General features: G+C 35.4%; 10 protein-coding genes and 1 pseudogene across 16 annotated transcripts in view; 6 read left to right on the top strand and 5 right to left on the bottom strand.

Annotated features, from left to right (window-relative positions):
- The window catches only part of LOC120136665, a 9,156-nt gene extending 7,333 nt beyond the window's left edge, over positions 1 to 1,823 (top strand). Inside the window, exon 9 of one of the 2 annotated variants that reach the window (XM_039152624.1) lies at positions 1,145 to 1,823. In XM_039152624.1, coding sequence (XP_039008555.1) covers positions 1,145 to 1,633 — 489 coding nt within the window. In that variant the 3' untranslated portion in view covers positions 1,634 to 1,823. The remainder of the gene's footprint in view (positions 1 to 1,144) is intronic. The other variant, XM_039152625.1, reaches the window with a different exon arrangement.
- A 4,062-nt stretch (positions 1,824 to 5,885) lies between these two features.
- On the bottom strand, positions 5,886 to 7,808 carry LOC120136769 (transcription termination factor MTEF18, mitochondrial-like). The gene has a single exon (XM_039152734.1). The coding sequence runs from the start codon at positions 7,722 to 7,724 to the stop codon at positions 6,036 to 6,038; it is 1,689 nt and encodes a 562-aa protein (XP_039008665.1). The 5' UTR covers positions 7,725 to 7,808; the 3' UTR covers positions 5,886 to 6,035.
- A 5,906-nt stretch (positions 7,809 to 13,714) lies between these two features.
- Positions 13,715 to 20,285, top strand: LOC120136913 (protein ARABIDILLO 1-like). 2 transcript variants are annotated; one of them, XM_039152842.1, is made up of 12 exons: positions 13,715 to 15,767; positions 16,021 to 16,179; positions 16,268 to 16,348; positions 16,485 to 16,616; positions 17,069 to 17,196; positions 17,436 to 17,523; positions 18,081 to 18,175; positions 18,662 to 18,725; positions 18,822 to 18,997; positions 19,294 to 19,518; positions 19,775 to 19,859; positions 19,985 to 20,285. In XM_039152842.1, exons 1-12 carry the CDS (start codon positions 14,418 to 14,420, stop codon positions 20,159 to 20,161), a joined length of 2,760 nt encoding a protein of 919 aa, XP_039008773.1. In that variant the 5' UTR covers positions 13,715 to 14,417; the 3' UTR covers positions 20,162 to 20,285. The 2 variants fall into 2 exon arrangements, with proteins under 2 accessions (XP_039008773.1, XP_039008774.1); XM_039152843.1 differs by having other exon boundaries at positions 13,721 to 15,767; positions 19,297 to 19,518.
- A 7,403-nt stretch (positions 20,286 to 27,688) lies between these two features.
- On the top strand, positions 27,689 to 70,053 carry LOC120136904 (leucine carboxyl methyltransferase 1 homolog). The gene is made up of 15 exons (XM_039152833.1): positions 27,689 to 27,822; positions 28,446 to 28,534; positions 28,621 to 28,763; positions 29,013 to 29,060; positions 29,133 to 29,214; positions 29,676 to 29,778; positions 30,020 to 30,140; positions 30,279 to 30,326; positions 33,408 to 33,491; positions 33,920 to 33,984; positions 40,376 to 40,427; positions 40,747 to 40,785; positions 41,591 to 41,691; positions 69,800 to 69,803; positions 70,022 to 70,053. Exons 1-13 carry the CDS (start codon positions 27,743 to 27,745, stop codon positions 41,669 to 41,671), a joined length of 1,035 nt encoding a protein of 344 aa, XP_039008764.1. The 5' UTR covers positions 27,689 to 27,742; the 3' UTR covers positions 41,672 to 41,691; positions 69,800 to 69,803; positions 70,022 to 70,053.
- LOC120136906 (classical arabinogalactan protein 6-like) lies at positions 47,135 to 47,764 on the bottom strand. Its single transcript, XM_039152836.1, has one exon. The coding sequence runs from the start codon at positions 47,698 to 47,700 to the stop codon at positions 47,185 to 47,187; it is 516 nt and encodes a 171-aa protein (XP_039008767.1). The 5' UTR covers positions 47,701 to 47,764; the 3' UTR covers positions 47,135 to 47,184.
- On the bottom strand, positions 50,362 to 57,743 carry LOC120136902 (eukaryotic translation initiation factor 4G-like). Its single transcript, XM_039152831.1, has 10 exons — positions 57,633 to 57,743; positions 57,309 to 57,527; positions 57,015 to 57,151; positions 56,761 to 56,910; positions 56,509 to 56,576; positions 56,363 to 56,419; positions 54,736 to 56,145; positions 51,846 to 54,652; positions 50,930 to 51,124; positions 50,362 to 50,782 (listed from the first exon to the last, which is right to left on the bottom strand). Exons 2-10 carry the CDS (start codon positions 57,473 to 57,475, stop codon positions 50,455 to 50,457), a joined length of 5,319 nt encoding a protein of 1,772 aa, XP_039008762.1. The 5' UTR covers positions 57,476 to 57,527; positions 57,633 to 57,743; the 3' UTR covers positions 50,362 to 50,454.
- Positions 70,054 to 70,654: 601 nt separating the features above from the next.
- On the top strand, positions 70,655 to 81,199 carry LOC120136905 (putative casein kinase II subunit beta-4). Of its 2 annotated transcripts, XM_039152835.1 has the most exons (6): positions 70,655 to 71,138; positions 71,823 to 72,041; positions 72,582 to 72,691; positions 72,789 to 72,954; positions 73,332 to 73,463; positions 81,188 to 81,199. In XM_039152835.1, exons 1-5 carry the CDS (start codon positions 70,904 to 70,906, stop codon positions 73,460 to 73,462), a joined length of 861 nt encoding a protein of 286 aa, XP_039008766.1. In that variant the 5' UTR covers positions 70,655 to 70,903; the 3' UTR covers position 73,463; positions 81,188 to 81,199. The 2 variants fall into 2 exon arrangements, with proteins under 2 accessions (XP_039008766.1, XP_039008765.1); XM_039152834.1 differs by lacking the exon at positions 81,188 to 81,199 and having other exon boundaries at positions 73,332 to 73,686.
- On the bottom strand, positions 78,292 to 85,584 carry LOC120136903 (annotated as a pseudogene).
- Positions 85,585 to 111,514: 25,930 nt separating this feature from the next.
- LOC120136781 (ras-related protein RABH1b) lies at positions 111,515 to 113,805 on the top strand. Its single transcript, XM_039152742.1, has 6 exons — positions 111,515 to 111,782; positions 111,978 to 112,048; positions 112,592 to 112,680; positions 112,858 to 112,969; positions 113,104 to 113,194; positions 113,547 to 113,805. Exons 1-6 carry the CDS (start codon positions 111,666 to 111,668, stop codon positions 113,691 to 113,693), a joined length of 627 nt encoding a protein of 208 aa, XP_039008673.1. The 5' UTR covers positions 111,515 to 111,665; the 3' UTR covers positions 113,694 to 113,805.
- A 7,251-nt stretch (positions 113,806 to 121,056) lies between these two features.
- Positions 121,057 to 127,483, top strand: LOC120136807. 4 transcript variants are annotated; one of them, XR_005517377.1, is made up of 14 exons: positions 121,057 to 121,168; positions 121,310 to 121,634; positions 122,287 to 122,464; positions 122,529 to 122,578; positions 122,668 to 122,760; positions 122,840 to 122,928; positions 123,142 to 123,220; positions 123,444 to 123,526; positions 124,021 to 124,099; positions 124,200 to 124,884; positions 125,241 to 125,321; positions 125,450 to 126,092; positions 126,385 to 126,620; positions 126,704 to 127,483. XR_005517377.1 is itself a non-coding variant. In XM_039152765.1 (13 exons), the coding sequence occupies exons 1-13, from the start codon at positions 121,137 to 121,139 to the stop codon at positions 126,533 to 126,535; spliced, it is 2,562 nt and encodes an 853-aa protein (XP_039008696.1). In that variant the 5' UTR covers positions 121,057 to 121,136; the 3' UTR covers positions 126,536 to 127,483. The 4 variants fall into 4 exon arrangements, 3 of the variants coding, with proteins under 3 accessions (XP_039008696.1, XP_039008695.1, XP_039008694.1); XM_039152765.1 differs by having other exon boundaries at positions 125,241 to 125,315; positions 126,385 to 127,483; XM_039152764.1 differs by having other exon boundaries at positions 126,388 to 127,483.
- Positions 127,484 to 128,339: 856 nt separating this feature from the next.
- LOC120136829 (polygalacturonase-like) lies at positions 128,340 to 130,657 on the bottom strand. Its single transcript, XM_039152787.1, has 5 exons — positions 130,316 to 130,657; positions 129,205 to 129,220; positions 128,908 to 129,050; positions 128,764 to 128,784; positions 128,340 to 128,646 (listed from the first exon to the last, which is right to left on the bottom strand). The coding sequence occupies exons 1-5, from the start codon at positions 130,655 to 130,657 to the stop codon at positions 128,437 to 128,439; spliced, it is 732 nt and encodes a 243-aa protein (XP_039008718.1). The 3' UTR covers positions 128,340 to 128,436.
- Between the last annotated feature and the right edge of the window lie 13,522 nt (positions 130,658 to 144,179).

The following is a 144,179-nucleotide window of genomic DNA, read 5'->3' as shown; positions in this document are numbered from 1 at the left end:
ATCTATGAATGACACAAACCATCTAGCCCCAGTTATGTTAGGAATAGTGGAAGGCCCCCAAACATCACTATGGATAAGAGTAAATGAATTGATAGTCCTTTTATTGCTTACTGGGAAAGAGAAACGTTTGTGTTTTGCAAGTTCACACACTTCACCATGAAATTCTTCAGTACTTGAGGAATTAAACAAAGAGGGAAACATAGTCTTTAAAACTTTAAAAGGTGGGTGACTAAGGCGAAAATGATTTAGCCAGATTTGGTCTTTATTGGTTGTAGATTCTGATAAGAGAGACAGAGGTTGGGTATCCAAGACTCTAACTGGTCCACTGGGTTCTTCAAGGTAGTATAGACCGTTTACTTCCCTAGCACACCCAATCATCCTCTTCGTTTCTTGCTCCTGAAAAATACAGTTTAGGATAAAACAAAACATTGCAGTTAGTATCTTTGATAAGTTTCTGGATGAATATAAGATTGGTAAACAGTTTTGGTACATGAAGGACATTTCTATGTTTTCAATCATTTGGTTTGTAGAAGAAATACAAAATTTAAATATACACATTTCTACCTTATCTTAGGAAACTGCTAAGCTAGGTAAGTATTTAATTCTAGGAGTAATTCTAATCCCTTAAAGTCAGGGATCTTAACTAGTAGAATATATTTACAAAGATCCTACATAATCTTCCTAAATTAGGAAGCTAATCTCTGACATGATCATATGAGCTATTCATTAACATGTTGGTTAGGATATGATAGTCGTTTCAGATTTTATCATATCCTAGTTATCAAGTTAACATTCATCTCATACTGTTGTGAATTTTTTAACGGAAAAAGCCGAGTTTAGAACATATAAATAGTTAGGTGACTATTTTGTAACTTTTAATAGTTGGAGGACTCAATAAAGCAATCACCCTATAGTGGGGTGTACCTTACCCTTTCGAGAATTGCTCATGTTTGACGTCCGTATCTTCTAAGGGTATTAGAATATGATCCTCCAACTCAAGGATAAAGAAAGAAGAATTTAATGTATCTGTGTCGGACACGTACTCATATCCGATGCTCAAACCCGTGTCCTAGTAACATTGTAATTTGTGTCTTCACGTTTTATTTTTCTAATCATCTGTGCATGAATAATTCTGACCTTAAAGGGGGACATGCAAGCTTTGGAGGACTTAACATACGCTAGGAGGAAGGAATTTTTGAAGAAACACCGTTTACCGAAGGAGCTTCCTGTTGTTTCATTCCATACCGAGGCCGGCATTACTCCTGCCGTTCTGGCCACGTTATCTCACATCGCTCATGCAGAGCTACCATTGATGTCCACCCTATCTGATGGCCAGCCCGCAAGGTTGCCTGTGGTCATGCCCCTCGGTGCTGTGATGGCTGCATGCGCCCAGTTGCTGCAGGTCAGATATGGTGAAAAGAGCGACGGCCTCGTGGCGCGTTGTGATGCAGAAGCCCCAGGATCCTTTGTGGTCCGGCCAAATCGTAAATTAGATCATGCCTGGATGGTCTATTCATCGTTGAACAACGACTCTTCGGAACCAGATGCAGCGCAAGTGTGCGAGGCTCTGTTAACGTTGCTCGTGGAAGTTGGGCAGAGAAAAAGACGTGAACTCTCGAGGAAATACGAATGAGGTAAATGCGGCTCGTGTCGACTCAACCAAGTAGCTGAGGTTCTTTAAGCATCAGTAGCTCCATTTAAGCCTGGTAATTTTTTTATTTGTACATACCTGAATCGTTAGATTTGTAAAATGGAAAAGGTATTACCATGATCAAAGGGTATGCGACATTGTTGTATATAACTGATCTTTTAAGTTATCTCGACTCGAATTTAAGTGTTGGATATCGGCATATATCTTATACGGATAATTTTAGGTAAAATTACTGTGTAGATTATTGTGTTATAATGCTAATTGCATTTTGGCTATTTCAAGTTTTTCTCCTCTATCGTTGGTGCTCGAAAGTGTTGGTTTAATCCGTTTATGTATGTAGTTGCTTCACTTGTTCATACTTTTGCTTATCAGGTTATTATTAGGCAATCATTGTTATATTTTACTTATGATGGTCTTGACAGTATTTATTCGGTCTGTAATTGACAAGACGTTGTTGATACAACTTTCGATAAATGAATATATTCTAGTACTACTTTTAAAAAGACATTTACTTACAAACAGAAGGGATCTTCATCATAGACCAGTAAGATTCGAAGTCGCATTAAAAGTTCAAGAAAATATTAAGTTAGATCATCGATAAAAAAAAATATTTAAACTATATGGATATTTGAAGTTTTCAGGGGTATGAACGCACCCCTTCAACATCCTTCTCGGTCCATCCCGATTTTGACCATTTTTTTAACATACTAGCAAGATAAATTATAATAATGGGTATGTTCCAATTTTACTTGGATAACCAGAGACTTGAAAGTTCAACAGACAGCCAAATTGCATACGATTCTAAAGCATTTTGAAGCAACCTGTTAGGGTTAGGGATGGGTATAGGACCCGACCCCGACCCGATCAGGTTGGATTTTTTTAAAAAAAAATCAGTTTCGGATCGAGTCATATCATATTTTTTTAAATGTGATTTTTGGGTCGGGTCGGGTTCGGGTTTAGGGTAAAAAAAAAAACCAGACCCGACCCGAAATAAATATATAATTTTACATTATATATTTAGGAATAATTATAATAATATCCATCTATATATTATTTTTTTCAATTAAGTCGCTATTTTTATTGAATAAAAATATTTTTTTATTATTTCGGGTCGGGTCGGGTGAAATCTTATTTTGGTCGGGTCGGGTCAGGTCTCGGGTGGATAACTCCTTATTCTCGGGTCGAGTCGGGAGGACCAAAAATCCGACCATCTCCATCCCTAGTTAGGGTTATCATTATGTTCATCTTGGATTACATTTGTTTCTTAACAATTTGGTTATTGACACAGAGTTGATACTGTAGAGCTAATTGTTTGATTACTACGATAAACGTGGAGAGTTTAAACAGGCAAAACGAAAGGCAATCTAGTCAAATACAGGAACTAAAAGGGTTATGAGAAAATAGAACCCGGAAAGCTCTTCAAACGAGAAATTGGCAGACGAGGATTCGTTTATCCCCTGCCCTCGGACGAACCAAGTCCACTTCTTATAGTCGCACCCACATCCATCATATCTTCCACCTGTTGAAGAAATGAAATCACAGAAACAAAATTTAATTACATTTAGTGAAAGGCTGAGGGTGAAGATTTTAAAGGCGAGAAAATGAGTACATTTAGTGAAAGGAGGCGACGCCGAAGGCTTTGACGGGCATCAAACGGTGGTCGCCGGTATAAACTTTTCGATACGAAGATACTGCCCATCCGAGCTAGGTTACGCTCGCTACGGCCCGGTACCAGTGGGTGGCGACGCGGGTTTTTTGGGTGTCGCCGCCGCTCTCCTCCGCCTCCATTAGTTGACTTCCTCTAGATCAGCTTTTGAGCTGCTTTTCTCTCTGGTTGCTTAATCGGGAATTTGTTAATTCGAGATTGATTCGGTCAAAATTCGATAAATACGTGATCCGAGCTTGAGTTAAGTTCTTAATAAATCGAAACGAAATACCTATACTCGACTTGAAGAATTCGTGAGTAACTCAAAAATATAATATATTAAAATTATACTTTTAAAAATTAAATTATTAATAATATTAAAATTTTTGTTTTATTAAAATATAATATATGATTTTTCACGTATTTAATGTTTAGGTTCGAGTTTGAGCTTTTAGTTCCATTCGAGTTAAGTTTAAGTTTTTTTTAGCTTTAATTCATTTTTTCTAGTTCAAGTCGAACTTAAAACTTTTAAATTCATGAATTTTTAAATCGAGTCGAACTCAGCAATACTCGAACTCGAATTGACTCGTTTACTGCCCTTGATAGGAGATTTAAAGAAATAAAATAGAAACCATCTTTATACAAAAATGTTATTGTTTTTATTTTCTTAAGTATTGTTATTACGGCTAGGTAAATATTGTGAAAATAAAATAAATTTATGTATGAACAATTAGTTTGTCTAGTGTGATCAAGTATTAGATTTCTCAAATAAGATTAAGAGTTCGAATCTTAACGTTTGTAAATAAAGATAAACGTTTGATCGAATCAAGTCAAAAAAATTCAAATTATTCGAGCCGACTAATATTTCAATAAGTTAAACAAATATTAACAATATTTCAGTGAGTTAAACATCCACTAGTGGGTGAAGTGGGTAGATTTTAACAATAATTCTTTATTTAACTTAAGATTTTGTTAAATCCTAAGTTGGTTTAGTTACATTATTGACATGCCACTTTTATATTCATTACAATTTGATCCTCACATGTTTTGAATATGCCATGAAGGCTCTAAAAGTTTCAGTTTAATTTCATTTCTGCTGCAACTTACAAACGTAACGTCCCCTGTCCTTCATGGACTCTCGAATCGGTCCGACCGAATTAACCATACAATGTGAACTGAAAAATACGAAAACCACATGTAAATATAAAGATATGAATATTAAACAGCTCATACAGATTCAACATTCAACTTGAATAACATTTGGTGTACAAGCATTTTACTTTAAGAAAGAAGCCCAATCACACGCCCTAGGAACTAAAAAGAAGCCGCCGTTTGTGGAGAATGGTGATGACAAGGGAATTTGATTAAAAGTAAACTCTCCATCCCACAACTTATAATGCATTCTAACATGTGCAAATCAATACAGTCGATATTGTCGGCCACTATCGTTGCCACTGTGTTTTCCCCTGCTGTTAGAACTGCCACCACTCCTATTACTGCCACTTCGACTCTGTCTCTGATGAACAGGCGGGCTTTGAGGTTGTTGCGCTCCTGGTTGTTGCCTGCATCCACATAGATGATCAAAGTTCAGTCCTTGGGTGCATATTATTGATATGGCCTATGGCGGGGAGACAATTAGTAAATTAGTACTGGAATGATTTTTTTAAGATAATTACTAAAAATTATATAAAAAGAATTAGTGAGTTGTTCGCGAACTTATCGAGTCGAATTGGATTTTGCTCCACTTAACTCGTTAAGATATCGAGTCGAGTCAACTCGAGTTACGTTTTTATCGAGCTTTGATCAAGTCGAGTTCGAGGTGCTCAGGAGCTGCTCAACTCATTAAGCACTCCTAGCAGGGATGGACCTAGGCGGGGCGAGTAAGGGGTCGTCCCCTAAAAAATTTAAAATTATCAAATATTTTAGATTTTTTTTCTATGTATTTTCTATTAAAAATATGTTTTCGCCCCTTAAAATTTTACAGGTTCAAGGCTCCTTTATATAATCTTCCACCTCCTCAATAGACTGTGGAGATTAATTTGATCCTACGCTCTATATTTTAGATCCATAACTTTTTATACAAATCTAGTATAATCTAGACCTGAAGAATTCTCCATAAACCTATAGAATCTTCCCCAGGACTCCCAAGTTTGATCATGGAATAGAAATCTCCACTTGCAAACCAACACGGAAAACTAACAAGTAGGAGTGCATCATTTCGCTCAAGTTAATATGACATACAAGGAGATAGAACATGTTCTTGAAGAGCATCCATGGTCTTCTGTATAGACTTAGATATTTGCTCCTAGACGTATATATTTATACCTTAATCTCTATTCTTTTTCCTCACTTCTGGGTCTGGCTTGTATCTGTGCTTGTGTACTTGCTGTGGTGCAAAATATACATCATTAACAAAGGGTTTTGCAAAGTGCTGCTTCATACAATGAAAGCCTAGCCCAGACTGTACTGAATGAGCCTGTTTCTTGTATTAATTGGATCAAACCAGGGAATTGTTCCAACCCTAGAACCCTTTCCCCATGGCCCAGTTGTATTAGTTGGATCATATCCTCGTACTCACGTCTAAACATGTATAAGCATGCATTGGATATTGTATTAGTTGTAATAGTTGCAACTTACAATATATTGACCGCGAAGAAAGACACCCATCTCACTTGAAGAATGGATATCGGTCCAAAAATCAATATTTGGGACAACCGAATCTAGACAATGTTATGGGTCCTAGCTACCATCACCAGGTTCCTGGTAGGAGAAACTCTCTAACCAGTGTTTTGGAGCATCGGGATGAATACGAGAAAGACGAGCAACGAAACTCTTTTCACCGGTTGCGACTATGCTGGCAATGGAGTAGTTTCGAGTGCACAAACCGTTCTCCGTGAGCCATTTATGGAATCTGTACCTAGGCTTAATCCGCTTCTCCAAGTTGAAACATAGAAATGCCGGGAATATATCAAGGTAGTCCAAAGGAACACCCATTTCGTAGCGAAGGAAGTTCAGCTTCCGCGCTATAGTTTCGGGACTCTGGTTTAGAACTTTCGGTGTTGTTTGTACCATCTTGCAAAGTTTCGAGAACGTGATCCCCATACCGAGAAGACTGTCGAATCTTTCTTGCAACTCCGCACTAGTGCCATGAACATGAGCTAAAACCTTCATGGTCAAAGAATTCTCCCCAAACCCAATCCTATGCAAAAAAATCAACTTCTCCGTTGTGTGGATAGGGGTTCTTGAAAACTGAATTCTCTCGAAACTATCTCGGAAATCCATATCAAAGTCTTCGTCAAGATCGCTAACGGCGCAATTAGCAAGCAACAGATGATTTCCGTCCTTAATCTTATTAAACAACCACTCGTGTAGATTCAAAGCTTTCATCACATTGGGTAAATTAGCCATTTTATTCCTCCCCAATACATAAGGGTATTCTTTAGCAATGAAATTCCTTTCATCAGCATTCAATCCAAAATGTTTCAATATTCCCATAACCGAAATCACCGGTGTTTCCAAATCAAAATCCAAAATCTCGGGGCTTCGAAGAATCAACAAACCGACATCTTCCTTCCTAACCAAAAACCGACAAAAATACTCGATTTTCCGAACCATAACCTCCTCCGAATGCCGAAGAAAGAGGCTCTTATTTCTACCCATCAGCTCCCCGATTTTCCCCTTCTCACAACCCAAATCATAAAACATCCTCATTTTCCTACAAATTTCATACCAAGAATCCACATTAGCTTCAACATGATTCCCCAAATCAAAATCTACAAAAACCCTTTTCAAATCATTCAACAAAGCAGCAACTTCACATTCCAATTCACCAACCCCACGCAATACGCAAGGAAAAGCCAAGCAAATACCAATCACAGAAATATTATTGCTAAACCCAAATTCCTTAATCCTACAAAGCCTAGCTTTCAATTCCTTAGAACTCACCCTAAAAATCAAAGCATCCTCTTTATAAAGCTTACCCAATCTGTTCCAAGGGAGCCCAAATCCAGAAAGCGCACAAGCAGCATCGAGAACCGTTTCATCTTCAGAGAAGAAGAATTTATTCGAAGGCAAAAGCCCACTAACTTCATCATAATCAATTCCTATGCTTTCAAAGAAAAACTCGTACTCGTTAATGGGATGGTACCTGAGCAACCTGAGGACGTTCTTGTTGAAACTCACGGCGGAGAAATCGATGCCGGAGACTAGAGAAGATAGGGAATAGAGGGAGTTTTTGGCAATGTGCTCGGCGTAGACGAAAGGGATGTAACGGGTGCAGTGGAGGTAATCCGTGAGAGCTTGTTGAGCATCTTTAATGGCTCGGGATCGATACTTGGAAGGGATTTTGGTGAAGTATGGGAGTTTGGGTAGTGATGAAAAATGGCGAAGAAGATGGTGAGACTGAATAAATTTGAGGAAATGATTCATCTGACGGCAGAAATGGGTTTAGTTAGGGTTTTTGTGAGAGGGGGAAAAGGGGATTTTGTGCGTTGTTTCTTCATACATTGGAGTCTGTCTTACGGTGTTTTTTGCGGACATGCCCATAACTTACGTGTAGCAAAAAATGAGCATTTCATTTCTGGGTAAAGTACACAAATAGTCTCCTTTATTATAGGTTATTATTTTATTGAGTCTCCTAACTATCAAAAGTTATAAAATAACTCATTAATTATAGGTTGTTGTTTTGTTGAGTCATTTGACAATTAAAAGTTATGAAATCATCACCTAACTATTTATTATATTTCAAATTTGTCATTTCCATTAAAAAATTGATGACAATTTAAGTTGGATGTTAATTTGTTGTTAAGATATGATAAAATCGATCCTAAAATCTCAAATGACTATCATATCTCAGACAGCATATTAACATCCAATTCAGATTTTCATTATTTTTTAAAGAAAAATAACAAGTTTGGAACATAATGAATAGTCGGGTGACCATTTTATAACTTTTAGTAGTCAAGAGACTCAACAAAGTAATATCTTATAGTTAGATGATGTTAGCTCTAATGGATAACCGAAAAATGTCAAGACGGGGTGAATTGACCTTTTAAATTTTGGTGGAAGTAATCGAAAAATAAAAAATTTTGCACAACGATTTAAAGTGGTTTGACTTCTAAATCAAGTTTACATCTACTACCTTAGCTATCCACACTAAGAATTTCTCAAATCTACTAGATTTGTAAACTTTTAAGGATAAGGTGTAACCTTACAAAGACACACGAGGTTTATACTCCAAAATCTTGCTTACACACTCTCCCAAAGAGAAATTACAAATTTAGCAAACTAAAGAAAAACCTCACAAAGACAAATATGATTGCACAAATTAAGCACTCACCAAGAATCACACTTGAGTAAAATTAACAAGGAATCTCACAAGTGTATTACAAAAGATTTGACAATTTTAGCACTAAAAACTCTTTTGAAGTTGAAATGATATTGCAATTGATTTTCTTGTTATTCTTCATTTGAATCTTGGTTCCTTTTATGTCTTCTAAAATCAATCTAGCCGTTTAGACCCGTTGGGGATTGAATATAGCCATTGGATTCATTAATTTTGAGATTTAATGCTCACCTGCACATTTGGTATCGAGACCAACAAGTTGGTATTGAGACCGAGCCTTTCAACGGTTAAATTTATAGTCGTTAACCTCCAGTATCAATACTGCTTGAATCAATATTTATACCAGCCCACCGATCTCGAGACTGAGACCTTGATATCAAAACCAAAATGCATTTTGAAACTTTGGTATCGAGACTGGATGTTGTTTTGACAAAAATTAAGTGTTTTGAGCTTTAAAAATGATATTTATAAAACGTGAATTAACTTAAAAACACCTGGGATTATTTTTTACACTTAAACATACTTTAAAATTGTTTATGACAAATTTTTACAAATATTGTAAAATGTAAATTTTAACAATTTAAAATAATCATGTTATATCAAAATCAAAACTTAGTTTAACAATCTCCCCTTCTTTATATAATAAATCTTTTTGTAAATATTTTCTTTAAAAAGGATTTGTCATATTTTGTGAAAAATAAGTCTCCCCTTAGAAAAATAATTTTGGGCTAGTAAATTTATATGTATACATATTTCTCCCACTTTTTGTTATAGCAAAAATCAAATTAAGCTTCAAAGGAAAAAACATGTTAGTGTAATAGGGAACTCAAGTATTCAACATAAAATAATCAAATGTCAAATTATGTTTATTATAAAATAATCAAATTCATAAACATAATATCAACATCAATAATTCAGACACAAATCCATAAAGTACCAACAAACCAAATATTAAACATAAAATAACATATAGTTTCAAAATAAGTTATAAAGTGCATAAGTCTAAATCAAAATGCAAATGTCATAAAATGATAAATAAATGTACAATCTTGGTGGCGAATGAGAGGGAGGCAACAAGTGATGACATATCAATTGAATGTCATTCTCAAGCACGTCCAAGTGATAATCTGTAGTAGACGCAAATGAGTCCAAGCGATGATCCATGAAGCCATATGATCGCGTAAGTCCCCGAAGTTTTGAACCATATAATCATATATTGTCTTCATCAATATCTCCTCTAGATGCGGTGGCACCGGTGACACTTCTATTTCGTCATCTTCCTCCTCGATGTTGTCTAAGTTTCTTCGATAAGGATCACACTCTCTGAAAAATATCAAAATCCCAATTGGCCTTGTGGACCGATTTAAAATCGATGACACTAACGAGTGGAATAGGAAGATTAAGGGCGGTAGACACTCTAAGTTTATCCCTAAAGATGTAGTTAAGAATGCAAGTATATGGAAGTGTCTTGGAGTAATTTAACCCTTTATGGACAACATCAACAATTGTTAGCTCTATTGAATAATCGAAAAATACCAAAAGGGAGTGAATTGGCCTTTTAAAATTTTGGTGGAAGCAATCGAAAAATAAAAACTTTACGCAACGATTTAGAGTGGCTCGACTTCTAAACCAAGTCTACATCCATTACCTTATCTATCCACACTAAGGATTTCTGAAATCCACTAGATTTGCAAACCTTTAAGGATAAGGTATAACCTTACAAAGACACACAAGGTTTATACCCCAAAATCTTGTTTACACACTGTCCCAAAGAGAAATTACAAATTTAGAAAATAAAAGAAAAAAACTCACAAAGGTAAATGTGTTTGCACAAATTAAGCACTCACCAATAATCACACTTGTTTTAAAATTGCTCATTACTACATGAACAATGCATACAAAAATAATTATATAAGTAACAAAAATTAATAAAAATCCAATACAATAATAATTAATATATCCAAACAAATTTAATAAAGATTTAAAATACTATTGATATAATTTTCTCTTATATAATCTTGATTCACATTACATTCACGGGTTATTTGTTTTCTAGATCTGAATATTTGAATCAAAAGAGCTCCAAAAGCTAATGCTGAAGCAACTACTCCCACTATTACATTATCAATAGAATTAAGATCCATCTACAAAGAAATATAGATTATGATAAACCAAAAATAAGTTATAGCTTATGCCACAACATGTACTTAAATTCTTGTCTATAATTTAAAATTTATAATAAATAATATGTCATCAAAATGAAATAATACAACGAAGCAAATATACCACATGAAGCAAGACACTAAAATCAGAAAAGCAAATGCAATCAATGTAACCAAAGCAGCTTATAACTCAAACAATTTTTTTCAATTCAAGACAAAGAAGTCGATCAAGAAAATGATAAGTAAGTGACTTTTTAGTCTTTGCTAACACTTGCCAAAGTTCTGAAGTTTTTGATGTCTTTCTCAATTCAAGGCTCCCTTCAGCTTCTAACTCAAAATATTCTATTGAACTTTTAAGTGCAACCTTTCATCCTTGTGAAGTATTCTGGATAAAATTTATTTGCAAGCTTGCTTATATCATCAATGCAACCTGATTTATAGCCATCTCTTGTATCTAGAGCGGAACTAATCTTAAGTAATTTCACCATGTCATTCTTGAATCTAATGTTCATCTATTGTATTTGAGAATCAATAGTAGAGACAAATATATCAACACGATAATGATGTTCGACTGAGATGACATCTCGTTAAAGTCGATGCCTCCCTCTACCACTTTTATACGGAGCATTCATATCGAGAAATTCTATGTGATGTTTATCACAAAATGATATTTGCCTTTTCAAGTAAAGGATCCCACCCTTATTCTCTAGATCCTCGTATAATTTTTTTTGTACTTGATACTAAATATAAAGCATTTAGTATATCTTGAGATTTACACTATAAAGTTTTACTAAGATCATCGGTGATTCTCAAGAGATCTATCATGAAGTGTAAGATGAATACAAATTCAAAAGATGTCATCACATCATAAACACTATTTACTTCGTTTGTTTGAGTCAAATTTCCATCACTTATGATATTCTTGAGAACAAAATAAGTAGCATCAAACATCTTGAGCAAGCTATAAAGAGAATTTAAGTGTGAATCTCACCTTGTATCTCCTGCACACTATAAAGTACCAATTTAATTTTTTCCCTTTCCTGTTTCTAATCATTCAAGAGCAGTAATATCTTCAATATAACATGTTTAGACATCTTTTAGTTGATATTTTCTCTTGTACAAAGAGACAACTAAATGACAATAATCAAATATGAAAAAAATTGTGATCTTTTATGTTAGCCAAAGAAGTGATTCCACCACCATTTTTCTCATATTTAACTATCATCATAAATTTAGTTGTATCTTCGTTCAAAAGACAATATCAATTGAAGATGCCGGCGCAAGTTATATTGAAGATATAACTACTCTTGAAGTGTTGGAAACAAGAAAAAGAAAAAATCAAATAGAACTTTACGTGTAAGAGATACAAGGTGGGGTTCACATTTAAATTCTCTTTATAGCTTGCTCAAGATGTTAGATGCTACTTGTTCTACTCTAAAAATTATCATGAGTGATGAAAATTTGACTCAGAGAAGTGAAGCAGATAATGTTTATTATTTGATGACATCTTTTGATTTCGTATTCATCTTGCACTTCATGATAGATTCTCTCAAGTATCACTGATGACATCATTTACTTGAAAAAATAATATCATTTTGTGATAAACATCATATAAAAATTCTCGATATGAATGGTCCGTATAAAAGTGGTAGAATGAAGCGTCGACTTCAATGAGATGTCATCTCAGTTGAACATCATTACCTTGTTGATATATTTGTTTCTACTATTGATTATTAAATACAAAAGATGAACATTAGATTCAAGGATAACATAGTGAAGTTACTTAAGCTTAATTTTGCTCTAGATCCAAGAGATGAATATAAATCATTTTGTATTGATAATATATGTAAACTTGTAAATAAATTTTATCCAAAAAATTTCACAGAGAACAAAAGGTTGCACTTAAAACTTCTATTAGAACATTTTAAGTTAGAAGTTAAAAGGAACCTTGAATTGAGGAAGACGTCAACAATTTCAGAACTGTCAAGTGTTAGCAAAGACTAAAAAGTCACTTATTTATTATCTTCTTGATCAACTTGTTCATCTTGTTTTGATTTTTCTTGTTTCTACTTCGATCACAGAGCGACTTTTTTCTGCCATGAAATTAGTGAAGACTCATTTAGTCAACAAAATGGAGGATGATTTTTTGTCGAGCTACTTAATAACATATATTGAGAAGGAAATTTGTCCGTGATTTATATAGAAATTCTCTTATTGATGACTTTGATTCAATGAAAGAGCGTCATGTACAATTCCGAATGTCAAGTTTTAATAATTAAAAAGATATTCTAAGTAGTAGGTTCTTTATTATTACTTTTTGTGTAAGTTAATTTTAGTTTATTCTCAGTTTTTCAAGAGTTAACGTTTTTTATACATAGTTCGCAAGTTTTATTCATTTATAAAATGTAAAAGTCTAGCATATTACTTTAAATTTTAAATCATAATCATTTTGTGAAAATGAAAATTTTGATGACGTGCATATTTATTTTTTGCGCTATTATGATTGTTATTTTACATCGACTTATGTCACTATATGTTTATTAAAAATAAAGTTTGTCTCTTTACCTTAAAATCTTACGTTTGTCTCTCTTAACAAACAGTGAATAAAAGAGTCTATCGGTCCTTCTTAGTTTAGATTCATTGTAATCTTTCATCTTCTCCATTATCAATTGAGAGATTTATCATATTTTATTCAATATCAGTCATGCAATATTCGACAAAAATTGTAATTAAAAAAATACATACTAAAATACTAAAAGAGAAAAAGAGAATACATACCACAAAAGCAATGACTTAAAATTATATGTAATAACTTTAGAAATATATTTACATAAATATCTAATTCAATTTAACCATCAATATGAAAATTTATCATGTTAGTTGTATCCATAATTTTGAAGCAACAAACTACCATGATTCTTTCCCCATGACATCTTAACAATGTTGTAAAACTTATTGCATACAATATTTTCTCATTTACTCTCGTTTTCATTGTGTGCAAAATAAAGGTGCAGATTTAGCCAAATAGTGTTTTAGAGGAACGCCTTTGAGCTTCAGGGTTTGGTTTCTCTTTCTCTCTCTCATATATGCTTGTTTGAATTGTCTCCTACGTTAATTTCAACTCTCCCCCCCCCTGTTTCTTTCCTTTCATTGAAGCTTCTTCAATGCAATCAGATAAAAAAAATTAAAAAAATGTAAGTTTTAATTGATTTAATCTCGAAAGGTACGAGATTTAAGGGTTTACCCTTCATACCCAGAAACACTGTGCTTTCTCAGGTTTGAGAATTCGATTGTTGCATTTATCATTTTAGGTTCTATTGGGTTATGTGAAATCGGGCAATTTTATATTGTGAAGTATCAAATTTAAGATATCTTGGTTTTGAGTTGTGGCACATATATACAATTCCATTGCTAGTTTTAGTTAGGGTTTTTGAGGCTGGAGACCATTGCCTTTTTTGGTCTCTTTATGCTTCTTTAGTTGTTTTATGAATTGGGTATTTGAGTTTGAAGGGCGTATGTACTTTAGTTCCATGTGCACTTACCGGTTATAAGGTTTTGTTGCTTTGAGGTTCGAAGGATTTCGGTATTTGGAGTCCTTATTAGATTGATCAAGACATGACCCGTCGACTACGTCGCAAGGTGGCGAAGAAAGGGAAGGACGATGCTGTTTCGATAAGTTTTCTTGAGATTGAAGTTGAGGAATTAGGTCTCGAGAGAAATGACGCTGTTGATTGGACAAACATGCCTGATGATACAGTGATTCAATTGTTTTCGTGTCTGAATTATCGTGATAGGGCAAGCTTGTCATCAACCTGTAAGACATGGAGGGCTTTGGGAGGTTCGCAGTGTTTATGGAGTTCATTGGATCTCCGTGCTCATAAATTTGATACTGCAACGGCTACTGTACTTGCTTCTAGGTGTGTGAAACTTCAAAAGCTTAGGTTTCGTGGGGCAGAGTCTGCTGGTGCAATAATTAATCTTCAAGCTAAGAATTTGCATGAAATAAGCGGTGATTACTGCAGGAAAATAACCGATGCTACTCTATCTGTAATTGTTGCTCGACATGAGGCTTTGGAAAGTCTTCAGCTTGGGCCTGACTTTTGTGAAAGGATCACTGGAGATGCTATAAAAGCAACAGCACTTTGCTGTCCCAGATTGAAGAAACTTCGGTTGTCTGGAATAAAGGATGTTTATGCTGATGCAATCAATGCTTTGGCTAAGCACTGTCCAAATCTAGTTGATATTGGGTTCCTTGATTGTCTAAATGTTGATGAGGCTGCATTGGGAAATGTTTTATCTGTTCGTTTTCTCACTGTTGCAGGGACGTTAAATATGAAATGGGATTTGGTTTCGCATTTGTGGCACAAGCTACCTAAATTGATTGGGTTGGATGTTTCTAGAACTGATATCAGTTCAGATGTTGTATCTAGATTGTTATCCTCATCCCAGAGCTTGAAGATTTTGTGTGCTTTAAATTGTACGGTTCTTGAACAGGACCCTAGCATTAGCACCACCAAAACCAATGGCAAAGTGTTGCTTTCCCTTTTTTCAGATATTTTAAAGGAACTATCTTCTTTATTTTCCGAAACTTCAATCAAAGGGAGGAATTTGTTTTTGGATTGGAGGTGCTCGAAGAACAGAGATAAAAACTTGAATGAGATCATGACCTGGCTTGAGTGGATCTTATCTCACTCACTTTTGCGTATTGCTGAGAGCAACCCACAAGGACTAGATGATTTCTGGCTTAAGCAAGGGGCAACATTGTTGCTCAGCTTAATGCAAAGCTCACAAGAGGATGTTCAAGAAAGGGCGGCCACAGGACTAGCAACGTTTGTTGTTATTGATGATGAAAATGCAAGTATAGATCGTGGAAGAGCTGAGGCAGTCATGCAAGATGGTGGCATCCGACTTCTTCTGAACCTAGCCAAATCTTGGCGTGAAGGACTTCAATCAGAGGCTGCAAAGGTTATTATCCTATTTTAAAAAATAATAGTTATCTCATCACAATGCAACTATCATCATATTTCTTCCTTTTACCTGAATTGTTTATTCTAGTGACCATAAGATGGTTTGATGCTTTCCATTTAGGTGAAGAATTTGCTATTCACAAGACTTTTGTTTGCATTATCGTTTTCCATGTATTATGTTAAATAAGATGTTACTACCTACTAGTTTATTATATGAGATTTGACCTGATTTGGACTTTTTAATGGTATAGGCTCTAGCGAACTTGTCTGTCAATGCCAATGTTGCTACAGCTGTAGCTGAAGAAGGAGGAATTAATATCCTCGCTGGGTTGGCGAGGTCCATGAACAAGCTGGTTGCTGAGGAGGCAGCTGGAGGGCTATGGAACCTTTCTGTAGGGGAAGAGCACAAGGTTTTGTACTTTTCAGTGTTTTTTCTCATACCTGGGTACATAAGCTTTCTGTTTATTTCTAATCGCATATTCTTTTAAAACATATTAGGCTGCAATTGCTGAGGCTGGTGGTGTCAAAGCTTTGGTTGACCTTATATTCAAATGGTCCTCTGGCGGTGATGGAGTTGTTGTATGCTTCTCTTCATGTGCTCTATTTACTTGTTGACTGTTTTAAATATCATGTAACATCTAGCTTTCACACGATTGAAGTAGCTGTCAAGCTAGAATTCATTTGTTAGATCATGATTTCCTTTGTGCCCTTTTAGGAACGTGCTGCTGGCGCCTTGGCAAATTTGGCAGCTGATGATAAATGTAGTATAGAAGTTGCAGTTGCAGGTGGTGTGCATGCACTGGTGATGCTTGCCCGTAATTGCAAGTTTGAAGGAGTGCAAGAACAGGTGCCATTACTTTCACAATTAAGTGGGAACCTTCAACTGTGCATGATATAATAACTACAGTTCCTTCGAATTGTTTTAACTTGAAATGGTTAGCATAGATTTTTTCAATTTTCTAATCATTTTATTATACCCAGTCACAACTAAGCAAACTGATAATGTAGTCTAAGATGTTTTTTCACATTGTTCTAAATTTTTTCCATTTTTTGAGTACCCTTATCAACGTCCTGCATTCTTTTAATGTCAAGTTTGCTGTCATGTGCAAATGCTTAAGTATGCTATGCATTCTTGGGGCATGGAATTAAGAGATCTTGTCAATACAATATTGATGGCTTCAAATGTTAACTTGCTTGTCTTTAGATTGTGTTGGAGTCCCCCCTGCCCCCAATGATTACTCATGTCACCATATACAACATGTTTGTTGCGAGTTTTAATGACATGTCCGAATATGCTAGGCCGCTCGTGCCTTGGCAAATTTGGCTTCTCATGGTGATAGCAACAGTAACAATGCTGCTGTAGGACATGAGGCTGGTGCTCTTGAAGCACTAGTTCAACTTACACGTTCTCCTCATGAAGGTGTCAGGTAAATAGTATCATGTGTTTTAAGCTAGCTCTTGGAACAACCTATTATATGCTTTTTCATGTAAATAAGTTCATTGTTCATTTGCTGATCCCACAGTACTTGTTTTAACTCTCTTCATTTTCCTGTTTGTCCCATAATAATATATCCAGTAACTCATAGACTATAACTTCTTTTTCTCTATGCACAAAATTATATTGGGTTTGTCTAACGTTTATGATGATTTCTACTGATTGAAACAGGCAAGAAGCTTCAGGTGCATTGTGGAATTTGTCATTTGATGACAGAAATCGAGAAGCAATTGCGGCTGCTGGTGGTGTTGAGGCATTGGTATGACATTTATCTTTTTCAGCCGCTATTGTTGTCCCTCTCTTAGCAGGGGTACCCTTGGTTACTGTTATGTGCAGCAAAAGGGGATAACTATTGATGTCTACTAAAAGACCTCCCAAATATCCATAACTTTTATTGTGCGTGTTAAATAATTTTTGCTTGGACATATTGATATCTGTAGACTTTTAAATCATTTAGTGTGTTTTTAGCATTAAAATGCAGATCTACCATAATATGTTTAGATGTAGATAGGATGTGTCTTGGTAATCTAAGGCTTCCTTGTATCCCATGGATTCCCGTAGATACTAGCTTTGGTGTTTCATTTGCTTTTTCCCTTCCCGTGTGGTGCCGTGATGCAAAATCCCGAATCCTGAAATATTAGCCACTATAATGAAGTGCTTTGGAAATTGAGTAACGTTTAAGATTAGTTGAATTGTGCTATTTGGCTTCACAATAATTCTTTGGAAGAGCTCATCTGCTCATGTGAAGATAACTTTTGTTGGTAAAGATTTCACTACATCACAAAAGTTATTTATTTATATTTTTATTTTATGTAGGTTACTCTTGCCCAGTCCTGTTCAAATGCTTCCCCTGGTCTTCAAGAGAGGGCAGCTGGTGCTCTTTGGGGATTGTCTGTGTCAGAAGCCAACAGGTAATGCAATTATTTTCTCTTGTATGTGGACATGCAAACCTATTCAAGAGTGATAAAACCCCGGGCATCTAAGCACATTATGTGATTTTTTTAAAACTTAAAGGCCTCATCGAGATTTTATACATATGGAATACAAGGCTTAAAACAATGGGAGCAAAACCACTCTTATTCATGCTGCCTTATTGTGCTTTTCCATTGTACAAACTTGTCAAAATCCTTTGCTATTATCCAATTCTTCGCCTTGCCAAATTGGGCTGATACTAGGTTGATACAGCCCTAAACCTTTAGCAATTTGCATATTTCTGTTATGATGTCAGCAACATGCATTTTTGTGCTAATCGACATTATCCTGGATAAAATAATTTAGGGCAACCAGATTTTTATTCTTGTTCATGATTTTTCCTAGAAAAATACTCTCAATTGATCATTTGCTGTAATTATAATAAGCAGAATATTCATGCTATTTATCGTTTTGGTTTTTGTTAGCATTGCTATTGGACGAGGAGGAGGTGTTGCTCCCCTGATTGCACTTGCCCGCGCTGAAGCTGAAGTAAGCATTTCATAAGCCAGCCCTTGCAGTTAGTGTATGATAACTTTTTTGCTAGGTGGCATCTCAGTTGAATTTAACTTACGCTTTTGCTTTCAGGATGTTCATGAAACTGCGGCAGGGGCTCTTTGGAACCTTGCTTTTAACCATGGCAATGCTCTTCGGATAGTGGAAGAAGGTGGGGTTCCTGCACTTGTTCATCTTTGTTCTTCATCGTTATCCAAAATGGCACGCTTCATGGCTGCATTGGCGCTGGCATACATGTTTGATGGGAGGTAAATATTCTAGCCTTATCACCCGACACGCCCTCATCTATTTTATACATCTACATCTTTTCACAGGACCTTGTTGTACTAAATTCACTGTATCCTTATTCTATAGTTTAGTTGGTTTATGACGTTTTAGCAATGGCTTATCATGATGAGATCTCTGGTTAGAGATAACTTTTACGGGCGACTGAAAAGTGGAATGTATATCGTCTCTATCCTTATGAAAGCAGCCTCTAAATTGAGTAGGTAAAACTATGGATTAAGCATTTTGATACTAATTTGCTTCGTATGATGTTTTTTAGCAGAATTGATGAGTTTGCGTCAATGAGTTCATCATCAGAAAGCACTTCGAAGAGTGTGAGCTTGGATGGGGCCCGAAGAACGGCTTTGAAGCATATTGAAGCTTTTATCCGTACATTCTACAATCCACAAGCATTCGCCGCAGCTGCTGCTTCATCCGCTCCGGCAGCCTTGGCACAAGTAACCAAAAAGGCTCATATTCAAGAAGCGGGGCACCTGAGATGCAGGTTCCCTTTCCTCATTCTTTTCCCTCATTGTATTCCGGATTCATTTGCAGTTTTAAAATGATCCATTTGCGGTTCTACAATACTTTATGGTTTTCATGAAGTTATTCAAAGATAGTCTCCAATATGGTATCCGTCTTCCTTTGTTCTACATGTTCATATCGTGCCTGTGCATGCATTTGCACTCATGCATGCATTGTGTGTGGGTAGTGACTTTAAGCCGGTCCCTCGGAATTAACACGACTTTTATATTCCGTAGCGGGGCTGAAATTGGAAGATTCATCTCGATGCTTCGAAACTCTTCTTCAATACTCAAGGCATGTGCAGCATTTGCTCTACTCCAGGTAGAACACCAATCTCTTCCGGGTTCCGATAGTTACGGAAATCTTGTTTGGAAAACTTCTTTCTGAATTACGATACGTATTGCTAAGGGATATTCACATGTTCCATCTGGTCGAAATATTCGCAGTTCACCATTCCCGGTGGTCGACACGCCGTGCACCATGCTAGCCTTATGCAGGGTGGTGGAGCAGCAAGGGTTCTGCGAGCAGTAGCCGCAGCGGCGACGTCCCCAATCGAGGCTAAAATCTTTGCGAGAATTGTGCTTAGAAACTTGGAGCTTCACCAAGTAGAGACATCCATCTAAATTCAGGAACCAACTTAATTTATTAGTCAACTCAAGAGTTTCATTAGTTTATAAATTACATTTCTAAGGTCTCTCTCTCTCTCTCTCTCTATAACCTTTCGAACGTAAGAACTATCAGAACAAAGTCTGTATTGGTTCATTTTTGTGTGTGTCTGTATTCATTTATATATATATATATATATTCATATATATGGGCAAGATCCGCTTACACTATGTAAAAATAATATCTTTTTTTATTCTAGTACTAAATTCTTTAAATCTTAAACCTTAAATCATAAACTCTAACGAGTTAAAGAAATATTTATTTGTAGGTTATAAATTTTAACTAAATCTAAGATATTTATTTATTTAAATATTGATTTTAAACGGTAAAAGTGGATTCTAATCATATATATATATATATATTGATAGAAATTGGATAGGCCTCGTTAAAAACCCCCTTCTTGACCTCCATGTTACAACAATAACATGAAGGGCATGGGAAGGAGGAAAAGAGTGCCTAAAAATTCATTAATACCAGAATAATATATATTCATCCTAAGAAGTTCTGTTACAACATAAAATTTAAAAACCAAGCACATAACATAAAAACCAGCTCAATAATTGTGCAACCTAGCCAATAATTTAATATTCATCCTATTCCTTCTTTAGCTAGTTTATCCGCTTCACAATTAGTAGCTCTCAAAATATGCCTAACAATTACCCCTCTACTCTCCACTAATGCAACAATGTCTTTCACCAACGGCTGGAACATAGGAGTAAATACACCTGGATTTTTAATCCATTTCAGTGCATTAAGGGAATCTGATTCCAATATGACCCTTGGAAATGAAACCAAAGATTTCTCCTCAATATACATCAGCCCTCTTTTTATAGTTAATAGCTCTGAAAGAATAGGAAGACCCCCCAATCCTTTCGGAAAACGAACCATGCTGCAACCCTTGAGCATCCTTTAATAATCCACCAATGCCTCCTTTTCAATTTTACTAATTCGTTCATTGAACTTTCGAATTGTTCATATTTTGATCACTTTGAATTATTATATTATTATTTTTGTATGATATGGTATTGTTTATTATTATTTAATATAGAAATAATTTAAATAAATAATAAAATAATATTTTATTATTATTAAATTTAAAAAGACTTAAAATAATCACGGCTATCGTCAACTACCATCGACCTTTAAAATAATAATAAAATTATTTTTATATTAATTAATAATAACAAATATCATATCATACAAAAATAATAATATAATAGCTGATAGTTGATTCCAATATATATATATATGGTTTGACCAACTAATTTAATTAGTTGATTCGAAAAATTGATTTGATTAATTTTTTATATAGATGTGTTTGGTAAAATTTAGCTGATAGTTGGTATGGGTAAAATGATAAATAAGAGTATGATACATTTAGTTGTTAAGTACATATTGTTTTATAATACTTTAGTCTTTATTGGTGTAAAATTATTCGGATAAAATGCTTTCGACAAGGAATTAAAAATTACTTAAGAAAATTAGTGAATATTTTTGAAATTTTTGAATATATTTTTTAAATTTAATATTTACAAATATTAACCATGTGAGATTGATACATACAATTAACCTTATAAAATATCAACACTACATTTTTTTCTATTTTCATGTTTTGCTTTATCTGATGGCTCTTGGACTGTGTTTGGACATTATCTCCACATCCGATCCCTTTCTGAAGTTGGTTACGGCATGGATTCACCTTCCTGGATATTCACGCTCTACAAAAGAAGCATCGTCATGGAAATAGGTGAGTGCATTGGTCTTGTTGTTAGGATATATTATCAAACAGAAAATGGGAGGAGGGGCCATTTCGCCCGAATGACAGTCACGGTGGATCTAAGCAAGCCTCTTGTGTCAAAGATTATCATCAATGAAAGGACTTAATTATTGAGTATGAATCGCTTCCCAGTATTTGTTTCAAATTTGGGAAATACGGACACCTTCTTCAGGGTTGCCGTAGCCACAATTCTGAACAGAAAAATGATCATGTTGATGATGAACCCGCTGCTAGCAACCTTTCCCCTAGTGATAGCCCCTTTGGACCATGGATGGTCGTAGAGAGAAGACAACGTCGAGCTAAAAAAAAGGGATCCAACGCCAAGCCATTCTGCTAGCGAGGTGTTTCAAGTTTCACGTTTTAATCCAATTTTTGATTTAGAAAGCGAAGGCACCCTAGATGAGATTAATGAAGCAGCCTCATCGGGTAATAAACAGAACCAGCAGCTGAAACACACCGTCCAGGCCAGACCTAAGCTTAAGAAAAAAGGCAAGGTTCCCTCCGTGACCAATGCTCCCAAGAATTTTAATATTCAAAAACCCCTTGTTTTGACTCTTGCAGATTTCCCTGTGCTATCTCGGCCCCAAATCAAAGCCAGCAGCTCTCATTTGGCTCCAAAAGCTCATCAACCTGCCCTCACCGATGTCTTTAAGCATACTGTTGTTGTGCTCGATGAGAATAGGAATACAGATCCGAATACCTCTTTGAATCTCGTGGCGATTGGTCAATCTTTGCCGAAGCCCCGGAATCAACCCGGAGGTGATCTACCTGATCCAGTTGATTCAAGCAGTAGACTTCTTATAAATCAGTAAATTTCTTCTATCTCCCAAGGGGCACCTTTAGTTGCTCTCTCGAATGATGCCAACCTCGAGTTAGGAGGTGATCATGCCGTGGCAATTGTTGAATAAGCACAACACCCCTTTCCTCATGCTTATTGTTTAATGAATTTAAAAATCATGTATTGGAATGTACAGGGCTGTGGGCACGCGAGATTTCTTCCTGCCGCCAAACAATTTCTTCGTGACCGTAGACCGGATGTTGTCTTATTTGTTGAACACCGCATTAGCGGGCGTAAAGATGATTTTGTTATTGCTTTTCTTGGCTTCCCTAACTCTTATCGTGTAGAAGCGATGGGTTTCTCTGGGGGAATATAGATTGCTTGGAGTGATTCTGTTTCGGTGTAAGTCATTCTTAATCACTTTCAATTTGTGCATTGTTGTATCAGATGCATCCTCGGTGGTAATGTCATCTATGCAACTTCTGTTTACTCTTGCCTGATTGATACATGCATCATAAGGCTCATATCAAAGGAAAAAATAATAAATCTTCCAAATGATCCACTCATCCAAGTCTTGGAAAAGAAGACCCGAATAACACCAGATTTTCGACGACTTTTTGAATGGGATCCTGATCTTATTTGGTAAATATTTCTTCTGGAGATCCGACCGGTTGTCTCTTATCTTTCTAGTGGTTCTTGAATAACATCAATATGATATTGAGAACTCAAGATATGACCATTCTAGTGAAGACAATGCATGCAGAAAATCATATACGGATTAATACGAGATTTTGTAAATATTACGAATTTTCAATATTTTTATTGATTATTTGTAATATAATTTAACATAAGATGATGCATTATCTTTTAGGATTAAATTTATTATTTTATTAGGAATTAGAGTTAAAACATGTTTAGTTTGTTATTATTTTATTCATTAGTTATTTAGGACATTTAGAACTCATCCCCTATATAAAGGATGTTTCATTCAACTTTGTAAAATAGATTTCTTTGATTAATAATACAACGAGAATTCGTTTTTGCAAGTGTTGATTGTATTGTGCCTTCGAAACTTCTTATCTTAGAGTTCTTTCAAGTTATTGTGAGGGATATTAATCTTCACACTCAAATTTGTCTTTTCATAGCGACTAGGAGAGTTGGTTAGAGCCATATTATCGAGTTTGTCTTTCCATTGCGACTAGGAGGGTTCGATAGGACATTTATCTATTTATTTTCCACAAATACATCCTCATCATCATCATCTTTACCGTTCACCTTCATAAGGGAGATCTTTTGATTTATTGGTTATCATATTTTATTCTTAATTTCTTTATCTTTTGTTTATCTTGTTTTAATCTTGTTTCTTACCTTGTTTCCAGCACTTAAAAGAAACTCTAAAAGATCCTAGTTGATGTCGTCACTTTCCCCTATTCATCCTCATTTGTTCTTCATCGAGTCTAGAGCTTTCTAAGTTTGATTCTTCAAAAAGAGCAAAATTCATTAACCCGCCACTATTCTCCTATCAATTGGTATCATATTTGGGCCGATTCTTGGAAAGAACCAACCAATATTGCTTGTTCTTGCACAGAAAACCGTCAAGGTACCCCCAACGGAGTTAATTCACAAAAGATTAATCATTTAAGGTTCTTTTTGTTTAATTTTAATTTAGCTTCAAATCATTCTTTTTATTTTTCTATTTTTCATCCCAAAAAAGGAGGAAAATGGACCAATAAAAAATACAAAAAATTCAAAAATTCAAAAAATGTAAACAAAATAATTTAGGGTTGATTTTCTCCATATATCATATTCATTCTAAGATTAATCTCCAGGCCAAAAGTCACTCCAATCGGAGTTCATTGGTGCCTTCAAATATATCGTTTAAGTTTCATCGACAGATTCGGTCTAGAATCTTGTCGAATTTCTTGAAAATTATACATAAGGAATTTCGTGGTGAAAATTTCCATATTGAAACTAAATATATTTAAGATAATTCACCAAAAAATTAAGAATTTTTGGAGATCAATAACACGTTCGAACAATGTGATCACGAAAAGCAGATTGTTTGAAGACTCACCATTCAACATAGTCTACAAGATACTACTAAAGGTATTTCGTTCTAAAAATTTACATGTAGTTTCTACACACATCTAAAAACATTCAAGAATTTTTTCCAAAATTTTTGGACACTAGTAACCTTGTCAAAAAATTTGCTCAAGTTGACATAGCGTTTTCTAAGTTTCTAGTTTGGTTCTTTTTTTTTCCTTTAAACTCTTAGTGCTTTAGGTTTTTTTGTTTTCCTTTTTATTGTTCTTTTACATTATCTAATACATTATCTTCCTTGTTTTAGTAGGACTAAAGAGTTTCCATACTTCTTCCTTCTTTGAATTCTCGTTCTCTTAGAATCTAACCATTGTTTGGTCTCTTAAAGCTTTTAAGTTTTTTTTATCGCATTTGCTAGTAATTAAACTCCGATACGAACTGTGGAAGACTACTTGGTAAAGTGAGTTTTAAAGAGTACACGATCATCTTACTTGCCTCTCGTTGTGTTACTTTCTTGGAGTCACTTGTGATGTTTCTCGCTTTGTTGAATTTTCTTTCTTTTATTTTTATTTTATTTTAAAATTTTCTTTTGAGTGTTATGATTTCAGGATGGACAATAATAACAATGAGACACTTACGGCTATCTTAACCGCACTTGCACGACTCACGACTCAATTTGAAGCAAGATTTGATGAACTTAACAATACCGTAAGATAACGATAAGAACCACAACTGGATCTACCAAACCAGAATCCAAGATCAAACAACGTCAAACTTTTGGTACTCAGGCGAGCACAACCATATTTCCAAGCACCTGAACTCTTTCCAAAACCAAAGTTCACGATCCGTCTTTCAAAGGAGACTACGATCCGGACAAGGATAGGTTTCAAAGGAGTAGTGCTTATTCGATAGGTTTAATGCTACTGTTCATGTCGAGAGTTATTGTTGTGGCATTTTTATCTGTCAGGTTCCATGACTAGAGATAGTATTGGGACACCCTTAGTAAACTCTGTCAAGCAAATATACCATAGAAGCTTGAATCATTCTAAAAGGCAAGGCTTAGGATTCCTTAGTAATCCCACAATTCATTCCCATTGTAGCTTGTTTATGTGAGTATTGTCAAATTATCTTACTTATCCCTGAATTCTCAATCTATTTTGCTTTAACATTTTTATTGTTTATACTTCAAACATCTCAATTTGCCATAACATTTCTATTTGCCACTCATCCACACTACCACAAAGATTCCATCTCCATACATTTCATCTTGCCACAACATAATCATCTGTTCATACCATCATACTAATTATACTTAGATAAATTAGTTTAGTGTTGTAACTTAACTTGCAATTTCCTCTAGTCCATGTGGAAACGATACTCATCTATCACATTATTACTCATTCGACATGTATACTTACACAATTTACACATCAAATTTAGTACACCTACACGCGCGATCAACTACTTCAATGGGAAATAGCACGTCAAGAGTTTACAAAGGAAAGAAAATTTTGAATTTTAAAGAAAAATGGTTGAATCATTCAACATGTCCCTTATCTTCTTGGCTTTTTCTATACTAATTTTTATGCTTACAAATTTTACATATTAGACCTAAACTCTAGTAATTTCTTATTTTTTTATTAAATTCTAAAATTCTATTTTAATTCTAATTATGAATCCTAATTAAAATCCTAACCCTATTTTTGGTATGACAATATCATGCCAGTCCATTAAATAATCTTATGTGTTATTTGATTGATTTCCAAGCCTAATAGTTTAAGAGTGTTGGCTTAACAAAAATCAGATCACATTAGAATCAATCATTCTCAAAATATGAAGAGAGCTTCTTTTCATGAACCCTAAAATTTTCTTTCTCAATCTAATCAGTTCATTTGATTTCATAAAAAATTAATAGATAATCAAACAAGATTTGATTTAAACCTGAAAGAAAGTCTTATAGTCGGGGACGAATCTATTAAAGGGTTGGGAGAGACTGTTGTAGTAAATCACCAAGGAGTTGTAATTGGTTGTTGTCTAAGTGGGAGAGGGCTAAGTCGAGACGGACGTGTTCGGATTTAGGGCTAATGAGGTGGGAGAGGCAAGAAGGAATATATGATGGTAACAGAGGGGTAAATTAAATATAAAATCATTGTTTTAAGGACATATTTGACAATTTAGTAATAGTTTAGGAGTAAAACTAAATATTAACCTTTTGTAACGCTGCGACGGCGTTAATTTCCATGAAATGACGGTGAAATGACCATTTAGTGACCAATATGTTATTTTTAAAATCTCAATCGAAAAACAAAAATTTACTCAAACATTAATGATTGTTTGTGCAGTTTATCCTTGATTGAAACTATTTAAATAGTTATATGATCATATTGTCAAAACTGAAAATATGATGATTCTATCGATACTAATCCCATAATTAAGTATTCATTTGAGTAGTTTACTCTAAATTTTAATGATATATGATCTCGTTTAGTATAATATAAAGTCTAATACACTTTTATGTGCTTAAATTATACCTCAAACTGACTTTTAGTATCTAATTTTTTTTTCATCAAAAATAGTTTTATAATATTTTATCCGTTACACTTTTAGGTATTTATCATTAAAAAATCGTTAACTGATAAGTGTCACATCCATTTTTAAAAAAATTAAATAATATTATTAAAAATCGTTAAATGACCTATGTTACCTCCATATTTTAAAAAATAAATATTTTTAAATAATATTTTATTTAGAAAAAAAATACCAAGGTGACATAGGTTATTTAACAGTTTTTTAACTTTACACATTTAACAAAAAATAAATTAAATATTAAAAAATAAATTTAAAATATAATCTAGGCACTAAAAGTCTCTTAAGCGGAATAAACCTCTCTCGTCAGAAGAGAAAAAAAAATCGAAAACCGTCTCGATCTCTCTGTTGTTTTCCATGGCGACGCCAGCGGCTGATTCACGTAGCAACAGGGCAGCGGTTCAAGCAACTAACGACGATGCTTCAGCCAGTAAACTGTGAGTGCTCTTACTTGTTTCTTTTTTCTATATTTTATCCATTGTATTCTTCACCTTTTCTCTTGTCTTTGAGAAAATTGAAGTAAAAAAAAACTAAGTTTGGAGAATTTTATTGGAATAGTTCTAACTTTTAATCATCGATATTTGATACACCATTTCGATGCTAAAGAGATGAATCTAATACAAATGTTAAGCTGGAAATATTTTTGTTCCGAACATTTCTTGATTTCGAAAATTATTCTGTCAGGATATATATATTCATACGAGGTGAGATCAGTTATTCTTGTGTAAAATATGATTTATATTTGGTTTATTGACCATTTATTTTATTTTCTGAATCTAAAATGTCTAATTAGTTGTTCAATATAAAAAATTTACAATGAAAAATAGAATTATCAATTGATATGATAGAGATATTGATTGGAATTTTACTTGCATGTTGGTAAATCCAACTATTGGTTTGTTAGAATATTAACCGGGGCTTAAATTAAATTTATATTAGTATAAGTTGCCCGCTTTTTCTATACATATCAGTCTAAGAATAAGCGTATTTAACTCATTCAAACCCACGAGCATCATTTGGTATTTTATTTCTCACTTTCCTCCAAACTGTGTATTTAAAGGTCATGTGTTAAAAAGGGATACATGAAAGATGATTATATCCATATGTTTGTTAGAAGACCTGTGAGGAGATCTCCTATAATTAACCGAGGTAAGATTTGACTCATTTGAATTTCTTTGCCAGTTTTTTTAATGAATTTAATCTAATGGTTTTTTCCCCTTGGCTGTGTATTTTAGGTTATTTTGCACGTTGGGCTGCTTTTAGGAAGCTTCTATATCAGTTTCTTGATTGTGAAGGATCTAACAGTGAAAAGTGTAACATAAAGAAGCAGATACTATCACTCGGTGCTGGATTTGATACCACATATTTTCAGTTGCAGGTACCTGAGTTTTCTTATGAGTTGGGATAAACTCATAACAGAAAAATAAGATCTAAAGATGTGTAACTTTATTGTTCGTTTTGTGTTGAGCACTTGAAACTTAAGTTTTTCCATATTTTTATTCTCTGGTATTAGCTATTTGTTTTGTTTCTTTGTTCAGTAATTATCTAGAGAAGATGCATGTTCCCTTGTACAATTATCTAGAGAAAATGCAAGTTTAATTGGGCTTTTGTTTTCTTTCATTCACAGGACGAGGGAAAAGCACCGTATCTATATGTGGAACTGGATTTTAAGGAGGTGCAGTTTTGAATTTAAGATTGCAATTGATTTGTGCAATACTGTGCTTTAAACAGTGATTTCTTTCTATAGGTTACTAGTAAAAAGGTTTCCCTTATTGAATCCTGCAGTCAATTGAGGGACAAAATTGGTCCAACAGCATCAATCTCTCAAGGTAAGTTGCCTTGGCCACCAGGTTGTTAGATATCAAGTTGTTGCTGTTATTGTTTTTATTTCTCAAATTGCCACTTTCCTTTTCTGGTTTATGTGGTTGCATAGTGCTGCTATCAAGAGTGTGCTTTTTCCATTGTATGTAACTTATATTAAAGATGACATGCAAAACACAAGCTTAAAATTGTCCCTTTCAACTGTCCTGTGGATAACTCATATCTGGTGTTTGTATTCTTTTTTCAAACATTATTTTTTTCTTTCTCTTTGAAGTCGTATGTCTATTACATCTAGAAGATGTTTTGAGGCTTTGGTGGCCGATTTTGTTTATTGTAGTCTATCATCCGTCAACAAATATTTGTTGAAGGAATCACAGAGCTGGCTTCTTCTACTTTACAGTATCTTGCTTCCGATGCATTTAAGCACATGCTTCTTCTGTGGAGTGATCCAGAACTCGTATCTTTGCAGAGAATGGAGAAGTGCTCAGTGATCACTACAAGCTACTTCCAATTGATTTGCGTGACATTCCAAAGTTGGATGATGTCGTATCATTGGCAAATATGGATCCCAGGTATTTCATGAATCTGTCCTATTCTTTTGCACTTGTTAGCAGTACTCATCCATTTGGAAGCCTAAAATTCCATTTCACAAGTTTATTGATTGTGATTGTGAGTGTTTGCTCAAATTTGTGTTATTTTCATGGTTTGGCTGTTAAATGTGCATCTATTTATTATTTTCTACCTTTAATGGGTAGAATCTGTTTATTATTTTCATGTTTAGGGACCTTAAGGGTCGTCTGATTTTGGTATCAGTCTGCTAACATTCATAATTGCAGAATGCGTTTTAATATACCTGGATCCAGATTCAAGCCGTTCTATTGTTGGTTGGGCATCAAAGACATTTTCAACATCTATATTTTTCCTATATGAGCAGGTTCTGTACTTCTCTGAAATCTCAACATTTTTAATTCCCTGTTGGTTGTGGTTTCTTGATTGTGTTCCTTTAAGCAATGTGTGTCTGTCATGGTTGATGAGAAATTGATGAATTTCCATTTATTGTCCTTGTCAACAGATTCATCCAGATGATGCTTTTGGGCAGCAAATGATAAGAAATTTGGAGGTGAAAACATCTTAGGTTCCGAATTTCATTTATTTATTAGTTTGCTTGTTTCTGTGATTGAATTAGCAGTTTCTTATTCAGCTGTTTGTATGAAGTTTTTTTGAACCCAGAGCCTCTTCATTTTTGTTTAAAATTTTGTAGATGTTTGGTGGAAAGATTCACCTAGATAGGAATGTGGGTGTCAGGTTCCCTTTACAGAATGTTGTTTACGGTCGAAATGCAAGAAACTTTTAACTTAAGGAATTAAGACATATAATTGCAGTCAATTATACCTTTTATTTTAAAATACTGTTTATATTTACTGAAGTTCCATATAAAGAATAATTTTTTATAGAAAGATGGCCTCGTTAAAACCCCCATCATAACCGCTGATCTACAAAGATAGATCAGCGGACATTGAATGGAGGAAAAGAGTGCCAATAATTTTATTACTAAAAAACCAGATACAACAACATTACATTAGACCAATTACAATCATACTCCTACCACCAAACAACAAAACCCAATACAAACTACCAACCAATCCCTGCATATTACCCCCTCGACAATCCTATCCAATACCCAACTTGGCAAACTCATCTTGTAATTGGCACCTCTCTTAATATGCCTAATGACCACACCCCTCTTTATCACTATATTAGCAATGTCATTCACCACAGTTTTAAACAAAGGAGTACAAGAAGCTGGATTTTTAATCCATTCTAGAGCCACTAGATAATCGGATTCTAAAATTAGCCTTCCCCTATAATCCCACTCCGAGTCCAAAAATAGCTGCAGACCCCTCTTGATAGCCAGCAATTCTACCAAAATTGGAGGGCCCGAACCAACTTTCTTTGAAAACGAATCCAACATGACACCCTTCTCGTCCCGAAACAAACCACCTATGCCGCCCTTCTGCCAAGAACTATCCATCGCCCCATCCACATTTACCTTAAGAAATCCTATCGGAGGAGGACACCAACCTTCACGAACCGAATTAAGCTTCCTTGACCCTTGATAGGAATCCGCTAACGTAAGATCGCCCACTAGACTAACAAAAGGGGTCAAATGGTTTTCAAACTTTGCCGAAAACTAAGTTGCCACTCTGTATCTCACCAAGAAAAAGAGGTGAACACGATCAAGATTCCCTTTATTGAAAACCATTTCATTTCTTTGCTTCCAAACTGACCACAAAATTGCTACAGGAATAAAAGTCAATATGGCTGAAAATGGGACCAACCCATACTAAGCCAAGAGTAACACAACCGGGCTCTCTGGAACCGCGAAAGAGATGTTCCGCATACTCAAAAACCCCGTCCAAAGACCCCAAGAAACTGTGCAAGAAACAAACAAATGAGTAATAGATTCTGAAAAATCTCCACACAAACGGCACGTCTGATCCTCGATCCCCCTAATACTACGCTTAACTAACTCGACTTTAACTACCACCTTTTTATGAGCCACCTGCAACACAAAGGACTCCACACAAGGAGGTGCAACCCCAAGCCACACAGATTTTGACCACAAGGAGTTAGCTTCAGACCTATCAAACATAAGCCTCACGCACGATTTCACCGAGAAACAACCATTGCCCTATCCAAATCCAAACATAACCATCATCAGTTAGCTCTGAAGGCTGAAAATTGCCTAACACCGTATATAAATGAATCAACTGCTCCATCTCCTAATCTGCCAAATTCCTCCTCATCTGAATATCCCAGCACCACCCCAACGAGCTCCTTGTCCTAAAATCAGCAATTCTCCCTTCTTTGTTGGTCGAGGGGATAAACAATCTTGTAAATCGATTTTTCAAAGGCACACCATCTAAACACGCATCATGCCAAAACGAAAATGATTCACCATTGCCAACCCTGATGTGAGTATTACCCTTAAAACAAGCACCAAAATCATCACATACATAGCAGCTCTTCATTGTCCCTTTTCATATCCAAGAAGGTCTCGAGGAAATCAATTTGTCAACAGTTGAAATCAAGATTATTGACAAGGCATATGACCCTTTTCCACAATGATTCTTTCTCGGAAACAAACTTCCACATCCACTTCCTCAAAAGTGCTCTATTCATCATATCCAAATTTTTTATTCCTAGGCCTCCCATTTCCTTTGGCCTGCACACCGAACCCCACTTTACCCAATGAATAGCTTTCCTTTCAGATGACCCCTATAGGAATCGCACCATAATAGCATTTAGCTTCTTTAGAACACATGAAGGAATTCTGAATAAAGACATAAAGTGGAGCTTAAAACATACTTAATCAAAACTACCCTTCCTGCTAGCAATAAAGTCTCCACCTTCCATCTTGCTAACTTCTTTTGGAACCTTTGAATAACAGGATCCCAAATAAAGACCGAGTTCCTTTTTGCCCCAAGAGGAAGCCCTAAATAATCTGCCCGAAACATACCCACCAAACAACCCAATGAATTGGCCCAACCATTAATAATATCATCCTCCATATTAATTCCAAAAATCTTGCTCTTAGTCATATTCAATTGCAAAACAGCCATCAATTCAAAGACCGACAAAACCCGACTAATATTCCTCAGTTCCCCAAAGGAGGCATTGCAAAAAAATGATTAAACCGTCAGCAAATTGCAAGTGTGAAAGCATTAGAGAACGCCCTTGACTATCAATCTCAAACCCTCTGAACAGCCCCACGCTCACCGCTTTAGTTAACAAAAGGTTCAACTACTCACCAATAATATTAAAAAGTAACGGTGACAAAGAACACCCCTGGCGAAGCCCTTTCGAAATCTTGAACCCTTCAGTGGGAGACCCATTAATTGACCATATAAAGAATAATTGTTATTCCTTTTCAAAATTACTGAACCCATGCCTTTTTTGAGCATGTTATTCGTTTTCAAAATTGGTTTATTCTACAGTAGCAAGTGCTTGGGTTTCAACGAAGCAAGTTAGTCATTTGTCAAGCCTCAATAAATGAGGGAATACAAATGGATATTTTTTCAATGCTTAAATTCCGTTAATGCCAGAAGTGCGAGGCTTGGATGCCTTGATATTGAGTTGTGGAAACTTACACTATTTTTTAGTGAAAATCAATTAACACCTAATCCTATTTTTGTTTCAGAGTCGAGGCTGTGCACTTTTGGGTCTCTATGCTACGCCAACTTTGCAAGCAAAGGAAAAACTATTTCTTGATCAGGGATGGCAGGTATATGGGTATATTTTTATTTTTTTAACGCAACTCGATATATACCCTTTTTTTTGTTTCCTTAATTTTACGGTATACATTTTCTGGTTGCCTTTAAAGTACCATTTCTGTGATGGTAAATATAGTACCGCCTCTATGCCAAGAAGAAGAAAATGTAATGCCTGAGGTAAAGCTTCGGGCTATATGAGAAGGATCTTGTGACTGTCCTTCAACTTCTTGCTTTCTTCCTAGTAACTGCCAGAATGATGAACTTAATATTTAGAAATGAAGGGCATCATCTAACAGAAATAATATTTGTCTGTTCTTTGTTCCTTCTTTTTTTTCTCTTAGCTGAGTCTCTCTGCCCTTTTTTATGCTTTCGAATTTTAAAATTTCATTGTTCTTTTATGTTTTGTTTACCAACTCCACTGTATTTCCTGAGATTTCAGAAAGCTGTTGCCTGGGACATGCTGAAAGTTTACAGTAAATTTGTTGATGCCAGTGAAAGACGAAGGTAAATGATCTGGTTTAGCATTATAAATAATTATGTTTCATATATGTCTTCGGAGATTTTGCTTATTTGGCAGCACAGATGGCTGCTTGCCTGAACTTGATGGAATTTACTCATTTTTATTTTTGAACTAGATTCCATTTTGATGACTCTTTTTATCATCCTGTCAGCTAGATTTGACATGTACTAATATCATGAACTTGAAAATAAAAATTAGACGTCATGTACGTTTATTTATCGCTTTTTGATTACATATATCATCCGTGAATTTGTTTATTGTGCATGTTCCCGTGATTACATATATCATCCGTTGTTGAGTGAAGATGGAGTTCCTCTGGCTTATTGCTTGGTAGTTGGTTGGTTTACCGCTTCTTAGTTGGAGTGTTCCTTTTTTGGAGAAGCTTGGTGAAAAATGGGGAAAGGTTGTGAGTATCCTGGAGGAAACAAGAAATAGAGATGATCTTTCTTCGGCTAGAATGCTGTTAAGGGTTGCAGGCCCTTTTGATGTACAAGAATCGGTTATTGTGGGTTCTTATGGCAGATCCTTTAAAGTTAAAATTAATGTGGGTACCAGGTGTAATCCTATCTCTGAAGATTTTGGAGTCGTGAGGCAGAATTTTTCACATAACAGCTACAATAACGATGTGTCAAAGGGGGACGATGGTAGAAACTTAGAGAAGGAAGAAGACAACAGGGAAAATTTAGAAGAAGGATTTCGATCAAAGGTAGACACGTGGCTTCAGACCAATCTAGAAAGGAGGATGTCAGAAGAAGATAGGGAACATTATTTGAAAAAGAAGTCTGTCACTCTGCCCAATGATAATGGGGTGTCAGACAAATTTGAATTTGATTTTAACTATTGTGGGGACTATGCAGGAATTGGGCTGCGAGAGGCTGTGGACCAGAGTATCCAAGCCCATTCTGATTCAAATGGGGAGTCTCTTTCTCCTATAACTAAAATTTTCCCAGCGGGCCTTGCTGTGAAGTTGAATTGGGCCAGGGCAATAAATAAAAAAAAGGATCAGCCTTTGTCTGATTTTCAAGAGCAAGATACAGATGTAGTGAGGGATGAAGCTATAGATAACAATAGAGCTGTTCAAAAGAAGTTGAGAATGGTTAAGGATGTCAATCAAGTGATTCTCAATGCGGGTAGTGATTCTTCTTTTTGTGAGAAGAAGAGAAATTCAGTGAATTTCGAGGACTGTGAAGAAATTGAGCCTTTAAATCCTAATTTAATGCAGTCAGCTCCTAATAAGGAATCCTCACAGTTTTCTTCAAGAGGCAGAACGTTGATTCAGCATAGAAGATTTCTTTCTTCTAAAAGTGTGCCAATAGAGAGGAGGAGAATGGCCAGCTATAGAAGATTTTATAGTAGATTGAGGGTGAGAAATCACTGGGTTGGAAATGAACAGAAAGAACTCTTGTCTAGAAAAGAAGACTTTCAGCAGTTTTCTTCAGATAAAATGGGAAGTGGGTTGGAAAAGGCTATTAATTATGCTAATAATCAGAACTCTTCTGTGGTACCATTTATTAGGAATAGCTCCTCAGAGGTTGTGGAAGCAGGTATTATTCCTGCTACAGAGACAGAAAGAACTAAAAGAAGGGCGAGAAGAGTTTTAACTAGGGAAGCAGTGGATCTGGTTAATTCACCTATTGTCTTTTCACCTCAATTCTCGAAGGTGGTGGAGGAAGCAATGGTTACTTGGGAAGTTTGTCAGGTGTTAGGCCTTTCGTTCAAGGAAGGTAAGAAGACTTTCATAGAAAAAATTTTAAGCCTGGAAGATGGGTCTGACTCAGCAAGGGATGGATAATTTGCAGAGTCTCACTTTTTTGCTGTTTGGAGAGTTGGTTTTTGGTTGTGGGAGTGTTGTTTTTTTATGAATAGATTAAACATTTTATCTTGGAACATTAGAGGGTTAGGGAGGAGAGAAAAATATATTGCTGTTGCAAGGCTAGTAAAGAAGGTTAGACCAGTTCTGCTTTTTATCCAAGAATCAAAGTTAGAAAAATGTCATGTATCGATTTACTAGGAAGATTGGAGGAAATTTCCTAAAGGAGGTGATGGTGTCTCCAGCACAGGGGTCAAAGGGTGGTTTGATTTCTATGTGGAATGAAAATGTGTTCAAAGTTACAAATAAGCATGTGCACAATAGGTTCTTGGCACTGGTGGGAAATTATATGAATGACCAAGAGGAATTCGCTTTTATTAATGTCTATGGTCCTGTTATTGAATCTGAAAAAGTTGAATTTTATGGGGAGTTGTTAGATTTTGTTCGTTTGTTGGATCTACCGGTTTGTCTAGGGGGTGATTTTAATGCGTATCTTGATCCGCAAGAAAAAAATGGGAAATCTTATTGATTTGCCGATGTCAGGAGGGACTTTCACATGGTGTAGCAATAGAGAAGATTCTACATGGGTTAGACTAGACCGTTTCCTAATTAGTGGTAGTTTCCTAAACAATTTTCCTAAGATCTCACAGTCCCTTCTATCAAATTCTATTTCTGATCACAATCCAGTTTTGTTGGAAGATGTTAGTATCAATTGGGGCCCTAAACCTTTTAGATTTTTTAATTACCTTTTAGAGGAAAAAGGTTTTGATGGATGGGTAGAAGACTTGGTGTTTGTTGAGAAGAAGAAGAAGAGGAATAATGGGGGGATTTTTAGGATGCTACAGGCTGCTAAAAAACAAATTAAAAGATGGCCTGGAGGTAATCAATTTGGGTTGTCAGATTCAATTTCGATGCTTGAAGGGAAGATACATGAATTGGAAAGAAAGTCTCAATGTCGAATCTTATCTAAGGGTGAATGGGATCAGTGGGTTGACTGCAAAAATGAGCTGTGGAAGTTGTTTAGGATCGAGGAGAGCATTTGGTATCAAAAGTCCAGAAGTAGGTGGATTAAGGGTGGAGACAGAAATACTAGGTTCTTTCATCTAAGTGCTATGAGAAGGAATAGAGTAAACTCCATTCATTCATTGAAAATTGATGGAGTTTTAATTTCGGATGCGGGAAAAATAAAAGAAAGTGTGTATAATTTTTTCAAGTATGCATACAACTCCAATTCGGCCTTGGAGGCAGAGGACTTGAATTTGGATTTTGCACAGTTAACAACATCTCAATGCGCATATTTGGAGGAGGAATTTTCGGAACAAGAAATATGGCAAGCAATTTCTTCTTTGGATAGTACTAAAGCTCCTGGACCGGATGGTTTTACCATGGGTTTTTACAAGAAATACTGGAAAATTCTTAAGAATCAGATCATGGAGTTTTTCTCAGATTTCTATAAAGGAAAGAAGTGGGTTCATGGAGTTAATCATGCATTTATTACCTTGATTCCTAAGAAAGGTAATCCTGAGTGTATTGAAGACTATAGACCTATTAGTCTTGTGGGCAGCCTGTACAAAATTCTGTCAAAAGTTCTTTCCAAGAGACTAATATCGTGTATCGATGATATTATTAGTCTGTCACAGTTTGCTTTTATTCCGGGAAGGCAATTGTTAGATTGTGCATATTTGGCTAACGAAGGTATTGATTCTTGGAGGAAGCAAGGACTTAAAGGGGTTGTATTTAAAGTGGATTTTAGCAGAGCCTACGACACTGTGGAGTGGCAGATTCTGCAAAAGTTAATGATAAAGATGGGATTCGGCGAGAGGTGGTGTTCTTGGATCAAACAGTGCATTTCAACGGCTTCTATCTCGGTTCTAGTGAATGGTTCTCCTACTGACGAGTTCCCTATTGCTAAAGGTTTGAGGCAAGGTTGCAGCCTTTCTCCTCTTTTGTTTAACATGGTTGGGGAATTACTACATTTGATGCTGTCGAAAGCAGTGGACTTGGGTCTTTTTCAGGGGTTTTCTTTTGGAAACAGTCAAAACTCTTTTACTTTGTCTCACCTGCAGTTTGCAGATGATTTAATTATTTTTTGTCGAGATTCAATTACTCAGATAAAGAATGTTAGAAGAGTTTTGAGGATTTTTGGTTTATTGACGGGGCTCCAACTGAATTTAGCAAAAAGCAAGCTGTATGGGATTAATGTGGAGAGTGACATACTTGATGTTTGGGCTAGGGATATTGGCTGCTCTATTGATTCATTCCCGACTGTTTACTTAGGTCTACCTTTAGGAGAGAAAAAGAACTCGGCAAAACTTTGGGAACCAGTCATTGAAAATTTCAGCAAGAAATTGGCAGGCTGGAAAGCTAATTCTCTATCTATGGCCGGTAGGCTAGTACTTATTAACTCGGTTTTATCTTCCCTACCTATTTTTTACCTATCCATTTTTAAGATGCCTTCTACTATTTCTCACCGGTTAAATTCCATGATGTCGAATTTTTTATTGGGTGGAGGGGATGGAAAGAAGAAAATTCACTGGGTGAGTTGGGATAGAATTTGCAAACCGTTGAGTGGTGGTGGTTTAGGCTTTGTTGATTTGAATGTTTCAAACTGAGCTTTGTTGGGTAAGTGGATTTGGAAATTTGCAAATGACAAAAATTCGATGTTGAAGAGATTCTTATGTTGTAAACACAATGTCAGCTGTCAGACCATGGATATTAACAAGGTTATTTCTCAAAATGACTCTTGGATGTGGAGGGGAATTGTTAATAACTTCATGAAGGATGATACCATCGGAGGTTGTATTAGATCTCATGCAAAGATACAAATTGGGAATGGGAAATCTATATCCTTTTGGTGTGATACATGGCTTGGGGAGTTTCCTTTGAAATTTCTTTTTCCAAGAATTTTTGCCCTTTCTACTAATAAAACGGGTAATGTTGCAGACTTTGGGAGTTTTGATTCAACCTGATGGGAATGGTGTGTGAAGACTAGGAGGAATCTATGTGATTGGGAGGTGGAGCAGCTGGTAGAGCTGTTGGATAGGCTGAAAAATGTTAAACTTATTGAGTCATTGGATGATGGGTTGTTGTGGAATGGGTTGAATGTCGGGCTGTTTTCTGTTAAAGCTTGCAGGAAAGCTCTTTATAATTTTAATTATGAATCTTTATTTTGGAGTAACTGTGTATGGTCGGGCTTAGTTCCTCCTAGAGTAGAATCCTTCATTTGGCAATTGTCCCATCAAAAAGTTGTTGTTAGAGTTGAATTGTTGAGAAGAGGGGTTCCTTTAGGGGAGAACATTCTTTGTCCACTTTGTAACCTGCAGGATGAATCAATCCAGCATCTTTTCATTTCATGTCGAGTTTCGTGGGAACTTTGGTATAAGATTATAGGGTACTGGGGTTTTCGGTTAGTTTTACCGCCAGACCCTCCTTCGCTGCTTAGTTCTTGGGCTGATGTGAATCCTAAATCTGCTATGTGGAAGTTTATTCCGGGGGCAGTCTTGTGGTCAATATGGAAGATTAGAAATGAGATCATTTTTTGAGGAAAAGAAATTGGATAGATTATCATTATTTTTCACTGTGCGGTTAAGGTTATCCAAATGGTATTTGGCAAAATATCCACTTATCCCTATTCAGGTGGATTCTTTAATTGCTGACCTTTCTTTGGCTGATAATCTAACAGAGTTCATAGGCATGAATAGGAAGGCGATTTGTTGGAGTCCTCCTCCAGTGGATTTTTTTAATTTTTTTAAGTTGAACGTGGATGGGGCTGTTAGTACGGTTGGTATGTATGCTGGAATAGGGGGTATTCTCAGAGATTGGAATCGGGATATTCTTTTTTCGTTTTCAGAAAGTGTCGGTCCTTCTCCTACTATCCTAGCAGAGCTGAAGGCTATCAAAAAAGGAATTGACCTATTTGTTTCATCACAATGGGCTTCGAAGGGCAGACTAATTATTGAAAGCGATTCAAAGATAGCAGTGGATTGGATTAAAGACCAAGCTCTTGCACCTGCTTTTCTGTCAAACTTTGTCAAGGAAATTGTGTCTATTATTTCTGCTATTCAGGCTCTTGTTAGGTGGATTCCTAGATGGTGTAACTGTGAGGCCGATAAGTTAGCAAAGGAAGGAATTGGGTAATTTTTGTCCTTGCTTAGGCAGTTGTGTAAGCCTTAAGAGCAAAGTACCCTCAGGACTGTTTTTAAGTTTTATGTAGTTTGCAAGACTGTTTTTAAGCCTTATGTATCTGGTTTATTATCAATAAATTGATGCACTCTTTTCCTCCTTCCGCTAGTTGGTCCTACCTTAGGGCAGAGGACCACTATGAGGGAGGTTTTTAATGAGGCATCCTATTCCTATAAAAAAAAAAAAAAACTGCCAATGCCATGACCTGGGTAATTCGATCTTTTATTTTTGAATGAGGTTAGTTCAATCTTTAATTTTCTGTTCAGGGAGAATATATTCTTCGACTCTTTCTATTCTACCTTGCATTGGAAAGCTCTGCATTTTTGAACATGTCTGAAATATTCTTTGAGAGGATTTCTCATATGTGATATTCTGGTGCTCAGAATCGAACGGCTGGAATTGTTTGATGAATTTGAAGAATGGCATATGATGCAGGTAAGTGAACCTTTGGTTCAGTTAAGTATTTGTGTCTGAATTTGAAAATGGATATGAAAATATGATCGATTAAGTATCTCTATATATATATGGAGAGGAAAAAACTAAATATACCTGTATCCTACACTCATAATCGACTCTGAGCAGTCTAGTTTGATGTGTCGGCCTGACATGTGATGACTGAAGGTCTTTAGTTCTGGCAACAACGGCTAGCGGCGTGAATAGAATAGCTGTTGTCTTATCATAAACGCCTGATTGAGAACTTCCAAGGATTTTATTAATGTGTTCACTGATTTTGTTTTGAACTGCTGATTTTCAGGAGCACTATTGTGTTGCTTATGGAATCAATGATGCCATGGTATGTTCACGTAATTTTCATTGGTTCACTAAAATATTTTACAGCATGAATAAGCATCAATCTTAGCATTCCATTCTGCTAGGCTGAAGGTGTAAATAAGACCTTTGTCTTTGTAAGTTATTCGGGTTTAGCTTGGGAAAAGGCTTTAAATTCTATTCGATCATTGTTGAGTCGAGTTCAAGTAACTCGAGTCATCAAGCGGGTCGAGCTCGAGTATTTTGATGCTTGATTAGAGTATTTATGAGCCTAACTGATTTTCTTATAATGAAAAACTTCTATTCCAACTAAAATACAAATGATCATTGATCAAATTAGAAGTTGAGTCGAGTATAGAAATTGAGTAGTTTGTTTTTATTTCGAGTTATGTTTCGACTCTGAATCTCGATCAAATGTATTTTCGACTCTGAATCTCGATCAAATGCAACTGTTCGATAAACTTTATATTATCCCTCTAATTTAGCTATTCGAGAAAAAAGAATTAGTTCTTGTGACGGTTTTTACAATAATTGTCCGGGGAATCATTAGAAAGCTTGGTTTAGATCATATTACCATAATAATATAGCATCTTGTTCAATCTGGCTTTCATTTCCTGTATGAGAGTGAAAAAGATGCTTATTAGTGTGTAATCGAGCTGGTCGAGTTCAAGCGATAAGAATGCCTAGCTCGATTCGAAATTGTCTCGATCAACTTTTACTTTTAGAGCTTAGACTTGATTTGTTTGAGCTTGTTTAATTTGATATGTTTATCTACTTGATTAATTTTTCTGGGGTTCAAGTTTGAATTGATGTTTTTTTTATTGGTTCAGGGGTTGTACGGAAAATTCGGGTTCGAAGATGACGAGGAACATGCGTCCGAAACCTCTTCGCCTGCGTCTCCATCACCATGAAATATACGAGGAAGCTCTCCATGAAAAAACAACTAGTTAAACTCTAGAACGAGTTTTTAAAAGGTTTTTGCTTTTTGTTTATTGACTTGCGTTGCAAGCTTTGAAGAATGCACATATCCGTGACTGTGTAATGTCTATTTTGTGGGAGTTAACGAAAATGAGATATATATTGTTCACTATTTGATTAAGTACGAGTAAAATTTAATTGGATAAACTATGCATTTAGTACATAAACTATTAATTTTTATCCGTTTTAGTTCTTAAACTTCTAATTTTTTCAAAAGCATACTTAATATTTTATTTTTTGTTTCATTTAAGTACTCGTAGTTAAAAACTTAATTCGTTTAGTACTTAAACTATCAGTTTTTATTCTTTTTAGTACCTAAATTTTCCTTTTTTCAAAACTTAACTTTAAATTTTGAACGGATGTATTAAAATAAAGTAAAAACTAGACTTTAATTATGATTTTGAAAAAATTGAAAGTTTAGGTGTTAAAATAGACTAAAATTGATAGTTTAGGTATTGAATGCATAATTTACACAATTTGATTCGAATTAAAATAAGTTAATTGCATCACATGTCCTCAAAGTATGAATCATCTTTTAAGTTGGTCTTAAACTTTTTAATATTCTAATTTCATCCCTAAACTATGACATTCATTGTAAATTGGTCATCGATTTTTTTGAATATTTTAATTTCATCATAAACTATACGTATATAATGATAATATCTCTTGTTAATAAAATCATTGGGCCAAATTATATTATTATATGTTTGAAAGAAAAACAAAATTTAATTTAAACTATAGTTGAAATTAATCACATATTTGGATGAAATTGGTCCCTAAACTTTTTAAGCATTTTAATTTTATCCCAAATTATATGTATATACTAATCACATCCCTTGTTAATAAAATTGTTAGGGCAAGTTATACTAATATATGTTTGAAAAAACAAAATTTAGGTTAAATTATGATTGAAATTAATTACATATTTGGGTGAATTTGGGGATAAAATTGAAACATTCAAAAGTTTGGGGACTAATTTAGAAAAAGGTTCATAGTTTAGAGATAAAGTTAGAATATTCAAAAGTGTAAGGACCTCATAGTTTGGAGATGAAATTAAATTATTCAAAAGTAAAGACACATTTAAAATAAGTGTTATAGTTTGGGGACATGTGATGAAATTAACTCATATTTTGATTAAGTCATTATTATCATTTGCCCAAATATGTGCCCAAACTATACCTTTTGTGTTAAATATGTGCCTACAATATATTTTTGCCCATCCTGGTGCTTAACGTTACAAACGTTAGTCCTTTAGGTGCTCGAGATGTAATGGTCGTTAAATAAAAACTGTTATCCATTCATTTTCTGACACGTGTCCAGATTATAACTTCTTTTTCATTTTCTATAAAATTAGAATATATTTTATGTTTACTTCCTCTGCAGTCATGCCAATATATTTTATGTTTACTTCCTCTGCAGTCATGCCAATTACATTTTTTCATTTTTTTCAAAAAAAAAATGCTTTTAACAATACTGTGAATGGAAATGTAGGGATGGTTAGTTTAGCCAATTTATTTTATCATTTGGTTGTGTTCTATTTGGTGCTTAAATTGTTGAAAGTGAAAGTCAAAAGGAAGCACCGTCGGATGGTTTTCAACAAAGGAGACATCAAATTTACAAGATTAGTCCTTAAGTTTCAACTATAAATATCCTAACTCATTTAGCTTCAAAATCATCTCAAATCATTTCTTACTCCCAATACTAAGGAGTTTAGAGAGTTTTCTTGTGAGTTGTGAGTGTTTTGTAAACACTTGTAAATTTTATTTCTTTAGTAAAAGATCTGCAGCGGTCTGGAGACGTAGGCATAATTGGTCGAACTCCGTTATTAATTTCGGGTATTATTTTTCCGCTTTTATTTCGTATTCTCACTAATCTGATTAGAAGAAAATTACTAGTTTAATTCCCAACGTAAATATGCTTGCAATTTATTAGTTTTTAATCTTGAAATGATTTCTTGATTTATTACTTCCAATCATATAAACATGAACGGTAATTACAACCGAATTGGAAAACCTCCAATCTCAGAATGGAGCAAGATAATAATATGCTAGTGGAGGTTATGCCAACTCTTAGTGAAATTGGGAAATTTATGGAGATAAGCTGTATTATATTGCTACAGGTTGACAAGGGAATAAGTCCAGAAGTGGTTCGTTCCGCCCTTGCAGAGCGTGCAAACTTGCCTTGTCTGGCTGCTGAAACTGCACATAAAGTAAGCGAACCTGGTTGCTAGTTTGTCTGAAATGATGTCCCTCCATAATCAGTTCACATCTGATACCAACACTGAGCCATGGTAGAAAGTACATCTTGGAGTGCACCCAAGAAATGTTTATTTTAATACTAAAATTGGATAGTAATGAAATGCCCAATAGACGACATTCGAACTTTGACCAAATCGATGTCGGATTAGATCTTGTCCTTCTATTTGATCATGAACTATGAATTAAACCTTGAATCCTGTTAAGATGCACCAGTTGCAAACTCCGGAATCTGACGGCATATAATCATATTTATTAGGTGGACGATGCTGTATTTGAAACAAATGAAGAGAGAGCTCTATGGGGCACTTTCTTGTCGGTTAAGAACAACATTCACCCTGGTATTTTCTCAGTTTATTACCAGCCTGCGAGTGCTGTTGAGTTACCGTCTTTTGTAGCTAAAAACGGCACTCCGATTATGCACAGGTATTGAGGTTGATGATTTCATTGAAATATCTTCAGAGCTAATACAACCCTTGATTTTTTTTCAATGAAGTATTTGTGATGGTGGTACGTTGTCTTCACGTCTTACTCGCATCGTTTATCAATCTGCTTGTTTATAATACCAGTCCATGTACCTGACATAGCTCATATGCTCGAGTTAAGTTGATCGAAACAAGCTTTTAAAATAAACAGGTGTATGAGCCTGTGATCTCTTGATTAAGATCGGACCATTTACGTTCGTAAACAAAGCAGAGAGTAGAGCTTGTTTGAAATTGATTTCCCCGTATTCAATTGGTACAAGTTCATGCATGAGCCTCCTGCTGAGCTTAAAGTGATTTTCACTGTTATGGCTTTCGTGTGCAGGAGGACGAAAGAATTAGAAAGAACAGGCTGTGCTTAATCGCAGACCTTCCGAAAGGTGTGGCAGATCTCTCGGTTTTACCCGGATTTTGATCCATGCTATGCATGCATATACCTCCACATTCTTTGATCCGAGTAAAACACCGGCCGGTAAAAGTAGTCCGGCACTTTACCAAGATACTATACGGCTGCCGGTCGATTTAACGTTGTTTTCGGAACAGTATTGACATTACTGAGCTCGTAAAATCTCGTTTTGACATACATTAGTTTTTCCATCAATTAATTCATCTTGAAATTTTTTTCACCTACAAATATAGTTTTTCCATGCATTGTTCTTCCTTGTCGGAGTAATTCGTCGACCTCCTCACAATCTGTCTCGACCTCCGTAATCCTAAATTCCACGCCATGTACAGTCCTTTGAACACACCCCTTAGCTCTACGTCTAAGACTGTGTACATTTCCCTAACGCTTTCGAGAACCCCGATACCCAACTTCCCTCCGAGTCTCCAAGTACTCCTCCGCAAGTTGCTAATTCTGTAGCCGGGTTTTGAGCTCCATCCGATGCCATCCTTGTGGAGGAGCGATCCAAGTCTCGTTGGCGTTCCTCGGCCTTGGTGTGGCTCTTTGTCTTATGTTGTTCGATTCAGCTGCAGCGGTTGCTTCCGAACACATTCTACTGGCTCGTCGTAGTACACTTTCATCGTCTATTGCTTCTGGTTCGAATATTATTTTGTTTTTTCGGGTCCAAAGGCACCATAAGATTGATCCAAACAGCAAGCTCCAGCTCTCGTCTTTGTTTAACATCTTGTAGGTCGGCTTGTATCCAGCTATTGAGTTTTGTTGTAAAGAACTCTTGTAATATTTCAAGCTCTAAAACCACACAAAATGTGATTCGATACAGCCTGATTGTTGTAGATATATAATACTCTGCTGATGCAGATCACTCTGTGTCATTTCTCGTTGACGAATGTCCCGTTCTTCTTTTGGATTGAGTTCGATCAAAGAAATATGGACAACATCCGTAATATTTCATATCGGGTACACATTTTTATAATTCTTCAAAAAAAATGATTTTCTCTTTTCTTTTCTTTTTGCTTAACAATATATAATAGAAATCCTAAAACTCAAACCCTTATTTATAGACTCAAGCCCAATAGCTATAAACGGTAAAATCTCAGCGAACTCATCACCTCGAGGTGACGAGATTCGCCTTGACCATTGATATCTGATCGTTGTACAACGGCTATAAATGACTAGTGTCTTTTTAAATTCAACACAAACTTATTACCTCGACGTGACGAGTTACTTAATTTTTTATTTATTTTTTTAAAAAAATAATTATTGAATTTTAAAAAATTAACTTTAAACAGGACTTATCACCTTAAAGTGACGAGTCTTGGAAAATATATTATAATATTAACTCACATGTGACCCACAGATCTGGGGTCATTAAAAAATATTTTTTATCAAACCCATCATCTCGATGTGATTAGTCCGTACTTTACTGTAGCATTTGTCATAAATTGTAAAATAAATTCGTAGTTGACCCATTGGTCCAATTAACTTATCCGCTTGGAGTAATGACAAAAAAACCTATTTTTGTGGAAAGTACTCCTAAAGATAATTATAAAAATGGATTGTGCATGAGGAAATTTTGTTGCCATATATATATATATATATATATATATATATATGTGTGTGTGTGTGTGTGTGTCTAAAGATAAGGGATTGAGATGGGTTGGTTTTCAGTCAATTTAAATCGATAAGTATATTTTTTATTCAAATTTGATTTAATTTGAGTTTAAGGAAGTTCTATTCGATCTAAATTTAATTTGAATTTTGAGATAAAAATATGCATTTGATTTGATATGATTCGACAAAAATATACTCTCTTTTTTCATCAAAATAAAGATTTAATTAAAAAAATAAAGAGAAGTGTTATAGTAATTAACTATAAATATATAGAAGAAATCTATACTATAATCCCAAATTAGATAAGAGATTTATCACCCTAAACCTAACCCAACTTCACCCTTTACAAAACTCAATTCGAACCATATTCATCAATGTATAAGCTGGAGTGTATTATGTATATTGCATGTTTGGGTACCGATGATGTGATGTGTTATCGTAATTAATTCATTTATTTATGATGTATATTCATCAATGTATGTTTGTACCGAATATCGAATTTATGTTTATATATGTGAACAAAGTATGATAAATCGGTAATGTTATGACCATTTTTCTTTGATATGAACATATATGTTAAACATACCATCTTGTACCTTTAAGATGATAAATTCGATTATTTATTGGTGCATCAAATTGGGATGATTAACCTAATAACCGTATCAAGGCCCTCAATGAACATATGGATGTGAAGCTTAGAAGAGGAAGAAACCGATAATAGCTGCAACACCAATAATTTTGGTGGCTTTGATAGCAACAACATTAGAGGGTGTAGGCTCTGGTGCTGATTCTAATGCGGGACCATCAGATTTAGGGCTATCACTGTCAAATTTAACACCCTTCCTTTTATGGGTAGGAACAGGAGACTCAGAAACATCATCATTATGGGGTGGTGAAGGAGGGGAAGACACCTCCTCGTTCGGATACTTAGAGTCTGAAGAGGATCCTTTCTTTGACTTGGGGCTAGGGTTGGGAGAATATGAGCTTGAAGAACTTTTTGAGGCTTCCGACGGAGATGACTTGGGTGACCCTCCACCAGATTTTGACAATGATGGAGAGGGACTACCGGAGGAGGACTTGGGGGAAGATGCATGGAACTTAGAAGGTGAAGAGCCTTTAGAAGAGGCTGGTGAAGGTGATGAATCGCCAGCAAATGCCCCAACAACAGCCACTAAAACAAATGCAAAAACAATAAGATCTTGTCGTGACATCTTCTCTTTTTAATTCTTAATAGTTTGTTATAAACGTGTTAACTTTTCTTTGATATCCCTATTGATACGTATATCTATGTAAAAAGAAGGGATGACTCAAAAGATTATTGCAGTTTCTCTAAGATGTATAGAGAACCTGCGTAATGCTAATGAATGAGTAGAAAGAATCAATTACATCTGATTTAAATAGATCCTAAACAAAAATCATTTGGCCGATGCTATGGAAATGAATCGTTTGGTTCAACGGATTTCATGCTTTTATTGTGGAAAAAATCAAACCTTAACATCTTACAAGAACATAATATAGGTTTGTTTTGTTATCTTTGAGGCTTTCTTGTTTTACGTCCATTTGTTCGGGAAAAGTTGAGAAAAGAAAAAGCTAATTTAGCAAATAAATGTTATGTGAAAACACACAATTGGAACAATGTGAACATTTCATGCGAATTATATGATTAAATTTTTAGTTATATTATTTGTGGTAGGCGAAATTTAATTCTAACTGTCGATATAATTTATTTTTAACCGTTAGATAAAGAGATCTCATTGGAGCTCCACTCGATGAATGATTATTTAATCCCACGAAATCTCATCTTGTTGTCTATGTTTTATTTTTATTTTTTTTGTGAAAGAATCGCCTATATTATCTTCTCTATTTTTGTAAAAAAATTAAAAATTATTAACATTTCAATCATAAATTCTAAAATGAGATTCAAATTTTAATTCAACTTAACTTGAGAATTATTCAAAAAATATTAATAGTAAATTAATTACAAGAGACCTTGGATGCTTTATTCGAAGTAAGCTTAGCAATAAAGCCATTGATGTTGTTCTTGTAATTGTAGAGAAGTGAAGTTTTAGCATCTACCTCGTACTCTTTTACAGAATAAGAAACAGATAAGAAAAATAGAATTTTTTAATTTCGTGAAGAGTTTTCGTCCCATTTTGTTCTCCAAAATATATTATATAAGTTAATATAGATTAAATAAAAATATATTTATATAATATTTTAAATATAAAAAAAACTATAATAAAATAATGTACCTTTTTTTGCACTGATAACACGAATGGATGAATGAAAAAGCAAGAAAAAATAATAATAAATTGACATCTTCACGTTTAGAAAGTCACCAATTTTTTTTAGAAAGAAAATGAAATATTTAGGTAAGTTTTCTAAACTAATTTTAGTCATATATATATATATATATATATTATATATATATATATATATATATATATATATATATATAGCTTTTCAATAAACCCTAATACACTAACTTATTTACTCAAAATTTATCTAATGTTATCGGCTGTAATTGTTAATCGATGTAAACGTTATATTTAATAACTTAATTAACCGGCACATTAATAATAAATTGTTTCAGTTAACCGAATTGCTAAAAATTATAGTTAACGGTTAATGTTACGGTTATAAATTTTGATAAATAGTTAAGTGTTAATAAATTAAATTTATAACTGTATTTTTATATAAATAACTTAATATAATTTTCTATTATTTATAATATATATATACTAAAATTCAAACAAAAATAATTTATTAATTTTTTATTTTTTATTTCTTTGAAAATACATAAACATACTTACATTAATATAATTATATGTTTATTGTTAGGTACTAATATATTGGAAGATGTAAGTACATTAATATAATATATATATTTTTATTTTTCACTTATATCAGTGTTAGTATGTGTTAAGTGTCACACTTTTTTTGTAGTATGAATCATGAAATTTTTTTACAAATAATTATAATAGGTTGAAAAAATTTTATAGTAGGTTAACCTGTAACCGAACTGTTAATAATTGTTAACCGTTAGTGATTAACCATTTCTTAATGGTTAGGTTACGATTAGAAAATCTCATAACCATTATAACAGTTAACCAATCATTTAGGCTAAACGATATGATTAATCGTCCATGAAAAATCCTAGTTATCGATCTTTTAAATCTAAAATGATTGATTAAATATTAAATATCTAAACTACTTTTCAATTTAAGAGTTAAGGTACATACTTTTTAAATTAAACAACCATAATTATATATCTTTCTAGATGAATAACATCATTGTGGTAAATGTAACTTGTCATGTACAAGATTGTAAACGAGCTGAATCGAGTTAGAGTATTGATAAGCACGAATTGATTTTAAAAGTTTAAAACTCGATTCGACACAATTCGAAAATTAACGAGCTTAAAATTATCAAGTATTGATAAGCACAAATTGATTTTAAAAGTTTAAAATTGAACTCGACTCGACACAATTCGAAAACTAGCGAGCTTAAAATTATCAAGTCCGGCTCAAACTTGAAATCGGAAATTGAAACTCACACGAAAGCTAGTGAAGTTAGAATTTTCATGCTCGATTCGAAATCAAAAATTAAAGTTCAATTCGAGCTCAAAAAATGAACTTAAAACATTATCAAACTTAACTCGATTAAAATTCAAACCCAAAGTCAGTCAAACTCGAACTTGAATTCAAACATGAACTTTACGTACATAAACAACTTATATTGTAATTTTAAAAAAACATATAAATGTTGGCACTATAGACATACCTCGGCGAGCATAGTTCAGAAATTTGCCAATGGGTATCATGTTTGTGTGGTGCTCATTGTCATCATGAGAGGGCAATAGTAGTAGCCAATTAGAGATAAATTGTCCTTTCTTTTATTTCTCTTGAGTGTCTCTGGGTATTCCATCAATAAAAGAGAAGGCAATACTTGGTTTTATATATTTACTAATGAACAACAAACTTCTCTAAAATACTGGTTTTGTTAGGGTGAAAGTCCTCCAATCGCAGACTCGAACTTGCTAGGATTTCATTTAAACAAGTTTCTCCTTTGTCGGTCTTAATTGCACCCAAGGTGCTTCCAAGAACATCGGCAGCAAGCCCAGTTTCTAGTAGTCGACCTGGCTCCTCCCCGCCGTCACGTATTAAACCCCCAATCTCACTCAGGGTAATCACATTTTCACCTACGATATTGGCAAAGATTCGACCGAGAAAATCCGCAGCTTTCGGAGCATCGTTCACTGCATCCTCCAATGTACTGAGAACAGACTCAAACCTGAATGAAGAAAACAAGGATAAAAACGCTCAAAAATATATAATGATTTCAGAAACTGGTTCGCTAAATATCCATGTTAAATGCACTCATGGCTGATTTGGATCCGGAAAACACAGGTAGGTAGATATAGTTAAATGATTCTCATACCCTTTAACAAGTTGAACTTGGCTCAACACACCATCATGGGACCTTGCCAGATTGACAAGTAGCTTCGCCAAAAGATCTCGTTCCATGTCTTTTCTCTCAAACGAGTCTGTTACCCAAAGGGCGATCATTGTCGGGTGGAAGCTTTCAGAGTGCAAATCTTTGATGCACAAAGCAACTTCTTTCTCATCTCTAGCACTGCAAGAATTAAAAGCCAATATGTTCACTACTTGAAAGACATAACCGTATATTATGATCAATCAAAACTGTAGATAAAATAAGGACAACAGTAGACATATGTACTACAATTCTAAGTTAATCAACAACACCTATCGCTACCAAAATTATATAATAAATGCTTAAACAACATACTCTCATAAAAATAAAATAAAATAAAATAAGCCTTCAAATATCAATATCCGATGATCAGAAATTTAAAATCTTACAATAACTTTTCAAGTTTACTATCAGCAGCAGCACTGTTCAATTGAAATCAATACATCAGTATTACCATCAAAATCATGTAAGATACATGTTAATTACATACTTTGAAGGTATTTAGAGCTAAACCAAGACATCAGTATTATTATCAACATACAAATCTCAATATCCTTTCAAGTTTAGAAATAACAAGAAATTTTCAAAAATATTTGCTTCTAAATATGATCAAGTGACAAGACAGAATTTGAGCAATTTAATTGTAGTCAGATTATTAGAATGCCCTCCTGTAAATTTAGTATTTGAGATCCTAAAGAGACGCCTTTCAGGAGCAGTTTTTCGTTTCAACTTTCTGTCAACGACTAAAAAGTACAGTGCATGTGTGCAGATGAATGTATTCGCATTTATACAAATGCATGTTAAAAGGAAACAGAAAGGCTAGTATGAGGACATTACAATCAGCGTTGAGCCAAGAGGATACCTGTAAAATTCTTTAATAGCAGCCATAGACATTTCCATCAGGCGCTCCTCAGGCCAGCTCTTTTCGGAAAGAATATTTTGAGTGAAACCTGATGTTTGGCCTTGAGCACGAGCAGCGACAGGAGAGGCTGCGGGAGAACTAAAATCATTAAAACCAGCAGAAGTTCTTCTTGTGTCTCCTGAAAGTGGAGAAACATCAGCTACGGGAGTACTTGCCGTTGCTGGTGGTCCTCTAAAAGCCATCCCTCTAGCTAGACCACCTTGGGGTCCCAAGGTAATAAAATCATCACCGACCGGTCTTTTAGTCAAGGGAACTGGTAAATTCCTGGCCTCAAAAGACTGTCTATCATCCATGTAAACATCCTGAGCCCCAGGACCACGGTGCTGAGTGTAAGACCCACGATAACTACCCATCTGAGCCCCAGGAGAAGATAACTTAGACACTCGAGGACCAAAATCCGAGGGTGCTCTTCTTGCACCAGGGTTGATGCCAGGACCACGGGCAAGCCTACTGGTTTGTGTTTGTCGCTCTTGAGCAGCATCTCTGTGCACTTCCTCAATCTTTTTAGGCCCATCAACTTTCCTCCTCTGCTGCCACTTATTCTTTCTCAGATCAATAGCATCTTTCAACATGAATCTAACCCTAGAAGATAATTTCATATTGTTAGCCAGCTTTGCCATCATCTCAAAATAAGCATCCATATGCACCTTTGCTCTGGGCTGGTCAATCATTTCTCCAATCGTACTCATTAATTTGCATAAAGCCTCAACATCTTCCTCATCAGGATTCTCATGCTCACCGAGTAATTTGTTGATGCATTCATGCATAATTCTCTCAGTTAACATTTTCTTCTTGTACAACTCCCCAATAAGTCTAATGTTACCCAGCATTCGTCTCCGTGCCTTGATTCTCTTCTCCTCTCTTTCCTCCTCAGACTGCTTAGCCTCATCCTCTTCCTCCACTTTATTTGCTTCTTCTTGTTCTCTCACCCCTCTTTCAAATTCCTCCTGGCACTTGTTCAGCAGCAATCTCTTAAAATTTATCTTTTCATTGTCTTCACTAAAATCAGGCAACTCTCTTGATAGATGATGACAGAAGTCCGCATACATTTGACAGAAAGTAGGCTCCATCAAAGCTTTGTCAAAGATTTGTGAGATGACACCAGTGAGTGCAATCGCACTGTCGATGTTCACTGCTTTAACTTGCTCAAAGAGTTTATCAAAGTTTTGGGGAGTTAGTTTGTTCAAAATGGCTTTCAGTTGTCTTTGCTTTAAGGCTTCCTCATCAGTCACTTTACCCACTTCATACTTCCTTTCAGCTTTGTGCATCATCTGCAATGGTGTTTGCGGCAAAGAAATCAACCCCTTCTGCTGATAGTTAGGAACACGTTGCCAGCTGTCAGTAACAGGACTTCGTGGTATCCATCCATGTGGTCCCATAGAGTGCATTTGTCCAGGAAAGATCCCTCCAACAAATGGAACAGATGTTGGAACTCGTGGGTGCCTTATAACACCGAAGTTACCTCCCTGAACAGGCTGAAAACCACCACCACCAGTACCATAAGCAAGATCAAGACGTCCATCACTTCCAGGCCCAAAAGAAACAGGATGTTTCATCCATCTGTCATCATCAACCATTCCACTAGCTCGCCGATCTAATCGAGATCCACTCGATTGCCTATCTATTCTTCTTCCAGGGCTAGGATAAGAATCACGATCAACAAGGTGAGAAGTACTAACATTGGCAACCTTCAAGGCCTCGGCAATATCAGAAGCAATCTTAAAACCTTGTGGAAGATCAGTACACTGCTCGGCAAACTTAAGAAGAAAATCTCTGGAATACTTCTTTGACGTATTACCACTTCCATCTTCCTCATGATTTATTAGCCCTTCATCAATCTTTTTGAAATTCTCTGAAGTTTCTAATTTTGGTGCACATATATCAGCAGCATCTTCCCAATCATCCAGTTCAGCTTTCTCTTTCGCAATTTTATCACCTTCTTTAGAATCCACCTGAAATGACTCATGAGATACTAACTTCAAATTAACACCATTATAATTGCTGTCTGCCCTTGGTGAAGGTATGATTGTCTCTTTGTTTTCCTCGGGGCCTTTAAATGCCATATAGAGATCTGATGTTGTCCCAGCAGCATCTGCCCTCTGAAGAATTTCTTTTCTTTTCTTTCTCCCACTAGTTGTACTCTTTGTCCTATTGAATTCTGGTGCAGGTTTGTCTTTTGAACTAGGTACAGGAACACCTTCTCCTTCATATTTTGATACTGAGACAGAGAGATCAGGAGTTGTGACCAGTGCAGAATGCTGGTAAGATGCACCAGATTTAGTAACAGTGGTTTCATTGCTATCAATGGCACTTGAAGATGCATTGGAACCAAAGGTGATATCAACATGTGAACTTTCATGAACTGTAGAGTCAGACATTTTAGAGGTAAAGACATCCGAATCAGTGACCCTCTTATTTTCAGTGCTTGCCCCCAAAACTTCATCAAGCACAGAACGAGCGCTTACTGAGGTAGGCACATCACTGCTAGCAGTTGTTGCCTTCAAAGCAGATTCCTGATCAGATTTAGGATCCACAGATTTCAAGGGATCATTAATTCCATCAATTTCAGGTTTCAGTTGCTCATTCAACATTGAAGAACAATCCATCCTAGCATGCTGAACTGTGTCCAAGCATTCAACATTAATGCCAGTACCAGAAACTTCAGACGAAACAGAGGTTAAGCCTTCTCTCTTGCTGTCTGTCCTCTGTTCTGCAGTCTGGGAAGCCAAGTTGGATATTGACGTACGCTGTCCAACAGTGTGAAAAAAAAAAGTACATGAATACATGCAAACAACAATTACAAGTGCAATGAAAAAAACAAGGAAATTACCTGACTTGGTGGATGAATATGACCTTTCTTAGCCGGTTTCTTCTGATTATCTTTTATATAGTTAGTGTAGGTCAACCTGTCTATCCTGCTTTCGTTACTGGCACCAGTCAGGAGAGACTCCTCAGACGTAGCAGCTGGAGCCGAAGATACTGTTTCATCCAAGTTAGCTGCTCCAGCTTCTTCAGCAGTAGCTAGTAATCCCTCGAATATTAATGATTCCCTTTCAGGTTTTAGCAGCTGTCTAGACATCTCTTGACAAGTTCCCAAGTCTCTTTGAGCCTGAGATGAGCTACACTCACTTGATGTCGTTGAAGGTTTTACTGGTCTAGCCTTTTCAACAGGAGGCAAGCTAGTTGATAAAGATGAATCAGCCACCTTTTCTCCAACAGAAATATTTACTGGCTTGACTGTAACCCATGTTATGCCTGAGGGAGCCGAAGACTCTACATCGTGACTGTCAGGTGCCAATTCCAAACTTGGTGGTTCTGAAGTACCAATTCTAAGATTTACAGGTTTCTTAACTGGAAGTGAACCATGGGCTGCCGCTGAGTTCATATAAGAAATGCTTTGATGACTCTGGCCGACAGGAAAATTAAATCTCGGCCCTTGGCCATTGGGTGCTACTGTTACCTGGCTACTAGACAATGACAAAGAAGTTGGTGGTGGATAAAACATGGAATTGGTATTGTAAGAATTGGAATAATAGTCAACTGAATGAGAAGGTGTAAAGGATGGAACTGGCTGGGATTGAGGAAGTGCATTAGGATGAGACCTTGGACCTGATGACCCACCATCTAAATATGTATCTATTCGTTTATTAAGCCTTAATTCTTCACGAGTCTCGGGGTGTGTAATCTTGACAGGAGTAGTTTTACGAGTAACACCAAACTGCCCTCCTTGCTGTTGAGAATACTGAGGGGCAAAACCCATTCTCAAGTTTCCCAATTGAGGTGCATGCTGGCCACCCAAAGGTTGTGTGAAAGTCAAGCCTTGACCCTGATGAATCATTCCCTGAGGCGGCAATGGATGAGGCTGAAGACCAGGAACAAAAACTGGCTGCTGCATCACCTGAGGGCCATTTCCCATAGGTAATGGAATATGCATGGGCATCTGAACTGAAGTAGTCTGAGACCGAATATGTGTACTAGGCCCACCAAACTGCATGGAAACCTGGGGCTGGTGATGAAATGGCATTATTGAAGCCATAGGCATATTAAGAAGTGCTGGTTTTTGTGTCTGGTTCACAGGGGCTCCAGCAGAGGCTTGTACATCTTTTTTGACTTTGAGCGCTGGGTGAGCCTCCCCAGAATTAGATTGGTCAGTTGCAACTGAATCCTTTTTTCGTAGCTGCTGCTTAGGAACAGGAGTGTGCAAATTTGAAACAGGCCTAAAAGCAGGATCGTGGCATGTCTGCAGGTCAAAAATGTTACTTAAATATATAAGAGAACTCCTAAGACTCCAAAAGGGTTGTATTCATGTTATACTTAAGTTTCTACAGGGTTATCTCTTTCTTACTATTAGAAAGGTAACCCAGGTGAGTGAGAAGGCATTATTTTTAGTATTCTGCAGTGTAACATTCCATCGTTCTATAATATTAAACTGTAATTTTTTATGAAAAGAGACAAACCTGAACTTGCTTCTGCTCATCCAAGTTAGGGGGTGCTGAACTAGTTCGAGCTGGAATCTGATACAAATAAGAGAACCAGACCTGCTGTTAGAGACAAGGTTTCAAATTGGCACAAAGATGGAAAACCATCATGAATAGTAAGCTACCTGCATTCCATTCATGAAACCAGGAGTTATGGACCCAAACTGTAAAGATAATGCTTGGGATGCATTTCCTGGAGTTGATCAATAAAAACAGTTAAAAGCATATAATTAGTAACATAAGCTTAAAGCTAGACATAAACAAACAGTCAATATACAAAATGCTACTCCACAAGTAAATTAAAGATCCCCAAGTTTTCACATAATTGAAGTAGCTTGATCCTACATGCTTCGAGCACCAGCACAATAGAAACATACCCTTTGTGGGAGTTGCAGGGATACTACTGTCAGAATTTAAAGTGGCAGATTGAGAAGTAGGAGCCTTCGGAACAGCTCGGGTGGTCCTCTGATTAGCATGTGATTCAACGGGCTTGGCAGCACTGCTTGTAACCAGTGTGTTAGATGACCCTATCAGCAAAAATGAACATGAATGTGAATAACACCAAGGTATTCGTATTTTATTCAGTTGCGAATCTTAAAGGGGAAAAGACCTTAAGAATTTCGAATCATACCTTGCAACTGGGGCTGTACATGTGCGCCATTTTGTACGTTGTTACAGGCGGCAGAAGCATTACTAGACTCGGTGGAATTTACAGCCGGAGAATTCACCCTAGATTGCCCTCCTTGTGCATTGTTAGTCTTCTTAAAACTGTCATATCAGGATCAACCAACAAAAAAGGAATAAAAAATCGATGGATCACACAGAAAACCCTAATCATAAAATAACCCTAAATAAACCGACAATTGAACGAAAAAAGAAACAAAATAAACCAAACCCTTAAAGCATGATGAAGAGTTCGCGTTACCTTCGACTAGAAGGGGAAGATGAAGAAAGAGAAGGTGAAGGGGCAGGCCCGCCGCCTCCCTTAACGTAACCGCCCGAGGAGTTCCGCTGCTGGTTAGAGCCGACAGATCGTCCTGATTTCCGGTATTGTTGCTCACTTTTATCCGACCTCGATTGATTGAAGGACATATCCCCCACTCTAGATTCTTCTTATTCCCTACTTTCTTTTTTATTGAAATCTCTGCGTCAACACAACAAATTCAAAACAAAAATCCAAAGAAAAACAATCATGACATTACATCGAGACGGAAACGAGGATTGGAGAATTAGGGTTCCACCAACGGACCTGTGAACTCAAAAGGAGTGTGCGGAGAAAGAAAACAACGGTTCGCCGATACACAGAGCAGCAATAGAAGCAACAACAAAATAATAATTAAATCTTTTTTCTACAATTATATATATAAATACATATAATTTTTCTAAAAGGGAGATGGTAGAATTTGGTAACAAACTGTCGCGCGCGGAGCAAGGTGGTCAAAATGCCGGCGTTTTAGGAAGATTACGACTGGTAAAAACCCTTGTAACTGGTATATCATCTTGTATTATACAAGATAGTTCGAGTTATAATACAAATAGGATATAAACTGAAATACGGTGAAAACACTCTCAAGTACTTAAGGCTTAAATGCACCATTGGCCACTAAACTATATCATTTGTACCAAATTGCCCCCTAAAGAGCAATTGAGTAAATTACATATTTACTCACTTAGTTATTCATGTGGTTCTATTTTAGTCAGTCAACTACTTTTGAATTATCACTTTAGTTTTTATTTCGTTTTGGTCACCATCAAATTTTGCAAAAATCTATAGAGACTTGGTTCTGATTGTGGGGGGTGGGGGGATCATTGTTCTTTAGTGAGGATGAGTGTTTTGACTAAGAGATTGATTATCTATTTAAAATACAAGATTTAAATTTTACTAAACATGCATATTTACAAAATAGATAATTTAACATTTAATATTTCTTTTATTAAAATTCTAACTACAAACAACTAAATATGGTGTTTATTATCTATATTAATACATTAAATTTACACTTAAGGGTCACAGTTGCTCTTGTAATGGGTCAAATTTATCATTTTTGTCCCTATCGTATTTTTGCATCAATTTAACCCTTAAAGTTGTTTAATTGTATCATTCTATACCCTTCTCTAAGTTAAACCCCAAATTATAAGCCCTAAGTTAGTGTTTAGAGGTAATAGGGTGATAGTTTAGGGTTTAGGGTTTATTATTTAGAGTTTTAAGTCAGGGGTAGGGTTATAGAATGGTGGAATTGAACACCTTCGAGGGCTAAATTGATGTGAAAATACGATAAGGGTGAAAGTGATAAATTGGGTCTACTACATAGGCAAAAGTTATCATTTTGCCTTAAATTTATATGTTGTAAAAGGTATTGTAGACACTCATTTTCGCCCATATTTCTTTATTTTATTTTATTTTACGCATATATATCTATATATACATATTGTATAGTTTGCAAACGTTTTTTGAAAATACGTATATAACATATAGTTTCTAAAGACATTTTTGAAAATATATATATTATATAGTTTTTAAAACATTTTAGAAAATATATATAATATATAGTTTTTGAAATCATTTTGAAAACTTATATAATATATAGTTTTGAAAACATTTTTGAAAATATATTATATAATTTTTAAAACATTTTTTAAAATTATATAATATATAGTTTACATTTTAGAAAATATATAATATATATAGTTTTTAAAATCATTTTTGAAAACTTATATATTATATGTTTTTGAAAATATTTTTATAGTATATTATTTATTATTTATTTATTTCTTTCTTATTTTTTATTTTGTGTTGGTTTTCTGTCCAGGGTCCAATCCAGCAGTGAACCCAACCGGGCCAGCTTGATCCAGCAGGCCCGGACTGGGTGGGCCTGAATCAACCCGGACTAGGTGGGCCTGAATTAGCCCGAACCCCTTTAGGGTTCTCACAAAACATTAGGCAGTGGCATCGTATGGGACAAACGGGGAATCCATGCACGTATGATCAGTCAATCAGGGAACGACCGGCGAAACGGTCGGCGTAGAACGAGGGTCACAACAGTCCACAACAAATGACCCCATAATATCCGAGATCACTCCAGAAATAACCGGAAACAACCCTCCAACGGGGCTATATAAATACCACGGTACCACCATCGATCGGCCAACACATAAAACCCGTAAAGAGTCACAGAACCGATACTATATATCAATATAGAGATCGAAAACAGTACACAACAAACCAAATAACCGAGAATAATCGAAACCACAACACAGCAAAAAATAAAATCAAAATAGAAACCCAAAAGTCGAAGCCCCACAGCAAGAAATCAATAATAAACAAACAAAAAAATAAGCCATCTCCGGCCGCGAGAAGAACCGAGCACGCCGGGAGTCAAAAAGTCACCGACGGAAATGGTAAAAGTCGAACATTTACACTCAGATCTATGTCGTTTTAGGAGGTTTTACAGGATTTGGGCTTTGGGGCTAGGTTTTAGGAATTGAGGGGAGCATTTCGGTGGGTTTTGTTCTTTTTCGACTGTCGGCGACGGCGGTCAGAATGGTGGCCCGATGGTCGGTTTCCCACCGGTGGAGCTCTCTCTAGAGAGAGACGAGAGAGATATCATTTTAGACAGAGAGAGGATATTTGAAAAATAAGGGAATGAGTGTTTTTTTAGGAAAAGTTGCCTTTATACAAACCTGTCAGGCGACCCGTGTTCGAGCCGAATCGGTCCAGGGATCCACATATTTCCATTGTAAAGGGGGGATTTCAAATTTGGTCCCCCTATTTTGTAAGCATTATATTTTACCCTGAATTCTCATTCATTTTTCAATTTATTTTGAGATTGACCCTCAAACTCGGTTTTATTTCAATTCAGTCCATTTTATCATTAATATATATATATATGTTTTTATTTATTATTATTATTATTTATTTAATTTTTCCCTTTTTGTATTTTATCTCATTTTATTTCTGCAATTTATTTTTTATTTTTTATTTTTTTCTTATTTTTATTTTATTCTATTTCATTTCTTTTCTTTTCTTTTGATTTTTTGATTTTTTTATTTTTTTCGTTGATTTATTTAACATTTATTTATTATTCATTGACTAACATTTTCGATCCTTTTTAGAAAAATTCCAACCAATCAAAGGTAAGCAATTCGAATCGGATCTTTAAATTTTAATTTAAGTTCTTAATTTTCGCAATTAAAGATAACCGGAAAATTAATTGGTACCGAAAGGACGGTTCAATGGTGCTAATCCTTCCTTGACCGTAACCGACTCTCGAACCCGACACATTTCTAGTAAAACGCAGATCAGGTAAGATGGTGTCCGATCTACCTAAATATCGTTTTAAAATGATCGGTGGTTACTCTAACCCATTTTATCCAAGTCGAAGCCCAATTCTGGGCCCAACCGAAAGACGGTCGCGACAAGTATGTGATATAAATGAATCTCTTTATATATTGTAAATTTAAAAAACAAATCTAATGAAATTGGGTGACCAAAACAAAATAAAAACTTAAGTTAAGTGATGATTTCGTAAACAAAAATGGTTAGCTGGCTAAAATAGAACCGTATGAATAGTTGAGTGACTGAATATGTAATTTACCCACGTGTATTTTAACGGGGCAAATGAGGTAAAGATTTAAACTTTAAGGGGCAAAACATCTCGAAATGTACTTTAAGGACCAACTCAGAATAAATGATATAGTTTATGGGGCAATAGTGCATTTAAGCCTATATTTAGAACAAGATAGTTTGGTCCCTCTAAAGAAGGAATAATTTAATCTTTGGCCGGGGATATAGAACGTGATATTAATTCAAAGATAAAGTATAATTAATAATAAAAAAGAGATGGGAAAAAATAAATTAAAACTAATGGGTATAATATTTACTCGTATATTTTTTTGAATATATGTTTTAATAATAAAGAATGGAAAGTGCTTCCAGGACAAAGCATTGTGTAAATGGTCACGAGTTCAGATCTAAAATATGTGCATAAGTATTCGCATAAGAGATTTTACTCTAAGAACTGGGTTTGTTCAGACCATAAGATTTGGCTCGATTCTTAGAGGATAAAAATAATATTAATTTAATTTAAGTAATTATAATTAATGAAATTAGAAGAATACAGTAGAGATAATGTTGATTTAAATATAAAATCCATAAGATATAGTTTGTTAGATGAGATTCAATCTCAATCATTCATGTATTTTAATCTGAGTCATTGAATATAGGAGATTTCACTATAAATAGAAACTTTTTCAACTTTTTTTTATTCAGTTTTGAGAAATGAAGAGTTAAGATTCTCTCAATTCTCTTACTATTTGTTGCGAGTTATTTCCTTTCGCAGTTTTTGTTGTTTTCATATTTTGATACAATAATGGATCTAAAAACTAAAAAATGATATCTAAAATTTTAATACACTTTAAAAAAAATAGGTATGCAAGCTTCTTTATTTCTCTTCTTATAACATATTAGACTATTTTTCCCCTAAAATAGTAGGATGCATTTGTCCCCTAAGAGTTATCTTTATTTTAATCTAATTCTTCGTTTGGATCGTTTAGAATGACTAAGAACAATTGATGACTATCAATTTAATAAATTTTTAAAATCAAAAATCAATAAAATATGCAAATTTTAAAGACAAACTTGTTGGTTTTTTTATAACCATGATCAAATTTTAAAACACAAGTCCTCGTTCGTAGGACTTCCTTTGATGGTCCATGTGGGTTTGGGTCTTTCATTCGAGCCTTTTTGGGGCACCGTTGATTACTCAGTACATGGATATCACGAGTCTATTGGTATAGAATATGTAATCTTTTTCATGTAAGTTGATTATACAAAGTTAGTTAGGTTATTCACACAAGAAGTTTGATTATTAGTGCTTCACAAGGTAGTTAGTTTGCTCATTAAACATGCATATATAATATTCAACTGCAGAAAATAAAGATTATGCATGTCATCAAATTTGTGCCGCATAGAGGGATTACTCTACTTCTACTCTATAAATACAAATGGATGGATCATGCCTGTCATCGAAGATTATTTTTATTGCATATATAAAAAATATATAATCATGATTAAATTGATCAAATTTTAAAATATTAAAAATTATTTTTATTGTATATATAAAATATATATATATAACTGTTAGAAAACATTATTTTAATGATCAATTGTATTTAGTCGCTAATTTTTAAATTTTATAGACTAAAATATTTATTTATTATAGAGGAATTGATTTGTCAAAATTTAATATTAATTTCCTAAAAGATATTTTACCAATAAAATGTAAAATTATTAAATATGTTTTTTAGGAGATTTAAATATTCCACTGCTCGTTTGACATATAGATAAACAGGATATACAAAAATATAGTAAAAACTCTTCTTATGTTTAAGATGGGACAATTAGTCTCTTTAGTTTAATAAATGTTCACTCCAATCATAAGGTGACATGTGGAGACACATATCACTCCTGGGATTAGTTTATTAAACTAAATAAATTGAAAAAAAAAACTTTAATCATATAGTGACACATGTAACTATTAGATTTGAGAATTAAATTTATTAAATTAAATTGAAATTAAAATTAAATTAATAAAATATGTAAATAATGAGGATCAAATATGTAAATATAATAATTTGTCTAACTACCACATCAACTATTATGTCAATTGTTAATTGTACGTAGTTTGATTGACAATATTTAAATAGTTTTGTGGTCTTATTGACAAAATTAAAAGATGATCGTTAAAGTAAAATGATTAAATAATTAAGTGACCAATATTTTATATTAAAATTTCATTTAATTATAAATAATTTTTATAATAACCTATGTATACTTTGCCAATTCCTTCTACACAAATAATAAATATGGTGTATATACTTTAATCTGATAATTTTAGTCCATATTTTTTAATTTTTAACATTTTAGTTTTGATAAAAAAAAGTAATAATAAAATGTGTTAAGTCGAATTTAACTATTAGTTCATGTATATTTCATAAGTTGTAGATTCAAGGCTAGGGATGGCATGAGATCCGAACCCGACAGGTTCTGAACAGACTCGACCCGATCGAGTTATTTTTTTAAATCGAGTTCGGATCAGATTGGGTTTTTTAAAAGTGATGTACGGGTTGGGTTGGATTCGGTTTTAGGGTGAAAAATACCCGACCTGACCCGAAAAAAAATTATAATTTTACCTTATATATTTAGAAATAATTACAACAATATTCATCTATATATTATTATTTTCAATTAAATTACTATTTTTATTGAATAAAAATAATATTTTTATTATTATTTTGGGTTGAGTCAGATCGAATTCTGATTTTATCTATAAAAAAATCGGGTTAGTTGAAGGATGTATATTTTTCGGGTCGGGTCGGGTGAAAGATGTAAAATTTTCGGGTTTGGTTGGGTTGGCCGAAACCCGACCCATGCCCATCCCTAGTCAAGACTAAAATTTTAAAGGGAATAAGGAATCAGAGACCCTTGTACTTAAAAAAAAAACAAATGTAGTCCTCGTATTATTATTCTCTCCATGTGGCACTTCAGTTCAAAAATAAACCTAATGTGTCCCTTTGACTTACTTTTTTTATTGTTGACCGTTATGATGATGACGTGACGGTCCACGATGTTGAGATGGTAGTCTATGATGCTGAGGTGTTAGTCCACAGTGGTTGATGACGTGATAAATAACCTAAATTAATTTTTATTTTATTTTAGTTGAGGGTCAAATTAGTTATTTTTAAGTTTAAGGGCTTATTTAACTTTTAAAAAAATAGAAGTTATTTTAAGTTATAAGTTTAAAATTATTCAAATATATAAAAAAATACTAAAAATAAAGGTTTAATGCAAAATTAAGTGTATAAATTATATTCTAATTTGACTTTTAGTGTCTAAAGAATTTTTCATTAAAAATAGGTCCTAATATTTTTTTCGTTACACTTTTAGGTGTCTATCGTTAAGTGACACATGTCACGTCTATACTTTTTTAAATAAAATATTATTATATATATATATATATATATATATATATATATATATATATATATATATATATATATATATTAAAATTTTGAACGTGACCCGTGTCACTAAACGATTTTTTATGCTATGACCTAAAAGTCTAACAGATAAAACATTAAATTCATATTTTTAACGAAAAATTCTTTAGACACCATCAATTTTGAGTATAGTTTGGAAACTTAATTTTATATTAAGCCAAAAATTTTAAAAAAATAAATGATTAATAAATTGAATATACTTATTAAAAACACTAAAATATTATAAAAATTGAATATATATATATATATAATAAATTATTAAATAATTATTTATAAATTATTAAAAATTAAAAATATTTTTTAAAATGATATATTATCCATAACATATACATGTAATATATAGACATATCATCAACACTTATACAAAGTATTTTTACTAGATTAATCAAGAGTTACAAAATTTAAATTAGCTGAGACTTATAATTTTTGGATTAGTATAATATTATTATGTTTTTTAATTATCTTTTTGGAAGTCTCGACTAATTTAAAAGATAATTATATAATAAGTTTCGACATAAAAGATAATAAAAAACATAGTAATTTTCGACTAATCCAAAATTTGTATGTTTTGACTAATTTAAATTTTGTAAGTCTCGATTAATCCGGTAAAAATATTTTGTATAAGTGTTGATGATATGCTTATATGTTGAACCTATTTTGATATAACAAATTTAAGGGAAAAATGTTTTTGGACTTTATTGAATTTATTCAAAGCTTTCAAAAATAATTGAAAGTCATAAAACTTGAATTTGAACACAAAATTGATTTTTTGGGTAAACAATACCAATACTGGTCTTACAGTATTGATACCATATGAACAGTACCGATAATGTTCTTGCAGTGTCGATACCTAGGGTAAGAGAAGTATCGATACTCTCATAGAAGTACTGATATTGCCTATTATTTTCAAATGTGTTCAAATTCAAGTATGCAATTTTGATACCAATACTCAAAGGAGTATTGCTACTTACTGCCCAACTGTCGAAAAACGACTAGTTTTTATTAGTGCAACACCGATACTCTTAGCCCAAGTATCGATACTCCCTGATCTGGATAGTTTCATTTTGCAGAAATTAAGTCCCCAACGACTCCAAAACATCTCCAACGGCTAGAAACAGACACAAACACATTCCAACATATAAAATGAAGTTGAAGACACGTGAATAAGTTACAACACATATCCAAACAATCCACATCAAGAGAAAAGTTCTTTCAATCTTATTTTTCTTTTCTCTTGTACATATAGTGTTTTAGTGAGTTTAATTATGCACACACCTTCCTTTGAGATGTTTCTTGTTTACACTTATTTTTTCATTTGTATAAGGACTTTTGGTTCTATCTTAGCTATTGAAAAGACAGGGATTTACAAATTTACTTTTTGAGCCTAGAAAAAAATAACAAATTAGTGAATTTGTTGGAAATCTTTAGTGTGGAGCTAAGGTAGTGGATGTAGACTTAGTTGAAAAGTCGAACCAGTCTAAATCTTGTGCCTATTGTCTATCCTTCTTTACTCCATTCCTAAATTTTTTTATCTGGCCTATTCACCCCTTTTGGCACATTTTCAATTAATCGATAGAGCCTAAAAAATCCAAACATTATATATTACATTTATATATTATGTATAGTTTTAAAAATATTTTTAATAATTCATAAGCTATCGTTTTATAACCTATGATATATATTAAAAAAAATATAATTTTTGCATTTTTAATATGTATATTCAATTTATTTAGTCATTTAAGTTTTATTTTTAGTATTTTTATATTTATTTTTTGTATATTTAAATAATTTATATTTTAAATTTTAAATAATTTTTATTTTTAAAAAATTAAATAAGACCTTAAACTTAAAAAAATTAACCCCAAACAAAATAAAAAATAATAATTTAGCCCATATGTCATGTCATTCGCTTGTCATCAGCCACTGTGGACCGCCATGTCAGTACTATAACGGTCAATGACGGAAAACATGGCTTTGTTTTCTAATTTGAAAGGTCATATTGAGAGAGAAAAAAATAATATTACTGCCAAATTGATTTTTCTAAAAAAGTACAAGACCTCTGTTTTTTTTTTTGCCAAATTTAAATTGATTAAATTAAAATACAAAGACTTAATCTATAATTTATCGATAGTATAAGGGCTACTTACAGAATTTGACCTATATATTACCTTTAATTAGAGTTGTAAATAAGATCAAACATATCGCGAGCTACTTGAGATTGAATCGATCAAAGCTCCAACAACTCTCGAATCAAATAGATTTGACTCGAGCTCAAACTTAACTCAAATTCTTAACAAGCTAAAGTGAACTACTTCGTACTTGATTCATAATACTAGCGAACAACTCGAATAAATAATATATTTATTATTTTATTTTTAAATCTATTTATTAATAATATTAATATTTATATATTGTTATTTTTAAAAAAAATACAATACAAGACTTTTAAGCTCACAAACTTTCAATAAGTCGAGGCTCAACTTTTTATTTCGAGTTTGAATCAAACTTTAATAATCTTAATTTTGTAAAGAGAAAATCGCCTCAGTGACCAAAAAAAAGTTATAATATACGATTTTAACCAACTTTTTTTGGATTTGCCAAAATGACCAACAAAATCGCAACGCGAAATAAAAATCGCAACGCGATCCCCAGAATCGCAAATCAGTTTCCAGAATCGCAACGCGATTCTTGAAAATCGCGATGCGATAGTACAAATTCGCATTGCGATTTTCCATAATCGCAACGCGAATATGAAAATCGCAACGCGAACACATAAATCGCAACGCGTATCCGTAAATCGCAACGTGTATCCGTAAATCGCAACGCGTATGGGTAAATCGCAACGCGTATGGGTAAATCGCAATGCGTATCCGTATATCGCAACGCGTATCCGTAAATCGCAACGCGTATCCGTAAACCGCAACGTGTATCCGTAAATCGCAACGCGTATCCGTAAATCGCAATGCGTATCCGTAAATCGCAACGCGTATCCGTAAATCGCAACGATAATCCGTAAATCGCAACGCGTATCCGTAAATCGCAACGATAATCCGTAAATCGCAACGAGAATCTGTAAATCGCAACGATAATCCGTAAATCGCAACGAGAATCTGTAAATCACAACACTGAAATTTTGGGTATATAACACTGAAATCATAAACTAAATCCCTAAATCGCAACTCATTCCATCTCCATCTATCACTCTCTCCGGCGACATCCGTTCCTATATCCAACGACATCCTTCCCCATCCGGCAACAGGTCTTAGTTTCGCATCTCGTTTGTTTAGTTACAACCATGAAATCATCTAATGTTGATCATGTTTGGATAGATTTGTGTTTTGGAGGGTCATGGGATAATGTTAATGGTGTTTTACAATATATGCCTTTACCCATAAATCTTCAACTAAAATTGTCTTTACAAAAGTTAACTTATGAAACTCTAATGCTACGTGTTTCAAATAAATTGAATTTAGAGCCCCTAAGTGGATTTAGGCTATCTTATCAGAGAAATGGTAAAGTTTATTGTTAACCGACAATGAAGATGTTGAACGATTCATTGCTTACATTAGTGTTTCACAAGATGATGTTACATTGTATGTTGTTGAACCTAGAAGTAGTATTGTTGGGTCAGTAGCGGGTAGTAATCAACTAAGTTTTTCTCAAAACCCACAACCTTTCTCTAATCCAAATCCCAATCAACTTTCAGCACCAAATTCCGGTTTTCGTATTGACCAGTTAGACGATGATGAGCCAACAGAAAAATTGTGAGTACTAGTCAGTATTCGAAATTTGGTCTTGGTCAATATCCGGACTTTGATATTGGTCAATACACGGATTTTGATGATGTTTCAGAAGAAGAAACAGACCATGCGTGTAATGATATTGATATTGGTCAATACCCGAATTTTGATGATGAAACAGCCGTTGCCGAAGAATGTAATGTTGATGATAATGAGGAGGAAGTTACGACTGTGAATGAACATGTTGAACATCCATTCTGTAATTCATATAATCCTGAAGAAGAAAAAGAAGAAGAAAAAGTCCCCGAAGAAAAGAAAATGCCACGGGCGTATAACTGGAATATGCCAGAATTACTTCAGATACCGGAAGAAGAGTTGATAAAGAAAGCAGTTGATTGTTACACAAAAGTTTTTCGTATCAAGAAAGATGATTGTTTTGATACAAAGGAAGACTTGAAGATAGCTTTATATACGAAATGTGTGGAAGATGGCTATCAACTAAAAGTTAACAAATCAAGCAAAGATCGTTTCGAAACAAGGTGTATGATTGACAAAAACTGTACGTGGCGTATGATTGCAAAGAGAATAAAAGATTGCAAAATGTTTCAAGTTAGGACTTTTATTGATAAACATACATGTTCAAGAACCCAAGTTTTTCCTCACCATAGACAGGCAAACAAAAGGTGTTGGGTGGTTTTCTGGCTGAGTTAATGTTTTTGAATGGCAGGGTATATCGGGGACATGAAATTATGACTGACATGAATGCTCGGTTCAAGATTAGTATATCATATTCTCAAGCTTGGAGAGCCAAATGTTATGCCTTGGAATTGTTGAGGGGGTCGCCAGAAGCATCGTTTGCCCAACTGCCGGCTTATTGTCACAATTTAAAGCTGAAAAATCCTGGGTCGGTAACTCATATCAAAACAGATAGAGATGGACGCTTTGAGTTGCTGTTTATCGCCATTGGTGCTACGGTTAGTAAATCAATATAATTTTGTTGACTCATTTTTGTTAGTTACATGCATTTCACATTTAAATGATTATATTTCTTGTGTATATTATTTTGTAGATTCGTTCGTTTATTACTTGCATGCGCCCAGTTATTATAGTTGACGGAGCACATTTGAAAGGTCGATACCTTGGAGTAAACTTATTAGCAGTAGCCATGGATGCTAACAATGGGATATTGCCAATAGCTTACGGGGTTGGCAAATCTGAAACCTCTGATTCATGGACATGGTTTATGGGGCATCTTAGGGATTGCATAGGTCCTATTAGCAATCTGACAATCATATCCGATAGGGCAAACTCAATTGACAACGCTGTTAGAAGGTGTTTCCCAGATGCTTTTCATGGACTTTGTGGTGTTCATTTGTATAGAAATCTAAAATCAAGGTCTGCTGGTATAAAAAAGCACAAATGGACATACTGGAAGGCTGTAAAAGCTTATCGGGAAGTGGATTTCAATAAGCATATAAATTGTTTAAGACGTGTTTTGCCTCAGTGTGCTCAAACACAGACAAATACTAACTTGAAAATCGCAACGAGAGAATAGCAACGCGAAATGAAAATCGCAACGACAGAATCGTAACGCGAAATGAAATCTAAGTGAAATGGTTAATCTATTATTGAAATGACCAGTAAACTTATCATCAGTTTCAATATGAAAAACCTACAATAATGCAAACATTTCAAAATAAAAATAATTAAAAAAACTAACCCTCGGAGGTTGATTTTCCATTTCTGAATATTGTGAGGGATTTCTGACCGTGAATGGTTGTGAGGGATTTCGCCGGAGATGGGGACGGAAATCTTCGGAGATGGGGACGGATTTCTTCGCCGTAGAGAGTGAGAGATGGAGATGGGACTGAGTTGTGATTTTAGGTTTTAGGTTATGAGTTGCGATTACGGGATTTTGTCTTAATATTCTTTTTGTAATTTGAAAATAAAATACGCGTAGCGATTATAATGGCGCTTTAAATATCGCGTTGCGATTTACGGATACGCGTTGCGATTTTATGTATTATCGTTGCGATTTACGGATACGCGTTGCGATATACGGATAAGCATTGCGATTTACCCATACGCGTTGCGATTTACGGATACACGTTGCGATTTACGGATACGCGTTGCGATTTATGTGTTCGCGTTGCGATTTTCATATTCGCGTTGCGATTTTGGAAAATCGCAATGCGAATTTGTACTATCGCATCGCGATTTTCAAGAATCGCGTTGCGATTTTGGAAACTGATTTGCGATTCTGGAAACTGATTTGCGATTCTGGGGATCGCGTTGCGATTTTTATTTCGCGTTGCGATTTTGTTGGTCATTTTGGCAAATCCAAAAAAAGTTGGTTAAAATCGTATATTATAACTTTTTTTTGGTCACTGAGGCGATTTTCTCTTTTGTAAATTCTTTTAGTCGAATCGTTACACTTTTTTTTTCGAAACGTGCCGTACCCTAAACGGGAATCCAAGGGGGGAAATCTCCCAAGAAGAGGAGCAGAGCAGCAAGTGAATCCACCAGCCGCTATAACAAGTAAACAGCAGGAGGAGGAGTTCATGGAAACGCCGTCGTTTCATCCTCAACTTGCACAACACCCTTATTTCTAATTCTAGGGTTTCCTTCTTGTTCGAAAAGGCTTGAATTTCTGTCCATCCATCAACATTGAAAAAAAAAATCGGAGCTTTTGAGATTCGGGAGGTGAACAAGATAAAAATCCATGTATCATCATAGAAATCGAGGAGGAAGATTGTCGAAATCGGAGCTAATGGGAGGACCGTTCGATCGGAAGCGTATAAACGATGCTCTGGACAAGCATCTAGAGAAGTTATCACCGTCCACTTCGAGGGGATTGAACAGCAGCAAGGAGAAAGAAAGATCCTCTGTCCCTTCAACTCGGCTTGATCAGCGCGATTCGCGATCTACACCTCTCTCCAAAGCCCAATGTTCCAATGGTTAGTTGCTTATATTTCTTTTGATGCGTTGACGTTGGCTTGTTTTTTTTCCGAGTTAATTTCGTTTTATCATGATCTGGTATTTTGAAGTGTTTTTAGGAATCTCTGAGCTGATGTGTTTGTGTGTTTGCTTGTGGAAAGTGTTTAACTTGAAAACTGTACTTGAATCTTTTCCATTTTCGAACCGAGTTGTCGAAGCCTAAATGTTTGGGATCTTGGTTTACTGAAAATAGGTTGTTTATGATGATAGCCAGTATTTATGCAATTTCAGTAAAAGCCGAATTCGAATCTGTAAATCTACTTGAAGATCCAAATTTGTTTTTTAAAATCTGAGTATTATTATCCAGATCCTTGTTAATTAAATTATGCCAAAAATCTGCTTGTAGAAGTTTAAAATATTTTTAAAAGAAATGAAAGAGGATTCAGATAATGAATGTTTAAAGGTTAACATTTGCATTTGCATCCACTCCAGATTCGCTGCATACAGTAATTAGAATATCCGAATTTGAGTGTTATATGAATCCATAAAAAGCAAGTGGATATTTGCAAATATCAGACTCTGCTCTATCCACTGCCATCGGTAGCTAGTTTAGGGTTTGTAACTTAAATATTAGTATCAGCATTTTCTGAAGCTGGTTAGATCATCAATCGTGATTAATAAGAAAGTAATTACTTTGGTTGCAGTGAAATCTGAAACGGACAGTGAAGAATCAGATCTTAGCGGTTCGGACGGAGATGACACATCTTGGATCTCATGGTTTTGCAATTTGCGAGGAAATGAATTTTTCTGTGAAGTTGATGATGATTACATCCAAGATGACTTTAATCTTTGTGGGTTGAGCCATCAAGTTCCATATTATGACTATGCACTTGATTTAATTTTGGACGTCGAGTCTTCTCATGGTAAGCATTCCATGACTCGGATTGTGTACATTTTGGAAGCTTTGATAGTTTCTTGAGGTCAAGGAGAGGCTATACTTTCCAAAATTTTAGGTCAATCTTTAGTAGATTGTTTCAGTTATTTGCCTTAACTTTCCATTGATTTGGATTTGATGAGCATTCTTTGGGGTCTAGACTTCAGAATATATAACAGTAATCTTACTGCTCTCCACAATCCACATTGACTGCTATGCCTGCTTTACGCTTTGCTTGTCGATTTGAAAATATATATATATATATTTATTATTTTTAATTTTGAGTTTTCGCAATTACTGCAGAAAGTTTGTGGTTACAATGTTTGCATCTATATGTAGCCGCCTTCCCATGTTTTTAAAGTTTAGCATCTTCACTATCATTTTTTGTCTGTTTTCTGTGCCTGTGCATTTCAATGTTTCTCTTTTTCAATTTTCAAATGTATGGCTCCTACTTCTGTTTCGTGATACACGATAGCCATCATTGCTCTTTGGTTCTTACGACTAAGTACATGTCTTTTGGGCATTATAGGCGATATGTTTACTGAAGAACAAAATGAAATGGTTGAATCAGCAGCTGAGATGTTGTATGGTCTTATACATGTCCGCTATATATTAACCACCAAGGGAATGTCTGCTATGGTAAAATCGCTGTCATTTTCTTTTTCGTTTTTGCGTTCTGTTGACTTCATAGTTCATATATTATTTACAAAGTTCAACTTTGAAACTTGTATTTCAGTTGGAGAAGTACAAAAGTTACGACTTCGGAAGATGCCCGAGAGTTTGTTGCACTGGACAACCTTGTCTTCCAGTTGGTCAGTCAGATATTCCTCGCTCAAGTACTGTGAAAATCTACTGCCCAAAATGTGAAGATATATATTATCCTCGATCCAAGTATCAAGGCAGTATCCTTTTTCATTCATTTCACCTATGTCATTTTTTTCTTTCCTATTTTTATAATTACAATTTTACTGGTTTTGAGAACTAAATTACTTGTAGTTCGGTTTCTCTATCATGTCATGCCAACTTTTTTCTAGGTAACCTACCAAAGATTCGTCAGTCTTGTGTGTTGGACTATGCTCCTTGTCCTAGCTAGGGTGCCCATGCCCATGCTTATGAGTCTCGATTTTGGCAGAGAAGGGAGTCTATATTCCCAAATGCCCTTCTGTGATGTCGTTGGGCATGTAAGAAGTCTTGTATTTTTTTGTCATACCTGCATGTGGAATCGAACATTTGCTTGACATCTTTGTTTTACTGCTTAATTTTCTTGACGTTACCAAAGATATCGACGGAGCTTATTTCGGTACAACATTTCCACATCTATTTCTGATGACATATGGGCACCTAAAGCCTCACAAGCCAACTCAAAACTACATTCCTAGAGTTTTTGGCTTCAAGATCCACAATCCCTGATGTGGTCGATACGCTAATTGCAAGCCGGAACTTGCAACACAAAGTTCTATCATCAGTCTGTGGTGATCCTATCAAAGCAGTGGATTCCCCAAAATGCAAGGTGAAGTGGGGTTCCAAAAGCAGAAGAAAAGAAACAAAGAATCGGTAAGTTTGGTTGATTGATTGATATATGAATATTGCAATGAAATATGGGGGTGTATCTCTAGGATTTACTTTTATGAACTTCTAAAGAGGGCCTTTGTTTTGTAAGCATATCTTGTTTGGAGTGACATTTTGCTCATTTATTTTCATTTCCTTTGAAAAAGAGAGGGATTCGAATTCGGGATTAGGTTTCGATAGACAACGTTATACCTACCCGGGATTCGAATTCGGGTGTCGGTCGACTACGTTAGGCTTTGAACACTTCACCAGTGACTGGACTTCTTTTGTTGATAGATTAGATTAGATGATATCCCTTCATTTGTGCTTGGTTTCTTGACTTGACATAAATGTTCCATTTCTCAACTCTACAATTCAGCTGCTTTTATGTACTCCAAATCCATGGATTATTTGAACCAGAAAGTATGAAATCTTCGGCAAACAGCATGGTTCGGTTAGTTGTTTTTTTTTGAACAAATCATCCATAATTTATGGATAGACTTAATATAAAATTAAGTGTTTAACCTATACTCAAAATTAACTTTTGGTGTCCAAAGAATTTTTAACTAAAAATAAGTGCTTAAAGTTTTATCCGTTATATTTGTAGGTGTCTACCGTTAAAAAAACCGTTAAATGACATGTGTTACGTCTAGATTTTTTTTTAATATTTTTGAATAATATATTGTTTTTAAAAAATATAAATCTGGCACGCGTCACTTAACAAATTTTTTAGCGGTAGGTATTTATTTTTAACGAAAAATTCTTTATACACTAAAATATTTTTCAAGGCATTCTTCAGGCATTTATTTTCGTATTAAGCTAATTAATCTAAAGTAATTACAAGGTAGTATTTGTTTGAAAGATTCTTAATGAGTGTTTAAACGTCCCTGTTGACGATGTTATGCTTGAACTTGTGACTTTTAGGAATAACAATAATCTTTTGAACTACGGAAATCGCTTAGTTTATATATGGAGTTAAATTTTGATCAGTATGTGTTATCGTTCTTTACATACACCGCTTATATAATATGTACTTTCGAAAGCTAACCATTATAGGAGTTGACAGTGTATCTATTCATATTCGAGAGAATCTAGACAAAAATATTATATTGAAAATGAGATTAAACAGTGATATTAAACCCAATTTTTTTTTTTAGAAAAAAATAGATTAAGCTTAAATTCTAACCTTGAAGGTCGAACAAAAACTTAGATAAATTTGTATACCATCCAGATATATATATTGATATTTAAATTTAATTTTGAAAAAAAAAATAATCATTTTAAGAAATAAAATGTTATTTTTTATTTCGTTTTAGAAGAGTGAAAATATTAAAAATGATTTTTTAAAAATAAAAATATCGGAAATTATAAAACAAAAATGTTACTTTCACTGTTTCATTAGAAATGTCTTGCAAGATTGAGAAAAAAACAAATAAAAGAAAGTTTTTTTTAACTTTAAATTTAATTAATGAACTGATCCTAGTTTAAAGTGTATAATTCATCATATATTTAAACAAACCTAATAAGAGAATGTAGTTACACAGGCCTTGATTATATTTATCCAATTCCGCCCAAATCCCATTTTTTTTCCATCATCTATCGTTAGGGGTGTATTCAGTTCGATTTTTTACTAAAAATTGAACCGAACTGTAATAAACGGTTTTTTAAAATTTAAATCGAAACCGAATGATTAAAAAATCGAAATATGTTAAACTGATTTTTTTGGTTCGGTTCAGTTCAGTAATGCGATTTTTCATAAACCGAAAGATTTAAGTTTTTTTTTTGTATTTACTTTAATTGGACATTTGGACTTACCTCTTATGGGTAAGGGTAAGTGGGTAACCGACTGGACTGACCCAAATTATTTATTCGGTTCAATATGAAACAAATAGGTTTTATATGGAAAATCCGAACAGATCCAAATTAAAAAAATTGAATGTTCAAACCAACCGAAACCGAACCGTATAAGATCAATCTAAACCAAACCGTTTTACCCGATTCGTATCGATTTTTCGGATTTCTCGATTTCGTTGCTCAACCCTATCTGCCACAAGAATTCCCATTCAACTCTATCATATGCCCTACTCATTTCCAAATTTAGCGCAAAAAAAACCTTTTCTCCCTTCCCTTTTCTTTACAAACGAGTGAAGTAGTTCATAGGCCGTAATAATGTTGTATGTGATTAAACATCCCCGGACAAATGAGCTCTGCGCCTCATCAATGCATAAATGGAGGTGGTCTTGCATCCGATGTGTCGGAATTGCGTTAACCTTTTTACCTTAGGAATTAGGATAATGTGGGTACGGTTTATTTCCTCGATACTATTTTGACCTTCTAAAAGGCCGATGCAATATTCCGAGACCTCTTGTCCTATCATGTGCCAAAATCTTTGGTAAAAAATTATCCCCAACCCGTCTTCTCCAGACGCTTTTAGTGGACTCATTGATTTCACCGAGGGATGGGTATGGGACTAGAACTCGATAGGTTTCGATCCGACCTGATCGGATTAGATTTAAAAAAAAATCGAGTTCGGGTCGGGTCGAGATTTTTTAAGTGTGATGTTCGGGTCTGGTCGAGTTTGGGTTTAGGGTAAAAAATATCTGACCCGACCCGGAAAAATATGATTTTACCTTATATATTTAGGAATAATTATAATAATATATCTATATATATAATTTTTTTCAATCAAGTCACTGTTTTTATTGAATAAAAAATAATATTTTTTTTATTATTTCGTGTCGGATCGGGTTCGGGTCGAGTGAAATCTTGTTTTGGTCGGATCGAATCTCGGGTGGAGGATCCCTTGTTCTCGGGTCGGGTCGAGTTGACTAAAAACCCAACCCATACTCATCCCTACTTTCACTGCTCTCGTAACTTCCCCGTAGGTAACATCCCGCATGAGATCATTATTTACGTCCTCGGATTAACTTTGTGAAATCCCAGCCGAGAATTCTTCATGTACTGATTCCGATTTGAACAATTCCTTGAAATAATTGCTTGCTAGTCACTGAACATGGCGCATCTGGTGAGTCATTTAGTTGTCTTAAAAGATCCCAAGATTCCTGTCTTCTGCTTTCCTCTGAGGTGCCATAAAAGCCTGTGCATCGCCATTGTGCTCCTTCAGTGTCTTCATTGATCAAAACGTCAATGTGTGACCTTGAGAAAGATTTTAGGGTGATCTGAATTGAGTTTCTCCATGCCAACCAAACATAAGCCTCCCCTGCTCCCTACTGAATTTATCTTTGTTCCATTCGCAAACCCCGCTGCTTTCCTTACTTTTTCCGTGCGCGAGTTCTGTAATTTTGTCTCCATGAGAAAAATTACGGATGGGTTGACGTCGCTCAGCGTGTGCCGGAGACGCCTAGCCGTCCTAACGTTACCCAAGCCCCACACGTTCCAACTAAGGATTTTCATTGCGTCCGGCTGGCCTGAATATCTTGATTTTGTCGTTCGCAGAATCTGATTTTGGTGAACTGGAAACTGTTGATTGAGTGCTTCTTTGGCGTTTGACTGATTCTTCCTTTTTATATTGTTATTACTTGAAATCTCACGTTCGAACACCAGAAATATCATAGTATGAGTGTTCAATATCAAATAATTAAGAATTATTTTAATTTATGCAGCCTATTTTAGAGATTCAATGCTATTTGAAATCGCATGCTTTATAGTATCAAATTATTCGACAAACACAAAACATTGTTTTTCATTAACCTACTCAAAATGGTTATGGGTCTTTTGATTTTTGTTATGGATGTGCATCAATCAGGTTAGATCGAGTTTTCCTCAACTCAGCCCAAAAATTATATATCCACCATTTAATTCACCTTTTTGAAAAAAAAATTTAAACCCATTTTGACCCAAAATAATATATTTATAAAAATATTATTTTTATTTAATAAAAAATAAAAAATTAATTAAAAAATAATATATAAAAAATATTATTATAATTATCCTTAAATATGATAAAATTACATATATTTTTAAGTCGGGACGAAACCCATCGGGTCTCGTGCCCATCCCTACTTATACTCAAATATATTACAACATTACTTTTTTACTTGTGTTCCTGTTCAAAATATCTATGATAAGGTACAAGTTAACATTGCCTTTTTACATAATGTAAAAATTTGACCTTAACATTTCTCTGAAGTCTGAATGAACACTTTGGTTCCTATTTCTAAAAGCAATTTATCCCTCAACGTTTTTATTTTGACCAAAATAATCATTTTACATAAGAAAATTTGACCAAAATAATCCTTTTACACAAGAAAACCGTTAAATGACTATCGATAAGGCTTAAGAGCTTAGAGAAAGAATTAAGGACCAAAGTGACCATTCAAGCAAAAGTTTGGTGCAAATTTTACTATTATGGGTTTTTCCCTACTTTACATATCATTAAAGCAGTCCAAAAGCAAGTGCATCATAATAACAGTAATGACAACATTTTACATTCCCATTGTGTGATAATTCTGACAAAACAGCTTTATGCCACGCATGAGACAGCAATAAGACACTAGCTGTTAATTTAACATGCCTGACATGAAGGATGGATAAAGGGTATAAAAAGCATGTATACATGATGATGATGGCACCAATTTCCCAATTAGCTTTTAATTCTAATGTCAAGTACAATTTTGTAAAGATGAACAGGAGGTGAAACCACATCATGTCAATGTAAAATGGGAACTAAATTGGTTTTTCAATGACGAGAATCATGCATCATGTTATGTCATAATTTTTCGTCTTAACTCTTACTTCTTGCAATAACGATTCAAGTTCTGGTGATCAAATAGCAATCAGCATCAAAAATCGAGCTCCAATGATTAGAGATCAAACCTGAGAACCTGGGTGCTAAGTTCAGCCCTGTGTTTAGGGCTATACTAATAAACAAACTTCTCTAAAATACTCGATTTATTAGGATGTGGTGGTCGAAAGTCCTCCAATCGCAAACTCGAAGTTGCTAGGATTTCATTTAAGTAAGAGTCTCCTTTGTTGGTCTTAATTGCACCCAAGGTGCTTCCAAGAACATCGGCAGCAAGCCCTGTTTCTAGTAGTTGACCTGGCTCCTCCCCGCCATCATGTATTAAACCCCCAATCTCACTCAGGGTAATTACATTTTCACCTATGATTTTGGCAAAGATTCGACCGAGAAATTCCGCAGCTTTCGGAGCATCATTCACTGCATCCTCCAATGTGCTGAGAACAGACTCAAACCTAAATGAAGAAACCAAGGATAACAACGCTAAAAAATAAATAATGATTTCAGAAATCGATCACTAAATATCCAAGTTAAATACACTCATGTCTGATATACTCTCAAGTCCGGAAAAAAAAGGTAGGTAGATATAGTTAAATGATTCTCATACCCTTTAACAAGTTGAACTTTGCTCAACACACCATCATGGGACCTTGCCAGATTGACAAGTAGCTTTGCCAAAAGATCTCGTTCCATGTCTTTTCTCTCAAAAGAGTCTGTTACCCAAAGGGCGATCATTTTCGGATGGAAGCTTTCAGAGTGCAAATCATTGATGCACAAAGCAACTTCTTTCTCATCTCTAGCACTGCAAGAATTAAAAGCCAAAAATTTTCACTACTTGAAAGAAATAACCTTGTATTATGATCAATCAATACTGTAGATAAAATAAGGACAACAGTATAAATCAAGACATCAGTATTACCATCAAAATCATGTATGATACATGTTAACTACATACTGATAAGGTATTTAGAGCTATATCAAGACATCAAGTATTACTATCAACATCCAAATCTCAATATCCTTTCAAGTTTAGAAATAACAGAAATTCTAAAAAACATTTGCTTCTAAATGTTATTAAGTGACAAGACAGGAGCAATTTAATTGTAGTCAGATTATTAGACTGCCAACCTGTAAATTCGGTATTTGAGATCCTAAAGAGACACCTTTTGAGAGCAGTTTTACGTTTCGCCTTTCTGCCAATGACTAAAAAGTACAGTGCATGTGTGCAAATGAATGTGTTCGCATTTATATATATACATGTTAAAAGGATCTTTCAAAAAAGCATGTTAAAAGGAAACATAAAGGCTCGCATGGGGACATTCAAATCAGCGTTGAGCCTAGAGGATACCTGTAAAATTCTTTAATAGCAGCCATAGACATTTCCATCAGGCGCTCCTCAGGCAGGCTCTTTTCTGAAGGAATATTTTGAGTGAAACCTGATGTTTGGCCTCGTGCAGAAGAAGCAGCAGGAGAGGCTGCAGGAGAACTAAAACCATTCAAACCAACAGCAGTTCTTGCATCTCCTGAAATTGGAGAAACATCAGCTATGGGAGTACTTGATGTTACTGGAGGTCCTCTAAAAGCCATCCCTCTAGCTAGACCACCTTGGGGCCCCAAGGTAATATAATCATCACCGACTGGTCTTTTAGGCAAGGGAACTGACAAATTCCTAGACTCAAAAGACTGTCTATCATCCAAGTAAACATCCTGAGCCCCAGGACCATGGTGCTGAGTGGAAGACCCACGAGAACTACCCATCTGAGCCCCAGAAGAAAACTTGGACACTCGTGGACCAAAATCCAAGGGTGCTCTTCTTGCACCAGGATTGATACCAGGACCACGGGCAAGCCGACTGGTTTGTGTTTGTCGCTCTTGAGCAGCATCTCTGTGCACTTCCTCAATCTTTTTAGGCCCATCAACTTTCCTCTCTGCTGCCACTTATTCTTTCTCAGATCAATAGCATCTTTCAACATGAATCTAACCCTAGAAGATAATTTCATATTGTTAGCCAGCTTTGCCATCATCTCAAAATAAGCATCCATATGCACCTTTGCTCTGGAATGGTCAATCATTTCTCCAATCGTACTCATTAATTTGCACAAAGCCTCAACATCTTCCTCATCAGGATTCTCATGCTCACCGAGTAATTTCTTGATGCATTCATGCATAATTCTCTCGGTTAACATTTTCTTCTTGTACAACTCCCCAATAAGTCTAATGTTACCCAACCAACATTCGTCTCCGTGCCTTGATTCTCTTCTTCTCTCTTTCCTCCTCAGACTGCTTAGCCTCACCCTCTTCCTCCACTTTATTTGCTTCTTCTTGTTCTCTCTCCCCTCTTTCAAATTCATCCTGGCACTTGTTTAGCAGCAATCTCTTAAAATTTATCTTTTCATCATCTTCACCAAAATCAGGCAACTCTCTTGATAGATGATGACAGAAGTCCGCATACATTTCACAGAAAGTAGGCTCCGTCAAAGCTTTGTCAAAGATTTGTGAGATGACACCAGTGAGTGTAACTGCATTGTCGATGTTCACTGCTTTAACTTGCTCAAAGAGTTTCTCAAAGTTTTGGGGAGTTAGTTTGTTCAAAATGGCTTTCAGTTGTCTTTGCTTTAAGGCTTCCTCGTCAGTCACTTTACCCACTTCATACTTCCTTTCAGCTTTGTGCATCATCTGTAATGGTGTTTGCGGCGAAGAAATCAACCCCTTCTGCTGATAGTTAGGAACATGTTGCCACCTGTCAGTCAAAGGACTTCGTGGTATCAATCCTTGCGGACCCATAGGGTGCATTTGTCCAGGAAAGATCCCTCCAACAAATGGAAGAGATGTTGGAACTCGTGGGTGCCTTATAACACCGAAGTTACCTCCCTGGACAGGCTGAAAACCACCAGCAGCACCATAACCAAGATCAAGACGTGCATCCCTTCCAGGCCCAAAAGAAACAGGATGTTTCATCCATCTGTCATCATCAACCATTCCACTAGCTCGGCGATCTAATCGAGATCCACTCGATTGCCTATCTATTCTTCTTCCAGGACTAGGATATGAATCACGATCAACAAGGTGAGAAGTATTAACATTGGCAACCTTCAAGGCCTCGGCAATATCAGAAGCAATCTTAAAACCTTGTGGAAGATCAGTACACTGCTCGGCAAACTTAAGAAGAAAATCTCTGGAATACTTCTTTGACATATTACCACTTCCATCTTCCTCATGATTTATTAGCCCTTCATCAATCTTTTTGAAATTCTCTGAAGTTTCTAATTTTGGTGCACATATATCAGCAGCATCTTCCCAATCATCCAGTTCAGCTTTATCTTTTGCAATTTTATCACTTTCTGTAGAATCCACCTGAGGTAACTCATGACATACCAACTTCAAGTTACCATCACAATTGCTGTCTGCACTTGCTGAAGATATGATTGTCTCTTTGTTTTCCTCAGGACCTTTAAATGCCATATAGAGATCTGATGTTGTCCCAGCAGCATCTGCCCTCTGAAGAATTTCTTTTCTTTTCTTTCTCCCACTAGTTGTACTCTTTGTCCTATTGAATTCTGGTGCAGGTTTTTCTTTTGAACTAGGTACAGGAACACCTTCTCCTTCATATTTTGATACTGGGACCAGAGCAGAATGCTGGTAAGATGCACCAGATTTAGTAACAGTGGTTTCATTGCTATCAATGGCACTTGAAGATGCATTAGAACCAAAGGTGAAATCAACATGTGAACTTTCAAGAACTGTAGAGTCAGACATTTTAGAGGTAAAGACATCCGAATCAGTGATTCCCTTATTTTCAATGCTCTCCCCCAAAACTTCATCAAGCACAGAACGAGCGCTTACTGAGGGACGCACATCACTGCTAGCAGTTGTTGCCTTCAAAGCAGATTCCTGATCAGATTTAAGCTCCACAGATTTCAAGAGATCCTTAATTCCATTAATTTCAGGTTTCAGTTGCTCATTCAGCATTGAAGAACAATCCATCGTAGCATGCTGAACCATGTCAAAGCATTCAACATTAATGCCAGTAACAGAAACTTCAGACGAAACAGAGGTTAAGCCTTCTCTCTTGCTGTCTATCCTCTGTTCTGCAGTCTGGGAATCCAAGTTGAATACTGACATAGACTGTCAAACAAAGTGTGAAAACATTAACCAAATACATGCAAACAAAAATTATAAGTGCAATCAAAAAAGGAAAATACCTGATTAGATGGCTGAATATGACCTTTCTTAGCCAGTTTCTTCTGATTATCTCTTATAGAGTTAGAACAGGTCAAACTGTCTCTCCTGATTTCATTACTGGCAACAGTCAGGACAGACTCCTCAGGAGTAGCACCTGGAGCTGAAGATAGTGATTCATCCTTAGTTGCTCCAACTTCTTCTGCAGTAGCTGGTAATCCCTCCGATGTTAATGACTCCCTTACAGGTTTTAGCTGCAGTATAGAGATCTCTTGACAAGTTCCCAAGTCTCTTTGAGCCTGAGATGAGCTACCCTCACTCGATGTCGTCAAAGGTTTTACCGGTCTAGGCTTTTCAACAGGAGGCAAGCTAATTGATAAAGATGAATCAGCCACCTTTTCTCCAACAGAAATATTTACTGGCTTGACTGTAACCTGTGTTATGCCTGAGGGAGCAGAAGATGCTACATTGTAACCGTCAGGTGCCAATTCCAAACTTGGTGATTCTGAAGTACCAATTCTAAGATTTACAGGTTTCTTAACTGGAAATGAACCATGGGCTGCTTCTGAGTTCATATAAGAAATGTTATGATGACTCTGGCCAACAGGAAAATTAAATCTCGGCCCTTGGCCATTGGGTGCTACTGCTACCTGGCTACTAGACAATGACAAAGAAGTTGGTGTCGGATAAAACATGGAATTGGTATTGTAAGAATGGGAATAATAGTCAACTGACTGAGAAGGTGCAAATGATGGAACTGGCTGGGATTGAGGAGGAGCATTAGCATGAGACCTTGGACCTGATGATCCACCATCTAAATGTGTATCTATTCGTTTATTAAGCCTTAACTCTTCACGAGTCTCTGGGTGTGTAATCTTCACAGGATTGGCTTTACGAGGAACGCCAAACTGCCCTCCTTGCTGTTGAGAATACTGAGGGGCAATACCCATTTCCAAGTTTCCCAATTGGGATGCAAGCTGGCCACCCAAAGGTTGTGTGAAAGTCAAGCCTTGACCCTGATGAATCATTCCCTGAGGCGGCAATGGATGAGGCTGAAGACCTGGAACAAAAACAGGCTGCCGCACCACCTGAGGGCCATTTCCCATAGGTAACGGAATATGCATGGGCATCTGAACTGAATTAGTCTGAGACCGAATATGTGGATTAGGCCCACCAAATTGCATGGAAACCTGGGGCTGGTGATGAAATGGCATTATTGAAGCCATAGACATATTAAGAAGAGCTGGCTTCTGTGTCTGGTTCACAGGGTGTCCAGCAGAGGCTTGTACATCATTTTTTATCTTGAGCACTGGGTGAGCCTCCACAGAATTAGACTGGTCAGTTGCAACTGAATCCTTTTTCGGTAGCAGCTGCTTAGGAACGGGAGTATGCAAATTTGACACAGGCCTGAAAGAAGAATCATGACATGCCTGCAGGAAGAAAATAATATTTAAATATATAAGTGAACTCCTAAGACTCCACAAAGGTCGTATTCATGTTATACTTAAGTTTGTACGGGGTATTCTCTTTCTTACTAGTTAGTATTAGAAAGATAACCCAGGTGAGGGAGAAAGCATTTTTTTAGTATTCTGCAGTATAACATTCCATCATTCTATAACATTAAACTATATTTTTTATTATTTTATATGAAAAGAGACAAACCTGAACTCGCTTCTGCTCATCCAAATTGGGGGGTGCTGAACTAGTTCGAGCTGGAATCTGATACAAATTAGAAAACAAGACCTGCTGTTAGAAACAAGGTTTCAAATTGGCACTGGAAGAAAGATGGAAAACCATCATGCATAGTAAGCTACCTGCATTCCATTCATGAAACCAGGAGTTATGGACCCAAACTGTAAAGATAATGCTGGGGGAGCATTTCCTGGAGTTGATCAATAAAAACAGTTAAAAGCATATAATTAATAACATCAGCTTAAAGCTAGAAATGCTATCATGGTAAACAAAACAGCCAATATACATAATGCTACTTCCACAAGTTAAAGATCCCCAAGTTTTCGCATAATTGAAGTAACTTGATCTTATAAATATGCCCAGAACACCTAGCACAATAGAAACAGACCCTTTGTGGAAGTTGCAGGGATACTACTGTCAGAACTCAATGGGGCAGATTGAGAAGCAGGAGCCTTTGGAACAGCTCGAATGGTCCTCTGATTAGCATGTGATTCAACGGGCCTGACAGCACTGCTTGTAACCAGTGTGTCAGATGACCCTATCAGCAAAAATGAACATGAATGTGAATAACATCAAGATATTCGTATTTTTTCAGTTCCGAATCTTAAAGGGAAACGAGCTTGAGAATTTCGAATCATACCTTGCAATGGCGGCTGTACATGTGCGCCATTTTGTACATTACTGGCGGCAGAAGCATTACTAGACTCGGTAGAATTTACAGCCGGAGAATTCACCCTAGCTTGCCCTCCTTGTGCATTGTTAGACTTCTTAAAACTGTCATATCAGGATCAATCAACAAAAAAAGGAATAAAAAATCGATGGATCACACAGAAAACCCTAATCATAAAAGAACCCTAAATAAACCGACAATTAAACAAAAAAGGAAGGGGAAACCCTGAAAACTTGATTAAGAGTTCTCGTTACCTCCGATTGGAAGCGGAAGATGGAAAAAGAGAAGGTGAAGGGACAAGCCCGCCGCCGGCTCCCTTACCGTAACCGCCCGAGGAGTTCCGCTGCTGATTAGAGCCGGCGGATCGTCCTGATTTTCGGTATTGTTGCTCGCTTTTATCCGACCTTGATTGATTGAAGGACATATCCCCCACTCTAGATTCCTCTTATTCCCTATTTTCTTTTTTTATTGAAATCTCTGCATCAACACAACAAATTCAAAACAAAAATCCAAAGAAAAACAATCAAGACATTACATCGAGACGCAAATGAGGATTGGAGAATTAGGGTTCCACCAACAGACGACTGCGTACCTGTGAACTCGAAATAGTGCAGAGAGAGAGAAAACAACGGTTCGTCGATACACAGATCAGCTAGAGAAACAACAACAAAAATAATAATTAATTATTTCTTTCTTTTTTCCCCTACAATATATATATATATATATATTACTTCTCTAAAACGGAGAAAGTAAAATTCGGTAACAAACTGTTGCATAACATGTTAATATTTTTTTAATACTTATGGTAAAGTATTATTTAAAATATTATTATTTATTAAAAATATTAATATTGGAAGATAATTAAAATATTTAATATTTTTTATAAAAAATAATATTTTAAATAATATTTTATTAAAAATATTAAAAAATATTAATATTTTCGATAAGATCTTTCTTTAATAGTATATTAAAACTTCTTACAATAGAAGTACTCAAATGTCGGGAAGAGTAAACTTGTTTGAGTTATAATACAAATCAACTAAAACATGGTAAAAAAAAACCCTATCAGGTACTCCTTATATTTAAAAATATACAGTTTGGTCCCTCAAGGAAACACCAATTTAATATTTGGTCAGAGACTAAGCCAGGATATCAATTCAAGAGAATAAAGTATAAATAATAATAGAAAGTAAGAGACGAGAAAAATTAAAATAAATTAAAACTAATAGGTCTAATTATATATTTAAAAAAAAAAAGAAGAAGAAAGGAGCAGTGCCCCGAGAGGAAACATAGTTCCGTCTTTATTTTTGACAATTTCAAAAGTGGGTAACTAAAGACAATTAATAACGGTCAACTTTGAAGCATGTGATTTTCCACAAGGTTTTATAGACCGGATATAAGGTTATCTTAAGCCCTCATCTCAACATCTCTATATCTACTCTAAAGATAAAACACTAATTTATCTCTAGTACTATCTCTACATTACCACCAACTCTACTTTATTCATAATATTTAATTATTATAATATTTATTTTGCAAATATAAAATAAAACATATACATTTATAATAAATATCAAGATAAAAAGCATATATAAAACATTCATAAATAATATTGCGAAAATAATGTAACAAAGAAAATAATGGGCTAAATTTCTCAAATAATGAAGTTGAAAAAAAATTATTTTTAATTTATTTTTATTATACCCTAAGTTAGTGGTGGTCATAACTCCCACCTAAACCCAATTTCAATTAGAAATTATGTGAGCACGATGTTGGTTTCTTTAGTACACAAATTCAATGCTAGAGTTGATGGATCAAATTGGCTTCCATATAACAACTTGAACAATGGTCGATGAGTGATCAAAATAGGAGTAAAACAATCCATGTCATTGTAGAGTGCTCAAAATAGGAGTAAAATAAAAGTTGAGTGATTAAATTAAAAAAATTAAAAGTACAGTGAGTGAATTTGGAGAGAAAGTAAAGTTGAATGATTAATTGTGTAATTTACCCTTTGTACATTTACATAGCAATGAAATTGGTGAATAAATATGGGAGACGCATTGCACTCCATGCGTCTCCCCCAAATATATATGTAATTCACTTGGAGTTCAATGCGTCTTCGGGTTTAATTTCGAGCGAATTTTTTTCAACTGCATTATTGTGAAAAATAAGTCAAAATAATATGTAGCGCAGCTACAGTGCAACGCCAGTTGTAGCGTGTAACTGTAGATGTCGTCACAATCTAGCATTAAAGTGGCGATAGGCTGGAGTTGAAATTCATCTTCAAAGTAGAGATTGCAGCCACTCCAACGATGCACTGGAGATGGTCTAAGGTTATATTAGCTCTCAAAAAAAATTGTGGCAGTGAATGAGGGCCTACAGAGCTATTTTTAAAGTGCTCGGGGCATGAAGTAAGTAGGGATGGGCATGGGTCGGGTTGGTTGTCCACCTAACCCGACCCGACCTGATAACAATGACTCATCCACCCGAGATCCGACCCGCATGAAACAAAACTTCACTTGACCCAAAACCGACTCGATATATAACTTAAAAACCTGACCCGACTCGAAATAATAAAAAAATATTTTTATTCAATAAAAACAGTGAATTAATTGAAAAAAATAATATATAGAGGGATATTATTGTAATTATTCCTAAATATATAAGGAAAAATTATATTATTTTTTCGGGTTGGGTCAAGTATTTTCACCCTAAACCCAAACCCCACCCTACCCGAACCTGAATTTAAAAAAAAACCGATCCGATCGGGTCGGATTCGGGTCTCATGCCCATCCCTAGACGTAAGGGTATTCCTTGTCCCCTACCTCTTCGTTTTGGTTATAAATGTTCCCTCCAAGTCGTTAAATGTTGCAACCGTCAAAGGTATATTCCAATATTATCATAAATGCAAGCGGTTTGGTTTGGATAATGCGATCAAGCATATTAGTATAGGCATTTTGAAGAGACACAATTAGTTTTTATTCTACATTCCCCGAAATACTATGATTGCTTGGTTTTACATAGTTGGATAGGCTTCCGACGAGGGATAGATTGTTAAGGTGGGGTTAAAATATACTATTGTTGTTTTGGTTTAGAAGATAAAAGAAGAGGTCCGATCGAAGATAATGGGAGCATTTATTAAGCAAAGATGGGTAAATGCTCAACTTTGTAGTAATGAGGGTATTGTACAAATCAACTTAGCTCGGTGGTTAAAGGAATCGTTGTTGTTCTTAGAGGTTACGGGTTCGTGTTTGGAAATTAAACGATTCGTGTTTGTAAATTAAACGAGTAATTTCCCTATAACCAGATTAGTGAGAATGCGAAATAAAAGCGAAAAAATAATACCCTAAATTGATAACGGAGTTCGGCCAATTATGCTTACGTCTCCATACTGCTGCAGATCCTTTACTAAAGAGAAAAAAATTACAGGTGTTTACAAAACACTCACAACTCACAAGAAAACTCTCTAAACTATTTAGTATTGGGAGAAAGAAATGATTTGAGATGATTTTGAAGCTAAATGGGTAGGGTATTTATAGTTGAAGCTTAATGACTAATCTTGTTAATACCCTAAAGTACAGGAACCAAAATTACAATTTTTCCATTACCGTTTTTCAATAAAAATCTGTCAAACTTTGAACCATGTACTATTCGGTGCCAAACTTTGAACCATACACCAATCGGTGCCAAACTTTGAACTTTCAACAATCTCCCACTTGAAGATTGATTTTAATCTGTCTACACACCTCGATCAATGAAGCAACATTTCTGGTCTTGTTACTCTAGCATGCCAACTGAAGCTAAACACAACTTCAGTTTATCCGTAGTCACCGTCTTTGTTAACATGCTTGCCGGATTTTGAGCTCCACTAATCTTTTCAAGTTTCAAAATCCCATCTTCCATAAGAGACCGGATAAAATGATATCGCAATTGTATGTGTTTCGTCCTGGAATGAAAAGACAGATTCTTCGCTAGATGGATAACACTTTGACTATCGCAATACATGATATTGTTTTCTTGTTTCTTGCATAACTCTTCCAAGAAACTTTGGAGCCAAACCATCTCTCTGTTGGCTTCCGTAACAGCGACATATTATGCTTCAGTTGTGGAGAGAGCAACTATCTTCTGTAGTTGAGAAACCAACTTATTGTGGTACCTCATAGAGTATAGACATGCCCTGTAGTGCTCCTTCTGATATCAATATTTATGGCTAAGTTAGCATCTACATAATCTGTCAGTATCGTATCTCCACATTTGAAACAAAGTGCTTTGTTTGTGGTACCCCGCAAATATCCGAGGATCCATTTGACTGCTTCCTATTGTACCTTGCCCGGATTATTCATGTACATGCTAACAGCTCCCACTGCTTGAGCAATATCTGGCCTAGTACAAACCATGGCATACATCAGACTTCCAATTGCTGAGGCATACGACTCATTTACCATATGTGCATATTCTTCCTCTGTCTTTGGTGACTATTCTTTGGAGAGTATAAAATGAACACCTAAAGGTGTACTTACTGGTTTAACATCTTGCATGTTGAACCTGGAGAGTACTTTGTTGATGTACTCAGTCTATGATAACATTAAAGTCTCCGACTTTGTGTCTCTCTTAATACTCGTCCCAAGAATATGCTTTGTAGTACCCAGATATTTCATTGCAAACTGTTTCGACAATTTTTGCTTCAAGTTTATAATATCTTGCATGTCCAAGCCTGCAACGAGCATGTCATCAACGTACAACAATAAAATAATGAAGATATTGTCGAACTTCTTGATGTAGCAACAATGATCTGCTTGGCATATGATAAAACCACCACTACCCATAAAGTTAGTATAGGAGCTTGTTTTAAACCATACAAGCTCTTCTTCAACATGTATACCAGGTTTTTCTTATCTGCCTCTATTAAGCCTTATGGGTGCCTCATATAGATTTCTTCCTCCAAATTACCATTAAGGAAAACTGTCTTTACATCTAACTGCTCAAGATGTAGATTCTCTGCAGCTACAATTTTTAACACCAGTCTTATTATAGACAGTGTCATGACTGGAGAGAAAATTTCATTGTAGTCAATACATTCTTTTTGCTGAAAACCTTTCACAACCAATCTTGCTTCGTAGTGTTTGCTCTCATCGTGCTATTCTTTGATCCTGTAAACCCACTTGTTATGGATCGCTTTCTTGTCTGGTGGTAATTCAGCTAATTCCGACGTCTGATTTGACATAAGCGAGTCCATCTTTCTTTCATGGAAGACTCTCACTTGACTGAATCCTCCACCTGCATTGCTTCATCATAACACTCTGGTTCACCATTGTCAGTCAACAACAAGTAGTGAAAAGAAGGTGAATAACTTTAGGTTGGTTTAGGAATTCCGGAGGAGCGTCTTAGTTTTGGTGTGTCTGGTTCTTCTTGATCTGTTTCAGAATTGATCTGAACATCATTTCCAGAAATCTCCACAAAATCAACAAATTCCTTTGTTTCAGCTTTGGTATTAGAGTTACTTGATTCTATGGTTGACCTGTCTTTGTATATCACATTCTCATTGAAAATGACATCTCTGCTTCTGATGATATTTCGATTTTCATAGTCTCAAAACCAGTAACCAAACTCATCACCACCATAACCAACAAAGACACATTTGTTGGACTTAGCATCAAGTTTACTTCTTTCAGCATAATTTTTGTGTACATAAAAAATACAACCACTCTTAAGTGTGAAAGGTTTATTTATTTTCTGCTCCAACTTCCTCTGGTATTCCGCCATCCAAGGGAACTGAGGGCCCACGGTTGATCAGGTAAGTTGTAGTGTTGATAGCTTCAGCCCATAGCAATTTGGGCAAGTCGGTATCTATCATCATGCTTCTGGCACGTTCATTCAGAGTTCTGTTCATGCGCTCTGCTATGCCATTCTGCTGCAGTGTCATGGGAATTGTTGTCTCCATCTTAATCCCATTATTTACGCAAAATTCTTTGAATCTACTATTTTTTTATTATCCTCCATTATCATACCTCAACTGCTTGACTTTCAAACCAATCTTATTTTCCACCATGACCTTCCATTTTCTGAAAGTATCAAAGAATTCTGATTTCTTCTTGAGAAAATAAACCCACACATTCTTTGTAGAATCATCAATGAATGTGACATAATATAGTGAGCCTGCAAGAGATGGAACTAGAGATGGTCCCCATATATCAGTATGAACCAACTATAACTTTTCAACCTTGGGTGTCTTGCCAATCTTTGCAAAACTGACTTTCTTTTGTTTGCCAAAGATGCAATCCTCACATAGTCCGACATCTATATTCTTTAGATCTGGCAGCTTCCCTTTTAACAAAAGTGTATTCATTCATTTCTCGTTCATATGGCCAAGCCTTTGGTGTCATAAGCTTGATTTTCCATCAGCATCTGCTACTGCAATGATATTCTCCAAATTTAAGGTTACATAGAGAGTACCAGTCTTCTTACCACGAGCAATTACGAGTGCTCATTTGGTAATCTTCCATTCACAACCTGAAAAGGTTGTACAATATCCTTCTTCATCAAGCTGTCCAACAGAAATTAAATTTCTTTTGAGGCCATAAATATGTCTCATTTATTTCAGCTTCCAGGTGGTCTGGTTTGGCAATTTTAATCGGATGTCTCCTTTTCCGACGATCTTCAAGGTTTCATCATCAGCTATATAAACCTTCCCAAAATCACCACTGACATAGTTCTCCATGATTTCTTGTCATGGGTGGAGTGGAAATATGCCCTTGAATCCAAGATCCATGATTTAATCGGACCGTTGACGCTTAGAATCATTGCATCACCTGTTTCCTTTGTCACGTTAGCAGATTCATGTGCGCTGATATCTTTATTCGATACTCGGCAATCTCTTTTAAAGTGACCATTCTTATCATAATTATAACAGTTAAAATCTTTATTTTTTATTCTTGATTTTCCACTTCTAGATTTCGATCTGCCACGATTTGGATTTCTTTCTGAAGTTCTCCCTCTAGATTCTGTGTGCAAGGCTGAGGAGCTTGATGCTTCACTCGATTCTCTCTGTCGAATTTCTTCACTCAATATCAGATCTCGAACATCGTCGAATTTCAATTTACTTTTTCCGACGAGCTGTTGACTACTGTAACAGTAGCATTCCAACTGTTTGGTATAGATTATAAGAGAATTAAAGCTCAAACTTCATCATCAAATTCAATTTCCACGGAACTCAAATGGGTTGTGATTGTGTTGAGTTTATTTAGGTATTGACCCACTGATGCCCCTTCCGCCATCCGCAAATTGAATAATCATTTCATCAAATAAACTTTGTTTGAGGTCGATGGCTTCTCATATATATTGGAGAGAGCCACCATAAGACCCACCGTGGTTTTTTCCTTTGCTATATTGAAAGCAATATTGCGGGATAACGTCAATCGGATAACTCTGAAGGCTTGTCTATCGAGAAGAGCTCAGTCTTCATTCTTCATGTCCTCTGGTTGCTTTCCTGAGAGTGGTTGATATAGATTTTTCTTGTACAGAAAAACTTCAATTTGCATCTTCCAAAAGCCAAAGTCAACATCATTGAACTTTTCAATTTTCACTTTTCCTTCGTCTACAACCATCGCTCACACTCGTGGCTTTTTTTGAATCATTTCTGATAATTCTTGCAAACCACCATGTATTAGAACACCTCCGTCAACCAACTCGTATCGCCGATCAAATTTTACTATTCATGAAATTCACTATTCATGTGAATAACCTCGTAGAAAAATTGACAAAATTCACCACCAAAAGCTCTTATACAAGTTGTTGGGAAATTAAACGAGTAATTTCTCTATAACCAGATTAGTGAGAATGATAAATAAAAGCGGAAAATAATACCCGAAGGGCCGAAATTGATAGCGGAGTTCGGTCAATTATGCCTACGTCTCTAGACTGCTGCAGATCTTTTACTAAAGAGAGAAAATTTACAGGTGTTTACAAAACACTCACAACTCACAAGAAAACTCTCTAAACTCTTTAGTATTGGGAGAAATAAATGATTTGGGATGATTTTGAAGCTAAATGAGTTAGGGTATTTATAGTTGAAACTTAAAGACTAATATTGTAAATACCCTACAGTACATGGACTAAATTGTCAATTTTCCCATTACCATTTTTCAACAAAAAAATGTCAAACTTTGAACCATGCACCATTCGGTGCCAAACTTTGAACTTTCAATAGTTCGTGCACTAACGACTACAGCAGGGTGATTGAGCTTTCATTGTCAAATGGTTGAGAGTGTTTAGAACAGATACTACTTTATAATCATCTTAGGTTAATAAAAAAATAGGGTATTGTGTGATTGGTTGCTAGTTGCATGTTTCTCTTTTTTTAATTGTTTGTATTAAGATAAAAGTATTAATTTTTAGTTTGTTTTTAGTTGTATCCCTAGGTGATTAGTGGCATTCGTTATTTTGTGGTAGACTCTGTTTTATTAGATAATAAAATGCATTTATAAAAAAATAATTACTTTACTCAACCACTAAATTTATTAAACAAACTCAATGATAAAAATGAAATGTTGTTAAAATACATAATTATTTTTATTTAAATAAATAATTATTCTAAAATTTATAAATTATTCAAATTTTATAAGTTTATAAATAATAATAAAAATTAATAATATTAATAAGGGTAAACTACATAATTTGTCACTTTCGTTTGAGTTTTTATAATTTTTTCCTCACTAAATTCAAAAAACATAATATTTGGTCACTTTCGTTTTGTTTTAATTAAGATGTGATCATTGAAGATTAACGATCATTAAACCTTTAACGGTTTGCTGACATGACATGGTAAATATATAAAAATTAAAATTACATCATTTTCATGTAGATAATATGTGGGTTAAGTTTTGGCCACTTTTCTTTTATATTTTTACACTTTTGCTCACTAAATTAAAAAAAAAACATAAGTTTTGATCACTTGGTTATTGTTTTATTAAGTTTTTGTCACTTATGTTATCGTTTTTATTAAGCTTTGGTCACTTTGACATTGAATGTCTTTAGTTTGATGTCGTGATCCATTAGTAAAATTACTTAATTTTTATTTTTAACCCCTAAACTTTGGATAAAATATTGGTTATGTGCATTTTTGTAAATTCAAAATAGTTTTGACACAACATTTTAAATTACCAATTTTTAATATTTTTTTATCCTAACCCCCAATATTGCTCATCTTCTCTCCACTTTTTCTTCAGACGTCTCTGCTCCATTGCAATAGCCTTCTTGTTTCTAATTATTAGTTGTAATTATTTGAAGCTAAATTAGGTGGGTTCTAAGTTGTAAGGAAATGTATAAAAAGAAGATTGTGAAAATTGCAAAGAATTTATCATTAAAACTTTAAAAAGATTCACCACCACAACCACGCCACCGCCTCGAGCCGAGAAAATTGCAACTTCTTCAATGGCGGCGTACTTGACGACACAATATTAGGTTTCCATCTCCGACGTGTTGTTGACCAACGAAATTCCCGTAATATGAAAGGTCGTCAAGAACGTTTCATCGTATCTGAATGTGAACAACCTCCACGATATTTACAAAGATCAAATTGACATTTACTTAGTATAGAGCTATGCTCCGGTTGTAAGTTGTTCGATAGGGTCTCACGCAAATGAGGTATTTGAAGGTCGAGGTGGTGGCGATGGTACGACAGATCGCGTAGGTCATAAGGGTTAACAATGATTCATGAGCGAACATTGTTCGTATGGATCTAGAATTGGAAAATTGCTTATTCTTGACCAAAAACAAAGATTTGATATTGAAGATCATGAATTTTGGATTGAGTTTAGTGGATGAATTCATGAATCTAGTTATATTAACGCGTTAATACGAATGGTGCTTATTCATGACTTTCGCAACGCGTTAATACGCGATTTACATAGCACAATTCATATTAACGCGTATTTTTTTTAAATTCCAAACACAAATTTTTTCTTAATAAATCGGAAACTGAACCGTCCACAGTAATCGCAACTCATAACCTCAAACCCAAAATCACAACACTCAGTCCCATCTCCATCTCTCACTCTCTACGGCGAAATCCGTCCCCATCTCCGAAGATTTCCGTCCCCATCGCCGGCGAAATCCCTCACAACCATTCACAGTCAAAAATCCCTCACAATCATTCAGAAATATAAAATCAACCTCCGAGAGTTAGTTTTTTTTTTGTTTTTTTTTGAAATTTTTGCATTATTTTAGGTTTTTCATATTGAGATTGATGATAAGTTTACTGGTAATTTCAATAATAGATTAACCATTTCACTTAGATTTCTTATTAAATTCATTCGATTGCTGCCAATACTGCTAAACTGTTTAGCCTGTGAAGTTAGTATTTGTCTTTGTTTTGTATTTTGGTTGAAGTAATGCAGAAGAAGAATAGTTTCGAGAATGAAAATCGCAACGCAGAAATAACTATCGCAACGAGAAATAAAAAACGCAACGCGAAACAAAAATCGCATTGCGATTTTCATTTCGCGTTGCGATTTTCATTTCGCGTTGCGATTTTTATTTCGCGTTGCGATTCTCTCATCGCGATAGTCATTTCGCGTTGCGATTCTCTCGTTGCGATAGTCATTTCCGCGTTGCGATTCACATTATCTCGTTGCGATTTTCATTTCAACCAAAAGACAAAACAGTGTTGCAAATTTTAGTTTCAAGAATAAACTACTATTTATGTTTATTGTTTTTGGTATATCTTGACATTGTAGTTTTTGGTATATCTAACTTGGTATGTTTATTGTTTTTTTGTAGAAATTTTTTTCGGCTTCATTGACATTAAGGAATAAAGTTAGCCTAGCCACTACAATTGCTTCGAAGCTTTCACCTGCACAAAGAAAATTGTTTGAAGAAACCTGCTTCGGGCCATGGCTGAGAGTACAGCATCCGGGTGGAGATGTTAGTTTGACCCATTTGTGGCTTCAGACCATGACTAGCGATCTACCCGACAATATACAATGTGGTGAGGAAGAGATATGGTTTCATTTTCCACCGGTGTATACTTGTTTTGGGCGGAAGGAGTTCTGCTTAATCACTGGTCGACGATTCGGACACGATGATGTAGGCCGGTACACTCGTCATATCACCCACCCATCATGGTTATCTAGGGGTTTTCCTAATGAGTCAATAGAGAAGCCGAACTTACACGTCGATGACATGAAGAAATTGTTTAATAAGAAAGATGGTTTTACTCGGATGAATGACGTCGATGTTGTCCGAGTATGCCTTCTACTACTTTTGTATGCCGGCTTTTTAGGCAGAGAGGCCAGACAACCTATTCCTCAGGAGCTAATATTATTGGTAGAGGACCTAAATGCATGGAATCTGTTTCCGTGGGGTTCGTATATATGGAAAGCTACCTGGACTAAGTTGTCGTATGCCTTTGATGACCGCAAAAGTTTGTGGGGCGATGGGTCGAAATACACTTTGTCAGGCTTTGTTTGGGCCTTTAAGGTAAGAATTTCTATATAATGTTTTCAAAATTATAATTAATTATTTAACAATTACTAATGTTTGTTATTATATTGTTTGTAGATTTGGATATTCGAGGCCTTTCCCGCCATGAAGACATATGCAATAAAAACTTCAAATGATATTCTCATGGCTATTTCCTGGAAGAGGAACGTCTGTTGGATTGGGAAGACTTAATACCATATGCGACAATAAATAATGTAAGTTAACACAAATATTATCATATATAAACAAGTTATTAATAGTAGACGTTTAACTTTGTTTGAGTTTTTATATTTTTAGGAGGCCAACATTTCATTAATGAGACTGACACCCACAGAGGCTGAGCTTGCCACTGATTGGTGGCAAGCTAGTCAGCGTTTTCTTGATGGCACGAATGATGAGAAACCTCCACTTCCTCCACTTCGAGAGCCATCACCTCACCCAGAGCCATCACCTGATCGACCCGACTATACACCTCTACAACGAGAGCCATCACCTATCCCGTCACATCATCGAGCCTCTTCTCCACCATCACCTCATGATAGGCGACCGGCAAAGATGCCACGACTTCTATCTCCCTATTCTCCACCTCCACGGGATGAGTCAAGGGAGTTACGTGATGAGGTCAATGCCTTGCGTGAGGAGATCGGTACTCTACTTGATAACGATGGTGCATGGCGTGTGGAGGTGTATACTTTACGTGGTGAGGTTGCCGCTCTACGTGAGATGGTAGTATCGTTGCAAAATAAGGTTCATACTCTACGCAACGAGGTAAGTTTAAGATTTTCCATATTTAACTTAATGATAAATTTACTCGTAATTTCACTTAAATTAACCATTTCACTTAGATTGCTTAGTAAATTTATTCGGTTGCTGCCAAAACTGCTAAACTTTTTACTTTAACACTGTGAAGTTAGTATTTGTCTTTGTTTTGTCTTTTGGTTGAAAGTTTGAAATATATTTATCTTTGTTTTCACTGTTTAAATATCATGTCTGTTTATTTACTGATATTTGTATTTAATTATTTAGCGGACCGATAAGGTGGATGCTTTACGTCGGGTTTTTCTTGCACGACAGAGTTCACGCATCAGACGGCGTGCACGTGCTATTAAGTCTCCGTATACCCCAATAGTGCGAAGACACCGTAAGAAGAAGCTCGACTCGCCTGTCATCCCTCAAGAGTCCACTCCTATCATTGAAGAGGCCCCTATCATTCCTCGAGAGTCCCCTCCCACCGTTCAAGAGGCCACTGTCATCGTTGAAGAGGTCCCTCCCACCATTCAAGAGCCCGATTCACATGGCGTCATATGTAGGATTCTTGAGAAACCCTCTGACGTGCCGGACATGATGGATTCAAGTTGGCTCTCGTATGAGTTACCGGCCAGTACCATACCGGTATCTGAAGAGGAGAGGAAACAACTACCGGACACAATTCTGGATAACACCCTTTGGGCTAAGACCGCAGTTGATTTTTATCTACATGAGCGAAGCCATGGGTGTTTCACTGACATATGCAAGCTCAATAATGATATATATTTGTTGCTTGATCGGTCTTGGTGGGGCGTATTATTAGGGGTCGAAGACAATGGCTATTTCGATGGAGGGGTAAGTCTTATATTTTTCTTATATTTTAATTTGATTATTTTTTTGTAAATTTATGTAAGTTACTAATATATGTCTTTTTTTGTAAAACAGCATATCGATGCGTGGGTGTCACGTCTTCTAATAATTAGGAAACTTAAGGAAAATAAAAGAAATACACGATATACAATTATGCCGACGTCTTTTAATGCCGTTCACTTGAAGAATCAACGAGATGAATCATTTGCATTGGGCAATGGGCAAGCTAAACTTTATCCTGCATGGTGGGAGGTCGATAAGGTTAGTGTTTATTTTAGATTGAGTTTAAAGGTATTCATAAATAAGTGCGCAAATGAATGAATTATTACTTATGATTGCAGGTGTTTATCCCTGTTTTGGAACGTAACCATTGGCTTCTCGTCGAGCTTCAGATCCCATCCCTTAAGGCAATAGTATATGACAGCATGATAAATTATATATCATTGGCTGATTTAAGAGATATTATTAAGGGATGAAGCTCTTATTTGGCTAAATTCTTGGATGCGATAAATTATTGGACTCGTTCTGGAAACAAGAAGCCAAAGAAGCTCAATATTACAGTTAGCAGAGACGAGACCGCACCACAACAAACGAAATGACCCAGAGGGGATTGTGGTCCTCTCGTATGCTTGGCGTTGGACCGTTTGATCACAGGAAGTATAAAGTATCTACCTCCCACCGATATAGATAGAGCTGAAGTAGGCTTGTGGTTTCGACATTATATGGCTAGATCGATATATACGAGACGCTGCCTACCTGCATCCGCGTTATAAAAATGTCCATAAACAATTGGTATGTTTATAGGCTTGTGGTTTGAAAATGTTTGGTTAAGTACCTAGAATTCAATAATTTGCTGTTTGTAGGTTTTAGATGTGTAGAAAGTGTTATTTGAGCAAATGTTTGGTTTATGCAGGTTAATCTCAGAAGTGAGCTGCGTGAAAATGATGTATGGCTGCAAAAGTTGATTCAATAGTAGAAGTGTTATTTTCTCTAATAATTATTGCTTATTTTTTGATTGTTTAATTGATTTGTAAAAGGTGATTTGTAAAAGTTGATTTGTTTAATTGATGTTAACATAATTCTTATTTGTGCTTGTTTAATTGATTGAAATATAATGGTTGATTTTGTTGATTTCAATCTGCATTATGTTGAAGGCAAAAAGTACTATCGCAATGCGAAATGAAAATCGCAACGAGAGAATCGCAACGCGAAATGAAAATCGCAACGAGAGAATCACAACGCGAAATTAAATTCGCGTTGCGATTTTCATTTCGCAATGCGATTCCCTCGTTGCGATTTTCATTTCGCATTGCGATTTTCATTTCGCATTGCGATTCTCTCGTTGCGATTTTCATTTCGCATTGCGATAGTAATTTCCGCGTTGCGATAGGCATTAAGATGATTGCCTATTAAGTGATAACAACTGAACAGATCATAGCAATTTTCAAACTCAAGTTACTAATACATGCCTAACTGAAAATGTTAAAAGTTCACACATAAAATCTACATAATACAACGTTTGCATTTAAAAATCACCTAAGTTAACAGTCCCAAAAGGTGAAGCCAGTTGTGATTGGGATTTTAAAGATGATTGCGATTTTGATTGCCTTTTTCTTGACACCATATGAGCTTTGGATTTTGATGATGATCCATATTTTGGTAGAGGAAAAGATGATTATGATGGCACTGGTGATCCACATGTCAACCTTGTATGACCACTTTCCTTGCACCGACTACATATCGATCTCTTCTTCTCTTCACCCTTAGACGGTATACGATTGTGACTTTTTGGTCGGCCAGGTAGCCTTCTGTCCATGGCTGGTGGCAAAACTGTTTGTAAGTCATCTGGTATGTCCCACTTAGAAGGATGTGAAATAGGGTAGACAATCTTGGCATAAGTCTGTCGATATACTTCTATAGTGTAGCAATCCATAGCGTATGTGCTTGAATCATCTTGGTTTAGATGAAGAGCAACTTTTATAACATGGCCACATGGATAACCAGATGTTTGCCATTTCATACAACTACACGTCCTTGCATTTAGATCGACAAGCCCATTTAAGTTATTATCTAGTACTTCAAACAAGTGTTTGAACATGGTTCAACTCTCCATGACGTTGACTTCACAACACGTTTCGTTATCTTTTTTTCAGTCCATGGTGTAACACGATGTTCCAATGTTCCTGTAAATTTAAATAAATAATATATATGATAAGTTACGAATTCAAAGAAATAATACCTGCATGGTTTCTTTTCTTGTAGTACCACTGTTGAATAGAGGCTCGAAAAAACTCCATTAACATAGTAATGGGTAATTTCCGAGAATGACGACTTAGAGCGTTAATTGATTCTGCACTATTAGACGTCATGAAACCATATCTTGCTCCAAGTTGATGTACTCTTGACCATCTTTCAAACCCGACATCTTCTAGTGTTTGAGCACACTGAGGCAAAACACGTCATAAACAGTTTATATGCTTATTGAAATCCACTTCTCGATAAGCCTTTACAGCCTTCCAGTATGTCCATTTGTGCTTTTTTATACCAGCAGACCTTGATTTTAGATTTCTATACAAATGAACACCACAAAGTCCATGAAAAGCATCTGGGAAACACCTTCTAACAGCGTTGTCAATTGAGTTTGCCCTATCGGATATGATTGTCAGATTGCTAATAGGATCTATGCATCCCTAAGATGCCCCATAAACCATGTCCATGAATCAGAGGTTTCAGATTTGCCAACCCCGTAAGCTATTGGCAATATCCCATTGTTAGCATCCATGGCTACTGCTAATAAGTTTACTCCAAGGTATCGACCTTTCAAATGTGCTCTGTCAACTATAATAACTGGGCGCATGCAAGTAATAAACAAACGAATCTACAAAATAATATACACAAGAAATATAATCATTTAAATGTGAAATGCATGTAACTAACAGAAAATGAGTCAACATAATTATATTGATTTACTAACCGCAGCACCAATGGCGATAAACAGCAACTCAAAGCGTCCATCTCTATCTGTTTTGATATGAGTTACCGGCCCAGGATTTTTCAGCTTTAAATTGTGACAATAAGCCGGCAGTTGGGCAAACGATGCTTCTGGCGACCCCCTCAACAATTCCAAGGCATAACATTTGGCTCTCCAAGCTTGAGAATATGATATACTAATCTTGAACCGAGCATTCATGTCAGTCATAATTTCATTTCCCCGATATACCCTGCCATTCAAAAACATTAACTCAGCCAGAAAACCACCCAACACCTTTTTGTTTGCCTATCTATGGTGAGGAAAAACTTGGGTTCTTGAACATGTATGTTTATCAATAAAAGTCCTAACTTGAAACATTGCGCAATCTTTTATCCTCTTTGCAATCATACGCCACGTACAGTTTTTGTCAATCGTACACCTTGTTTCGAAATGATCTTTGCTTGATTTGTTAACTTTTAGTTGATAGCCATCTTCCACACATTTCGTATACAAAGCTATCTTCAAGTCTTCCTTTGTATCAAAACAATCATCTTTCTTGATACGAATAACTTTTGTGTAACAATCAACTGCTTTCTTTGCCAACTCTTCTTCCGGTAGCTAAAGTAATTTTGGCATATTCCAGTTATACTCCCGTGGCATTTTCTTTTCTTCGGGGACTTTTTCTTCTTCTTTTTCTTCTTCAGGATTATATGAATTACAGAATGGATGTTCAACATGTTCATTCACAGTCGTAACTTCCTCCTCATTATCATCAACAACATCTTCCTCGGCAACGGGTGTTTCATCATCAAAATTCGGGTATTGACCAATATCAAAATCATTACACGCAGGGTCTGTTTCTTCTTCTGAAACATCATCAAAATCCGTATATTGACCAATATCAAAGTCCGGGTATTGACCAAGATCAAATTTCGAATACTGACTAGTACTCACAATTTTTTCTCTTGGCTCATCATCGTCTAATTGGTCAATACGAAAACCGGAATTTGGTGCTGAAAGTTGATTTGGATTTGGATTAGAGAAAGGCTGTGGGTTTTGAGACCCACTTAGTTGATTACTACCCGCTACTGACCCAGCAATACTACTTCTAGGTTCAACAACATACAATGTAACATCATCACTTGAAACATTAATGTAAGCAATGAATCGTTCAACATCTTCATTGTCGGTTAACAAATTAACTTTACCATTTCTCTGATAAGATAGCCTAAATCCACTTAGGGGCTCTAAATTCAATTTCTTTGAAACACGTAACATTAGGGTTTCATAAGTTAACTTCTTTAATGACAGTTTTAGTTGAAGATTCATGGGTAAAGGCATATATTGTAAAACACCATGAACATTCTCCCATGACCCTCCAAAACACAAATCTATCCAAACATGATCAACATTAGATGATTTCATGGTTGTAACTAAACAAACGAGATGCGAAACTAAGACCTGTTACCGGATGGGGAAGGATGTCGTTGGATATAGGAACGGATGTCACCGGAGAGAGTGATAGATGGAGATGGAATGAGTTGCGATTTAGGGATTTAGGTTATGAGTTGTTGCTGCTGCGTAGATATATACACAAAAAACTTGGCTTGCGAAACTAAAACCTGTTGCGAACTTTGAAACTCGCATTGCGATTCTGTATTATCTCGTTGCGAAAGTCAGAATCGCGTTGCGAAAGGCAATCATTTGACCATCGCAATGCGAAATGCAAATCGCAACGATAGAATCGCAATGCGAAATGAAAAAGGCAACGAGGATTAACATGCATAAACTTTTAACAATTATTGAATTCTAGGTACTTAACCAAACATTTTCAAACCAAAAGGAGTATATATGTTAACAAAACTTGCATTATGTGTATTTTATGTGTGCACTTTTAACATTTTCAGTTAGGCATGTATTAGTAACTTGAGTTTGAACATTGCTATGATCTGTTCAGTTGTTATCACTTATTAGACATTCATTTGACTATCGCAACGTGAAAATGGCTATCGCAACGCGAAAATGGCTATCGCAACGAGAAAATCGCAATGCGAAATGAAAATCGCATTGCGATTTTCTCGTTGCGATTTTCATTTCGCATTGCAATTTTCATTTCGCATTGCGATTTTCTCGTTGCGATAGCCATTTCGCGTTGCGATAGTCTGTTTTGCCTTCAACATAAAGCAGATTGAAAATCAACAAATCAACTATTACATTTCAACACAAATTATGTACACATCAATTAAACAAATCAACATTTACAAATCATCTTTTACAAACCAATTAAACAATCAAAAAATAATAATAATTCTTATTTCTTCATCAATTATTGAATCAATGAATCAACAACTTTGTGACCCCGTACATCCATTTCACGCAGCTCACTTAAGGATTAACCTGCAGAAACCAAACATTTGCTCAAACAAGACTTCCTACACATCTAAAACCTACAAACAACAAATTATTGAATTCTAGGTACTTAACCAAACATTTTCAAACCAAAAGGAGTATATATTTTAACAAAACTTGCATTTGACTTACCAATTAACAGTGGACACTTTCATAACGCGGATGCAGGTAGGCAGCGTCTCGAATATATTGCTCTAGCCATATAATGCCGAAACCACAAGCCTACTGCAGCTCTATCTCTATAGGTGGGAGGTAAAAACTCTGTGCTTCCCATCGTCAAACGCGCCAAGCAAAGGTATACGAGAGGACCACAATCCCCTCTGGCTCCCGGCGATTGCTGTGGCGCGGTCTCGTCTCTGACAACTGTGACATTGAACTTCTTTGGCTTATTGTGTCCAGAATGACTCCAATACTTAATCCCATCCAAGAATTTAGCCAAATGAGAGCTCCATCCCTTGAAAATATCTCTCAAATCAGACAGTGATATGTAATTGATCATGCTGTCATACACTATTATCTTCAGGGATGGGAGCTGAAGTTGGACGAGAAGCCAGTGACGACGTTCCAAAGCAGGGATAAACACCTGCGATCATAAGTAATAATTCATTTATTTGCGCACTTATTTATGAACACCTTTAAAAAATTTAAAAAATAAACACTAACCTTATCGACCTCCCACCATGCAGGATAAAGTTTAGCTTGTCCATTGCCCAACAAAAATGATTTATCTCGTTGATTCTTCAAGTGAACTGCGTGAAAAGCCGTCGGCATTATTGTATATAGCGAATTTTTTTTTATTTTTCCTAAGCTTCCTTATTATTAGTAGACGTGACACCCACGCATCGATATGCTGTTTTACAAAAAATACATATATTAGTGAATTACATTAATTTTTAAACAAATTAATCAAAATCATATATAAGACAAATATAAGACTTACCTCCCCATCCAAATAGCCACTGTCTTCAACCCCTAATAGCACAACCCACCAAGACCGATCAAGCAACAAAAACATTTCATCGTTGAGTTTGCTGATGTCAGTGTAACACCCTTGGCTCCGCTCATGTAGATAAAAATCAACTGCGGTCTTAGCCCAAAGGGTATTATCCACAATTGTTTCCGGTAGTTGTCTCCTCTCCACTTCAGATACCGAAAGGGTACTAGCCGGTAACTCATACGAGAGCCAACTCTCATCCATCATGTCCGGAACCGGTGGGGGTTTCTCAATACTTTGATATATTACCCCATGTGAATCGGGCTCTGGAATGGTGGGAGGGACCTCTTCAACGATGACAGTGGCCTCTTGAACGGTGGGGGGAATCTTGAGGGAGAATAGGGGCCTCTTGAACGATTGGAGGGGACTCTTGAGGGATGACCGGTGAGTCGGGCTTCTTCTTGCGGAGTCTTCGCACCATTGGGGTGAACGGAGACGTAATAGCACGTCCACGCCGTCTGATGCGTGAACTCTGTCGTGCAAGGAAAACCCGACGTAAAGCATCCACCTTATCGGGCCGCTAAAAAAAATTAATACATAAATCAGTAAATAAACAGACATGATATTAAACAAAGACAAATATGTTTCAAACTAGCATTGTATTCACCCAAGTCATTATTCTATCATAGTTCACAAAATGCTCAGATAACATTCCAGAAGTAAGCACTTATATAAACATTTAAAAGGACAACATATATAAACATTCTAGAAGAAGAATAGTTTACTTTCACAACACGAAACTTAAAATCGCAACGCGAAAATGACTATCGCAACGCGAAAATGGCTATCGCAATGCGAAATGAAAATCGCAACGACAAAATCGCAACGCGAAATGAAATCGCAACGACAAAATCGCAACGCGAAACACAAATCGCATTGCGATTTTCATTTCGCGTTGCGATTTTGTCATTGCGATTTCATTTCGCTTTGCGATTTTGTCGTTGCGATTTTCATTTCGCATTGCGATAGCCATTTCCACGTTGCGATAGTCATTTTCGTGTTGCGAAAGTAAACTATTCTTCTTCTGCAAATTGAAACTTGAATGGATTGCATTACTTCAACCAAAAGACAAAAACAAAACCAAAAACAAATACTAACAAAAACAGTTTAGCAGTATTGGCAGCAACCGAATGAATTACGAGTATGAAAAATCTTAAACTTACCTCGTTGCGTAGAGTATGAACCTCATTCTGAAACGATGCTACCATCTAACGTAGAGCGGCTACCTCACCGCGTAATGTAGACACCTCAACACGCCATGCACCATCGTCTTTGCGTAAAGTACTGACCTCCTCACGCAAGGCATTGACCTCATCACGTAACTCCCCTAACTCATCCCGTTGAGGTGGAGAACAGGGAGATAAACGTCGTGGCATCTTTGCCGGTCGCCTATCTTGCGGTGATGGTGGAGAAGAGGCTCGATGATGTGACAGAATAGGTGATGGTTGTCGTTGTGGAGGTGTATAGCCGGGTCGATCAGATGATGGCTCTGGGTGAGGTGATAGCTCTGGGCGAGGTGATGGCTCCCGAAGTGGAGGCTGCTCATCAACCGTTCCATCAAAAAAACGCTTACTAGCTTGCCACCAATCAGTGGCAAGCTCAGCTTTCGTGGGTGTCAGCCTCTGTAGAGGAGTGTTGGCCTCCTAACAATATAAAAGCTCAAACAAAGTTAAACGTGTACTAGTAATAACTTGTTTATAAACATATGGTAGTATTTATGTTAACTTACATTATTTATTGTCGTATACCGTAGTAAATCTTCCCATTGCAAGGTCCGTTTCCTCTTCCAGGAAATAGCCCTGGGAATATCATTTGAAGTTTTTATTGCATATGTCTTCATGGCGGGAAAGGCCACAAATATCCAAATCTACAAACAATATAATAACAAACATTAGTAATTGTTATATAATTACTTATAATTTTGGAAACATCATATAAAAATTCTTACCTTAAAGGCCCAAATAAAGCCTGTCAAAGTGTATTTGGAACCATCGCCATGCAAACTTTTTCGATCATCCAAGGCAGACGATAACTTATTCCATGTAGCTTTCCATAAATACGAACCCCACGGAAACAGGTTCCACGCATTTAGGTCTTCTACCAATTTGATTAGATTATTTGGAATAGGTTGTCTAGCCTCTCTGCCTAAAAAGCCGGCATGCAAAAGAATTAGAAGGCATACTCGGACAACATCGACGTCATCCATCCGAGTAAAACCGTCTTTATTATTCAACAATCTTGTCAGGTCTTCTACGTGTAGACTCGGTCTCTCCAACTCAGGAAAAACCCGGGATAGCCATGATGGGCGGGTAATGTGCTTAGTGTACCGACCTACATCATCGTGTCCGAAGCGTAGACCGGTGATTAAGCAAAACTCCTCCCGCCCAAAACACGTATACGCCGGTGGAAAATCAAACCATATCTCTTCATCACGACGTTGTATAGTCTCTGGTAGATCGCTAGTCATGGTTTGAAGAAACAGGTGTGTTAACATCGCATCTCCACCGGGATGTTGTAGTTTCAGCCATGGCCCGAAGCATGTATCCTCAAACATTTTTCTTTGTGCAGGTGAAAGCTTCGACGCAATTGTTTTGGCCAGGCTGACTTTATTTCTCAAGGTCAATTGAGCCGAATAAAAGTTCTACAAAAACAATAAACATACTAAATTAGATATACCAAAAACTACACTGTGAAGATATACCAAAAACAATAATAAACATAAAGAGTAGTAGTTTATTCTTCAAACTTAAATTTGCAACACTGTGAATTTCGTATTTGTCTTTGTTTTTTTGTTGAAGTAATGCAATTCATTCAAGTTTCAATTTGCAGAAGAAGAATAGTTTCTGAAAATGAAAATCGCAACACGAAAATGACTATCGCAACGCGAATTTGACTATCGCAATGAGAGAATCGCAACGCGAAACTAAAATCGCGTTGCGATTTGCATTTCGCGTTGCGATTCTTGGTTGATTTAATAAGCAATCTAAGTGAAATGGTTAATCTATTATTGAAATTACCAGTAAACTTATCATCAATTTCAATATGAAAAACCTAATAATAATGCAAAAATTTCAAAAAGAAAATAATTAAAAAAACTAACCCTCGTTGGTTGATTTGGTTGATTTTCCATTTCTGATTGTGAGGGTGGCTCTGAGAGATGGAGATAGACGGATTTCGCCGGAGATGGGGATGGATTTCGTCGGAGATGGGTGAGAGAGTGAGAGATGGAGATGGGACTGAGTTGTGATTTTAGGTTTTAGGTTATGAGTTGCGATTACGGGATATACTGTGGACGGTTCAGTGTTCCAATATATTAATATTCGTGTTTGGAATTTAAAAATAAAATACTTGGCCAGGATACTAATGGCGCTTTGAAAATCGCATTGCGATTATGTATTATCGCGTTGCGAAAGTCAGAATCGCGTTGCGAAAGTCAGTATCGCGTTGCGAAAGTAAGTATCTCGTTGCGATTTTGTATTATCACATTGCGATAGTCAGTATCGCATTGCGATTTTCCCAATTCGCGTTGCGATTTACTTATTCGCATTGCGATTTTCCCAATTCGCGTTGCGATTTACTTATTCGCATTGCGAATTGGGAAAATCGCAACGACACTGTAGACCATCGCAACGCGATTTTCAACTATCGCATTGCGAAAATGCAACGCGAATTTGCGATAATGGAGATCGCGTTGCGAATTAGCGATCGCATTGCGATTTTGTTGGTCATTTTGGCAAATCCGGAAAAAGTTGGTTAAAATCGTATATTATATGGGATTTTTGGTCACTGAGGTTATTTTCTCTAAATTTAATAAATTGTTCATCTTTCCATAAAACTCCAATTCAATACCCAAAATAAAAAAATCTAATTAAATCTCTTTAATTTTGATATTTTCAAATTTCCACCATCAATTCACCAAATCTCGTTCCCGATTTTCCATATCAATGGAAAATTTTATTGACGTTATTTATTTCTCTTCAAAACTCAATGGGAAGAAAAAGTTTAAGTATAATTAGCATACTATTTTTCTCTTCCATATTTCACAATTCCTCTTAAAATTATTGCCCTCACTTTTTAATTTTTCGTAAACGTAAAGTCACAATTGTTTATCATCAATTGTGGTGCTCAAATCATATTGAAGATTGTTCTTAAAATTCTAGGCAGATCATGTTTTCAAATTCTTTCTTTTGAATTTTATATATTTCCAAATTCTATATAAGATCATTATTTGATTTCCAAATGCTATGTTATGTATCGAAAAAAATATGTTAGAAAACATTGATGTTGACACTATCATCAATGATTTTACATAAAAAAATGCTCGAAGACAATATTTTTTTATAAGTATTTGTATGCTTAAATATATTTTTTGACATTTTTGATATTGTAATGAATTATTATTTGTTTATTTTAATAAAAAGAATTATACTAAAAATTTTATATTAGACATTTCTTAAATTTCTTTTAAATTAGTGGCCTATTTTTTGTTTCTCCCAGAGTCAAGAAATAGTCAGGATCGACCCTGTCTACATGGAAATAATATAATTTAATTTTATATATTTATCGTACCACATCAGTAAACTGCTAAAAGTTTAACAGTCGTTAACCTTCAGTGATCACATCTTGATTAAAATGAAACGAAAGTGATAAAATATTATATTTTTTTAATTCAACGAGAAAAAACTTGTAAAACTCAAATGAAAATGATCAATTCTATAGTTTACCCTATTAATAATGAAATGTTGAACTTTAATGAATTTATAAATTTTATATTATTGAAATTTCATGATCTTTAAACTATTAGAATTTTAAAAAATAATTTGGAAAATTTGAGGATGCTACAAGTATAATATGAAAGGAGAATAATATATCATTTTACCGTTATTAAAAGTAGATAAAATATAATTTAAAATAGATAAAAAATTATTCATTTGCATCGACATAATTATCAAGTTAAAATAAGTTAGATGTTCAATTCATATTGGATTTGGGTAAATTAAATTTGATTTGCTTTTCGTTCATGTTGCTTTTAGTTTCGGAGAAAGTTGATTCGAGTTAATTTGGGTATGAGTCAATATCGATCTAGTTAAAATTTGGGTAAACTTAGTTTGTTTACGATTACAGATCGAGTTTGGATCGTCATGTTCAGGTCAAATGTGAATCTAGTGAGCCTCATAAGGGAACAAGTTTAACATCAACATACTCAAAGCCCCTCCCCCAAATTTTTGGAAAATTAGCATTTGGCCCCTTCAAAATCTTTAAAATTAGGGCAAACTACAAGTTTGGTACCTAACCTATTACTTTCCTTCCATTTTGCTATCTATCCTTTATTTTTTTCATAACATACCTAACATTTATTTTTTGTTTTATCTTGATACCCTACCATTAAAAACTTAACGATGATGTTGATGTATCATTATAAGATGATGCCACATCATCATTAAAAAATAATAAAAAAATTACAAAATTAATAATTTAGTTAATTTTTTAATAGTGAATAACAAATTGAAACATAAACTAAATGTTAACTATGGTAAAAAAAAAATTAGATACCAAAATGGAACAATAATAATAGTTTAGATACATTTAGCTTACACTTAAAATTATCGATAAGTTTTAATTTATTTGAATAATTTTAATTAAGTCATTATAAATATTTAAAAATTATTTTTACTTTGAAATTGGGAAAAGATAAAAAAAATCGTTAATTAAATAATTAAAATTTATAATAACTTTTTACTTTGAATCATAACCATTTTATTAACAAAGTTCCTATCATTCCTTAATTATTCATACCAAATAAAGCTTTAAAAATTATTAAAAAAAACTTAAGCTCGAGTTGTACTAGTGTTGATAATAGATCAGACTGAATTGAAATTTTGGTCGATCTGAATTTGACCTAAGAATTTTTCTCTCACTTGACATCTGATCCAACTCGAATTTAAAAAAAAATCATTTCGTTAGAACTCCAGTGTAAAAACTCAATCTGAATATGAAAAATCTCATTTTTGTTCGATAAAATAAGAATCTAACTGAAAAATATAAAGATAATCATATTACAATAGCTATTTTTAAATATATAAATATTAATTATATTATTATTCTTGCATCAGATTGAATATTTTCCCCCTAAAAATCTGAATCTAATCTAATATCATCCTTTGTAGAATTTGACCTCACTCGATCTAATCTCGAATTAAGATATCGATTATGTAAAATAAAATCAAAATATGGGAAATTAAGATTAAATTAAGATTATGTGTATGCTTAATTATAAAATAAGTGTCCAAACTAAAGTACTTTTTACGAATAGGTGTCTAAACTATTTTTTGAATGATTTTGTTGTTTAATTTTACAAACGTTATCACTTTAGGTGTTGGGGTCACCAACGACGTTAATTTCCTTCGTTAAGGGACACGTGTCACAATGTGGTAATTTTAAAAATTTTATTTGAAATTTTTAAAAAATAATATATTTTTTAAAAATAAAAACACAAAAAATGTATAAAACTTTAGAAACCTTCATTTCAACCCTAAACCCACATCGATCGTCACCATTTGCCGTCGACGAAACTCTACCCGACCTCACTTCTCCCGGTGACCAAAACCCCTTATGAAATTGTGATCAGTCGACGACGAATCGACATTTTATACCCTACAAACTCTATGATGAAAATCATGATCCCACGTAATTCTGACGATCAATTGACGACAACTGCAGTGGTGTATTACTAGGAGGATGACAGAGACTACGCCGACGATAGTGATTATGACCGAAAAGGCTGATAACATCGAGTTAGGGTTAGGATTTGAGGATTTTTTTTTTTTGTAATTGAAGAGAAACTAGGGTTTTATTTATAAATATAGTAAAAATTTTAATATTTTTTAAAAATAAATTTTAAAATTACTCGATTATGACATAGGCACTTAACATAATAAATTTATAATATTAGACACTAAAATCATTTAAAAAATATTTTAAATACCTCCCCATGAAAAGTGTTATAGTTTAGAGATTTATTTTATATATAAGGCTTATATATATATATATATATATATATATGAAAACTATACGAAATATATTCAACATAATTTTCGCCTTCTCTCACCGTCCAAATATAAATAGTCACTGCGAACATAAATAACCACCAAAATTATTATAAGAAAGAAAAAACGCTAGGGATCTCGATCTCGTTCTCTCCGGCGACACCTTTGTAATTGTTTCCGGTGAGATATCGAGTTTGGATCCGATCACGATCCGATCCGTAGTGTCTGTTTAACCTAGATCCGAATCTCCATGGCTCCGGTTTCGGCTTTGGCCAAATACAAGCTTGTTTTTTTGGGGGATCAGTCTGTCGGCAAGACCAGTATCATCACTCGCTTCATGTACGACAAATTCGATAACACTTACCAGGTATTTCTCTCAATTTTACGGTCCTTTCTGTTTTTCTTTGGGTTCAGATTGCAAATTTGCTTGCCATTTTGGATCTGATTGTTTCTTCATTTGATTTTGTGGTATTTGATTAAGTTCAGATTTCTTATTGTTTTGCCCGATTTCCTTTGGTGTTTTAGATTCTAAGGTTATCTGTATCTTTAATTTGTTGACCAGGCTACCATTGGTATTGACTTTCTGTCGAAAACAATGTACCTCGAAGATCGGACAGTTCGACTGCAGCTCTGGTAAGACATCAATTTTTAAATTTTCTTATCTGATGCATTATGGATTTTTATGGACTTGTGTCTAACCTTTTCTTTCTGTGTTCTATCGAATTTAGATTCTTCTTCTTTTTCGATGTATGTTTAGATTTCTTTCCCAACCGTTGCTTCCTTTAATATGTATATATTATATATAGCTGGTGGGACGACTTACTTGAGAATTTGTTTTGCTGTATGCCTGGATCATATTCAGCATGGAAAAAATGTTTGTCCTCTATTGATGTATTCCTGAATTTAGGTTTGTCTCTTGGTTGAGTGGAAAAGGGAAGGGTGGACATTGGGGACTGGAAAAATTGGAAGAAAATAAATTTTGATTATGTTTAGTTAGAAGGAATTGTGAGAGGAAAGAAAATAGCAAAGATGACCATTTTCCATACTGAGGCATAAAGACAAATCATTACAAATCGGAATGATGAGAGGAAAGAAAATGAGAAGGAATTTAAGGACGTGCTTTACAAGATTATATCTTTTTTCTTCACTCTGTATCTGCTTAAATCTTTATTACAGGGATACTGCAGGACAGGAAAGATTCAGGAGTCTTATTCCAAGTTACATTAGGGATTCCTCTGTGGCTGTCATTGTCTATGATGTTGCAAGTATGTCGGCATTTCACTTTGTCATCCTGATTTGGAACCTTCCTGTACCATATATTTACTTGTTCAGTTGTTATGTTTGTGCATGTTTGCCCGTTTCTTGAGATGCACTCTCACAAGTTGATGTTTATCTGCTCTAGAAAGTGCTTGAAGTTGCCAACTTTAATTTTCATTATGTAGGTAGGCAATCCTTCCAAAATACTTCTAAGTGGATCGAAGAGGTGCGAACTGAACGGGGTAGTGATGTTATCATTGTGCTTGTTGGGAACAAAACCGATCTTGTGGACAAAAGGTAATATCAATTTGTTATTATGGTTGAACTTTCTTGTGAAAATTAGCGTACCATTAATTTTCCTTACTTTAGTTCCCTAGATTCTTGCCCTGATTTGTGTTCAATCATTGTGCATTTTGTGGTTGATTTGACAGGCAAGTCTCAGTTGAGGAAGCTGAAGCCAAGGCTCGTGAACTCAATGTTATGTTTATCGAAACTAGTGCCAAGGCTGGCTTCAATATCAAGGTTAACCATTTTTAACTTATCATATGATTGTTCCTATAATTTGACTGCTTGTTCGATGCTGTTGAAAATTATAGTGGTTGGGCATAGATCAATGTCATGGTATTCTATTCACCGAAAGTTTGTTCAGTCCTTTTGTTTCTCGAAGTAACATTTGTTCTTCACTTGCATGGCATTTATCGCTAGCATTGATTAACTTTAGATACTCCGACTTGGGTGTGCAAGTCGGGCAAGTTTTTAAGTTTGCCCACATATTTAGAGTTAAACCAACATAGTCACTAGCAAGTTCTCTCCCTCCCCCAGCATTACGGATCAAATCTATTGAGTTTTCTCACTCCGTTCGATCTCTTGACAGGCTCTATTTCGGAAGATTGCGGCCGCTTTACCTGGAATGGAAACACTTTCTTCAACAAAACAAGAAGACATGGTCGACGTCAATCTGAAGTCTTCAAACACAAATGCATCTCAGTCTCAGCAACAGTCTGGAGGATGTGCCTGCTGATGATAGACCCCTTACACACAAGCACACATCACCGATCTGAGGTATGTACGCTTTTCGACATTTATTCCATGCTTCCGATATCCTCCTCCCACAAAGTGTTTCTGTAAAAAAGGAAAAGAAAAATCTGGTCTCCCCCTTTTTGTAGCCTTGACATTTTGGGTTTGATGGGATGTTCTTGAGAGGAGATTTTAAATTTTATCATAGTAGTAGTTAGGCTTGTCATAACCTGTCCTATATGTGTGCGGTTCTTGTTATCTCATTCAGTTGTGCCATATTTGTTTTGTGCAAAATTGTCCTATTGCACAATTTTCACAAAAATAAGTGTAATAATATGAATGCATAAGAAGTGAATTTTATCATTTTATTTAGATACTTTTATATTTATACTTAACGTTAAGTTTTTAAAAATATTGAAAGTTTCGGTACTAAAATGAACAAAAATTGATAGTTTAGTTACTAAATAACTTAAGTTTTTAACGGCAAGCACTAAAATGAAATATAAATTAAATGTCAGACGTTGTTTTGAAAAAAAAAAGTTTATGTACTAAAACCGATCAAAATTGTTAGTTTAGGTATTAAATATGAAAATTTCCCATTAATTTATACCGTATGAGCACTTAAATTTAATCGGTTAATGACATGAATGGTAAATGCATGTTTTAGACAAAATTGCAATATCTAATGCATTGATCATGCTAATGTTACTCAAAGCATACAGCCAATATCAACAACTGATCAATATCAACTACTACGGTAGTTTTGTGATACGATTTTAGATCGAGGATAACCTAAATCGTTACGAAGAACATAATATTCAAAATGTTAGGAATAATGTAGAATTCTAGATTCAATCGAGAATTTTAGAAAGAATATAACATTTTAGGTTATGTTCAACCTAAAATGTTATGTTTTATTTTTCGATTTAGCCTTGAAATGGTGGTCAATGTTTCGGGAAATCGACGAGAGGGTTAACATTATCGGGTCAGTTCAGTTCAAAGGATTATTGCAGTCGGGTAACTCATTGACATATTGGTTAGCCTGTAACAGAAGGTCGAGGTTAATGCTTTTAAACTTGATGGTATGCACTCTTTTCTCACTTAAGTGTAAAGGGTTTTTTTTTATTAAACTAAGATGATTATAAAATAATATTTGTTTTAAATACTCTCAATCAGTTGACATTAAACATTCAATTACCATATTGCAGTCACTGATGCTCGAATCCGTAATCTCTAGGAACAATAACAATTCCTTTAACTATTAACGAAAAATACTACTAAGTGAATTTATGATATTAAAAAATATTTGATTGTCGATAAAAAAAATCTAGTAATTATCTAAACAATTACACAAATTCTTATCCCACCTCAACAACTAGAGCTATTTTCAACTTATTAAATCAACCGTATAAGCTTCTTAGAATCACATCATCTTATATCAACCATTAAAATCAACTACAAATAATTAAAATAAAATTTAAAAATAACGGTACGATAATTTTTTTTTAAAAAATAGTTGATTTACAGCATAATTAGTTTATGAATAAAAAAAAAACTTGACTGCAAAACGGCACACTTTATTTTGTGATAAGCTTACACTCAACAGAGTAATAATCTGACTTAGGGATAGTTCAACTCGACTTGACATGAAAAATATACACCCTCCACTCGACCTGAAATCGACTTGACTTTTTGAGATAAAATCTGAATCTAACCCGACCCAACTCAAAATAATAAAAATATTATTTTTATTCAATAAAAATATGAATTTAATTAAAAAATAATATATATAGAGGGTTATTATTGTAATTATCTCTAAATATATAAGGTAATATTATATTTTTTCCGGGTCGGGTATTTTCACCCTAATCTCAAATCCGACCCGATTCGAACATCGCCTTCAAAAAAACCCGACCTAATTGAGTCAGGTCGGATTGAAGTTCGTCGGGTTTAAGTCCCATGCCCATCCCTAGTCAGACTCCCTTTTATTTCTCTCCTCCGCACGAATATTGTTATAAGCTTATTTCTTTTGAGTTGAATCCAAGTTTGAGTCACATGCTCCTAAACCATAGTAGAATACATGTATACTTTTAATTCATCTTTTTGATAACAAATTTTTATTTTTCAATTTGGTCTTTTAATTTTTTATAATCTCCTTATTTCTTCAATTCGTCATTTATTTTAATTTTGTTTTTACCAAATTTGATCCACATGCTCCTAAACCATAGTAGAATACACGTATACCTTCAATTCTTCTTTTTGATAACAATTTTTTTAATTTAATGCTTCAATTTTTCATAATCTCCTTATTCTTTCAATTTGTCATTTATTTTAAGTTTGTTTTTACTAAATTTAAACCATATGCTCATATACCACAATAGAATACCTATGTACCTTCAGTTGTTATTTTTTTTACAGAAGATGTACTCTCTTTTTTATTTAGTCCCTTAACTTTACATTTTACTCAATTTGATATTTTGACTACAATTATTTGCAAATTCTTTCTTCTCATCAATTCCTTGACTCATTTATACTCTCATCAATATTTTACTCTCAAAATACTTTCTTTAAAATATAATAACATGAATATATTTCATAATTTTAGATTGTATTTGATATACTAAATAACATTATAATATGAAAGAATATAATATATATTTATGTGTGTATTATATGGTTAGATAAAGTAAGAAAATTAAAACAAATCATTGCCATAATACTATAAATAATTATAATAAAATTAGTATAGAAACTCGAATAACTCGAATCGACTCAAAAAAATTTCAAGTTAAGTTTAAGTTGTGAAATATGATCGTTAACTCGAACCATAAGAAACTAAAGCCACTTTTGATAAATACAGAAACTCAACATTATCAAACCTTCCAATGACATCATCGTCGTCAGGGTTAGGAACGACAATGAAATAAATGATTGCTCCCCTCAAGTTGGATAGATCTTGTACTTGAAAATCCGAAATATTTTCATCGGACAATTCAATCCTTCCTAGCAGGGGGCATCGATATGTAACTAGTAATCATCAATTGCAAAACTAGCCCTCTTCACATCCAGTCTCTTTAACGAAGAAACGTTTATGTCCAGTGAAACAACGTTGTTGTCCATAACAATAATACGGCCGTCCGAAACCCTCACGACGATCAACTCCTTTAGAATCGGGCAATTAGAGATTAGTCTCATCAAAGATCAATCATTTGCATAGAGTAATCTCTTTAGTTGAGGTGTCATCGGTCTTCGGAAACACACGTTTGCAGGTACATCAATGAAAACATCATCATACAGTTTCAGAGAAACGAGTGTTTCCCAAGCAAAAAAACGATACGAGAGTCTCACCGCCGGTACAAGTGAAGCACCAAAACTGAGATTCAGCTCTTGAACATCACGCTCAATTGCAACACTAATCTATTTACCTAATTCCACTTCATCAATAGGCATGATTCCTAGGGATGGGCATGGGACCCGAATCCGACTGGTTCCGACCTGATCTGATCGGGTTGTTTTTTTTAATTTAGGGTCAGGTCGGGTCGGATTTTTTAAATGTGGTGTTCGGGTCGGGTTCGGGTTTAGGGTGAAAAATACCCGATCCGATCCGAAAAATATATAATTTTACTTTTATATATTTAGGAATGATTACAATAATACCCCTCTATATATTATTTTTTTCAATTAAATCACTGTTTTATTGAATAAAAATATTATTTTTATAATTATTTCGGGTCGGGTCGGGTGAAATCTTGTTTTGGTCGGGTCGAGTCGGATCTCGGGCGGATGATTCTTTGTTCTCAGGTCAAATCGGGTGGACCAAAAATCTGACCCAACCCGACCTATGCCATCCCTAATAATTCAAACATTTTTTTTACTTTTTCAAAAAATAATTTAAGGTCTAAATTGATTTTTTCAGAAAACTGAGGCATAAAATTGCGACTAGCCCCCCTATCCCTTATGTTAGGGATGGGCATGGGCATGAGTAGGGTCAGGTAGGATTTTCGGTTCACCTGATCCGAAAAATATACAGCATCTAAACTCGATTTTGTTTTTTGAGATAAAATTCAAACCTAACCTAATCTGATCCGAAATAATATATTTATTTAAAAATATTATTTTAATTAATAAAAATAGAAATTTAATTGAAAGAAAATAATATATAGGTATATAATTGTAAATATCCTTAAATATATAAGGTAAAATAATTTTTTTTTTTGAATTCGAATTGGATATTTTTTTTATTCTAAACCTAAATCCGACCCGAACATAACTCAAAGAAACTTGATCCGACCTAACCCAAACTCATAATTTTTTAAAAAACACAAGCCGATCGGATCTGATCGAAAACGGGTCCCATGTGCATCCATAAGCAGGGGTGCACAAAAAATCCGAATATCCGATTTTGCGAAAAAAATATCAGAAACCGGATTTGGGAAAAACCGGTTTTTTTTTAACCGGATCGGATTTTTTAAACCGGTTATTTTAACCGGTTTGGAGAAAAAAAACCTAGACCGGTTTTTTTTACCGGTTAAAAAACCGGTTTTTATCCGGGAAAAAAAAACCGGTCTAGGTTTAAAAAACTAGCCGTTAATATAGCTGTTGGAGGGGGTTTGTGACCGTTTTTTTCTTTAAAAAATTACCATTTTACCACCCTAAACATGTATAAATAGGTTGGGGATGTATTTGGTTGATTACAACTTTCTCAAATCTTATTACACAACACTTAAACATCTCTCAAATCTTATTTTTGTAATTTTTTGTTCATCATGAGTAACACGGCTGAATCTTCCATCGGGGGAAACCTTGAAGTCGTGAGAGTGATCGAACACACTCGAAACAAAGATATTTGGGATTACTACGATTTATGTGAGATGTCAAATGGCTCGAGGAGGGCGCGTTGTAAACTTTGTCTAAAGTTTCTTGCATCGGAAGGAAACACAACGTTGAAGAACCATTTGACAAAATCATGCAAGGCACTTCGCTCAAGATCGGATCATAGTCAATCGAATCTTACACCGCAAGGTGGTGTTTTTGTTTACGACAACGAAAAATTACGAGAAGCGTTTACAAAGTTCGTGATTACAAAAGCATTGCCGTTCGACCACTTTGATGATGAAGATTTCACAACAACAATTCAACAACTAATGCAACCACGTTATACTCAAGTAAGTCGTACTACCCTTAGAAGAGATGCTATAAAAATGTGGCGTACGGCGAGGGAAAAAATGATTTTAGGATTCCAAGAACACTGTTATGGTGTGTCGCTTACATGTGACGTTTAGAGTTCCCCTCATAATACCGGAAATTCTTTTTTAGCCGTTACGTCACATTGGTTAGATCAAGATAATTGGCAAATGATGAAAAGAACAATCGCGTTTGAATTATTCGGTGAGCCGCATACCGGTGCTAATTTATTTACACTTTTAAAAAGGGTAATTTGTCTTTATAAATTAGAAAATAAAGTTTTTTCTATATCCTTTAATAATGCATCGAATAATACAAAAGCGGTTCCAAGATTGAAAATATTACTTTCACCGATTTTAGACGGTGCGTTTTTTCATACCCGTTGCATTGCACACATAATTAATTTATCCGTGCAAGCCGGTTTGGAGGTTATTGAGCCGATTAGATTAGAATTTAAAACAATGATAAAATCGGTTCTTTGTAACAACAACAAAAGACTAAATGATTATAAACGATTTTGTAAGTCCGTTAATAAAAAAGCTTTTGGTCCTAATTTGGATTGTCCAACTCGTTGGAACTCAACTTGGATGATGATGCATACTGCCTTAAGGCAAAGGGAAACATTGCAAACATTTCACGATCGGCTTTTCGAGAGGGGTCATGTCCCAAACATTTATCCGGATTCGAGTTGGGAAACTATAGCCAAAATAACCGATTTGCTTGAGGTTTTTAAAAATGCAACAACTTTTTTATCCGGTGTTTATTACCCTACTAGCCCGTTAGTTCTTAATTAAATATTTTTGTTGGCTACCCGACTAAATGACTTTGAAACCGAAGTTTTTCAAGAAATTGGCTTTGCAATGAAGGAAAAACTTTTAAAATATTTTAAGGAGATTCCTCCCATTTTTACTTGTGCCGCCGCTTTAAACCCAACGTTAAATGTTGGTGGGGTTGAAACACTAATTGAACAAATTGCGTTTGCTTTTAATCTAACCGATGATGAACCCAACTTTGTCCAAAACCAAATAAATTATTTTAACAAATGTTTTCGAGACATGTTTGCAATTTATTTAACTAAATACGGATCAAGTAGTGTAATACACGATCAAATGAGAATGAATGCGGAATCATCTAGTAGACATTCAAGTAACATAAATTTGAATCTTTTTAACACTCTTGTAAATTCCCAATCCAAACGATCACGTACTACCACCCCAAGTAGCGAGTTGGAAAATTACATGTCATGCGATTTTCTATCAAAAATGACATTTGAAGAGTTTGAAAGTTTAGATATTTTGGCTTGGTGGAAAGAAAAGGAAGCACAATTTCCGATTCTAGCCGCCATGGCCCGTGATTTACTAACCGTCCAAGCTTCTACGGTAGCTTCGGAATCCGTTTTTTCTGTTAGTGGTAGGGTTATATCGCAACGGAGATCAAGACTAAGTCCCGAGTTGGTGGAAGTATGCATTTGTTTGAATGATTATTTGGATGGAGCGGCTCGTAAGCAACATATTACCACCCTAGAAGATGCAATTGATGTCGATTTGGAAGCAAACTTACACATTGAAGAAGTCGAACTTGGAATATCTCCTCCAAACGAAGAAGGCGAAGATGATGAAGAAGAGATGGCAATGTAGTTTATTTTTAAACTTTATTTTAATTATCGTAAACTTTGTTTCAATTATCGAACTTGAAGTTTTTAAGTATTTGAATTTATCGAACTTGGAAGTTTTTAAGTATTTTAATTTATCGAACTTGAAAGTATTTAAGTATTTCAATTATCGTAAACTTTGTTGCAATTGATGACGATGTAATTTTAATAATATTAAAATCGGTTTTTTTATAACCGGATTTTTAAAAAAACCGGTTTTTTTAAAACCGAAACCGGTTACACCGGTTAGGATATTAGACCCTCCAAACCGATTAGAAACCGAACCGATTATTTTATAAACCGATTTTTTTTCTATGGAAAAAAATCGGATCGGATAAAAACCGATCCGGATCGGATTGAAATCCGAATTATGTGCAACCTTATCCATAAGAGACCAAATTCACAAACGAAGCGAGCGGAACCAGATCCACGTACATATACGACGCCGTTTTCCACTTAGTACAATATAAATAAATCGAAATTTATATTTAATTTTAATAGTAACTTATCGGTGAAGTATTATTTAATTATTACAATTAAAAAAAAAAAGGGGGAGACAAATCGATAGATCTCCAAAGACTCGAAAGGGAAAATCCCCAAAATCTCTTACTAATGGCCTTTCACGTAGCTTGCCCAATTACATGGTAAAATATATTTTCAATTTCATTTTATTTTTATTTTTTATTTTTTAAAAATAAGCTATTTCTCCTCCTTAATGCACTTGCTTTCGAGCTCTCTCGTTGCATTATTAACGTTAATGTTTCTCTTTGTTGTTGTTGTTGTAGTCGTCGGATCTGCTTTTGTTCGCTAGGGTTTCCTCGGAGTCTCCAGTCTCCGGGCTCCGTGGATGGCTTCTTGCAGGAAGCGATTCGAGTGGAGGAGTTTTTGAAAGATCCTTGGGGCGTTAGGGTTTCAAGAGAAGGGACCGTGCAGGTTCCGGTTCCTAAACTAGCGCCGGTTACGGCTGGGGATGGAGGAGGTGCTGGTGCGGTCCAGGAGTCGGCCTCGGTGTTGGCTCAGACGAGGCGGCTCGCGCTTCAGAGAAAAGCTGAGGCTACGATGGCGGTGGCTGAGGATCATGCAGGGAAGGTTGAGTTGTGTGATGTTGCGGTAATTTTCTTGCGTTTGGCTCTATGCAATTAGTTTTTACTTGTGTGTCTACATGCATATGCAAGGTGTATATGAAGTTTGGCGTCTGAATTTTGTTTTCGGTTGAGTTAGATTTAGTGGAGTGTGATTTCTGTTTTCATTTAGGGGTTATGGCCATATGAACTATTATTTTTGTGCTCAGTTTAAGTTCACTTTCCTGTCAGTTTTGGGGTGAGTTCTGATTTCTTAATTGATTCTTTAAATTTACTGTGTCAGACTGTCAGTAAGCATGTGTTCTTGTCTGTATGTATATGATTGATCATTGATATTGATTTTGAGCTAGATTTTGGGTTATTTGTGATTACTCTATAGTCATTTCTAAATAGGCTGCTCACTTTATATATCGAAATATATATTTACTTTTATATGTGAAACCATAGATGCAAATTACTAGGGAATAAAAGGATTCAATGGTATGATATTTTGTCTATTTTTGTTTTGAGTTGACTAGTTTACCTACCCTTTGATTGGAAATAAAGCTTTGTAAAATGAGATCTGGAAAGGAAAAAGGCAGGGTCCTACATTGGAGGATGTGTTGGTCTCTATTTTTTAGCCTATGTAGTGCTGCTTCTTTGTGGCTTTCTAGAAGTTATGGGTTTCTTTTTCTCTACAGGTTGCACCAATAAATTCTGGTCTAGAAGAGCAAGGTCGGTCAAACAAAAATGTAATGTGCCACATGTGTTTTTTGGGTGAAAGCGAAGGAAATGAGAGGGCTAGAAGGATGCTATCTTGCCAAAATTGTGACAAGAAGTACCACAGGAGCTGCTTGAAATCTTCGGTACAACATAGAGGTACCAACTTTAATGCTCTGTTATCTTTTACCACTGGAGTCTTATGCATTTAGCATGATTGCAGATTTGTTTCATTGGAGTTCTTGGATTTGCCATAATTGTCGAACCTGTGAGGTATTTATTACGTTTAAAAGTACCCATTTGTACCCAATAACATTCAAATCTTTTGGTTTCACTCATTACTATTAATTTCTTTTCTTTAGGTGTGCCGAAGTACGGGAGATCCAACTAGGCTCATGTTTTGCAAAAGGTGTGATGGTGCATACCATTGCTATTGTCAACATCCACCGCACAAGGTTGGTTTGATTGCTTATGCTGAATTGTTCTATATCTTGATTACAACAGAACCCCTCACATTATCCCTGGATTATGCAGAATGTTCCGTCTGGGACTTATTTGTGCCCAAAACATACAAGGTGTCACAGCTGTGGATCCAATGTTCCTGGAAATGGTTCCAGTGTGCGGTACAACTGTTAACCCTCAGAAAAAAAGCTTTTCCCCTAAAAATTTCTCCTTTCTGTGCAAATTGTTGCTTCAATTTCTTTTCAACTATTCAAAATCTAATATCTTGCTTGTGTTTTTTGACAATTGATTGCTAATGAGTTTTCTTGACCACCTGTTTAAGCATTTCTTTCAATTAGCATAAAGGTTTTATCATTTTCTTATAAAATTTTCAGGTGGTTCTTGGGATACACTTGTTGTGATGCTTGTGGAAGGTTGTTTGTGAAGGGAAACTATTGCCCTGTTTGTTTGAAGGTAAATTCTTTCTTCTGATATGTAATGGTGTTTGTTTTATTCATATATCCTGGTTTAAGGAAAGAGTCCACTTCTCCTAAGATTTGTTTCTTGACAGAGATGGCTGAAATATGGGGTATTCTGAACTACTTTATTTGATTGATTTAGCATCCATCCGAATGCAAATATGCTTCATGAATTTTCTAAAAATGAACTTACTAGACATTTTGGAACAAGCATACAGGTTTACAGAGACTCTGAATCGACACCCATGGTCTGCTGTGATATTTGCCAGCGCTGGGTGCACTGCGAGTGTGATGGCATCAGGTTCCTTGCTATCCTTGTAGTTTGTACTTTAAGAACCACCAATCTGATTTATGCACTGTTATCTTGTTTATTGCATTTTTTTAGTTTATTATTTTGTGTGGGGTAATCGCTGTCAAATTATGGTTCTGAGTTTGACAGTAATAGATGTTTTTGGAGATGAGTTTACATGGTCAATATTGGATGTTTTGTATTTTAATTTGCATCAAGTTCAGCAGGCTCAATCCTTGTTACTGTGTAGTTTCAAAATGAATGGTTGAATTTCTCAAGTTTTTGTTGAATGCAATCAGCATGAGCAGTTTCCTTACACTCTAGTTAAACGAGCAAGTGCTTCTTGTCTTGAAATTTCTACTCTAGCGCATTCATACCTCTCACAAACCAAAAGCACTCCATCTGCATGTTGAATAAGTGCTGGAAGACTTCAATGGTTTATGCTTTACAACAGCCACACAAGTTTTGGATCATTATATATATAAATCAGTAAATGTTTAATGCAGTGATGAAAGATATCTTGAGTTTCAAGTAGACGGAAATCTCCAGTATAAATGTGCAGCATGTCGTGGAGAGTGTTACCAGGTGGCTATGTATTGCAGTTTTCCTTTCCCCTTTTTCTCTCTTTCTCAGGAGGGAGAAAAATATTCTTTTCAACTAATTGCTGTCATAAACATGAAACCAGGTTACAGATCTTGAGGATGCTGTCCAAGAGCTGTGGAAGAGGAAAGACAATGCTGATCGAGACCTTATTTCTAGTTTGAGGGCTGCTGCAGGGCTGCCAACTCAAGAAGAAATATTTTCTATCTCTCCATTTTCAGACGATGAGGAAAATGGTCCGGTGATGTTAAAAAATGAATTTGGACGTTCCCTGAAGTTCTCTGCCAGAGGAATAGCTGAGAAGTCTCCGAAGAAGAATAAGGAAAGCGGAAAGAAATCTTCAAGAAAAAAATATCTTAAGAAAAAGACAAATGAGGCATCTTTGATTAGCCAGGGAGAATCACAACCGAGTTTTGTAAGGAATCAGGATATTCCTGAAGCTGTGATTCAAAAAGATGAAGGACAGGATATTTCTTCTCCTGTTGCTGGAATTTGTTCTACCAATCAGCTAGGGATTTTGAAATATAAGGTGGCAGATGAGGTTATGGTTAGTGATGAAGATAGAAAATCTTGTGTATTTAAAATTAAAAGTAGCAAACCACATGATTTAGACCGTGGAGGTGATAGTGGAAAACATGATAGCAAGTCAAATACTGTGAAAGAAAAGAAGTTGGTCATAAATCTAGGTGCACGAAAAATAAATGTTACCAACTCTCCAATTTCCGATGTTTCAAGCTCTCAAAAAGAACAAGATGTGATTTTGCACAATGGTATGCTCTGACGTCCTCTGTCTATGAGATAACTTTCACTGCATGAGTGTCCTCTTTTTCTACAATCAAGCACCTATCATTTCCAATAAAGTGCTATCAGTCTAGTAACCCTCCTAGATTGCTACTTAATTTTTTTGCTGCACCTGCAGATCTGCATTTGCTGCGATAAACTGTTTTTTTTGCTCATTTACTTTAATCTTAGTTGCATTTAGTTTTTTTTGAAGCCCATTTTATTTGTTATAAGATCGTACTTACAAAATTATTAAGTATTAATGACATGCAATTTAATTGTCCTTTCTGATTTCAGAGAGTAATCTAAAGAGTATATTGTCTTCTCTTGTTTGACTGGTTGTTAGGTGTTCAAGATGCAAATCAACAGAGAGTAGATTACAAGTTTATGCCGGATAGGAGTGACAGCACTGCTAAATCTGGTGATGGTAATATAGTAGTCATGATCTATTGCCTTAGTGTTTAAAAGTTCATTTGTGCTGTCATTAATGAAAATTTGGAGAATATTTTTCTTTAAGGTTCTAATAATTGAGACTGGGAATTTTTCTGTTTTCAGGAATCAAAGTTTATCGCTCCAAGTCTAGAGGGGTGAAAATTGCTGGAACAGAAGGGAATGTGATAAAGTTTGGAAAAATTAGGCCGGAATTTCCTGAATTTGGATCCAAAGTTGGTGCAGCTAAAGGTTCTGATGGATATGAAATTGTTCCTAAAAAACCAGAACATGTCACATCTGGAGATGGAAGCATTGATGTAATTAGGCTTGATGCTGTGCCTTCAGGTGAGGTGTCCATTCTAGGAGGAGGGAATGTGAAGTCAGGAAAGCGGTTGGAAGAAAGGGCTGATGCATATGGTGAAAGAAATGAAGATTATTGCCACACACCTTTCTTGAATTCTTTGCCAAAAGATCCCAAACCGTCTCTCAAATTTAAATTGAAGAAACCTAATCTTGCTAATCAGAATTCTAAGGTTCATTCTGAGGAAGACAAGAGTTCTATAAAAGGCCAAAGGTCTAAAAGACAGAGACCATCTTCCTTCAAGGAAAAATCTTTGTTTAATGTTGATGAAGATCTCGATGTCACAGAAACACATCAAAACAGCTTAATGGATGGTATGATGGATGCTAGTTGGATTTTAAAAAAGCTGGGTAAAGATGCAATTGGAAAGAAAGTAGAAATTTATCAGGCATCTGACAAATCATGGTAAGATTTTGACATCTTTATCACCGAATAATCATGAGGCAAGATCTGGTTTTATTGTCTTTTGCTCCTGATTAATCTTAGTCCCTTAACCCCACTTGCATTTATTTTCATACGCAACTGTAGAAACATGTACATATCAATTTGAGCTCTAAAAATAGAAAGAATTTGTCAAGTTTCCAATGAATGTGATAATTTGAGTTCCACCCAAAATATAATGCTTTAATAATTTTGTATTGTATATTCTTTAGGTTAATTTCCTAAATTTTATCCTGATTTTTTGAAATTGAACAAGCAGGCATAAGGGAGCTGTTAATGACATCATTGAAGGCACATCCGTCGTATCTGTGATGCTAGATGATGGTAGAGTAAAAAGCTTAGAACTTGGGAAGCAAGGCATTCGTTTTGTTCTTCAGAAACAAAAGAAACAGAAAATTCGAAACTGAATGGCTAGCTTAATTCTTTGTGAGTGGATTTGTTGAAATTTTTCATTTTCTGGATGAGGTAGTTGTCAGGCTGTCAAGTCGCAAGGTCCCAACTCCCAACTATTTGAGTTCTTCTGTCGTTGTTTGTTCTCTTTCCCAGCTCTGCACTGAGGCTACTTTATGTCTCAGGCATGCCTTCCTTCTGTGGTTGCGGATTGAAACAAACAACTAAGCAACCCATTCAACCACAGTTGGGGGTGACAAGTCCAATAGCAGCCAGAATCGAACACAAGCATCTGAATCCAAGCCGTTTTGGATGATAAATTAATGGAATCCTCTCCATACCCCCTTTACAGCTTCCCGAGCTCCAGCTTCACTTATGAAATTTCTTGAAGGTTGCATAAACATAGCAGGTAGAATTTCCAAAAGATAGGATCAATCAAGCATCTATAGTGTTGCCCTCTACAACACAGACTTCCAATACTGATTTCATCAGAACTGCAAGTAAGATATTTTTATCGAGTCTTAGTAAAATACTGAGAAAATCTGAGTTCTGAGTGCAATATTTGAGAAACAAGCAGAAGGGTCTCCTATAATTGCCCATCCAAGACTTCGTGGTTGCCAATGCTGCTAAAGGAGCTGGACAGAACAGAAGAGGGTGCAACAATGGCAGGAGGGTTTAGTGTTTGCAGCTGCTGTAGTTCGCTCGGTTGCAGGAGTTGTAGCAGGAGGGAGGTGACCAAACATGGCACCAAGGCCAATAAGTTGTATGCTTCTGTTTGTCACCGTGCCAACTGCTAAGATCTGGCACAAGTGAGGCTCTGCTGGTTGTTTGGTGGTGACCTACGCATTATTGCTGAACGATGCAATTTATTAGTGCTTGTAATTTCATTATCTTGGAGAAACTTAAATCTTTTCGTTACTTCGTCCGATGATCGCAATCCACTGAGCAGGGCATTTCAAAGGCATAAAAATAGAGTTCATATATGCATAATATGTATATATATGTATAACTAAGTTAAGCATGTATAGCACTAAATTAACAACCATATATGTAGATGATAAAGTATGAATTACTTAAGTGAGAAGCAAACATTTAATTTAAGAGTAATTTATGAAGGGAGTTCGATTTGGCTTCTCCTGAGGCAGAGATTGATGAAGATGATCAGCAAGGAGGAGAAACATCCCCTCGGTAAGACAATCTAATATTAGAGCATGATGCTTCTGCAATTTGTTCTTTGTCTTCTTGTGATGATTTTATAGCTATATTTTGCAAGTAACAACAATTTAGAATCCTACTCAGACAAGCATATCAAAGTTAAGCCAAAGTTTTTCAGCTCTTTTTATCCATTCCTGATTATGAAAACCGTAGTGCCGTTTTTCTTACGAAGTTTTCTTTGTTAGTTGTAGTTGAAACCGTTTTTACTTGCACTACTACTTCGATTAAAGAATTATAGCCTATGTTGCTTGTATTTAGATGCAAATGTTGAAGAGAGGGATATGTCCATTATGTGTATGTTGAAAAGATTATTAGGATGTTACGTGCCAAGTCTTTATTCTAACTCCATTGGTCGTTCTCGAAAGCGTTGCTCTATTCACTATTACATTAGACACATAAGCCGAAGAAATTCCAGCTACTAAGCTCCCAATGCTGCAAAAGAAGTTGCATCCCATTAATTTACCATAAACAAGTAAGCTGAAACCACTTAGGTAGAAGCTTTTGTTGAGTAGTGTTGAATTGGCTGGAAGAGCTGATTCCATGTCCTGGTCCACAAGTTATGCCTGTGGCTCGATCATTTTGCGAGCCGCTCACTATGGGTATACTATCATCACCTTCAGATATGGCACCAGTTGAATTGATGAGCATTAAGTTTGCAAATTTATTTAGAAGATTTGCATGCATGCTTGATTTAACTACTGTTTTACCAGTTCTGATGACAGTTCTTAATGTGTATGTTTTGGGTTTCAGTCACATGGATGCCATCAGTGTTGGGGCTGTTTCCAGGAGCGATCACGTAAAGGTTGGAGACTTTTACGTCGACACATTTGCTAAAGGAAAGATGCATTTGTTGAGAATTTTCGATCCGCAGCCGTGCTACTCTCAGATTGCTGCATTGGCTAAAGGTTACTGCCTGTGAAAACACAGTTTTTTTTTTATGTAAACGAATGCAGGTGAAGTTCCAAGTTCGAATCTCATTATGTCCGGTGATGCAGGATTCATACACAAGGGCGAAAGGATGTGAACTTACAGTTGAGGCTTCACTGCAAGGCTGAAAAACGGATGAAGCAACGTAAGCTGTTTTATTGATATAAAATGATAATGAGTTGAAATTTCGATATAAAGCCTCCTATTCCTATAAAAAAAAAAATCGATATAAATTCGAGTGACATACGAGGGCGGTGTTAATTTTACAGGAATTTAGCCACCGTGTTCTGCCATTGCCATTGATGACGCATCCACCTTCTACCCTTAAGTTCTGACCATTATCAAAGTAAAGCCATCGTCGGGTTGTGTAATCCAACTGATGAACAGTGACTTTAATTGTTCCGAAGATATGTCATTCGATTATAACGTGATCTATCATCAGTGCATTTTATTTATGTATGTATGCATGCATGCATGCATGGGAGATTTAAGGTAAGCATGCATGGATGAATAAATGATAATGCATGCCATTGCCAGAGTAAACCTTCAAAATAAGAGAACTGCATGGTCCAGAGAAATCAACTGGCTTAAGATGATAAATCTTGTTCTTGGGGACCACCATAATAGCTCCTTATAAGACTTACAAGCGGTTTCCCAAGCTTCATTAAATGCTTAAACAAAATGAAAATGTTACAATGTCAATAAATAAATAAAAAATATAAATATTTTTAATTAAATCCTTCAAAATTATTGTTAAATAGGCCTCTCAATTTTTAATTTTTTTAATTAAACCTTCATTTTTTAAAAGGTTTTTATTAATTATTAAAAATTGAATAAATCTCCAAAATTAAATTAACCTCCTAAATCATGTAGTCATGATTTGGACATGAAAAATAAAACCAAACATTATCAAGATATGGTCAAGACAAAGCTAGACGCGTTGGGTAGGGATGGGTACGGGTCGGGTTTCGATTAATCCGATTCGAAAATTATACATTCTTCACTCGATTCAACTTAAAAATATACACCCTTACTCGACCCAAATCTTACCTAACTTTTTGAGATAAAATCCGAATCTGGCCCGAAATAATATATTTATTTTAAAAAATATTATTTTTATTCAATAAAAATAGGGATTTAATTGAATATATATATATATATATATATATATATATATGTGAGTATTATTGTAATTATCCCTAAATATAAGGTAATTTTTTTCGGGTTGGATCGAGTATTTTTTCACCATAAATCCAAACTCAAAATGAACATAACTTCTAAAAACTTGACATGAACCCAATTTTTTTTTTTTTAAAAAAATATGACCTGATCGGATTAGATTGGAGCGGAACCGTCGAGTTGGAGTTTTCTGCCCATGCCTAGTTAGGACATAGGGTTTTTTTTCTTTTATATTTTCTGACATAGAATAAACAACCAGAATTTTGGTTTCTCCAAGTTATAAGGTTTAAGTTTTTAAATTAAAGATAATTTAAAATTTTAGCAAGGAATTTGTATGATAATATGTGAATTAAAAATATAAATTTCATATCTTCATTGTCTTCATTTAAAAAAAAAAATTCATCTTATCAGTGTTATATCTTATCTACATACACATTTAGAAAAGTTTACAATGATAGTATTCCTTAACAAGGTACCTGAGAATCATCACTTCCATTAGCTTTCGCTCCGAAATCATCGACATCGACAACCGACGGACCGACCGGCGCAGGCGCATCCTCGAGTCTCAACCGACTTCCATCATCATACTCGAACCCAAACAAAATTTCCGACATCAGATTTAGCTCATTTCGTTCGTCCGAGACGTCTAAATACGGATCACGATAGGTTGTTGTCCTCGTCGGGCGGCCATAAACATTCGCCCGACAAAAATCAACCCGAAACCGGTCCTCCCTGTAACCGCAAAAACAGGGTCCGGACAAAGAGATCAACGCAACCATGAAAAACGGGAGACAATGGGGTTTCAGCAACATTCTCATCCTAGGACTTCTAAGAACAGAGACAGAAGACAAAGAGCATCCTACGACTCATGTGCAATAAAAGGGGCTCTGAATCCAACATGTTCCGCCATGAAAGTGAATTATGTTCACAGATATATATATATATATATATATATATATATATATATATATATATATATATATATATATATATGTGTGTGTGTGTGTGTGTGTGAGAGAGAGAGAGAGAGAGAGAGTGTGAGTGTGTATAAATATGGATTATGGGGGAGATGAAGATGGAGACGAAAGTGGAAGTTTGGGTCCCTCAACTAAGAGATGGGAGTGGGAGGTTTGTCGTTAGAAGTTTTTCTTTGTGCTTGTTTACCAACATAACATTAACGCCCTTGCTCAATACTCATGCACCTCAAAACGTGTATTTGGTCAAAGCTAAAAAGTTGTAAAATTATCCGACTATTTATATATTCCAAACTCGTTATATTTTATTATAAAATTGATTGTCGTCTGAGTTAGATGTAAACCTGTTGACAGAGATATGATAAAATCTGATCTCATAATTGTTTAAGTTATATTTTATGGAATGACTCTTCGTACATTATGTCGTCGAGTCATGTTTGAAATATTATGACATCATGTCAGTGCTTAAAAGCAACAGTGATGTCAGTATATATTATAAAAATATAATTTTTTCATATCTTGGTCAGTAGGTTAACGTACAGTTTAGACGAATGTTAATATTTTTTAACGAAAAATGATTAGTTTAGAACATATAAATAATCAAGTGATATTTTGTAATTTTCAATAACCGGAGAATTCAATAAATTTGTCTTTACAATTAGATGATATTTTGTAACATTTAATAATCGGAAGAATCGACATAACTGCTCCATGATCGGGAAGACCATTTGTAGTCTTCAATGGAAGATGCGGCGAGAAAAGAAATGGCATCGGCCGTCGATGGTAGGATAGGACTTCAGGTTCGATAGTATTGTTGAAAGTATCATCAAATGTATTTCATAGGAATGTTCATTAAGTTAATTTGATCACTGACTGAATCGAATAATTTTTAACCAAGTTTATTAAAAGAAAAATTCTTTTTAATTATCATCCAGTTCTAAAGTTAAATCTTGACTAATATGGACTGACCCGGGTCGTATATCTGGTTTTGATGAGTGAGTCTCCCAGTGGAGATTTTATGCATATACAAGGACTCGAACTAAAATTTTTAAAAAAATATTTTAACCAAATCAAAATAAGTCCAATTAATTTCACCGATTTACCATATTAATCAAAATTTACAAATAATATATTATACAATAAATATTTAATATTTTCAGTTAATTTGATTATCTCGATCGGTGAATTTTTTTAAAATCAAAATTAAAAATCCATCAATGAACCATAATATTTAGAATATAAGGTTTATATTTTAATTATAATATTCAGTACAAAGAGAAAAATTAGAAATATAAATTATCTAACAAACAAGTTGAGTTTTATTTATTGTTAATTGAATTATTATTACTTTATTTTTTGAATTATTAGTATAAAATAAAACAACAATCTGAAAATAATAAGAGAAAATGTAGAAGTAATATATACTAATAGTGTTGTAAATGAGACAAAATAGATCGTGAGCTACTCGAGATCGATTCGGTCAAAGCTCGATAAATACTATACTCGAATGGACTCGACTCAAGCTCGAGTTCGACTCAAATTCTTAACGAGCCGAAACGAGTTACTTGATACTCGACTTGAAAAAGTTCGTGAGAAACTCAAAAATATAATATATTAATTTTTTTGAAATAAATTATTAATAATATTAACATTTATGTGGTTTTTTTTTAAAATGTAGTATAAAATTTTCATGTATTCAAGATTTAGGTTCGAGTTTAATTGGAGGCTTCAATCGAGTTAAGTTTAAGATTTTTTTTCATTTTGAGTTTTTACAAGCTTCAGTTCATGGTTTCGAGCTCAAGTCGAGTTTAAAAATTTTAAGCTCGTGAGTTTTAGAGTCGAGTCAAGCTCCATTTCAAAATTTTCAAGTCGAATAGAGCTCCGTAATACTCAAACTCGACCCTACTCGGTTATAGACCTATTTGTATAAAATGATGAAAAAATAGGGATACAATGTTTATAGAAATTATTTACGGAATTAAAATATTTTCTATACAACTCTCGAATCTGTTGATAGTTACTACCAACGATTTTATTTTATTTATTTATTTATAGATGCAGAAACCAAAATGTGAATAAAATGCCCATAAATTAAAGAGAAAATAACCTCAGTGACCAAAAATCCCATATAATATACGATTTTAACCAACTTTTTCCGGATTTGCCAAAATGACCAACAAAATCGCAATGCGATCGCTAATTCGCAACGCGATCTCCATTATCGCAAATACGCGTTGCATTTTCGCAATGCGATAGTTGAAAATCGCGTTGCGATGGTCTACAGTATCGTTGCGATTTCCCCAATTCGCAATGCGAATAAGTAAATCGCAACGCGAATTGGGAAATTCGCAATGCGAATAAGTAAATCGCAACGCGAATTGGGAAAATCGCAATGCGATACTGACTATCGCAATGCGATAATAAAAAATCGCAACGAAATACTTACTTTCGCAACGCGATACTGACTTTCGCAACGCGATTTACTTAGCGCCATTCGTATTAACGCGTATTTTTTTTTTCAAATTCCAAACACGTATTTTTTCTTAATAAATCGGAAAATGAACCGTCCACAGTAATCGCACGCAACTCATAACCTCAAACCCAAACACACAACACTCAGTCCCATCTCCATCTTTCACTCTCTACGGCGAAATCCGTCCCCATCTCCGAAGATTTCCGTCCCCATCGCCGGCGAAATCCCTCACAACCATTCACAGTCAAAAATCCCTCACAATCATTCAGAAATGGAAAATCAACCTCCGAGGGTTAGTTTATTTTATTTTTATTTTGAAATTTTTGCATTATTTTAGGTTTTTCATATTGAGATTGATGATAAGTTTACTGGTAATTTCAATAATAGATTAACCATTTCACTTAGATTTCTTATTAAATTCATTCGATTGCTGCCAATACTGCTAAACTGTTTAGCCTGTGAAGTTAGTATTTGTCTTTGTTTTGTCTTTTGGTTGAAGTAATGCAGAAGAAGAATAGTTTCGAGAATGAAAATCGCAAAGCGGAAATAACTATCGCAACGCGAAATAAAAATCGCAACGCGAAACCAAAATCGCATTGCGATTTTCATTTCGCGTTGCGATTTTCATTTCGCGTTGCGATTCTCTCGTCGCGATAGTCATTTCGCGTTGCGATTCTCTCATTGCGATAGTCATTTCCGCGTTGCAATTCTCATTATCTCGTTACGATTTTCATTTCAACCAAAAGACAAAACAGTGTTGCAAATTTTAGTTTCAAGAATAAACTACTATTTATGTTTATTGTTTTGTTTTTGGTATATCTTGACAGTGTAATTTTTGGTATATCTAACTTGGTATGTTTATTGTTTTTTTGTAGAAATTTTTTTCGGCTTCATTGACATTAAGGAATAAAGTTAGCCTAGCCACTACAATTGCTTCGAAGCTTTCACCTGCACAAAGAAAATTGTTTGAAGAAACCTGCTTCGGGCCATGGCTGAGAGTACAGCATCCGGGTGGAGATGCTAGTTTGACCCATTTGTGGCTTCAGACCATGACTAGCGATCTACCTGACAGTATACAACGTGGTGAGGAAGAGATATGGTTTCATTTTCCACCGGCGTATACTTGTTTTGGGCGGAAGGAGTTCTGCTTAATCACTGGTCTACGATTCGGACACGATGATGTAGGCCGGTACACTCGTCATATCACCCGCCCATCATGGTTATCCAGGGTTTTTCCTGATGAGTCAATAGAGAAGCCGAACTTACACGTCGACGACATGAAGAAATTGTTTAATAAGAAAGATGGTTTTACTCGGATGAATGACGTCGATGTTGTCCGAGTATGCCTTCTACTACTTTTGTATGCCGGCTTTCTAGGCAGAGAGGCCAGACAACCTATTCCTCAGGAGCTAATATTATTGGTAGAGGACCTAAATGCATGGAATCTGTTTCCGTGGGGTTCGTATATATGGAAAGCTACCTGGACTAAGTTGTCGTCTGCCTTTGATGACCGCAAAAGTTTGCGGGGCGATGGGTCGAAATACACTTTGTCAGGCTTTGTTTGGGCCTTTAAGGTAAGAATTTCTATATAATGTTTTCAAAATTATAATTAATTATTTAACAATTACTAATGTTTGTTATTATATTATTTGTAGATTTGGATATTCGAGGCTTTCCCCAGCATGCGGACATATGCATTAAAATCCTCAGATGATATTCCTAGGGCTATTTCCTGGAAGAGGAAACGTATGTTGGATTGGGAAGACTTAATACCATATGCGACAATAAATAATGTAAGTTAACACAAATACTATCATATATAAACAAGTTATTAATAGTAGACGTTTAACTTTGTTTTAGTTTTTTATTATTAGGAGGCCAACACTCCATTAATGAGACTGACACCCACGGAGGCTGAGCTTGCCACTGATTGGTGGCAAGCTAGTCAGCGTTTTTTTGATGGCACGAATGATGAGCAGCCTCCACTTCCTCCACTTCGAGAGCCATCACCTCACCCAGAGCCATCACCTGATCGACCCGACTATACACCTCTAAAACGAGAGCCATCACCTATCCCGTCACATCATCGAGTCTCTTCTCCACCATCACCTCATGATAGGCGACCGACAAAGATGCCACGACTTCTATCTCCCTGTTCTCCACCTCCACGGGATGAGTCAAGGGAGTTACGTGATGAGGTCAATGCCTTGCGTGAGGAGATCGGTACTCTACGCGATAACGATGGTGCATGGCGTGTGGAGGTGTCTACTTTACGTGGTGAGGTTGCCGCTCTACGTGAGATGGTAGTATCGTTGCAGAATGAGGTTCATACTCTACGCAACGAGGTAAGTTTAAGATTTTCCATATTTAACTTGATGATAAATTTACTCGTAATTTCACTTAAATTAACCATTTCACTTAGATTGCTTGGTAAATTTATTCGGTTGCTGCCAAAACTGCTAAACTTTTTACTTTAACACTGTGAAGTTAGTATTTGTCTTTGTTTTGTCTTGTGGTTGAAAGTTTGAAATATATTTATCTTTGTTTTCACTGTTTAAATATCATGTCTGTTTATTTACTGATATTTGTATTTTTATTTAGCGGACCGATAAGGTGGATGATTTACGTCGGGTTTTTCTTGCACGACAGAGTTCACGCATCAGACGGCGTGCACGTGCTATTAAGTCTCCGTATACCCCAATAGTGCGAAGACACCGCAAGAAGAAGCCCGACTCGCCTATCATCCATCAAGAGTCCACTCCTATCGTTGAAGAGGCCCCTATCATTCCTCGAGAGTCTCCTCCCACCGTTCAAGAGGCCACTGTCATCGTTGAAGAGGTCCCTCCCACCATTCAAGAGCCCGATTCACATGGCGTCATATGTAGGATTCTTGAGAAACCCTCTGACGTGCCGGACATGATGGATTCAAGTTGGCTCTCGTATGAGTTACCGGCTAGTACCATACCGGTATCTGAAGAGGAGAGGAAACAACTACCGGACACAATTCTGGATAACACCCTTTGGGCTAAGACCGCAGTTGATTTTTATCTACACGAGCGAAGCCAGGGGTGTTTCACTGACATATGCAAGCTCAATGATGATATCTATTTGTTGCTTGATCGGTCTTGGTGGGGCGTATTATTAGGGGTCGAAGACAATGGCTATTTCGATGGAGGGGTAAGTCTTATATTTTTCTTATATTTTCATTTGATTAATTTGTTTAAAAATTAATGTAATTCACTAATATATGTATTTTTTGTAAAACAGCATATCGATGCGTGGGTGTCACGTCTACTAATAATTAGGAAACTTAAGGAAAATAAAAGAAATACACGGTATACAATAATGCCGACGGCTTTTAACGCAGTTCACTTGAAGAATCAACGAGATGAATCATTTGCGTTGGGCAATGGACAAGCTAAACTTTATCCTGCATGGTGGGAGGTCGATAAGGTTAGTGTTTATTTTAGATTGAGTTTAAAGGTATTCATAAATAAGTGCGCAAATGAATGAATTATTACTTATGATTGCAGGTGTTTATCCCTGTTTTGGAACGTAACCATTGGCTTCTCGTCGAGCTTCAGATCCCATCCCTTAAGGCAATAGTATATGACAGCATGATAAATTACATATCATTGGCTGATTTAAGAGATATTATTAAGGGATGGAGCTCTTATTTGGCTAAATACTTGGATGCGATAAATTATTGGACTCGTTCTGGAAACAAGAAGCCAAAGAAGCTCAATATTACAGTTAGCAGAGACGAGACCGCACCACAACAAACGAAAGGACCCAGAGGGGATTGTGGTCCTCTCGTATGTTTGGCGTTGGACCGTTTGATCACAGGAAGTATAAAGTATCTACCTCCCACCGATATAGATAGAGCTGCAGTAGGCTTGTGGTTTCGACATTATATGGCTAGATCGATATATACGAGACGCTGCCTACCTGCATCCGCGTTATAAAAATGTCCATAAACAATTGGTATGTTTATAGGCTTGTGGTTTGAAAATGTTTGGTTAAGTACCTAGAATTCAATAATTTGCTGTTTGTAGGTTTTAGATGTGTAGAAAGTGTTGTTTGAGCAAATGTTTGGTTTATGCAGGTTAATCTCAGAAGTGAGCTGCGTGAAAATGATGTATGGCTGCAAAAGTTGATTCAATAGTAGAAGTGTTATTTTCTCTAATAATTATTGCTTATTTTTTGATTGTTTAATTGATTTGTAAAAGGTGATTTGTAAAAGTTGATTTGTTTAATTGATGTTAACATAATTCTTATTTGTGCTTGTTTAATTGATTGAAATGTAATGGTTGATTTTGTTGATTTCAATATGCATTATGTTGAAGGCAAAAAGTACTATCGCAATTCGAAATGAAAATCGCAACGAGAGAATCGCAACGCGAAAATGAAAATCGCAACGCGAAATTAAATTCGCGTTGTAATTTTCATTTCGCATTGCGATTCCCTCGTTGCGATTTTCATTTCGCATTGCGATTCTCTCGTTGCGATTTTCATTTCGCATTGCGATAGTAATTTCCGCGTTGCGATGGACATTAAGATGATTGCCTATTAAGTGATAACAACTGGAACAGATCATAGCAATTTTCAAACTCAAGTTACTAATACATGCCTAACTGAAAATGTTAACAGTTCACACAAAATCTACATAATACAACGTTTGCATTTAAAAATCACCTAAGTTAACAGACCCAAAAGGTGAAGCCAGTTGTGATTTGGATTTTAAAGATGATTGCGATTTTGATTGCCTTTTTCTTGACACCATATGAGCTTTGGATTTTGATGATGATCCATATTTTGGTAGAGGAAAAGATGATTGTGATGGCACTGGTGATCCACATGTCAACCTTGTATGACCACTTTCCTTGCACCGACTACATGTCGATCTCTTCTTCTCTTCACCCTTAGACGGTATACGATCGTGACTTTTTGGTCGGCCAGGTAGCCTTCTGTCCATGGTTGGTGGCAAAACTGTTTGTAAGTCATCTGGTATGTCCCACTCAGAAGAATGTGAAATAGGGTAGACAATCTCGGCATAAGTCTGTCGATATACTTCTGTAGTGTAGCAATCCATAGCGTATGTGCTTGAATCATCTTGGTTTAGATGAAGAGCAACTTTTATAACATGGCCGCATGGATAACCAGATGTTTGCCATTTCATACAACTACACGTCCTTGCATTTAGATCGACAAGCCCATTTAAGTTATTATCCAGTACTTCAAACAAAGTGTTTGAACATGGTTCAACTCTCCATGACGTTGACTTCACAACACGTTTCGTTATCTTTTTTTCAGTCCATGGTGTAACACGATGTTCCAATGTTCCTGTAAATTTAAATAAATAATACTTAGTAAAATATATCCCAATGTTCCTGTAAATTCAAAGAAATAATACCAGCATGGTTTCTTTTCTTGTAGTACCACTGTTGAATAGAGGCTCGAAAAAACTCCATTAACATAGTAATGGGTAATTTCCGGGAATGACGACTTAGAGCGTTAGTTGATTCTGCACTATTAGACGTCATGAAACCATATCTTGCTCCAAGTTGATGTACTCTTGACCATCTTTCAAACCCGACATCTTCTAGTGTTTGAGCACACTGAGGCAAAACACGTCTTAAACAGTTTATATGCTTATTGAAATCCACTTCCCGATAAGCCTTTACAGCCTTCCAGTATGTCCATTTGTGCTTTTTTATACCAGCAGACCTTGATTTTAGATTTCTATACAAATGAACACCACAAAGTCCATGAAAAGCATCTGGGAAACACCTTCTAACAGCGTTGTCAATTGAGTTTGCCCTATCGGATATGATTGTCAGATTGCTAATAGGACCTATGCAATCCCTAAGATGCCCCATAAACCATGTCCATGAATCGGAGGTTTCAGATTTGCCAACCCCGTAAGCTATTGGCAATATCCCATTGTTAGCATCCATGGCTACTGTTAATAAGTTTACTCCAAGGTATCGACCTTTCAAATGTGCTCCGTCAACTATAATAACTGGGCGCATGCAAGTAATAAACGAACGAATCTACAAAATAATATACACAAGAAATATAATCATTTAAATTTTAAATGCATGTAACTAACAGAAATGAGTCAACAGAATTATATTGATTTACTAACCGCAGCACCAATGGCGATAAACAGCAACTCAAAGCGTCCATCTCTATCTGTTTTGATATGAGTTACCGACCCAGGATTTTTCAGCTTTAAATTATGACAATAAGCCGGCAGTTGGGCAAACGATGCTTCTGGCGACCCTCTCAACAATTCCAAGGCATAACATTTGGCTCTCCAAGCTTGAGAATATGATATACTAATCTTGAACCGAGCATTCATGTCAGTCATAATTTCATGTCCCCGATATACCCTGCCATTCAAAAACATTAACTCAGCCAGAAAACCACCCAACACTTTTTTGTTTGCCTGTCTATGGTGAGGAAAAACTTGGGTTCTTGAACATGTATGTTTATCAATAAAGGTCCTAACTTGAAACATTGCACAATCTTTTATCCTCTTTGCAATCATACGCCACGTACAGTTTTTGTCAACCGTACACCTTGTTTCGAAACGATCTTTGCTTGATTTGTTAACTTTTAGTTGATAGCCATCTTCCACACATTTCGTATACAAAGCTATCTTCAAGTCTTCCTTTGTATCAAAACAATCATCTTTCTTGATACGAATAACTTTTGTGTAACAATCAACTGCTTTCTTTGCCAACTCTTCTTCCGGTAACTGAAGTAATTCTGGCATATTCCAGTTATACTCCCGTGGCATTTTCTTTTCTTCGGGGACTTTTTCTTCTTCTTTTTCTTCTTCAGGATTATATGAATTACAGAATGGATGTTCAACATGTTCATTCACAGTCGTAACTTCCTCCTCATTATCATCAACAACATCTTCCTCGACAACGGGTGTTTCATCATCAAAATTCGGGTATTGACCAATATCAAAATTATTACACGTAGGGTCTGTTTCTTCTTCTGAAACATCATCAAAATTCGTGTATTGACCAATATCAAAGTCCGGGTATTGACCAAGATCAAATTTCGAATACTGACTAGTACTCACAATTTTTTCTCTTGGCTCATCATCGTCTAATTGGTCAATACGAAAACCGGAATTTGGTGCTGAAAGTTGATTTGGATTTGGATTAGAGAAAGGCTGTGGGTTTTGAGACCCACTTAGTTGATTACTACCCGCTACTGACCCAACAATACTACTTCTAGGTTCAACAACATACAATGTAACATCATCACTTGAAACATTAATGTAAGTAATGAATCGTTCAACATCTTCATTGTCGGTTAACAAATAAACTTTACCATTTCTCTGATAAGATAGCCTAAATCCACTTAGGGGCTCTAAATTCAATTTTTTTGAAACACGTAACATTAGGGTTTCATAAGTTAACTTCTTTAATGACAGTTTTAGTTGAAGATTCATGGGTAAAGGCATATATTGTAAAACACCATGAACATTCTCCCATGACCCTCCAAAACACAAATCTATCCAAACATGATCAACATTAGATGATTTCATGGTTGTAACTAAACAAACGAGATGCGAAACTAAGACCTGTTGCCGGATGGGGAAAGATGTCGTTGGATATTGGAATGGATGTCGCCGGAGAGAGTGATAGATGGAGATGGAATGAGTTGCGATTTAGGGATTTAGGTTATGAGTTGTTGCAGCTGCGTATATACATACACAAAAAATTTGGCTTGCGAAACTAAAACCTGTTGCGAACTTTGAAACTCGCATTGCGATTCTGTATTATCTCGTTGCGAAAGTCAGAATCGCGTTGCGAAAGGCAATCATTTGACCATCGCAATGCGAACTGCAAATCGCAACGATAGAATCGCAATGCGAAATGAAAAAGGCAACGAGGATTAACATGCATAAACTTTTAACAATTATTATTGAATTCTAGTTACTTAACCAAACATTTTCAAAACAAAAGGAGTATATATGTTAACAAAACTTGCATTATGTGTATTTTATGTGTGCACTTTTAACATTTTCAGTTAGGCATGTATTAGTAACTTGAGTTTGAACATTGCTATGATCTGTTCAGTTGTCATCACTTAATTCATTTGACTATCGCAACGCGAAAATGGTTATCGCAACGAGAATATCGCAACGCGAAATGAAAATCGCATTGCGATTTTCTCGTTGCGATTTTCATTTCGCATTGCGATTTCATTTCGCATTGCGATTTTCTCGTTGCGATAGCCATTTCGCGTTGCGATAGTCTGTTTTGCCTTCAACATAAAGCAGATTGAAAATCAACAAATCAACTATTACATTTCAACACAAATTATGTACACATCAATTAAACAAATCAACATTTACAAATCATCTTTTACAAATCAATTAAACAAAAAAAATAATAATAATTCTTATTTCTTCATCAATTATTGAATCAAGAATCAACAACTTTGTGACCCCGTACATCCATTTCACGCAGCTCACTTAAGGATTAACCTGCAGAAACCAAACATTTGCTCAAACAAGACTTCCTACACATCTAAAACCTACAAACAGCAAATTATTGAATTCTAGGTACTTAACCAAACATTTTCAAACCAAAAGGAGTATATATGTTAACAAAACTTGCATTATGTGTATTTTATGTGTGCACTTTTAACATTTTCAGTTAGGCATGTATTAGTAACTTGAGTTTGAACATTGCTATGATCTGTTCAGTTGTCATCACTTAATTCATTTGACTATCGCAACGCGAAAATGGTTATCGCAACGAGAATATCGCAACGCGAAATGAAAATCGCATTGCGATTTTCTCGTTGCGATTTTCATTTCGCATTGCGATTTCATTTCGCATTGCGATTTTCTCGTTGCGATAGCCATTTCGCGTTGCGATAGTCTGTTTTGCCTTCAACATAAAGCAGATTGAAAATCAACAAATCAACTATTACATTTCAACACAAATTATGTACACATCAATTAAACAAATCAACATTTACAAATCATCTTTTACAAATCAATTAAACAATCAAAAAATAATAATAATTCTTATTTCTTCATCAATTATTGAATCAAGAATCAACAACTTTGTGACCCCGTACATCCATTTCACGCAGCTCACTTAAGGATTAACCTGCAGAAACCAAACATTTGCTCAAACAAGACTTCCTACACATCTAAAACCTACAAACAGCAAATTATTGAATTCTAGGTACTTAACCAAACATTTTCAAACCAAAAGGAGTATATATGTTAACAAAACTTGCATTTGACTTACCAATTAACAATGGACACTTTCATAATGCGGATGCAGGTAGAAAGCGTCTCGAATATATTGCTCTAGCCATATAATGCCGAAACCACAAGCCTACTGCAGCTCTATCTCTATCGGTGGGAGGTAAAAACTCTGTGCTTCCCGTCGTCAAACGCGCCAAGCAAAGGCATACGAGAGGACCACAATCCCCTCTGGCTCCCGGCGATTGCTGTGGCGCGGTCTCGTCTCTGACAACTGTGACATTGAACTTCTTTGGCTTCTTGTGTCCAGAATGACTCCAATACTTAATCCCATCCAAGAATTTAGCCAAATGAGAGCTCCATCCCTTGAAAATATCTCTCAAATCAGACAGTGATATGTAATTGATCATGCTGTCATACACTATTATCTTCAGGGATGGGAGCTGAAGTTGGACGAGAAGCCAGTGACGACGTTCCAAAACAGGGATAAACACCTGCGATCATAAGTAATAATTCATTTATTTGTGCACTTATTTATTAACACCTTTAAAAAATTTAAAAAATTAACACTAACCTTATCGACCTCCCACCATGCAGGATAAAGTTTAGCTTGTCCATTGCCCAACAAAAATGATTCATCTCGTTGATTCTTCAAGTGAACTGCGTGAAAAGCCGTCGGTATTATTGTATATAGCGAATTTTTTTTATTTTTCCTAAGCTTCCTTATTATTAGTAGACGTAACACCCATGCATCGATATGCTGCTTTACAAAAAAATACATATATTAGTGAATTACATTAATTTTTAAACAAATTAATCAAAATCATATATAAGACAAATATAGTCTTACCTCCCCATCCAAATAGCCACTGTCTTCAACCCCTAATAGCACACCCCACCAAGACCGATCAAGCAACAAAAACATTTCATCGTTGAGTTTGCTGATGTCATCGTAACACCCTTGGCTCCGCTCATGTAGATAAAAATCAACTGCGGTCTTAGCCCAAAGGGTATTATCCACAATTGTTTCCGGTAGTTGTCTCCTCTCCACTTCAGATACCGGAAGGGTACTAGCCGGTAACTCATACGAGAGCCAACTCTCATCCATCATGTCCGGAACCGGTGGGGGTTTCTCAATACTTCGATATATTACCCCATGTGAATCGGGCTCTGGAATGGTGGGAGGGACCTCTTCAACGATGACAGTGGCCTCTTGAACGGTGGGGGGGGGAATCTTGAGGGAGAATAGGGGCCTCTTGAACGATTGGAGGGGACTCTTGAGGGATGACCGGTGAGTCGGGCTTCTTCTTGCGGAGTCTTCGCACCATTGGGGTGAACGGAGACGTAATAGCACGTCCACGCCGTCTGATGCGTGAACTCCGTCGTGTAAGGAAAACCCGACGTAAAGCATCCACCTTATCGGGCCGCTAAAAAAAAATTAATACATAAATCAGTAAATAAACAGACATGATATTAAACAAAGACAAATATGTTTCAAACTAGCATTGTATTCACCCAAATCATTATTCGATCATAGTTCACAAAATGCTCAGATAACATTCCAGAAGTAAGCACTTATATAAACATTTAAAAGGACAACATATATAAACATTCCAGAAGAAGAATAGTTTACTTTCGCAACA

This window comes from Hibiscus syriacus, unplaced genomic scaffold (assembly GCF_006381635.1).
Source record: "Hibiscus syriacus cultivar Baekdansim isolate YM2019G1 unplaced genomic scaffold, ASM638163v2 tig00110637_pilon, whole genome shotgun sequence".
NCBI lineage: Eukaryota > Viridiplantae > Streptophyta > Magnoliopsida > Malvales > Malvaceae > Hibiscus > Hibiscus syriacus.
This window is presented reverse-complemented; position numbering and strand designations above follow the sequence as displayed.

Coding starts and splice junctions, on each gene's coding strand:
- LOC120136769 (XM_039152734.1), bottom strand. CDS start 7,724: ATGAATCATTTCCTCAAATTTATTCAGTCTCACCATCTTCTTCGCCAT.
- LOC120136913 (XM_039152842.1), top strand. CDS start 14,418: ATGACCCGTCGACTACGTCGCAAGGTGGCGAAGAAAGGGAAGGACGAT. Junction 16,349..16,484: donor CTGGCGGTGATGGAGTTGTT/GTATGCTTCTCT, acceptor GTGCCCTTTTAG/GAACGTGCTGCTGGCGCCTT. Junction 17,524..18,080: donor CTGGTGGTGTTGAGGCATTG/GTATGACATTTA, acceptor TATTTTATGTAG/GTTACTCTTGCCCAGTCCTG.
- LOC120136906 (XM_039152836.1), bottom strand. CDS start 47,700: ATGTCACGACAAGATCTTATTGTTTTTGCATTTGTTTTAGTGGCTGTT.
- LOC120136807 (XM_039152763.1), top strand. CDS start 121,137: ATGGCCTTTCACGTAGCTTGCCCAATTACATG. Junction 122,465..122,528: donor ATCTTCGGTACAACATAGAG/GTACCAACTTTA, acceptor GCATGATTGCAG/ATTTGTTTCATTGGAGTTCT. Junction 125,322..125,449: donor CACTGCTAAATCTGGTGATG/GTAATATAGTAG, acceptor TTCTGTTTTCAG/GAATCAAAGTTTATCGCTCC.
- LOC120136904 (XM_039152833.1), top strand. CDS start 27,743: ATGGCGACGCCAGCGGCTGATTCACGTAGCAACAGGGCAGCGGTTCAA. Junction 29,215..29,675: donor AACAGCATCAATCTCTCAAG/GTAAGTTGCCTT, acceptor GTATCTTTGCAG/AGAATGGAGAAGTGCTCAGT. Junction 40,786..41,590: donor ATGGAATCAATGATGCCATG/GTATGTTCACGT, acceptor TTATTGGTTCAG/GGGTTGTACGGAAAATTCGG.
- LOC120136781 (XM_039152742.1), top strand. CDS start 111,666: ATGGCTCCGGTTTCGGCTTTGGCCAAATACAAGCTTGTTTTTTTGGGG. Junction 111,783..111,977: donor AATTCGATAACACTTACCAG/GTATTTCTCTCA, acceptor TTTGTTGACCAG/GCTACCATTGGTATTGACTT. Junction 112,049..112,591: donor ACAGTTCGACTGCAGCTCTG/GTAAGACATCAA, acceptor TCTTTATTACAG/GGATACTGCAGGACAGGAAA.
- LOC120136829 (XM_039152787.1), bottom strand. CDS start 130,657: ATGAGAATGTTGCTGAAACCCCATTGTCTCCCGTTTTTCATGGTTGCG. Junction 128,785..128,907: donor GTAAAATTAACACCGCCCTC/GTATGTCACTCG, acceptor TCCGTTTTTCAG/CCTTGCAGTGAAGCCTCAAC. Junction 128,647..128,763: donor CTTGCAGTGAAGCCTCAACT/GTAAGTTCACAT, acceptor GTGTTTTCACAG/GCAGTAACCTTTAGCCAATG.
- LOC120136902 (XM_039152831.1), bottom strand. CDS start 57,475: ATGTCCTTCAATCAATCGAGGTCGGATAAAAGTGAGCAACAATACCGG. Junction 56,911..57,014: donor TGTACAGCCCCAGTTGCAAG/GTATGATTCGAA, acceptor TTTTGCTGATAG/GGTCATCTAACACACTGGTT. Junction 51,125..51,845: donor GCTATTAAAGAATTTTACAG/GTATCCTCTTGG, acceptor TAATTCTTGCAG/TGCTAGAGATGAGAAAGAAG.
- LOC120136905 (XM_039152835.1), top strand. CDS start 70,904: ATGTATCATCATAGAAATCGAGGAGGAAGATTGTCGAAATCGGAGCTA. Junction 71,139..71,822: donor CAAAGCCCAATGTTCCAATG/GTTAGTTGCTTA, acceptor CTTTGGTTGCAG/TGAAATCTGAAACGGACAGT. Junction 72,042..72,581: donor GGACGTCGAGTCTTCTCATG/GTAAGCATTCCA, acceptor TGGGCATTATAG/GCGATATGTTTACTGAAGAA.